At 41.9% G+C, this 144,179-nt stretch overlaps 3 protein-coding genes across 4 annotated transcripts; 2 read left to right on the top strand and 1 right to left on the bottom strand.

The window, feature by feature from the left end:
- Positions 1-42,765: 42,765 nt before the first annotated feature.
- On the top strand, positions 42,766-43,179 carry LOC126204283 (c-Myc-binding protein-like). Its single transcript, XM_049938670.1, has one exon. The coding sequence runs from the start codon at positions 42,766-42,768 to the stop codon at positions 43,177-43,179; it is 414 nt and encodes a 137-aa protein (XP_049794627.1).
- A 3,792-nt stretch (positions 43,180-46,971) lies between these two features.
- LOC126202918 (uracil phosphoribosyltransferase homolog) lies at positions 46,972-97,236 on the bottom strand. The gene is made up of 6 exons (XM_049937001.1): positions 96,932-97,236; positions 96,800-96,842; positions 96,561-96,710; positions 96,253-96,397; positions 95,854-95,984; positions 46,972-49,556 (listed from the first exon to the last, which is right to left on the bottom strand). Exons 1-6 carry the CDS (start codon positions 97,072-97,074, stop codon positions 49,482-49,484), a joined length of 687 nt encoding a protein of 228 aa, XP_049792958.1. The 5' UTR covers positions 97,075-97,236; the 3' UTR covers positions 46,972-49,481.
- A 2-nt stretch (positions 97,237-97,238) lies between these two features.
- Positions 97,239-134,074, top strand: LOC126202919 (trafficking protein particle complex subunit 3). Of its 2 annotated transcripts, none has more exons than XM_049937002.1 (4): positions 97,239-97,396; positions 118,326-118,520; positions 118,599-118,781; positions 132,421-134,072. In XM_049937002.1, exons 1-4 carry the CDS (start codon positions 97,358-97,360, stop codon positions 132,538-132,540), a joined length of 537 nt encoding a protein of 178 aa, XP_049792959.1. In that variant the 5' UTR covers positions 97,239-97,357; the 3' UTR covers positions 132,541-134,072. The 2 variants fall into 2 exon arrangements, with proteins under 2 accessions (XP_049792959.1, XP_049792960.1); XM_049937003.1 differs by lacking the exon at positions 97,239-97,396 and adding an exon at positions 97,410-97,500 and having other exon boundaries at positions 132,421-134,074.
- Positions 134,075-144,179: the final 10,105 nt, after the last annotated feature.

The following is a 144,179-nucleotide window of genomic DNA, read 5'->3' as shown; positions in this document are numbered from 1 at the left end:
CTAAATATAGATAAATGTAAATTAATACAGGTGGATAGGATAAAGAATCCCGTAATGTTTGAATACTCCATTAGTAGTGTAGCGCTTCACACAGTCACGTCGATTAAATATTTGGACGTAACATTTCAGAGCGATATGAAGTGGGACAAGCATGTAATGGCAGTTGTAGGGAAGGCGGATGGTCGTCTTCGGTTCATTGGTAGAATTTTGGGAAGATGTGGTTCATCTGTAAAGGAGACCGCTTATAAAACACTAATACGACCTATTCCTGAGTACTAATCGAGCGTTTGGGATCCCTATCAGGTCGGATTGAAGGAGGACATAGAAACAATTCAGAGGCGGGCTGCTAGATTTGTTACTGGTAGGTTTGATCATCACGCGAGTGTTACGGAAATGCTTCAAAAACTCGGATGGGAGTCTCTGGAGGAAAGGAGACGTTCTTTTCGTGAATCGCTACTGAGGAAATTTAGAGAACCAGCATTTGAGGCTGACTGCAGTACAATTTTACTGCCGCCAACTTATATTTCGCGGAAAGACCACAAAAATAATATAAGAGAGATTAGGGTTCGTACAGAGGCATATATGCAGTCATTTTTCCCTCGTTCTGTTTCGGAGTGGAACAGGGAGAGAAGATGCTAGTTGTGCTACGAGGTACCCTCCGCCACGCACCGTATGGTGGATTGTGGAGTATGTATGTAGATGTAGATTTAGAGTTGTAACGAGCTTTGATTTAATGGTTGACTGATGAAGCGAGCATGGTATAATTTCTGAACCATGATCAGATGTGAACAGTGAGTGCTATACACCTCTGAAAAGCTATATTGGGCATGTATCACAAAGATTCGATGTTTTAAGGAAGTAGTTTTTTTTCATTTTATCACCATAATTTATCGTAGAGAAACTTGCAGGGAGAATTATGTCATGTGCTGGGAGTATATTTCTTACATTGGAATATTAACAGTGTTTCATTCCACATGACTAATATGTCAGAAACTGCACCTCTCTATCTAATATTATAGCATGTTTTAAGCGCAGCACCATGTAGCCTTAAAGGTGCATGTGTTTATGTTCTCTCTTACCAATACCTTCTTGGAATGGACCCCAGATCGTAGAACAATACCTTAAAATTGGTAGCGCAGCTGATTCACGTAAAATTCATCAAACTCCATCTGTTTGGAGCTCCATAATGCATGAAAACCACTCATTTCTCCTTAACCATCTATTACATCACCACAACACTTTCATATCTACTATACACCAATAAGGGGATGGTAACGTCCTTGACATGCACGCATCTGGAGAGATTTTGTGCACTTCAGTGGGTGCCATGAGTAAGACTGGTGCAGAACTGTAGATCCCGACTTGGCTCGCTCTGTTACTTCACGAGACGTGGTACGTAGTGATCTACTTCTGGTCAGCTGTAGATTAAATAGGTGACAGTATTGAGGGGAGGGCTGGACAAAGACAATACGAGGAGATCTTTCAATCTCTAACTTTATCCTAAGGATGCTCTGTGTCTTCCATCTGCATAAGAAAGATGGCCAATGATAATTGTAAATTACACACTATGATCGAAGTGCTAGAAATATGTAGATCGCTGTCTGGTATACTTTGGTGTATATGTTCGAGAATTAACAATGAATGGACATGCTGCACAGTCGTGTATATACATTTGCAATCTAGTATATAGTATTCGCAGGAGGGGCGGTCTTTGCAGTGATACTGAAATTGGGAAGCATGCTGCATCATTGGTCGGCGTTGAAATAACGGAAAAACTGGTAAAATTGCTAAAATTCATCACACTATCAACTTTGATGTTTGTTACAGTACATCACCAGTGTCTTTTTATCCCATCTGTCCACTGGTATGCTGTTGATTAGAACATAATTATTGACTGACATCACTTGTTTGAGAGTCTTGGTGAAAGGAAAATGCCTTCCAGGGATCGCTAGCACCGAACACTGTTTATGTACATGACTGATATATGAGGAATCAGTCAAAACAGAACACCAAGCCATCTGCTACATCATTGTGAAAGATGAGTTTAAATATAGAGGTCATCAATCGTCTTCAGACACTTGTTTCGAAATGCTCCACAATTCTGCGAAACTGTTTCCTTATGTTGTAACTCTTTTATTTCAGTCATCCAATGTATATGTTGTGGGAGCAGCAGCAACATGATTTACACCATGTGATACCCAGTTTTCGGTGAGAGCTTAGAAACTGACACAGACCTCGAGATCGTTGAGAAAAAAAAAAAGTATGTCAGTGTACAAAGCTGTAGTCACACACTGTTTGGTTGTGTTACAGCAGGAAAATCAATGTATCAAATGACAACACATGGACCCTCTCTTGCAAGTGATAATCTATATGATATTGTCCTCCTGTAGTACAGGAAATGAAACTTTACACTCGTCTGTGCAGGCGACTTCGATCACTGACCGGATCAATAACTGTATATTTAATAGGATCGCCACATATTCTCGATGCCAGCACACAGCTGGTATTTGTTTATATATATATATATATATATATATATATATATATATATATATATAATTTTTTTTTCTCTGTCATATGAAGTTCAGAGCTTTTGTAGTTTGTAGTTTCTTTCTCTGTTGGATGGTACAAAATAACAATGATATAGAATGTTTGGGTTACAGACATGAATGCACTCTGAGGGATGCACATATCCTTTGCACTGCAGTACTGTATGTATTTTGGAAATGTACCAGAATGCAGTAACAAAATCCTTATCCTTCTCCCAGTTCCTTTAAATGTATGTACTGTCTTTCCTACTACCTCGTGTTGCAGGAGAAAGCTTCATTTGGCACTGGTCTTACGCATCGTAGCCGGCCGCGGTGGTCTCGCGGTTCTAGGCGCGCAGTCCGGAACCGTGGGACTGCTACGGTCGCAGGTTCGAATCCTGCCTCGGGCATGGATGTGTGTGATGTCCTTAGGTTAGTTAGGTTTAAGTAGTTCTAAGTTCTAGGGGACTGATAACCACAGCAGTTGAGTCCCATAGTGCTCAGAGCCATTTGAACCATTTTACGCATCGTACATGACTGGCTGAGCCATGACAACATGTTCCATTTGCCACTGAAAATGGTCCAAAAAAATGGTCCTCTCGCATTAACTTAGCTCACCCTGTTTCTCCACGGGTTGCGGAAGGTCTTAGATAAAGCACTTCCTGACATTTGGAACGATCACATGCACAAAGCAACAGGGGTGGTGGAGCAGAGATTGAGGGTCAGTTACAAGATGCACAGGGGCTACCTAAAAAACCACGTTGGAGTTTTACTATGGCAGATAGGTTCGAAGAGCGTGACTCGTTCCGAGATATGAGAGTGCCACTATCAGCTGTAATCATTGAAAGACATATCCATAATCCAATGCAAGTTTGTGGTTGAATGAAAAGAGTTGATTCCAACTCGCAGACATCATTTCTACCAGAAACCATAACACTATGAATTTGAAAATAGAGTATGTTTTGTACATTTCTTATGACCTCAATTTAGCACTGCATTTAAGTGAGTCATCGAATAGTACACCATCCAATGTATGTGATCACTCTCAATCAAACATCGTCCTCCCTCTCCCATAACCCAGTGGATATATCACATAGCCTCTGACATGGTATTGGGATGGAATGCTTTACAAATACTGGAGAAATATCTAGCGGCGGCATAAAGGAATTGCAAATATCTGCTTCATGTCACGTTCCTTAGCTGAATCATTTTCTAAATTTGCTGATTTTATTACGAACTCACACCACTGGCGACATGCTCTCAAACTTTCAGTCTGTCAGTAAACACCCTGCGACCACCAACATCAAGCCCACCCGGCTAGTCGTCGATCTAACGCACTTCTTCCTGAGTGGAATGGCGTGCCGGTCCCCGGCAAGAATCCGCCAGGTTGATTATTGTCAAGGTCTGGTGTGCCGGCCAGCATGTGGATGGTTTTTAAGCCTGCTTTTCCATCTGCCTCGGCGAATGCAGGCTGGCTCCCCTTATTCCAACTCAGTTACACTATGACAGTGATTGCTGCGCAAACACTGTCTCCACTTAATGCGTACACGACAATTACTCTACCATGCAAACATTAGGGTTACAGTCATCTGGAATGAGAGGTTCACGGCGTGGGTCCACTGGGGGCCGAACTGCACAATAACCCCAGGTTCGGTATGGAGCGATGGTGGGGTGAGTGGACTGTTGTAGGGGTTGTGTACCATTGCGAGCTACTGCGGGGATGGAGCCTCCCTTTCGTTTCTAGGTCCCCAGTTCAATCAGTACATACATATATACATATTCAAAGTCGAGATATTTGTGTGGAAAACCACTTCATTCGGAGGCAATGCCATATCTCGATTTATAAAGCTTGTATAGTTTTTAACATGGATATCTTTAGTGATACCTGTGACCACCGATAGAACCAAGACCAATTGTGACAGTAACGTAGCCATTGCGATTGTGTGTTTTTTTTTTAATAGCTGATTGCTTATAAGACGATTATTTATTTATTGTTCCGTGGGACCACATTAAGGAGAAGTCTCCATGGTCATGGAACGAGTCAATACATGAAATTATAACACGATTGTAGAAACAGATAAAATGAAATATAAGAAACATATTCAGGTGACACGTCGTTAGTTTAAATAAAGAAAATCAAGAATGTAACACTGGAATTTGCTTAATTTTTTAGCTCTTCCAGAAGCTCCTCGACAGAATAGAAGGAGTGAGCCATGAGGAAACTCTTCAGTTTAGACTTAAAAGCGTTTGGGCTACTGCTAAGATTTTTGAGTTCTTGTGGTAGCTTATTGAAAACGGATGCAGCAGAATACTGCACTCCTTTCTGCACAAGAGTCAAGGAAGTGCATTCCACATGCAGATTTGATTTCTGCCTAGTATTAACTGAGTGAAAGCTGCTAACTCTTGGGAATAAGCTAATATTGCTGACAGCAAACGACATTAAAGAAAATATATACTGTGAGGGCAACGTCAGAATTCCCAGACTATTGAATCGGGGTCGACAAGAGGTTCTCGAACTTACACCACACATAGCTCGAACAGCCCGTTTTTGAGCCAAAAATACCCTTTTTGAATCAGAAGAATTACCCCAAAAAATAATACCATATGACATAAGCGTATGAAAATATGCGAAGTAGACTACTTTTCGTGTTGAAATGTCACTTATTTCAGATACTGTTCTAATGGTAAATAAAGCGGCATTTAGTTTCTGAACAAGATCCTGAATATGGGCTTTCCACAACAGCTTACTATCTATCCGTACGCCTAGGAACTTGAACTGTTCCGTCTCGCTTATAACATGCCCATTCTGTCTGATTAAAATATCAATTCTTGTTGAATTGTGAGTTAGAAACTGTAAAAACTGAGTCTTACTGTGATTTAGCATCAAATTATTTTCCGCAAGCCTCGAACTTATTTCATGAACTACATTATTTGATAATCTGTCAATATTACACACAAGATCCTTCACTACCAAGCTGGTGTCATCAGCAAACAGAAATATTTTTGAATCACCTGTAATACTAGACACACTAGTACCACTCAGAAGAAAAAACAAACGAGGCATGTACATCCATCGCCGATTTTCTCTTAATATTGTTTCACGTCGCCAATATTCAGTTATTGGCGAAGTATTATACTTAGAAGAGGATCTTTAATACATTCGCTGCCATCAGTGGGCTTATAAACTATATGTACTGTGGTCATTGCTACAACATGTGCAAAGAAAAGGACTTTAAGTCCTGTCATAAGGAAGGTATGAATTTGACATGGAACATTGCAATCTCCGTAAGAGGGGATGAAAGATTTTTTTATGTGGTAAATTATGTCCAGTCATTAGAAGAATACAGATATTTATATTTCCATAGCCACAGTAGTCAGGAAGGGGTATTTCCGATTCATGAACCATGGACCTTGCCGTTAGTGGGGAGGCTTCCGTGCCTCAACGATACAGATAGCCGTACCGTAGGTGCAACCACAACGGAGGGGTATCTGTTGAGAGGCCAGACAAAGGTGTGGTTCCTGAAGAGGGGCAGCAGCCTTTTCAGTAGTTGAAGGGGCAACAGTCTGGATGATTGACTGATCTGGCCCTGTAACGGTTGAAAGCAAGGGGAAACTACAGCCGTAATTTTTCCCGAGGGCATGCAGCTTTACTGTATGATTAAATGATGATGGCATCCTCTTGGGTAAAATATTCCGGAGGTAAAATAGTCCCCCATTCGGATCTCCGGGCGGGGACTACTCAAGAGGATGTCGTTATCAGAACAGAAAACTGTCCTACAGGTCGGAGCGTGGAATGTCAGATCCCTTAATCGGGCAGGTAGGTTAGCAAAATTTAAAAAGGGAAATGGATAGGTTAAAGTTAGATATAGTGGGAATTAATGAAGTTCGGTGGCAGGAGGAACAAGACTTTTGGTCAGATGAATACAGGGTTACAAATACAAAATCCAATACGGGTAATGCAGGAGTAGGTTTAATAATGAATAAAAAAATAGGAGTGCGGGTAAGCTACTACAAAAAGCATAGTGAACGCATTATTGTGGCCAAGATAGACACAAAGCCCAAACCTACTACAGTAGTATAAGTTTATATGCCAACTAGTTCTGCAGAAATTGATGAAATGTATGATGAGATAAAAGAAGTTATTCAGGTAGTGAAGGGAGACGAAAATTTAATAGTCATGGGTGACTGGAATTCGACAGTAGGAAAAGGAAGAGAACGTAGTAGGTGATTATGGATTGGGGCTAAGAAATGAAAGAGGAAGCCGCCTGGTAGAATTTTGCACAGAGCATAACTTAATCAAAGCTAATACTTGGTTCAAGAATCATAAAAGAAGGTTGTATACATGGAAGAACCCTGGAGATACTAAAAGGTTTCATATAGATTATATAATGGTAAGACAGAGATTTAGGAACCAGATTTTAAATTGTAAGACATTTACAGGGGCAGATGTGGACTCTGACCACAATCCATTGGTTATGAACTGTAGATTAAAACTGAAGAAACTGAAAAAGGGTGGGAATTTAAGGGGATGGGACCTGGATAAACTGATTAAACCAGAGAGTTTCAGGGAGAGCATAAGGGAACAATTGACAGGAATGGGGGAAAGAAATACAGTAGAAGAAGAATGGGTAGCTTTGAGGAATGAAATACTAAAGGCAGCAGAGGATAAATATTAAGAGCTCAGATGGAAACCCAGTTCTAAGCAAAGAAGGGAAAGCAGAAAGGTGGAAGGAGTATATTGAGGGCCTATACAGGGGTGATGTTCTTGAGGATAATATTATAGAAATGGAAGAGGAGGTAGATGAAGATGAAATGGGAGATATAATACTGCGTGAAGAGTTTGACAGAGCACTGAAAGACTTAAGTCGAAACAAGGCCCCGGAAGTAGACAACATTCCATTAGAACTACTGACAGCCTTGGGAGAACCAGTCCTGACAAAACTCTACCATCTGGTGATCAAGATGTATGAGACAGGCGAAATTCCTTCAGACTTCAAGAAGAATATAATAATTCCAATCCCAAAGAAAGCAGATGTTAACAGATATGAAAATTACCGAACTATCAGTTTAATAAGTCACAGCTGCAAAATACTAACGCGAATTCTTTACAGACGAATGGAAAAACTGGTAGAAGCCGACCTCGGGGAAGATCAGTTTGGATTCCGTAGAAATGTTGGAACACGTGAGGCAATACTGACTCTACGACTTATCTTAGAAGAAAGATTAAGTAAAGGCAAACCTACGTTTCTAGCATTTGTAGACTTGGAGAAAGCTTTTGACAATGTTGACTGGAATACGCTCTTTCAAATTCTGAAGGTGGCAGGGGTAAAATACAAGGAGCGAAAGGCTATTTACAATTTGTACTGAAACCAGATGGCATTTATAAGAGTCGAGGGACATGAAAGGGAAGCCGTGGTTGGGAAGGGAGTGAGACAGGGTTGTAGCCTCTCCCCGATGCTATTCAATCTGTATATTTAGCAAACAGTGAAGGAAACAAATGAAACGTTCGGAGTAGGTATTAAAATCTATGGAGAAGAAATAAAAACTTTGAGGTTCGCAGAGACAGCAAAGGACTTGGAAGAGCAGTTGAACGGAATGGACAGTCTTGAAAGGAGGGTATAAGATGAACATCAACAAAAGCAAAACGAGGATAATGGAATGTAGTCGAGTATTGATTTAAGTGTCAGGAAGTCATTTCTGAAAGTATTTGTATGGAGGGTAGCCATGTATGGAAGTGAAACTTGGACGATAAATAGTCTAGACAAGAAGAGAATAGAATCTTTCGAAGTGTGGTGCTACAGAAGAATCCTGAAGATTAGATGGGTAGATCACATAACTAATGATGAGGTATTGAATAGAATGGGGGAGAAGAGGAGTTTGTGGCACAACTTGACTAGAAGAAGGGATTGGTTGGTAGGACATGTTCTGAGGCATCAAGGGATTACCAATTTAGTACTGGTGGGCAGCGTGGAGGGTAAAAATCGTAGAGGGAGACCAAGAGATGAATACACTAAGCACATTCAGAAGGATGTAGGTTGCAGTAGGTACTGGGAGATGAATAAGCTTGCACGGGATAGAGTAGCATGGAGATCTGCATCAAACCAGTCTCAGGACTGAAGACCACAACAACAACAACAACAGCTCATTGTCAGTGGTCATCAGATTGAGGCTGCAATCGTAATCTTTAATTGCAAGTACAGTGATGAAGTATATGTGGCTGGTTTCCTAGGACGATTCTGCCTGGGGTGTAGGGAGCATGTGTTGGATGTAGCGTGTGGCCGGAACGATTGACATTTCCGACTTATGGTGGGAGCCATGCAAACTAGTCAGGCTGGAGTACAAGTCTGTCGCGTGAATGGTACGATATTCTGGCGACCCATGTAAATAAAAAAAAAAAATTGTTCGTGTAATCCCAGAGTCTGGAGATGGCTGTAGAAAACATGGTGGCAAGCAGGTCGGTGCCACAAACAGGCACGCCTTTGTGCTGAGGGGAACCAGCCCAGTCTTTGTACACCATGTTGGAGAGTGACTGTGGTCTGCTGAGGACACTCCCATCCTGCAGAAGGGCACCATGTGCAGAGGCAGTGACTCATCACTGTTGACCATGGTGGATAGCTGACCAGCCTAGCGGGAGGTACCTAGTGCAGCAAGAACTATATACGGTGCATGTGCTTACGTTTTTTTGTGTTCTGTGTGTCTTCACAGAATATCTACGAGTGTACTGTGGCCGCTAGCTATATGCATGATGCAGAAGTGATGATTCTGTATGGTGCAGGACACGAATTGTTTCTACTACATTAATGTGGCATGTGGTGACATAGCCTGGTTGGAGATCAGTTTCATGCTGAAAACGTTCAAGCTTTCCTCAACAGTAGCAGAGCAGTGTAATTGAGTAAGTATCTTTGGCGATAGTTTCCATATTTCATGAGCTGTAGACCACATTTGCAGGATTTAACTTTCAGTACAATATGACTGCTATATGTTCTTTTCCGATCTGTACAAAATATACCACTGGCCATTAAAACTGCTACACCACGAAGATGAAGTGCTACAGACGCGAAATTTAACCGACAGGAAGAAGAAACTGTGATATGCAAATGATTACCTTTTCAGAGCATTCACACTAGGTTGGAGCCGGTGGCGACATCTACAACGTGCTGACATGAGGAAAGTTTCCAACAGATTTCTCATACACAAACAGCAGTTGACCGGCGTTGCCTGGTGAAACGTTTTTGTGATGCCTCGTGTAAGGAGGAGAGATGCGTACCATCACTTTTCCGCCTTTGATAAGGGTCGGATTGTAGCCTGTCGCGATTGCGGTTTATTCTGTCGCGACATTGCTGTTCGCGTTGGTCGAGATCCAATGACTGTTAGCAGAATGTGGAATCGGTGGGTTCAGGAGGGTAATACGGAACGCCGTGCTAGATCCCAACGACCTCGAATCACTAGCAGTCTAGGTGACAGGCATGTTATCCGAATGGGTGTAACGGATCGTGCAGCCACGTCTCGATCCCTGAGTCAATAGATGGGGACGTTTGCAAGACAACCATCTGCACGAACAGTTCGACGACGTTTGCAGCAGCATGGACTATCAGTTCGGAGACCATGGCTGCGGTTACCCTTGACGCTGCATCACAGACAGGAGCGCCTGCGATGGTGTACCCAACGACGAACCTGGGTGCCCGAATGGCAAAACGTCATTTTTTCGGATGAATCCAGGTTCAGTTTACAGCATCATGATGGTCGCTTCCGTGTTTTGCGACATCGCGGTGAACGCACATTGGAAGCGTGTGTTCTTCATCGCCATACTGGCGTATCACCCAGCGTGATGGTATGGGTGCCATTGGTTACACGTCTCGATCACCTCTTGTTCTCGTTGACGGCACTTTGAACAGTGCACGTTACCTTTCAGATGTGTTACGACCCGTGGCTCTACCCTTCTTTCGATCCCTGCGAAACCCTACATTTCAGCAGGATAATGCACGACCGCATGTTGCAGGTCCTGTACGGGCCTTTCTGGATACAGAAAATATTCGACCGCTGCCCTGGCCAGCACATTCTCCAGGTCTCTCACCAACTGAAAACGTCTGGTTAATGGTGGCCGAGCAATACGCCAGTCACTACTCTTGATGAACTGTGGTATCGTGTTGAAGCTGCATGGGCAGCTGTGCCTGTACACGCCATCCAAGCTCTGTTTGACTCAATGCCCAGGCGTATCAAGGCCGTTATTACGGCCAGAGGTGGTTGTTCTGGGTACTGGTATTTCAGGATCTATGCACCCAAATTGCGTGAAAATGTAATCACATGTCAGTTCTAGCATAATATATTTGTCCAATGAATACCCGTTTATCATCTGCATTTCTTCTTGGTGTAGCAGTTTTAATGGCCAGTAGTGTAGTTTTGCCGCTGTCTCGTAATATATCTGTCTGCAGACAATGGTGGGGAGTGCTCCCACACCTGCAGGAGCAGCAGTGTGGCGGGTTTCACATCAAAAAATTCAAGCTTTCTTCGACAACAGAGAATTGTAACTGAGGAAGTGTGTTTGGCGATAGTTACCGTATTTTATTATCTGTAGACCACTTTTGCCGAGTTTAACTGTCAGTGCAGTATGACTGCTGTATGTCTTTCTGTCCAATTTATACAAAATAGTTTTGCCGCTGAAAGACTCATAATTTGTCTGCAGAAAATGGCAGATGGTGCTCCCACACCGAAAGCAGCAGCAGTTTGGCAGTAAACCCAGTAAAAACCAATCAGAATGTTCCATTCACAAGAAGTACCATGACGTCGGAGAGTCACAGGTCATACTTTGCGTAGGGCATAGGTGTGTCTATATACTGGTTTGAAAAACTTGGAGGCAAGGTATCTATGGAAGTTCTGTGGTCCGCAGCTCGTGGTCGTTCGGTAGCGTTCTCTCTTCACACGCCCGGGTTCCCGGGTTCGATTCCCGGCGGGGTCAGGGATTTTCTCTGCCTCGTGATGACTGGGTGTTGTGTGATGTCCTTAGGTTAGTTAGGTTTAAGTAGTTCTAAGTTCTAGGGGACTGATGACCATAGATGTTAAGTCCCATAGTGCTCAGAGCCATTTGAACCATTTTGAAGTTCTGTGATGTCTGAGATTCACGTGTTGTCTGCTCTGTTTGAGTGTTCAGTGACACATTCAAGCAGACCATCCTCATCTGGTTCGGTCAGGTGGGATGCTGTCCCTCTCACACCACTGTGGCTTTAGAGCATCTAGAGACCAGCAGCTGTAGGACATTGAAAATTAAACAAGAAAGTTCCACCCATTTTTCTTTTCTGTAGGAGAGTGCTCGCATTCTGTTTGTGTAATTGTTCTTATTTTGCTGTCTTTGCTTAGACATCAGTATGTGCTTGGAGCGGTGAGGAAAATAACGTCCCTGACTGTAACAGAAAATATAAACTAAGCCCACTCACCGTTGCAGAAAAATGATGAACACCACAACTACTGTAGGATTCAGAAATATTTCTCTCTCTGTCTCTTTTTCTGGCAGAGACTTCAAACGAGCAGCAAAAACTTGAAAAGTAGGCCGCGCCGTCTTAGCCGAGCGGCCTAAGGCGCTGCAGTCATGGACTGTGCGGCTGGTGCCGGCGGAGGTTCGAGTCCTTCTTCGGGCATCGGTGTGTGTGTTTGTCCTTAGTATAATTTAGGTTAAGTAGCGTGTAAGCTTAGGAACTGATGACCTTAGCAGTTAAGTCCCATAAGATTTCACACACATTTGAACATTTTTTTTTCGAAAAGCAGCGAGCGTCCTATTTAGAGTTACAGAGATATTTATTTCGATTTCCAGATATCATCCTTTTGGTATGTAAAATCAGGTATCTCAGCTGATACCAGTTCCAGGGTCTGTTACCCACAAAAGCATGTGAAGTGTCTGGATCTCTTTGTAGAGTCTGTGTTCAAGAGTGGCGATGGTGGTATTACTTCAAATAAAACGAGTGATTGTATAAATATTCTTGCTACATCTACAAAGCTCTCTCTCTCTCTCTCTCTCTCTTTGAAGTGGTACATGTAGTTCCTGTGACATCTTTAGGTTAAGTATGTGACAATATTCCACTCATTGTTTAACACGAGATGTAATAACTCCTGAAGCAGTTTGTGTTCAATGACAAAGAGTATCCGTGCACTGTGGAATGGAAAGAGGAAGGCTGAAGGTATTTCCTGCTTAGCGCACTCTGCCGCCATGCAGCTATCACGTGTCCTCTCCTAGCAGGCGCAGAGACTCTTGAGGCATGCACCTCTCTTCGAGCAGGGCACGGAGATTCTGGGGTGAACATTTTGCCTACAGTGCTTAGGAAGACTGATTGGACTTTTTTATCAAATGAGCTACAGTTACAGCACACACATTTATCAGCATGCGTTGTGAAGTGCAACGTAGTCCCTTCCTGCTGGACCTTCATTATTTGATGAAGCATATTCATCTTCATCAAATATCATTGCTATCGACACAGTCCTCAGATGCGTGATTGCGTCTAATATAAACATTAAGCTTCTCCTTCTCCAGCACAGACATCTCATTCACTAAACACAGTAAACAATTAAGTCTATCCTCCCAGTGGCTAGACATAGATAAACTCCTTTTTTCTCCATTTCTCCCCAGACCGCCATCTTGGATTGTGTCACGGAAGGGAAGATGGGGAGAGCAACAGTGCCCACTGGTGGCGGTGTTGTGAACTAGGCCAGTTGGACTCTGGACCTCATGGTGAACACATTGGGTGGAGCTGCTAATTGTTTAAATAAACAATGCATACAAAATAAAAACTTACGTCCATCCCATCCAGCAGCCCAGCACAGACTTAATCTTTTTCCCACCAGTTTCCAGATAGGGAAGGGGAAGGGAGTGGTAGGAGGGGAAGGGGAGGGGAGGGTGACTGTGTTAGTGGAGGTAGTCCAACTGACCCACCAAAGTTTGAGCTTCCAAAGTTTTTCCCACCAAAGTTTGAGCTTCCGCCATGATGTCACTGCATTGTTGCCACATCTATGGCTGCCACCTTGGATCCACCATCTTGAATAAATCTTGCAACAATGCAACATGGGGCACTCTGCCCTTGCCCTAATACTGGTATGTCCCATTGTATCAGTTATTAGGGTTTCTTCCCATTCAATTCACGTATGGAGCATGGGAAAAATGATTGCTTGGATGCATCTGTATGTATAGTAATTGTTCTAATCTTATCCTCACTATCCCTTTGTGAGGACACTTAGGGGGTTGTAGTATATTCCTAGAGCCATTATTATTTTAAAGCCAGTTCATGAAACTTCATTAATAGACTTTCTCGTGATAGTTTACATCTATCTTCCAGAGTCTTCTACTTCAATTCCCTCAGTATATCTGTGACACTCTCTCAAGGATCAAACAAACCTGTGACTGTGCTGCTCCTCTCCGTATTCACTCAGTATCCCCTGTTACTCCTATGTGGTCCGAGTCCCACACACTTGATCAGTATTCTAGAACTGGTCACACAAGTAATTTGTAAGCAATCTCGTTTTAGACTGATTGCACTTCCCTAATATTCTACCAATAAACCGAACTCTACCACCTGCTTTACCCCCGACTGAGCCCATGTCATCATTCCATTTCATACCCTACAAAGTGTTACACTTAGATATTTGTATGAGTTGGTCGATTCCAACAATGACTCATTGATATTACCGTCATAGGACACTCTGTTTTTTTTTTTTTTTCATTTTGTGAAGTGCACAATTTTACATGTCTGAACATTTAAAGCAAGTTGCTAATCTCTACACCACTTTGAAATCTTATCAAGATCTGACTGAATACTTCTGAAGTTTCTTTCAGTCATTACTTCGCTATAGGTAACTGCATCATCTGCAAAATGTCTGAGGCTACTATTAATATTTCCACAAGGTCATTAACATACAGTATGAACAGCAAGGTACCCAACACACTTCCCTGAGGCACACCTGAAGTTACTTATACGTTGGTTGATAACTTTCCATCCAAGATAACATGCTGTGTTCACTGTACCAAAAAGTCCTCAACCCAGTCACAAATTTCTCTTAATACCCCATATGATCGTACTTTTGACAGTAATAGTACATGTGGTTCTTACATTTAAATCATAGCACCTGGTGAGTTAAAATCTCTTTAATTGGTGTATTAAAAATATGGCACTGAAGATCTCTGTACTCAACATAGCAGTCGATATTTTCTGATGAAAGTACACCAACTATCTTCTCAAAAATATGCGGACATCCCTACTTAATGTGGAATTAGCCAGTGGATGTCACGAGAGGCAGACCAGCCAGTATAAATGGAGGCAGGGAAATCTGTGTAGTCATTAGAGAAGAAATAACAGCAGAAAGGGTTGGTACGAGAGTTCAGTTACCAGGTGTACTGGTATGAAATGAGCGTTAAGATACAAATGTGTCGATAGGGAACATTTGTTGTGAACGAGCCTTAATTTTTTTTGTTTAGTTGGTATGACATCTGTCAAAGACATTTAGTATACATCAAGTCATGGAACAAACAACATCATATGTTTTCATCGTGTTAACAATGTCGAATTTTGTACCAGAAAGTGATGATTTGCGGAAAGCATTATTTTTTTGTTTTCATTTGAAAAAAAAAATGCTACAGAGTCGCATTGAATGCTTGTCGAGGCACATGGTGATCATGCTCTATCAGAAACAACATGCAAAAGATGGTTTCAACGGTTCATGGCTCTGAGCACTATGGGACTCAACTGCTGAGGTCATTAGTCCCCTAGAACTTAGAACTAGTTAAACCTAACTAACCTAAGGACATCACAAACATCCATGCCCGAGGCAGGATTCGAACCTGCGACCGTAGCGGTCTTGCGGTTCCAGACTGCAGCGCCTTTAACCGCACGGCCACTTCGGCCGGCTCAACGGTTCAGAAATAATGGTTTTGAAGTAAGAAATGAAGAACGTGGAAGACCACCAAAAAAGTTCGAAGACGCCGAATTGCAAGCAATATTGGATGAAGATGATACAATGCTAAATGTTGCACAACAAACAATTTCTGGCCGTTTGAAAGCTGTGGGAAAGATCCAAAAGTGTGGAAAATGGGTGCCACATGAATTGAATAAAGGACAGATGGAAAACGGAAAAACCATTTGTCAAATTTTGCTTCAAAGACATGAAAGAAAAACAATTTTGCATCGAATTGTTACTGGCGATGAAAAATGGATTTATTTTAAATCGGGGATAATCGTGGGTTAATCCGGGACAACCATCAACATCGACTGCAAAACCAGATCGATTCGGCAAGAAGACAATGCTCTGTGTTTGGTGTGATCAGAAAGGTGTGGTTTATCATGAGCTTCTAAAGCCCGGTGAAACTGTGAATACTAATCGCTACAGACAACAAATGATCTATTTCAACCATGCATTGATCGAAAAAGACCAGAATGGGCCAGAAGACATGGCAAAGTAATTGTTTTACACGACAATGCATCTGCGCACAAGGCAAAACTGGTTCAGGATACAATCAAAACACTTGGCTGGGAGCTGCTACCCACCCGCCGTATTCACCAGACTTGGCCCCTTCCGACTACCATTTGTTTTCATCAATGGGACACGCATTGGCTGAGGAATACTTCGATTCCTACGAAGAAGTCGAAAATTGGGTGTCTGATTGGTTTGCTTCAAAAGACGAACATTTCTATTGGCGTGGTGTCCACAAATTACCAGAAAGGTGGCCAAATGTATAGAAAGCAATGGTCAGTACTTTGAATAAAATGTCTTTACTATTCAATTGAAAATTAGTGTTTCATTTTCATTAAAAAAAACGCTCATTTAATACCGGTACACCTGGTACTTCGAATGTGAACTATTCATTGGATTTTACCTGAGTAAAAATTCCATCAGGGACATTTCAACTCTTCTGGAGCCATACAGGTCTGCTGTTGGTGATGTGGCTATGAGGTGGAAACACGAAGGAGGTAAATCAAGACCAGGCAGACCTCATGTACTGATGGACAGGGATCATCGTGGATTATGATTGTAAAAAATTCCTAAAATTAGTGGAGGGTATCACTCGTGAGTTCCTAAGTGCTAAGAGAAATCCAGTTATCACGATAAATGTGACTGGGGAGGAAAAAAGAATGGGGGTACAATGGTTGAGCGGCTTCTCAGAACCACGCATTTCTGTAGTCAGTGCTAAGTGACAGTTGCGGCACTGGATCACTGGAAACGAATGATTTTGAATGATGATTCATGCTATATCCTGCGCCAATCCAGTGGAAGGATATGGGCTTGAATGTCCGGAGAATGTTACCTGGCGTCAAGTGAGTGCCAACACTGAAGTACAAAAGAAGTGGTGTTATGGTATGGGGGTATTTTTCTTGGTTAAGATCTGGTACCCTTACATCTGTTACGAATTGGTGTGTGGACAATAAAGTTCCTGAAATGGACTGGGCTTCCCAGAGTCCCAACCTGAACCCAATGGAACACCTTTGGGATGAATTTGATCATTTATTTCACTCAAGAAACCTCATTGAACGTCTTCCCAGCAGAGCTCTAGCCGTCATAAAGGCAAAAGATGGACACGCCCTATATTAACGTCACTATCATGTATCAAGATACTTTTGCTCAGATAGTGTATTCAATAAATTTCTTGTAATATTGATGAATACTTGCACACTGGTTACAGTTAATCCTTCTCAACTTTTCAGTTTGCCCATTTTCAATTAATCATCAAGTTTCTGATGTCATTGAGATCGTTCGTTAATTCACATAGCTCTACAGTTGAAACTCATAAACTTCGACCACATTTGTGTATTTATCAGGCACTGTCTAGAGTAAATGTTCACTATGTTCAGTATAGACAGGGACTGTGACTGCTGTGTTGAGGTGTAAGCTGAGTTACTCACCCTTCGCTCACAGGTCCAGGTAGTGATGGCTTTGGTTGCACACATAGAGCCTGTTGCCAAAGAGCAGCACTGTGGGAGGCCAGACGTAGGAAAGCAAGTGACGTCCAGCACGTCTCACGTGTCATCTGATCAGTCTGCTACTGTGGTCGCCCCTGGTATTTCCTGCACTGAGGTTGATCTCTCGAAATTAGTTTAGTGGGAGGTCGTCCCAAGATGTGACAGGCAGCGAAAGACTTTCCAGGGTGCAGATCATAGGGCCTCCCTGGTTCGTCTAAAGGAACAGGTTTAAGGTGTTGTCTGTGTCTGATGAACATCCTCAGCCAGATGCAGTTTCAGGGGGAGCCTCTCGACCAGCACAATCTGCGCATTCACAGAGGTGGTATTATGTGCACTCAGTGTGCATACTAGGAGTCATTCGAGACGTGGAACAGGCCCTTCCTGATGCCATGAAGAGCACAGGGTGTAGCCAACTGCTGATGGTGTGTCACGTCAGCACTAACGATGAGTGTCCCTTTTGATTAGAAGAGATCCTCTCTGGTTTCGAACGACTAACTGAAGTGGTAAAGACTCCCAGTCTTGATTGCGAGATTAATGCGGAGCTCACCATCTGTCACGTCGTCGACAGGACTGACAGATGGTGCAGAGCTCAATGGATGGTCTGAACCCGAGCCTTAGACGTTTCAGCGGCCATATAGGTTCCGCTTAATAGGTTAGGGGCGAGTATACGCAGGATGCGCTTTCACGGGTAGCGGTGGATGGGTGGAGAGAACTGAGCTACTTTTTAGGTTAGAGCGTCTCGGAAAATTTCAGAAAGGGCGTCAGTCTAAAAGGGTGCAGTGCAAACTTAGAACAAGGGTGGACCCAGCAACAATCGGTGCTGTAGTTGTAAATTGATGTAGCTGCGTTTGGAAAGAACCAGACCTCCGAGCCCTAATAGAAAACACTGGAGCAAATTGTTATAGGTAGTGAAAACTGGCTAAAGCTAGAGACAAGTTCAACAAAAAATTTTACAAGGAACTTAACCGTATTTAGAAATGACAGATTAAATACAGTTGGTGTGAAGTGTTTATTGCTGACAGAAGTACAGGGCGATCCATATAAACCTGAAATACTTCAGTGGATCGTATAATTTCCCTCCGAGAGCAAGTACTGACATGCTTCAGCACAAGTCGGCACCGGTTACCGAGGTCCTACAATTAAGAAATTTTATTTATAACCGTTTTTCACATCGTATAAATAAATTAAGAGGATATGCGTTCAACAAAACCGACTTCGATTTTTTTTGGTGACCCTAGTGGCCATTGAACAGAAATTGTCCATTTCTGGGTAATTACTTCAATGCCAGTTTCGATATTTGCTTCAGAGTGGCTCACCAGTTCAAAAGGCGATCGAACCAAAGCGTTTTGCAAATTGTAAAAAGCACACTACAAGAACGTAAAAGGAATTTTTCTAACGATGTAAACTGTAAGAAGCATTTACAGGCCCTCAAACTTTCACAAGTTGGTTGCAGCAACTCAAAATTAACAACATTTTATGGTGCAAATATACCTAGAAAAAGAAAAATTGCAGAGCTGAAAGTAGCGGCATTCATTGCGGAGCTTTTTTCGGTATCAGCAGTAGCCCATCTGCTCATAGGAGATCTGTTGCCACCTTTGGACAAGTCATCTATTGTTCCCAGTGAAACAAATTGCAGGGCACTAAATGTGCAGGGCTGATTACTAATGGGATTTCACCATGTTTGCTTGAGGATCTCGAATACATTGGCGATAGTCCTTATTCGATGATAGTCCCTTGACACCAAGAAAATGTTGTGCATCATTGTGGGTTATTTGAGTCAAAATATGAGAAAGATAATAACAACTTTTTGTAGACTGTTGGAAATGGAAGTTTCTGATGCTGACACCTTAGCTAATGCATTTAAAAAGCAACTAGCTATAGATGGCCTCGATTTGAATAAGTTAATAGGTATAGATGTGGACGGAGCTAATATAATGGCAGGAGAGCATCATTCATTCTCTTCAGTTTTGAAAGAATCTCTGCCGCATCTTATTACCGTTAAATGTGTGTCACACTCATTGCATGGTGCCGTAGAAAACGCTTGCTTCGCATTTAAAATACATCATTAGAGAAGTTCACAGATTGTTTTCTTGCAGTACCGAGCGGCAGAAATATTCTGTACTGCTGGTCATTACATCTTCTGCTATTGTCAATGCCCAATAAATTATATCTTATATTTTTGAAACTCAACCCAACAGGTTAGCCGAGAGCACTAATGCACTGCCTCCTGGACTCGGGTAGGCGCGCCGGCCCTGGATCGAATGTGCCCGGTCGATTAACGACGACGGCTGGTGTGCCGGCCAGCCTGGATGTGGTTTTTAGTCGGTTTTCCACATTCCAGTAGGTGAATACCCGGCTGGACCACACATCCCGCCTCAGTTACACGACTCGCAGCCATTTTAAACAAATTCGCACTATTTCATGATTTACAACAGACACAGACAGCTGGGGTACATTCATTCCGTCCCTGAGCAGTGTGGGGTGGCGGCAGGAAGGGTGCCCGGCCACCCCGCAACATTAACCGTGCTACATCCGTTCTTGACCCTGCCGAACCCGCTCACAATGTGGGACAAAGACAACTATCTGCCAATTTTAGGTCTCACCGATTGCAATCGCATGCTTCAGGCTGATAATGTTGAACCTCTTAAGCTGTCACCAGAACTGCATACTTTACTGAACTATCTGCCAATTTTAGGTCTTCCCAGAACGATTATGTCAAGGGACAAGACCTTACAGCTTTCGTTTTGGTATTGATCAAAAAGATTTAAGAATTATAAAAGAGCGGTGAGTATCATTTCTTTGTCAATTAGTCCAAGAAATTCAGAGCAGAATTCCAAAGATTCTAAAACTCTGGGAGAAAAATTGCCTGTTTCGCACCTGTCTTGGCTACTAGCCAAATCCGGCCTGATGTGGGGGATACAATGGCCAGTTTTGAATAATTGCTTGGAACTGGCAATCTTGATAGCTCCTTGGATCAATAACGATTTCTCCCTTTCCAGGAATGTAACAAGGTTAATTCAACAGCAGGGGCATTTTGGAGTGAAGTATCGGCCTTTGAAGATGCTGTTTAAGAGCGGAAATTCTTGACTATCGCCAAGTTGGTGACTGAAGTTTGGAGCCTGCTATTCTCCAGTGTTCGTGTGAAAAGAACATTCTCCATAATGAATGTGGTAAAAGACAAATTCAGAAACAGAATGCCCACAAGCACAGCAGATAGTATAATTAGACAGTGGTACAGTTGAAGAATGAAGGGTGTTATAAATTCTAGCGTAGCACTAAAATGCGTACCAAATTTAAGTCAGATGATGTATATAACACAAAGATGTCGATGTCATGTTACTTCTGGCATAAAAAATTAACAATACTGATTTTATTGTTGTTTTAGTCCAATGTAAATGATAATAAATAGTGTTTGCATTAGTACAACAATTATAGTAGGCATACATGTCACATAATTTCATTCATTGTACGATTTAATGCCATTCTTTATGATAATACAGCACTGTAATATAATTTTTATGTCAGAGAAAATTTGTATTTTGCACTAGTAGATACTTAAGAGATTAACAAATTTTAAATTATGCCGCCATAATTGTACTGTTGTCAGTCACTGCGCCACAAAATAGCTCTTTTATCTATAGCATCTCATCGGAAACCAATAGGACGATGAAAAAAATGAAGAAAGCAAATGTGGCGCCCATAGACCATGCTTTATACTTTCTTTATCAGGCTATCTGTTTTTATTTACAAATTAAGAATTTTGGTTTATGTAGTATATATTTTTTGATACATACGATAATTTTCGGTCCTCGACACGTAATTCCGCCTCTTCGTGCTGCCAATACTGATGATACACATACCTACTCCTTTCAACTATTATTCAAGAAATTTGGGGAAAATTTGCCAAAATGGTATCATTTTGGGAAATTTTTTGTCTGCTATGGGAAAATTTAAAAAACTCAGTCTGGAAACGCTGAATGCAACGTTTGCTCGACTCGCGTTCGTTCGTTTGTAGCCTCGTCGGTCGCCGTTTACGAAGTCTGTGAGTGTATAATTCGGGCCACGTGACAATAACGAGCAAATTAGTGACTCGTTCGCAGTCTTTAGCTGGCAGAAACACGCAGTACACACTCTGAGAGCGGTTTTTTCATTGTGAAAACATACTGGAAGGCAGACTCGCTAGTTACAACACAACGGGCATTCTGGAGAGAATTCAATGTGAGCGATGTTCCAACAACGGCAACCATTTTATCGATTATAAGGAAACCGGAGACAACTGGTGTACTGAACAAATGAAAATAGATCATCATTGACTGCAGAGGTTATTGGTAATGTTCGAAGACGCTTGGAAAGCTCTCCAAGCAAATCGTTGCGTCATCTGAGCCAAGAGAGAACGGTTTCATACGACATATACCAGAGAGCTGCGATGAAATCTGCATTGCGACCACAGAGTGCACTAGAAACATATCATAATAAAAGATTTTGTTACTTTCGATAGTTCAGGGGTTCCTTATTCAACGTCCGGACATTCTCTCCATAATTCATGTTACATCAACGTACAAAACAGCAGACACTGGACTGGTGTAAACCCAGATATCATATACGAAACAACACTGCACGATGAAAAAATTGCCGATGACCTCAGCAGTTTGGTCACGTAGTCCTTACCACAAATTTCCAATTTTTACGGGAATTAACAGACTTTGAATGTGATATGATAGTTGTAGTTAGACGCATGGGATATTCCATTTCGAAAATCGTTAGGGAAATCAATATTCCGAAATCCACAGTGTCAAGAGTGTGCCGAAATTACCAAATTTGAGGCATTACCTTTCACCATGGACAACGCAGAGGCCGATAGCCTTCATTCAACGACAAAGCGCGTTTGCGTTGTCAGTGCCAATAGACGAGCAACACTGCGTGAAATAATAGCAGAAATCAATGTGGAACGTGCGATGTGTGTATCCGGTAGGACAGAGCGGCGACATTCGGTGTTAACGAAGTATGGCAGCACAACATCGGCTACATCACCTATCTTGAGCTCGTGATCACATTGATTGGACCCTAATGACTGGAAAACTGTGGCCAGGTCAAATGAGTCCCGATTTCAGTTGAAGGGTTCGAGTATGTCCTACGAAGTCATTGACCCAAGTTGTCAGCAACGCACTATGGAAGCCGGTGGTGCCTCGATAATGGGGTGGACTGTGTTTACTTGGAATGGAATGGGTCCTCTGGTCGAACTGAACCGACCATTCCCTGGAAATTGTTGTGTTTGACTACTTGGAGACAATTTGCAGCAAACAACGATGGAATTTTGACAGTGGCAGTGCGGCAGTGGTCCACAATATTATTAGCGACCGATTTGAAGAACGTTCAGGACAATTCGAGCGAATGATTTTGCCACCCAGACCACCCGATATGAATGTCATCGAACATGGGACATAATCGGGAGGACATTTCGTGTACAGAATCCTGCACCAGCAACAATTTGGCAATTACGGACAGCTATAGAGGCAGCATGGCTATATATTTCTGCAGGGAACTTCCAACTGTGGTGTCACCGCCAGACACCACACTTGCTAGGTGGTAGCCTTTAAATCGGCCGCGGTCCGTTAGTATACGTCGGACCCGCGTGTCGCCACTATCAGTGATTGCAGACCGAGCGCCGCCACCCGGCAGGTCTAGAGAGTCTTCCTAGCACTCGCCCCAGTTGTACAACCGACTTTGCTAGCGATGGTTCGCTGACAAAATACGCTCTCATTTGCCGAGACGATAGTTTAGCATAGCCTTCAGCTACATCATTTGCTACGACCTAGCAAGGCGCCATTATCAGTTACTATTGATATTGAATCATGTACCGTCAAGACCGACGTTCACCATTAACGGATTAAAGTTAAGTATTCCACCAGCTACGTCCGTTTCTCTAAATTCTAATTTCCTTGTCCTGTTCCAGACCTCACGCCAGCCTGTGTGAGCTAAAACGCGTGCCTTTCGGCCTCCTCTAGTAACACGGTGTTGGCTCTCCTGCCAACCAAACATTGGCGACGAGGCACAACCGCGTTCTTATCGATATTGCCCTGATTTACTTGTGTAACGGCTTCGCCACAATCTCCACATGTACTGTCCGAATTTTATCGCTTACAGAATCAGCAGATGCAGGCCTTACTGGATGCCCTTGGACAGCTCATCCAGGGTCAACGTGCTATGCAAAATGATGCGGCAGCAACCGCTCCACCGCTAACGCAGCCACAACCCGCTGTTGCACCAACTTTTCGACTTTTTGATGCTGCACTGGAAGGCTGGATGGAGTGGTCACGCCAATTTGGATTCCATCTCGCCGCCTACAGAATTCAAGGTAACGAGGGGCAGCCTTTTTTGTTGTCCTCAGTAGGGGTGACCATGTATCGTGTGATAGGCAAATTATTTCCCCGACGCGACGTAGCAACTCTGCCCTACGACGAAATTTTGTCTGCATTAGATGCATATTTCAAAGAATCAGTCAATGTAGTTGCGAAAAGGTATACCTTCTTTCGTACAAAACGTACGGCAGGTCAACTAATCGGGAGTGGGTTGCAACCTTTCAAGGCCTTACTAGGGAGTGTGCTTTTGAGTGTCAATGTGGACTCCCTTATTCAGATACTATGGTACTTGATGCAAATGCACAGAACGTTTCTGATGTTCGTATAAGGGAACAGATTTTGAAACTAGTCAATCCCTCCCTTCAACAAGTGATTGACATATTGGATCGGCAGGACACACTTGACTTTGCTCAGGAATAATTTGAAACTTCACCAGGCGTGTGTCAGGTTAACCGGCCCACCGGGGGAGCTGCACGGAGCAGTAAACAGCCCTCGCGCCTGGCCGCGCAGCTGCCACCAGGCTCTCAGCCGCGTGTGCCGCGCAGGCAAGCAAATGCAGTGCTAAAATCATGCCCGCAGTGTGCAACTAGACATTCGCGTGAGAATTGCCCGTCGCCAGGCTATTTGCTTTTTCTGTAATAAAAAAGGACGTGTTCAGAGTGTTTGCCAGAAAAAGCTCAGATCGGACACTCACAACCATTCCAGGCCCTTTGCTTCGCGCCGAATTCGAACCAAGGATACTCAGGCTCGTGAAACTTCGCCCATGGAAATTCATGTAGTTCATTCCACTCCGCTCAGTGCCACTCTCTCTAACAGTGACTGTGTTCGTCCCACCAATAGTGTGTGTCGACATCGCCAGAGATCCCATCCAGTCGCAAGTGATTATGTGCCAGTGTCAGTCCACGTTGCACGAGACAGTCGCTCTTGTCGTCAGCAGGACAATAAACTTTTTGTAGACTTGGACATTAACGGCAAAGTGATACCATTCCAGCTCGATACCGGAGCTGCAGTCTCACTGATCAGTCAAGACACTTACAAACTGCTGGGCACACCTCCGTTGCGTGCTGCAAATGTTAAGTTAACTAGTTATTCAGGTCAACATATCCCTGTGTTAGGACAGTGCAGCCTTCTTGCAACATACAAAGGACAAACAAAACTTGTGTCATTTTACGTCCTTCATTCTTCTTCTGCAGTGAACTTGTTTGGTTTCGATTTATTTCAGTTGTTTAACTTGTCTATAGTAACTCAGGTCCTATCAGTGAACCAGACTGTGCCTTCAGACAGTTTCTCATCTATGTGAAGAATTTGCAGACATTTTTGCACTGGGCCTTGGTTGTGCTAAGAACTATAAAGCACATTTGGAACTGACAGTACACGCGCAACCGAAATTTTTCAGAGCGCGCAATGTTCCCCACGCATTGCATGATGAGGTCGCAAAAACATTACACGATTTGGAATCACAAGGTGTACTTGAACGTGTGCAGGCTTCTCTCTGGGCATCATCCTTAGTAATTTTGCCAAAACATTCTGGAAAATTGAGACTTTGTGTGGACTTCAAGGCAACAGTGAATCCACAACTAGTGATTGCAACTTTTCCTTTACACCGCCCGGAAGATCTTTTTGACAAACTGTGCCCGGGTAAATATTTTTCGAAGTTGGACCTCGCAGATGCGTACTTGCAAATACCGGTGGACGAAGAATCCCAGCATGTTTTGGTGGTTAACACGCATCTTGGTTTGTATCGATTCAAACGACTGCCATTCGGGTGTGCATCCGCCCCTGCATTGTTTCAGCAATATCTACAAACTGTATGTGCATCGGTCCCTACTGCAGCAAACTATCTGGACGATATTGTGATCTCTGGAAAGACGGAAGAAGAACATTTAGCCAATCTCAGAACATTATTTCAGGTCTTGCGACAAAATGGTCTTCGCTTGCGGAAGGACAAATGTGTGTTTTTTGCTCGCTATACCACACGCCTCTTCCATTTCAGCTCCGCTTCATCGCTTACGCCGTAAATGTGTTCCGTTCGTCTGGACGACGGAATGCGAACGCGCCTTTCGCCAGTTGAAATCGGCGTTGCTTTCCAATACTTGCCTTACGCCATTCGATCCCCAGAAGCCCCTTTTGTTGATGGTGGATGCATCGGATTTCGGGATCGGTGCCGTGCTTGCGCACAAAGATGGATCGCACGATCGCCCTATTGCCTTTGCGTCCAAATTACTCTCGTCTGTGCAAATAAATTATTCACAGATCGAGAAAGAAGCATTGGCTCTCGTCTTTGGTGTTACAAAGTTTCATGATTTCTTGTATGGTCGTCACTTTACCATCATCAGAGCACAAACCTTTGACATCGCTTTTTCATCCAAACAAGCCTGTACCCCCACGTACAGCGCAGAAATTCATTCGCTGGTCTATTTTCTTCTCGCAGTACCGCTACGATATCTTGTATTGGTCCACTGCTAAGCACGGAAACGCCGATGCGTTGTCCCGTTTGCCTGTTGCTGAGGATAGAGCATTCAATTCCTCCGAACTTGCTTGCATGTTCATTGATGCGGAAACCGATGACGTGGTCGAATCGTTTCCGATTGATTTTCGTCGTGTAGCTACAGCCACAGCGGCCGACCCTGTCCTTGCTACCGTTCTGCGTTTTGTTGCTATGCAATGGCCCTTGCCAAAGTCACGGATCGGGGACCCGTTGGTTCGCCGATTTTTTGCTCACAAGGAGAGACTTTTTGTTCGACGTGGTGTTTTGCTGTTGCGTTCTGATAATAATCAGTCTAGGGTCGTGGTCCCACGTTCGTTACAGTCCTCTGTCTTACAGCTTCTCCACCAAGGACATTGGGGTATAGTAAGAACGAAACAACTTGCTCGTCAGCACTGTACTTGGTTCGGAATCGATGCCGCGATTACGAATATGTGCTCTTCTTGCATGGTGTGTGTCGAACAACAATCAGCACCACCGCGGAAATTCCTTGCATGGCCTAAAGCCACTTCCCCTTGGCAACGCTTACACATCGATTTTGCTGGTCCATTCTGGAATGATCGATGGTTGGTTGTGGTAGATTCATTCAGTAATTTACCTTTTGTTGTCCGGATGTCTTCCACGACGTCATCTGCCACCATCCAAGCGTTATCTGCTGTCTTTTGCATTGAAGGTCTTCCACAGATTATTGTTTCCGACAATGGCCCACAATTCATGTCCGCAGAATTTCAGTCATTCTGCAAGGCCAATGGTATTCAACATCTGACGTCCACGCCGTTTTCGCCACAGTCAAACGGTGCCGCTGAACGATTGGTCAGGACTTTCAAGTCATACGAGGGCAGTTCAATAAGTAATGCAACACATTTCTTTTCTGAAACAGGGGTTGTTTTATTCAGCATTGAAATACACCAGATTATTCCCCAATCTTTTAGCTACACAACACTATTTTTCAACGTAATCTCCATTCAATGCTACGGCCTTACGCCACCTTGAAATGAGGGCCTGTATGCCTGCACGGTACCATTCCACTGGTCGATGTCGGAGCCAACGTCGTACTGCATCAATAACTTCTTCATCATCCGCGTAGTGCGTCCCACGGATTGCGTCCTTCATTGGGCCAAACATATGGAAATCCGACGGTGCGAGATCGGGGCTGTAGGGTGCATGAGGAAGAACAGTCCACTGAAGTTTTGTGAGCTCCTCTCAGGTGCGAAGACTTGTGTGAGGTCTTGCGTTGTCATGAAGAAGGAGAAGTTCGTTCTGATTTTTGTGCCTACGAACACGCTGAAGTCGTTTCTTCAATTTCTGAAGAGTAGCACAATACACTTCACAGTTGATCGTTTGACCATGGGGAAGGACATCGAACAGAATAACCCCTTCAGCGTCCCAGAAGACTGTAACCATGACTTTACCGGCTGAGGGTATGGCTTTAAACTTTTTCTTGGTAGGGGAGTGGGTGTGGCGCCACTCCATTGATTGCCGTTTTGTTTCAGGTTCGAAGTGATGAACCCATGTTTCATCGCATGTAACAATCTTTGACAAGAAATTGTCACCCTCAGCCACATGACGAGCAAGCAATTCCGCACAGATGGTTCTCCTTTGCTCTTTATGGTGTTCGGTTAGACAACGAGGGACCCAGCGGGAACAAACCTCTGAATATCCCAACTGGTGAACAATTGTGACAGCACTACCAACAGAGATGTCAAGTTGAGCACTGAGTTGTTTGATGGTGATCCGTCGATCATCTCGAACGAGTGTGTTCGCACGCTCCGCCATTGCAGGAGTCACGGCTGTGCACGGCCGGCCCGCACGCGGGAGATCAGACAGTCTTGCTTGACCTTGCGGCGATGATGACACACGCTTTGCCCAACGACTCACCGTGCTTTTGTCCACTGCCAGATCACCGTAGACATTCCGCAAGCGCCTATGAATATCTGAGATGCCCTGGTTTTCCGCCAAAAGAAACTCGATCACTGCCCGTTGTTTGCAACGCACATCCGTTACAGACGCCATTTTAACAGCTCTGTACAGGGCTGCCACCTGTCGGAAGTCAATGAAACTATACGAGACGAAGCGGGAATGTTTGAAAATATTCCACAAGAAATTTCCGGTTTTTTCAACCAAAATTGGCCGAGAAAAAAAATGTGTTGCATTACTTATTGAACTGCCCTCGTAGATGTTGACGTTGAAAGAGTCGCATTCTCGGGAGGACGCGTTATTGCTCTTTTTGTCCTCGTATCGCTCTCAGCACCGAGATGGTCGCTCGCCGGCTGAGTTGCTCCACGGTCGTCATCATCGAACCTTGGTGTCTTTGCTACATCCGCCGCATCAGGTTCCTGTGCAGCGGCAGACACCTGCTTTTGCTCCAGGCGACGTTGTCTACTATCGTCACTACCGAGGTTCACGGCGTTGGCTCGAAGAGCGCATTCTTCGCTGCCTCGGTCGCGCTATGTATCTGGTTTTGGGGGCCTCTGGTGAGGTGCGCCGGCATCTCATCCAGCTGCGCCTCTGTCGTCGCACGGGATCTGCCGCTCGCCGTCTGGTTTCAGCGACTGTGCCGTCCGGTCAGCGTCCTGGGGACCCATCTACTGGTTCGCCTCAGCCCCAGGTGTTACCGACGCTGCCTTCCATTTTGCCCCATGGCGACGCGCCGCCGCCACCGCCGCCGCCGCCGCCTGTTCTCCCGCCGGCGACGCCCGCAGTGGACGCGTCGCTGCAACCGCCGGGCGCCTCCCTGGGTCACGCGCTGCCGATCGCTTCCCGTGACCAGTTGTCCTCCGACATGGAACTCTTGCCCGCTCCGGACCATATGTCGTCTTCGCCCGTCGGGTGCCCCGGCCCGATGGAGGTCGAATCTTCGGCCCCTCCTGTCTCTCTGCGGGCGCATACACCGCATGTTGGCGTGCACCCTGGAGCAGGTTTTCAGGCGTTTCCTAGCTCTCCGCGGTCCGAATGGCAGGGTGCGGGTGGCACAGCCTCGTCTGTTGTTAGGCTCCCCACCTCGTCGCATACGTCAACATGGGGTCCTCCCCACGGCGGGCGGAAGCCTTATGCCACCACCGTACGCCGATTTGCGGGGGAGGAATGTGGTGTCACCGCCAGACACCACACTTGCTAGGAGGTAGCCTTTAAATCGGCCGCGGTCCATTAGTATACGTCGGACCCGCGTGTCGCCACTATCAGTGATTGCAGACCGACCGCCGCCACACGGCAGGTCTAGAGACTTCCTAGCACTCGCTCCAGTTGTACAACCGACTTTGCTAGCGATGGTTCACTGACAAAATACGCTCTCATTTGCCGAGACGATAGTTTAGCATAGCCTTCAGCTACGTCATTTGCTACGACCTAGCAAGGCGCCATTATCAGTTACTATTGATATTGAATCATGTACTGTCAAGACCGACGTTCACCATTAACGGATTAAAGTTAAGTATTCCACCAGCTACGTCCGTTTTTCTAAATTCTAATTTCCTTGTCCTGTTCCAGACCTCACGCCAGCCTGTGTGAGCTAAAACGCGTGCCTTTCGGCCTCCTCTAGTAACACGGTGTTGGCTCTCCTGCCAACCAAAACACCAACGACTTGTTGAGTCCATACCACATCGAGTTGCTGCACTAAACCAGCCCAAAGGAGGTCCAATACGATATCACACTACTGGCCATTAAAATTGTTACACCACGAAGATGACGTGCTACAGACGCGAAATTTAACTGACAGGAAGAAGATGCTGTGATATGCAAATGATTAGCTTTTCAGAGCATTCACACAAGGTTGGCGCCGGTGGCGACATCTACAACGTGCTGACATGAGGAATGTTTCCAACCGATTTCTCATACACAAACAGCAGTTGACCGGCGTTGCATGGTGAAACGTTGTTGTGATGCCTCGTGTAAGGAGGAGAGATGCGTACCATCACTTTTCCGACTTTGATAGTCGGATTGTAGCCTGTCGCGATTGTGGTTTATCGTATCGCGACATTGCTGCTCGCGTTGGTCGAGATCCAATGACTGTTAGCAGAATATGGAATCGGTGGGTTCAGGAGGGTAATACGGAACGCCGTGCTGGATCCCAACGGCCTCGTATCACTAGCAGTCGAGATGACAGGCATCTTATCCGCATGGCTGTAACGGATCGAGTAGCCACATCTCGATCCCCGAGTCAGCAGAAGGGGACGTTTGCAAGACAACAACCATCAGCACGAACAGTTCGAAACGACGTTTGCAGCAGCATGGACTGTCAGCTCAGAGACCACGGCTGCAGTTACCCTTGACGCTGCATCGCAGACAGGAGCGCCTGCGATGGTGTACTCAACGACGAACTTGGGTGCACGAATGGCAAAACGTCATTTTTTCGGATGAATCCAGGTTCTGTTTACAGCATCATGATGTTCACATCCGTGTTTGGCGACATCGCAGTGAACACACATTGGAAGCGTGTATTCTTCATCGCCATACTGGCGTATCACCCGGCGTGATGGTATGGGGTGCCATTGGTTACACGTCTCGGTCACCTCTTGTTCGCATTGACGGCGCTTTAAACAGTGGACGCTACATTTCAGATGTGTTATGACCCGTGGCTCTAGCCTTCATTCGATCCCTGCGAAATCCTACATTTCAGCAGTATAATGCACGACCGCATGTTGCAGGTCCTGTACGGGCCTTTCTGGATACAGAAAATGTTCGACTGCTGCGCTGGCCAGCACATTCTCCAAGTCTCTTACCAACTGAAAATGGCTGGTCAGTGGTGGCCGAGCAACTGGCTCGTCACAATACGACAGCCACTACCGTTGATGAACTGTGGTATCGTGTTGAAGCTGCATGTACACGCCATCCAATGGACTCAATGCCCAGACGTATCAGGGCCGTTATTACGGCCAGAGGTGGTTGTTCTGGGTACTGATTTCTCAGGATCTACGCACACAAATTGCGTGAAAATGTAATCACATGACAGTTCTAGTATAATATATTTGTCCAATGAATACCCGTTTATCATCTGCATTTCTTCTTGGTGCAGCAATTTTAGTGGCCAGTAGTGTAATAGACGGAAAGTCATTGAGTAAAACACAAGTAATATCTACCATTACTCAAGGAAGCGTAACAGGCCTTCTGCTGTTCCTGATATGTATAAACGATTTAGGAGACAATCTGAGCAGTCCTCTTAGATTGTTTGCAGATGATGATGTCAGTTACCGTCTAGTAGAGTCATCAGATGACCAAAACCCATTGCAAAATGATTTAGTTAAGATATCTGTGCGCGCAAAAAGTAGCAGTCGATTGTAAATAATGAAAAGTGTGAAGCAATCCACACGAGCAAAAAAAAAAAAAAAATAAATAAATAAATAAATAAATAAATAAAAATAAAAAATCCACTACTAAGTTCTTAACTATTACCGTTATGAATAACTTAAACTGGATCACATAGGTAATGTTATGAGGAAACCATACCAAAGACTGCGATTTATTGGCAGAAAACATTGAAAATGCAGCGGGTCTACACTGGCTTGTCCGTCCTCTTCTGGAGTACAGCTGCGCAGTCCATGGATGACATCGCAAAAGTTCTAAGAAGGCCAGTTCGTTTCGTATTATCGTGAAGTAGGAGAGAGAGTGTCACGGATATGATACTCGGATCGTGGTGACAATAATTAAAACTACGACATTCGAGAGTGGAACGGTAAGCCGCGCCCCCACCGGCCGCGCAACAACGAACAAGTTCCGCGCTGTGTCGTCGGTACATCAAAGGAAATGATTCGATCGTGCACGATTCTATTTGGACAGCTTTTCTCGTTTGTCGTTGTTAGTGACGAGCGCGCACGCACACTGGAACATTGCTGCTCACCTACGAATAATCTGCTTCATTCTGCAAAGTTTTGCGGCGTTCTGCGCTGCTCTGAGCCGCGCAGATTTGCAGTACCTTTTGTGGCCTTAATTTATAAAGTAATTTACTTTGAGTTTTACTTTATATAAATGGGTATTTTTACATGGCGTTCGAAAAACTGTTGCAGTTAAGCTTCTAATTTTAAGAGCCACGAGGTTTTTATTTTTGAGTAGAGGTTGTTGTCGAATTACTAATAGTGGGAAAATCTGAATGAAAAAATATTCAGATTGTAAATCAGAGTATCTAGTTTATGATGTATCAAAATTATATAAGATATTTAAGTTCTTTGGTATATAAATGAGAAACAGCAGTGCTCCTTAGCCTAGTATTCCGTGAATTTACTATTGTTGTATTCTTAGGTATCCGTTTTTTTCCTGTCTTTTTGGCATCAAGAGGAGGTTTACCGGAAGATCTGTAAGTAACACTCCTACGCTGCCACTTTTTTTTGTAGCATTCCATTATTAAACGAAGGGGGAAGTATATTACGAACTTCCGTAGCATAATTCGCTACCTTAATACCAAAGTACATTGCTCACAGTCCCGGTGACCTTAATTAACAAACGGAAAAATAGAATGAGAATCTTTAGCACAACACAGTAAACATACAAAACTGCTTCAGAAGATTTTAATGGGGAAATCTGAATATCTACATCGACATTTACACCTGTACTCTGCAAACCACTGTGAAGTGCAGAGAACACGTTCCAGGGTATCAGTTATTAGGACTCCTTCTCATTCAGTTCACTATGGAAGCGCGGGAAAATGATTGTTTAAAAGCTTCTGTGCGCGCTGTAATTAACCTAATCCTGTCCTCCCTTAATCCCTAGGAGAGCGATACGTAGGGTGTTGTGTATTCCTAGAGGGATCATTCAAATCCGGTTCTTAAAACTTTGTAAGGAAGCTTCCTCAGAATAGTTTGCGTCTCTCGTCAAGTGTCAGCCAGTTCAGTTCCCTCATTATCTCTGTGGCATTCTCCCGCGTGTCAAACAAATCTGTGAGCATTCGTGCTGCCCTTCAATATCCCCTGTTAGTCCTACTTGGAACGAGTTCCACACACTTGAGCAATATTCTAGGATCTGTCACACGAGTGTTTTGTATGCAGACTCTCTTGTACAATGATTGTACATCCTCAGTATTCTACCAATGAACCGCAGTCTGCCATCTGCTTTACCCACGAATGGCCAATGTGATCGTTCCCTTTCATGTCTCTGCTGTTACGCCCTGGTATTTATATGAGTTTATCGATTCTCTATGTGATATTCATAAAGATACTATGTTTTTTGCGTTTTGTGTGGTGCGCAGGCTTGCATTTCTGAACATTTATAAAGCAAGTTGTCAGTATTTACACCAGTTTCAAGTTTTATCAAAATCTGAATATTTTGCAGCTTTTCTCCTACAGTAGCTCATTACAGATAACAGCATCAACTACAAAAAGACCGAGGTTACTGTAAATATTGTCCGCTAGGGCACTAATATACAAATGTGCGGCAGAAGTCCCAACACACTTTATTTCGCCCTCATCTAGACTTCTGCCAGAAGACATACTGCGCCCTCCCTACTGAAAAATCCTCTGTTTAGTCAAATTTCGTTTGATATCCCATACGATCATATTTCTCATAATAAGCGTAGATGTGGTACTGAGTCAACTGCTATTCGTAGGTAGAGAAATACTGCACTTACTTGACTGTCTTCATCGTTGGTTTGAAGGATGTTACGAAAGAAAAGGGCGAGCTGGCTTTCACATGTTCGATGTTTTCGGAATCCTTGCTGCTTGGCATGGATGAGGCAATTTTATTCGAGATGCCTCATTGCGTTTGACTTAAGTATATGTTCTAACGTTCTATATGTGAGGTTTGTGTCTTCGGATTTCTGTCTTAGGAAAATCTTTGCTGCGGACGAAACAAAGACAAAATTTTCCTGTCTCAGTAACAATGGGCTGGACTCTGCATAATGACAGGTTTGTGGCAGATAACTTTATTACCTTGTAGTTTCTTTTTAGTACATGTTTCCTTCTAGAGAAAAAGTTTATGCCCAGTGTCTTGTTGGTCTACGTGTTATTGTTTCATATTTCTTGCTTCCATTCATCTGCTATGTCTCTTAGTGCTTAACGACTTTTTGTTATAAAGAAAAGCAGGTTCGAATGTAGTTGAACCATCCGAAATCTTGGTCATGGTGTAAAAATGATCTGTAGCATAGCTCGAGGTCTTAAGTTAGCTCAGATGAGGATTTGGGGATCCTGTGGCATTGTTGTCGTCGTCTTCCCTAGTGACATGATGGAGAGAGTTGCTGTGCAAACAGATTAGATTAGATTAGATTAATACTAGTTCCATGGATCATGAATACGATATTTCGTAATTATCCCCCCCCCCTACAACGTCTTATACTTGTTCTTTTAGATTCTTTCCTGACTGTATCACAGACACCACAAGAGCTCCATGCCATGATACACATGTCGATTTCCATGTAAGAAATTTATCATTTACTTCCGTTCGTGCTATGTATCGACGTCTCCACTCGATCTATTAACTATAGATAGTTTGATTGTTGCGACAGGCCTACTCGTTTCGATAAAATGTTCGTTTGGTCGGAGTTTTGACTGGACATATATCCATATAGCCTTTTTGCGATACATGCTTTGATTTCATTACGAAAAATATCTTGTTTCCATTTTATCCCGCACTGTATATTGCCGTCTCCGCTGCTGCCTTTTTTTTTTTTTTTTTTTTTTTTTTTTTTTTTTTTTACAGTGATTATCCATGTATGACTTCCTTCAGATGAAAGTGTTCAGCTTTCTTTCTTTCTTTTTAAGGGGTGTACTGCTGTTTTTAACTCGAACTATGTAGCTAAATCTTTTTTGCAATAATTCTCCTTTGTATTTGTATGTCGCAGTTTTAACTTGAACTACATACGGAATTTTATGGACTATAAGACGTACTTCTTTCTTCGAAAAATTTACTCCAAAATTCGGGTGCGTCTTATACTCGAAATTATTGTAAAAATGACCTGTGAATCATTTAAAATTCCCAAAATGGCCATATATTCGATGCCGAGAGAAGTGTATCTCCATCTGGTAACACTGGATTCAACTTGCGGCAGCAGTGCACCGATGCGACGAACATGAGTTGCGGGGGATTCACAAGCTTGCTACCACTGCCTCCCTTCCGCCCCGCCATCACTGACAGTCTCGTCCACAGAACACCAATCTGGTGCGTCATCGTAGTCTGCAGTGCCAGTGAACTGAAAGTGATTTGTATTGTCGGTAACAGTACAACAGTTTTGTTAGGAGCTAGTTTGGTAACAGAAAAAAATAAAAGGTGTTCATGTGAAGCGGGCTATAGTTTCATAGTAAAAGCGTATGCAGAAGAACATGGAAACAGAGCAGCTGAACGGCGTTTCGGCCCTATACCAACAGAAAAAAATCTTTCGCGATTGGCTGGTTAGTAAAGAAGAACTGAAAAAAATGAGGAAGACTAAATGTGCAAATAGACGACTGAATGCCATATGGGCAAACTAGAAGATGAGGTATATGATGGATTCAGGACACCGTCATAATGGCATTGGAATTAATACAAAAATGACTCGAATACACGCTCGTTAAGCTAGCGCTACCGTGGAACTTCAACGACTTTAAGGGTGGAGTTGGTGGGTGCTACAAGTTTATGAAGCTTAATGAACTTTAGAGCATGCGAACCAAAACAAAAATATCTCAAAAAATACCACTAGAGTATGAAGAGAAAATATCTTTCCATCGCTTTATTATTCAGCATCGAAAGAAAACCAGTATGGAACTAAGCCAAATGTGAATTTGGACGAACGAAACTTCACTGCCATTTGATGAGCCAAGTAACATGAAATGTGCTAGAATTGTAACAATCAAAACACGTGGACACGAAAAAAATGTACTACAGTGTTGTCATTTCATGTTATTCTGACGGTAATAAACTTAATCCAATGATCATTTTCAAGCACAAAACAGTGTCAAAACCTTCTGAAACACCACCAGGTGTTGTTCTTCACGTACATGACAAGGGTTGGATGGAAGAGGCTGGTATGAAATTATGGATTAACAGAGTGTGGGAGAGAGGGAAAGGTGTTTTATTGAAGAAGAGTTCTCTTCTTGTGCTAGATCTGTTTAGTAGTCATTTGAAAAAGTCTGTGCTTTGTATTTCCATTTCTCAGTTTGACAGGGAAATACAAAGCTTGCTGCTGTTCCGGGAGGACACGCAACGTCTTGATTTATCGATAAATAAACCATTTAAAGAGTATATGAGAGAGGAATGAAACAAATGGATGATGGATGAAACCCAACACGAGTTCACGACGAAGGTAGCTTTAAAACGACATACAATCAAACAAGTGTGTCACTGGATAAAACAGTCGTGGTCTAGGGTGAGAAAAGACTATTGCAGAATCCTTCAAGAAATGCGGCATAAGCAACGCTCTCGATGGCAGTGACGAGCATCTTAATATATGAAGAGGACTGATGATGAAGAGGAAGAAGAAGAAGAATGTTAAGGTGACGATTTCCAGGGATTTTAAAGGTCAGTTCGGTTTTACAAACTAAGAATTGTTTATTAGTCGGGATTTGCAATCTAATAAACATGTAACTTTTTTAAAGACTTGCTTAAAAATTAAGCTAAGTCTTCTATAGTCCGTCGCGTCTTATAGTCCGTATAATAGGGTAGTTCAAGTTTGGCTTGCCGTACATAATATTTTTCCTAATCAAAACTGCCTGTTTCATTTATTTTACTTAATTTGTATTTATTTGTCATTCATTATAGGACTCTTCTCAATTGAGAATCTTAAATTCCTGTGGGGCTGTTGACAAATGCTTTGTATAACCAGACAATGGGTGATGCGGTATTTATGTAAGTTAAACCTCCTTTCTTTAAAGAATCGAACGCCCAAGTAAAAACAGCTTCAAACGTCTGATTACTTTACAAATGAGATAATGTGGGTAATATTTGCCTTTAAACACCTGAGCGACAAAAATTTTAGGAGAGGTTTGAAATTATGATTTGAGTTTTTTGGTAGTCGCTAAGTGCTCTCATATTATTGTGAAACTGCACAATTTGCACTCCATACTAAGGAAAAGCCAGTTTTTTTACGCATCTAAATATTTATGAGGTCGTATCTCCTGGTTTGTGTGTCGAGCAGTGATATAATGGTGCACGTACTTTGAGTGGCGTATGTTGATACTATCTGCAAAGTGTTGCGAATAAAGGAAGTACTAAAGAAGTAATAAATTAAAACATCAAGTCTGATGTTAAAGTCTTACTGCGCGCCATTTCAACCGAACGCTAGCTTTTCAAGCATTTAAATGTTACGACTTCATTTCTCCTGAACTATGTGTCGTACACTGATATAATTTTGCAGATACATTTAGTGTTATATGTGGATACTATCTGCAATCTGTGTTGCGAATACACTTAAGAGTAAACAAGTAATAAATTAAAACGCCGTGCATGAACAGAGGAAAATGTAGCAAGCGATAATTTTTTTTCTTTTCGTCGCCGCCGGGACTGATGACCTCAGATGTTAAGTCCCATAGTGCTCAGAGCCATTTGAACCATTTTTTCTTTTCATCATTTTATAGGGGGTGTCAGCGAGAAAAAAAATCTAAGAGGCTTGAAATTGTGTGTGAATTTTTATGGAAGTCGCTGAGTGCTGTTATTCTTGAATACTGAATGAATAAAGTCAGTGCAATTGCGCTCCGTTATTCGTTGCCACAAGACAAAAGCATTGTTTCTGCAATTGCGCTCCGTTATGTTCGTTGCCACTAGACAAAAGCGCTGTTTCTAACTGTAATACTTGATATACTGTGTTAAAATTTCAACTTGAGATTATTCTTCTTTTTCAGTAGACTGTGACAGCAATTTAAATTTTTAAATTTGATTAATAATCACGCAACATACTGAAAATCAAATTTTTGTTGACCCTGCAGGCCTTTAGATAGGCAACCTGCTAGACAACATTTCCTTGTGGAGCTGGTTTTTAACCTGCAGCCAAAGCATTCTGCATGACTGCTGGAAGCCAGGTGAAAAGGTGCGGCAAGAAAGTGTTGAATACCATTACAGGTGCAAATCTTTTGAAGTCAGAGTTATCAGTTTGGAGTCATAGTTATCAGCAATCAGGTGCTTTCAAGGGCAAAGATATTTTTCCAAGGCCGTGGTACTAGCAGAACTAGTGCTATGAGAAACGCAGAACACATAAGGTAAGCGAGAGAAAGAATCAATCACATGGATCCAAAAAGCTGGCCAGCAAAATCCAAGTGGATACAGGTTCACAGCATCAGGCCAGGAAGCCAACTGCTGAGGAGTTGCAGCTTGATGAGCTTGACAAGCAGAATAGTGGCAGACCAGGTCCATGTTGTTGGTGTTAATATTTGGCAAAATATGTGTTATCATGCCAGACATTTCATCCAGGACAATCCCCAGTGTGCAGGAGGTGTAGCACTCGTGGCTGAAAAGAGGAAGGAATCAGGATGCGGCAGTGGTCCTCATCCAAGACCTACAACAGAACCCCTTGATTTGGATGTAGTTGATCTCGTGGTGGCCAGTAGGGACAGAACTCAGGCCTGGGAGGCATGTTCTAGCTGCCTGTGTTGTATAAAGTGAGCAACACTACATGATATCAAACTCTTCCGATTGCAGCCATGGATGTTAAGGGAAAGGATGAAACAGACAAATACATACCGGAGTCAGCCTGGAAACACACCATTTAAGTTGGTCAGACAATGGGTCTGGTCTTGTGCGGATCTGGGACAACATATCCATGTTTATGTGTAATATTGCTGCTTGATAACAGAGAGATTAATGACAATTAGACAAGTACAGCACCGAGTGCTGATAAGCAATGCGTAAGGCCAACTATGGTGAGTAGAGGGCAATTATTTGTGATAAGATGAAATTTCTGCCTGTTTAGGAATAATTTAAATTTCTGAACTGGATAAATGATAGTGAGGACCTCTCTCTCTGTCTGAGAATAGCTGAGAATTGGCCAAGTCTTAGAAGCACATGTAAAAGGACGCTCAGTGCTATATGGTATTTATGTTACAGGACTGTGCCACTATTGTGGGGGAATGTGTCAGTTGCTGTCAAAGGTGGACCAGAGGAGTATGTTGTCAAACACAACATCCACTCATGGCAATCTTTTAAAACTTGAGGAGATTGTTGACAGCAAGGTGACCATTTGCAATATTTGCCTTGGTGTCATATCTGGTTCATTGTGTAAGAGGATTCTGTGATAGGTTTGCAATGAATTGGACATAATAATCAATCTTAACTAGAAATACTTGTAAACCTTTTATAACAGGGAGCGGGAAGGAGGGGGGGGGGGGGGGCATTACACTGTATCAGTCACAACAACATAATTCCTCATTGGTTCCATTCTATTTGCTGATAGTTTAAATCCTAAATATGTAAGGAAGACTGCATAAGAGAACACTTGTACAGGTTGCAATGAAGTTCTTTTACTGTCAGTGTTTGGGACAAAAGCTCGAGGTTGTAAAATGATCATCCGAAGTTGACTCTGTGACAAAAATATCATCATGGAGCATGTCACAGTTGGGAATATTTCATAGTAATTGACCCATAAAGTGCTGAAATATGACAGGGGGCTGAGAAGTTCCAAAAGGTAAGTGATTACAATATAATGATAAAGGTTGTATGGCATTTTAGCATTAGGTAAGCTTGTGATACTGCATCTAGTAAGATTTGACAATATGTATCTGTGAGGTTAACTGATGTAAATTTGCAGATAGTTCATTTTGGGTTGCTGGAGGATGAATCTCCACTCCAGCTTGTGCTTTTATTGTAACTCTAAAATCAGCAAAAATTATCAAGAAGCCACTGAGTTTGCATGCTGTTACCAGGGGAGTTGCCCATTGACTATGGCGAATAGGCATTTCATCAGGGAGTCAAGCAATTCTTTGAGGTGCAAGGCCCTTTGGGTTGCATGGCATGCAATGTTTCATGAAACGTGAATTCAAAACCATTAAAACTATCCAAAAAAAACACTGTCCACTTTGGGCTAAACTACCGCCAAAAAATTTACTGGACAAGTGACTTGTAAGTAAGTAAAACTGGAAACATTCCTGGCATAGGTACACGATAATGCCCATTGGCCAAAAGTTTTGTCTTAGCTACCAGCAAAGACATCAACACTAAACTTAGGTAATTTACATTGGTTTAGCAAGACATAGAAGCACCCATCTCAGAATGACCTCACAGGGTATTTGCCAACAAATGCATCAACATACATTTTCTGTGCTGTGTTCTGAGAAGTGTACATTTCCACAGACAAATCACTCATATGGTCCACTTCCACAGGTTGGGGCATATCAGCAGTGGAACTGTTACAACAAACATCTTTCATGAATCACTTTTTGCTACAGTCGTACCATGTTGCAAGCCAATGGGGACACGTGCTGTGTGTGTGAGGAAGGAAACAATATTTACAGCGGGGCAACGGATCTGCTGCTGACATTGTGTGTTGCAACTGGTATAGTTGTGTATAGAGAAACTGGACCACAGAGCAGCTGAAAGCCCTGATGGAGGTAGCGTCATATCCTGATCCCACACAATATGGGCTGCTTGGTGTAGTGTTTCGAGAATTTCTGCGTAAATTCTATAACCACTCAGCCTTCTACCGTCTCGAACACACAATATTTTAGATGTAAGCGTGGGATGGTAGAATCCTACCTACTGTGTGTCACATGTTTGTGTGTGCAGGTTTGAAATTCAGTCGCGAGAAGAATGTAGACGCGGCGGTCAAACGGCAATGACAAGTACTTGTCGGGTGATACATGAAAGTTTTAGTGAAAGTGTATGGAAGAACCATGGAGCTTCTATGTTATTCTGTGCTAATTGTGTCAGTGACCATTGTTATAATAATGAGAAAAGTTGAGAAGGTACTCTTGAGAAAACTTTTGTCTTAGCCTTGTTGAAGGGAAGATGTGTATCCTGACTCATGTTGAGAATGGACAGGGTGTTTGTCACCATTCTCTTATTGTAAATTAGTTTGTTTCTGACATTTGGAGACACGAGAGACTTACTAAACAGTATGTATTTATGTGAAGAGTGGGATTTGTAAAATGTCTGCGGTTCAAATATAGTCGTTAGTTGAAGCAAATGAATCTTTGTATGGCTACTTATTTTTATAAGTAGAAAGAGTCTTGAGAGATTCCTGTACCTAGCAGAATACTTCAGAGAAGAAACAAACTAATTTACATATAAGAGAACAGTGACCTTAAGACACAAGTTTTTCTCAAGAGTACCTTCTCAACTGTTCTTTTTTCACTAACAATAGTCACTGACACTATTAGCACAGAATAACATAGAAGCTCCATGATTCTCTTGTATGCACTTTCACTGAAACTTCCATGGATCGCCCGACAGGTACTTGTCAGTGCCATTCAACCACCACGTCTACATACTGAATTTAAACCTGCACACACAAACATGTGACGCGCAGCACAGGTGGGAACTAGCACTACATGTCCTTGGCTCTCACCACCCACCAGGCCTTAATTTACATTAATCTCTTCTGTCTCACCATTTATTCAGTGCAACTACTCTTTGCTTCACTCCATTTGGGTTTTCTACATCTTTCATTGCCTTACCTGTCTACTTTTCACCATCCCCCTCCCACTTCAGTTACATACAATGCACTTAGCTTTTCACTCTTATTAACTCACGTGTGATGTTTATGCAGTAATATCTGTCTGCACATTACCCTGTCTTCCACCTTTAAGCTCTCAGGGTTTCAAATCTCGTCTGATGCACTCCCCAAACAATCAGTCTTTCCTTCTCATCCTGTATGGTAAGTCTCCCTTGAACTGTAGTTGTGGGTGACTTCCACAAAATTTACCCCTTTTCCTAGACCTCTCCAGTCCTTTTCCTTCCCCTTCAACCCTTCGGCCTGAAGAAGAAGCCACTGGCTCCAAAAGCTTGCCAGTTACAACTGTCTTTTATGTTTGTGTTCTGTTGCTGCTTGGTGAGTAGGTTTTTCTTATCAGTCCAGTTAAATAATTTTGTCAATAATTAATTGTTTTCATTTTTAAAAAAAATTATAACAATCATGATCTGACCAGCCTTTGGATATTGACAAGTTACACTTAGTAATGATGTTACAGCAATTAACATGTGTTAAGGTACCGATTATAGTGTAAGCACGGTAGGTTCTTTGGTTCTCTCTAAGGTTTTAATACCTCTGTATTAAATTATATGATTTTAAAAATTGTTAAGACGTTTTTACATAAACTGAAATGCAACTTTTGTGTTTGTTTCCGTAGACATGGGGCTGGTTGTTAGTCAACCATCACCAGTAATCGTCTAGTTTGTCATTACATTATAGTGTGATCAAGACCATTAAATTTATAATACAGATAGCTCTCTCTCCTCCAACTGACGTGTCAGGTCTTATAAATTTAAGCTGTTGTAAATTATTGGTACATTTTACATCTCTACTGTAAACTCTATAAAAAGTTTTCGTACATAATACCCCCTTATTTCTGTACTACTCCTAATAACCAAAATGCTGAAGTTAAAATAACTTGGTAATGTTTTTTCTTTGCACTTTTCTAGAAATAATGTCGGACTACAGGCCGATAGATGCAAAGCGTGAGGAATTCCGAAAGTATTTGGAGGGTGCTGGCGTGTTGGATGCGCTGACCAAGGTATTCATCTCATTGTATGAGGCCCCTGAGAAGCCAACGGACCCGCTAGAGTTTGTCCGTTGCAATATTGGTGATAATGTACCAGATATGGCAGAGTATGAAGCAGTACAAGCGGAGCTGACACGTAACAGTGATGCAATCGAGAAATTGCGGGCTGAGAATGAAGCTCTACGTGCACGCATTGCTGAGTTGGAGCCGGTGACAGAGGGTGGTGAAGAAGGAGCAGCACCAGAGGAAGGTGCTGAGCAAACGGAAGGAGGAGAGGAGCCACCTGCAGAGGGAGAGGGAGAGGAACCACCACCACCTGAGGAACAACCTGCGGAGTAGTGTCGTGTGTGGCCAAGCCAGCACCTTGACAAGGTCTCACTGCTTGGGAGGCGGTTCAACATGTCGGGTTTGTACCGCATATATGACTGCATACAAAGAAGTAATAAATGGTTGTTATAGAAAAATACCAGTTTATTTAATAAGCTTAAAACTATGATTCAATACCAGAAAAAAGAAACAAGACATTATGGAGGAGCAGCAAGATTGCGTGAAACAATACAAACACTACAAGTGATGATGTGAATAAACTGTCAAACTCTCAGAGCAATAAAATCAAATTATTATTTTTCTATTTTTTCAGTGTAACAGTAGTCCTACTGCAACAGATCTTATAACGCCACTTTCCCAATCTGTTCTCTCTTCTGGTTAGGTCATCCAACTGATTCTGTCATTAATATTCAAATTATACACAATTAATGCACTGTTGTCAAAGAAACTGTTAAGCAGGCCAACATCAGCATAGAGCAAATTCTAAGTCTTGTCATGGTGCCTGACAGTGATGAACAGCAAGGTGCACAGTGTTGAGTACTGATGCTGCCCAACTGTCAATGTGGAAACACGTCACACAAATCAACAGGACAACAGGAACAGCTTTCGATTTACCTATACAGCATTATAACCCAGTGGAAGAGACATTTATGTTTAAATTAGTTACCGAGTGTGTTTCAAATTAGTTTTTGTGGAACATGATCTAATGCCTTCTCCAAAGCTAGGAAAATGATGCGCAATTGCGTATAGCTTTTTCTTGGCATTGAATAGCCTGTAAAGATGGCACAGATCCATATGTGTTATAAAATCATACTAGTTGGTCATGAATTGAATGATGCTGTGGCTGTGATAATCTAGGATTCTCTCAAATATCTTTGTGTTAGGAGACTAATTGAGCAATAGTTTCCATGTGTTGTTGGGCCCCTAGCACAGAGGAATCAAAAGTATTTCTCCTGTAAACATAGACACAGTGGTTTCTTTCTTTTCTACGAGTTTGAGTTCCTTTGCATGATTTATGGCACCATAGATAAGTGGTCTCTCCCCTGTGGTGGTGTACATGAGATGATAAGGGAATTAGTAGTCACAAGTTTTTCATTCATCCAGTGGGACACCAAAGTTCACAACACTGACTTTGCCATCGAGCAGTGACAACACTTGGTAGTCAGATGGTGAGCTGCACAAAATATGTCTTTGATCTCCATCTATCACACGCAGTTTCACTTTTTCAAACCAAGAGTATTGTGTTCAGATGTTTGGCAATCAAAAAAATTTTTGAAGTAGATAAATCCAGCTATGGTATGCACTGGTAACACAGGTGAGTTGGACATTAAAGACTGCAATTTATTCTAGTGAACTACTTACTTGATAAAGTTTTTACTTCTACAGTGCTCACATTTGCATGTTTTTCCTATAATTGAAGGTGCCAGTGGAAGTAAGTACTAATGCTCAATTTAGTGAAAACTGGCTTGCTCACACAGTCTGTTATGATTTCAGCTGCACTACATGCTGGCAGAAAGTAGTTCTACGTGAAGTATAGGAAGTGCTTGTTACTGTATACATTGGTTTGCCTTGCCATATTTATGTTCTTACCTTTGAATGAAATCTTGCCACACCACAGTATCAATATGGCAGCGATGTCAAAATATTGTTATCGAGTAGGGAGATGGATGCTTGGCGAGGATGTCAATGGTGACAGTGGTCCACATCCTGATTATGCCCAAGGGAATACGTCTGATGTTCAAGATACTGCAAATATGACTTGAAATTATACTACCACCAGTCTAACCTCAAAAGTTTTAGACACAGACTTATTACATTTTGAGGAATTCTTTAATGTCAGAAAAATATAAATGCATGGTAATACACATCAATAAATGCTTGTGAAGTTGTTACAGTAACTGTTTTGATTTATGTTGCAACAATAGAAAACGCAGCTGAGTGCGACAAAAATCTATTTATTTTTTTGTTGTATGATGACAGGAGAAAATACTTCACAACTATTCTCAACAAATCTATACATTCTTACATAGATCACTATCCTGATTTTGTAATGGATGCACATAGCTATAGGCTCAGGTCTGAAATCCATTCAGAAGTTTTTGCAGACTAGTTGTGAAGGTCGTCCGTTGTCCCTTTGAAGGTTCTGAGGAAACATTCAAATGCAATATGATGTACTGTTCACTGCTGTCACATCCATGTGGAAATTCTATCTCTGTAGCAATGCTCCACGTCCGTCCTGGTCAGTTCTGATATGATTCAATATGTAGTAGTGTCGTCAGTTAGATGAAAACTGCTGGTCACTCCCTGGGAATTTTAATTAATTGGTGGTGTTTCAAGTAAGTTTGCTGCTGCCATTGGTTGACCTATGCATCTCGCATGCTAGTATGACTACCTTGCAGGCTGGTGCTGTGCACCAAGATGATTTTTTTCCTTATCTACGTAGGTGGGGTTCTGGTAAATTTAGGAGTGAAATGGCAATTCTGGGCTGTTTTTTTACAGAGTTGTGAAGCTAATGCCTGCAAATATAACTGCTTCTGAATGACATCATGTGGTGCAAAGCAAGTGACTGAAGATGGTTCTGTGCCAACCTTTAAAGTTCAGAGGCGATAACTGACTGGAGTACTCTACTGACCGAACTATCTATATGATACATGGCCCACCCTCACAGCCCAAACTTCAGATCAACTGTGAATTTCTAAATCTGATTAGTCAGAAAAAGTGCTTATGCCACGTATTTCATTACCTTCAGTGTCCTGCCTTTTGATTTCAGGAGACTGCAGTTTCCCATCAAAGTGTATTTTGCAGGGACAAACACTCAAATTCACAGGATTTGATCTGAGACTAGAAAACACAGAAAGTTATACATATCATCTTTGTGTGTAAGATCACAGTGCAGCTTAATTGTTTTGGTGTCACCTTGCAAAATAATGACCATTGTCAACAGAAGTGTTGTAAAACTGGAAAGTGATATTTACCTACACATACTTACCATTTATCTATTGCCATCACTATCAAAACATCTGATGACCTATGTAAGTAACTTCACGATACAGCTAAACTCATTTCTAAACACTTACACAAATTTGTCGCTATCTTCACTTGGTCGCAACTAATACTTCGGTCAACAGTAAAGTCATGGTGCTGTTAGCTGTTATATCCCAAAGGATAGGTTCAGCTTCCTTGTTGGGAAGGATTTCTTTCTTTGTGCATATAGGCACTTTTTATATGAAAACTTCTGTAAGTATACATTTTGAATGTAAGGGAATAATGAATGGATATGAGCAGAGTTGGAGATGCCAATGAACGAGAAGGTGAAGCTCAATACTTGCATACAGTTTTCTACTCTCCAAAGCACCAAGGCAAGCAAATAAGCTTAACGTATCTTAACACATACAGATGATCACCATCAATAGCATCATATGCTTTGACTATATGGGCCACTACCGAGATACCTGCAATTTAATCCAGGACACTGGTGTAAAATCTAGAGATGATTTTGAACTTGGATTTTCCACGTACAAATTCCATATGTCGCTGTTGATTCATGATATACCAGCTAGTATAACTTGAGCAGCTAATTCCCATACTTTGTGAACGTGGTGACTGGGTGAATGTGTTACCAGAATAATGGTTTGTGCATGCGTTTCTTTAAATTCCGTAGTGAAGAGTGAGTATTCAGCTAGTATTAATTATTCTTTAGTTCTTTTGAAGAGAGGAGGGGCACATAATAAGAGTACTTAAAATTATGAGAATAGTATTTTGGGAGGGAAGTGGGGATGTGAAAATAAATGGCATTACAACCAATTAACAAACATTGTATAACTTTATTACACAATACAGGTACAAACATTTAGTAACATGACAAGTATTTATGAAGTTTCAAATGTGTAAGAATAAAGAAAAATTTTAAATGTGTTTACTTTCGCATAAGTTTACCTTTACACCACTGTCTCAATAGACATACACATCTGAACTCTCAAAAGAAGTATGACTATCAAGTTATCACATATTCAAAGAGAATCACACCATCAGAACAGTTAAAGATCAGATACATAAGTGAAATTTATATGCTGAAACAAGTAGTCACCTGCAACTCATGAAAATCTCTCTCAACCCTATGACATAAATGCATTACAATGGAAGGCTCTGAATTTCAAACTGTGATTTTAACATTAATAATCAACTGCTTCAGGAACAATGGCTATCAAACATAATTTATCACATGTTGAACTAGAATTACATATAGTACAATTAATAAAGTAAAGAAATTCTAGTCATCTGCAAATTAAGAGAATTCTAAAAATCTGTGTACATGTAACAATGGCGGTATCAGAATTTCAAGCAGCAAATTTAACATTAAGAATTAGCTCTTTCAGGAACAAAATTAACCAATAAATACTAAGTTAGAATTAAAACTCTGAATATGCCTGTACAATGATTTTTACACAAAAGAGGCAAAATAGGAAGTAAAATTTTTGGACACACGACTAGTATTTAAACTGAATCAAGAGATTCATATTTCCATAATCATCCAGAATTCTTATACCAAAAGACATTTCACTATAATTTAGCAGTCCACTAGTAAATTGCAGTTAACAACATCAGTACCCTGCAGTAATTACTACACATCCTGACACTGACAAAATCTGCCTGACTAGTTTTAATTTCTTCATGTAAAAGATCATCACAACTATGAATTTCTGTTTAATTCTTACTAAGTTACTAGAATACCGTTAGCAACAGCAGGTACAAACTTAAGTTATCACAACTCAGTTTCAACTAATGCTTCTCATTATAAAATGTTTGTTATAAATATGATTATACAAACTGGTTCACCGGTATAAGGGACATACAGCCCTTTTGTCTCATCAGCCACCTAGTTTTAAGCAGAATTGTAATACACGAAATTCAATAAGTACAGAAGTGATATAAATTAGTAACATACTAAAGAGTAACTGGAAAAAAAAATCACTTGGCATTATATGCATGTTATTGGGAGCAAGCCCTAGCCTTGCTCTGAATTAGGAACATGCTCATTTAGCAGGGCAATATTTACTCTTTCATCACACAGAGTATCATCACAGGTGAACATATTAAGTACCATATGGAATTCCTGAACCAGACAGACATTAAACACCAAACCTTTGGATTGATAGTCTGACACTGAAATGACAGATAAAAAGCCAGAATGTACATCAAAAAAGATTATTAAAGACTTGGACAACTAGCCAAAAGGAATACCCATATAACATTCACAATAATAAGTATAAACATCAGCTGATAAAATCTAAAAATGCAATTATAAATTTACGTGTGTCTATTCTAAATGGAAGTGATAATGTACTAGTACACATGTAACATCTTTCTCTTGAGAAAACAAGGATGACAAAAAAATTGAAACACTGCTTAACTTGCTGACTGCCACGAGGCTGCCGGCAGCAAAAGCAAAGCCACACGCATGACGGTGTAGCCTGGTGGTGAAACCTTCACAACTATGCATGCTGCAGCCGTTGTGTTGAAAACTCATAGTTTCATTCAATACTTGATTTTCTTGTTTCAAGTTTTGGTGAAACTATTCATCTGCTATTAAAGGTGTCTAGCAAAAAGCATCAACCACCGAATCCTTGGAACTAAATATTTCTCAGTACCCCCTTCATTGAACATTTGCATGTGTCTCCACTGGTGTGAATTCAGCTCAATTTTAAATGGAGACTGGTAATGAAAAAAGCAACAAATATAAAAAAATAGAACCTTAGGTTTTTGCTTTTCACTGTATCTTGGTAGCTTCTCCTTCTACTGCTAATAAGCATGTGTACTAACTAAGAACAGTTTTAAGCCCATGTTTGGACATAAAAAAATGTTTAACATAATAGTTAATTACTGTGTTAGGTTAAGTATACAATCAATACTGGAAAAATGTGGTGCAGGGCACACACATCTAATAAGTATCATTAATTTGGAGAGACAGGTCTAAAAACAGAAAATTAATGCTCTATGGAAATAATAAAAAACGATCCATTATTCTTTGGAAACTTACACACTGTAAAAATATGTTGTGCTATTTTCATAGGAAACTAAAACAACTGACTCACCAGTAATCAACCTTACTAAATTTACAGGAAAAGCACTTTCTCGAGTAAATTGTATCGTTAAAGAACATAATACTATGAGGGGGGGAAATGCTTTCCCAATTTGAAAAATTCATTCAAGAATGCTTCACAGTATTCTCCCAGAAGACAATGTTTAAGATGACATGTATCGCCGAATTTTCGCTTTCATTACAGCACTTCTAATTTGAGGATATCTGTGATTTTTCAATCAGTGCCAAAGTATTTTTGACCAAAATGGTTTGGAGCCACAGCATGTATTTCTGATGTTAATATCTTCATCTGTAACACAATAGAAACAATGAATATGCAAAACAAAAGGTTCTAAATCCATGTACTATGATTTTTGTAAAATAATCAAATAAAAGCAAAGCACCAGCTCCATCATCACCATTCGGTAACCTTTCCAATACTCAAAAACACATTGCCAAAACAGAATGTACTTGGCAGAAGATAGTACCTTCCACTACAAAGAATATAAATTTTTCAGAACCACCAACTGATTGTCATCTGCTGCAATTCCAATTCAGTTATTGTGAATGATTTTTACTCTGTGGCAAAGATTTTGGGATTCAAAGCATTTAAAATTTGTGAACAGGTAAGAATATTCATACTATTCCAAGGATCATTAAATACACTCCAGTTTTTGAATTTAAAAAATTAGAAAAAAAAAAATTCTAACATCGTACTCCCTTTAGCTAACTATTCTTTTAGTATCAACTTCACTAATGCCTGTAACATTCACCTACAGTACAAAAGTAATGCAAGTTATCTATGTATCACATAAGCATGTTATAAAATTCTGGTATTTCAAGAATGGTATAATGAATTTTGCAAAACAGCCATTCTGCTTTTTTTCAAATTTTTAAATTTATTTTGAAGTGTAAGAACATCCCCACCCAAAACTCCATATTCCTACTCAGATCCTGCTACTGCGATAGTTATGACATCACAGTCTCCATACTGATTAATAGGGTCACTGTTCAAGCTGACAGGTTGTATCGTATTCTTCAGTATATCCCGCAGGAAAAAGTGAAAATGCACGCCTTAATTTAAGGTTGGTGGAATTAGTTAATGAGGATGTAGTAGGTGCAGGAGTTGGACAGTATGTGTTGTCATGGTCAGATGGACTAGGCCTTTCATAGGATAAATCGTGACAACAGGCTTACCTACTTTAAAAATAACTCAACCAGTTTAGAAATTTCTTCAATGTGTAGAAGAAAGATACAATTTATCACTCTGGAATGCACAAACACCACAGAAAGTTGCTCGGAATTATCTACTCTTAAAAAATCGACTGTCTATTAAAAATACACAAGCTTGCAACTGAATTAGTCTTTGAAAAGCATGGTGGTATGCATTACAGAGCACTGCTGCAGACACGAGATATAGCATATACTGTTATCACCATATGAATGTGCAACTTGCTACTGAACTACATTATATATCAGAGGTGGCACACAGTTTAGAGCTAGAGAAGGTCTGATTACAATTAGTGTAGGTAAGCATTTTGAATTGGCAGCAACTAAATTAACATCCATGAGGAATTAATCATTCTGTTTGTGTGTACCACTCACGTAGTGGTAACATGGACATTTTCTTCACCAGCCCCAAAACTAACATAACAATTTGTGAACAAATGAACATTAGCACAGACTTTGACGATGAAATTGATAATAACTTCATAAGCATTTTGAATACATTTGGTGTGGCACAAATGGCAAATTCTGCAACTAGGTGTGGAATTGTGAAGAACCCACTGACAAACCTGCCAGGGGAAGCACTACAATGGAAGTTGAAGATGGTTGAAATGAAAAGATGAAATATATTTTAACAAAAAATGTTACAGGCCCTACAAAAATTTTACAGAAAACCTGTATACCACAAAAATTGTGGTGACGAGATGAGCCCATTGAACTACACGTTTTACATAGGATATCCCTCATCTCCTGGCACGATGAGAGGTAGTCACAGCCCCTTGGCGGATGTGGTTGAGCATTCAATGCCAGGGTAATGACAGATGAGCAGAGTCATGCTGGTCAGTGGCTCGTTAACACAGTAAGAAGATAAGAGATGAGGAAAAGGAAGTGAAGTTATTATGACTGGCTCAAGCTGATACCCTCTCCTGTATAGGGACAGTCAAAACTCTCAAACAATGAAAAGTCTCTCTCTCTCTCTCTCTCTCTCTCTCTCTCTCTCTCTCTCTCTCTCTCTCTCTCACACACACACACAGAGTCATCTCTGTGTGCTAAGGCCCAACTGCAACTGTGTCTGAGGTGAGCAGGAATCTAGAGGTATGGAAAAGGTGTGGGGCAGGGGCGATGCTTGTTGGGGCATGTAGGGACATCGGTGGGGACAGGATGGAATTTCTAGGCACATCAGTGGCTGTGCTTTCGGAAAGAAGAGTGGGGGGACGGGAGAGCTAGAGGGGGGGAAAGGACTATACAAGTGATTTTTCTGAATTGTGCAGGTGGAAACTCTCCCTAAAACATATTATTCATTCCGGTAACCCCTGGCCTCAACCTTTCTTAGTTGCTGTCCTCCACTTCCCTCCCTTCCTACTCGCACCCCAGTAACACACATTGCTTCTACCTGCCAACCCTGGCGTATATAGTCCTTTCCTTTCTCCTTCTCTACTCCCCACCCCATTCATTCACAGTACTACCACTTGATGCTGCACCTAGCAGCCCTATCTTGCCCCATCATGTCTCTGTATGCTTCCATAGGCAGAACTAGTATCTTCCCTATCCCTTCCCTGTTATCCCACCCCACACCTCTTCCATACCTCCACTACATATGCCAGCTATATTGCTGCTCACCACAGGCACAGGAGCAAAATCACAGTTTTATCTTAAGTGTAATTAAACAACAATAAAATCAATTTATATTATATGAGCTAAATTACTGTCTAATTCAACAATAATAAAATAAATTTTCATTGTATCACTGTGTTGCCACATACAAGTGTTATCACATCGTAATTACTTCCTCTGATGATTAAACAGTGTCACTGCATCAGACCACTGCCAAATGTTTATTTGATTACTAATTGTCTCATAGACAACTGCCTCATTGTGGGATTGTGCAGCTAGCTCAGAATCTGGGGCATTTTCTTGCGAGAGTCAAATTTTTTTCTCACCTAGCTTGCTGTTTATATTATATTACTGCTGTTCCCTTGGACATATGATACAGCGTATCACTGTATTAGCTTAAGCAATCATTAAGAAATAGGTACATGCTCGCAATTGTAAAACAACAATGGAACTGTACACGACAATTTATTTGGGGTTGACACACTTTACAGGTCAGCTCAGTCGAAAGTTAAGCTGTAATTTTCTAAATCTTATTGTTCAGTGTATAATTTATATGTGGCTGATGACAAAAGTATAAGCTGAGCAGAAACATTTTATTTAATGAAATATTCAAAATTTAAGTTTCAGAAAGGTAGCACACATGTGAAAACTGGACCCCAGTAATTGTGTTAGCATTGGCAAGCCCAGACCAAAGACAGCCCTAACCTATCTGTTGCCACCACCTAATGCTGGAGTTAGACTGGCCACCTGTTTAGCCATAGTATTAAAATTTTTAATGCAATATTAATTTTGTTTTAGGGTTCAAATAAAGACAAATTTTTATAGAATTTGCTTTTATCATCCTACAAACAACACTATAGTCACTTACTTTTTAAAATAACCAAAATATTTACAGTACATCTACTTTATGAGCTTTCATATCTTGGAGAAATTTGCCATCTTCAATATATCATGTTCAGTACTAATCAAAAATAAACTGGTCATTCTACTTTGTAACAACAATGAGCTGAGATAATTTTAAATCCAGAAAAATATCTTACACTGTGAGCTACTGTGACTGATGATGATAGGTAAACTCTAATGTGGGCAGGGCCCCAATCTGACATGGCAAAACTTAATGCTGAAATTTTTCACGCCAGAAGTAGTGCACTGTCAAAATTTTAGCTGCTAAGGTGCACTACAAGTATTTTTAAAGAACTGTTAAAGTTGGTAATTTTTGCCTCACAATGAATCACTTATAAACAGCAGTTAGTACAGCCTTTCCTCTTTCCTGCCTAGCATGCAAATTGGCAGATGCAGCCATTACTAGAGTACATAGTGCTGTATAGCGCAAAGTCCAAAGTGCACACATGTGAATTTTAAGCAGTTAAACCACACCAAAAATATCTCCATCTTTTATATCAACATCTTAATTGTTGTAAACCTAATTGTTACACGAGTGATTAGCAGAGGATAAAAAATCAAGGCCGATTATGATGTTACATTATGCACAACTTCTTATCAGTCAGGACTTTAATTTGTTGACATCAAATCTTCTATAACAATTCCAGAAGCACAGTTCTTGTGATAACTTTTGAATAATGTGTGAAGCACAGTTCTTGTGATAACTTTTGAATAATGTGTACTTTCTTAACAATGAAACACTGTTTATTCCCTGTAGTTGTGGAAAAATATCAAGAGTGTATTGGATGACAAAACAAACATTTTCCTTACACCAGGCAGACCTGATAAAAGAAAAATTTAAACATTCAGGCATTTTACAATAATTACTACTTTATTTAAACAGAACTGGAACAAAGTAAGATATGGTCAGGCCGTTATTCTATACATTGTGCTGCGTATTAGGCTTACTTGATCAATTCGAAAAATGTGTCAATACAAATGCATAAATGAATGAAGTTTAACAATACTTTTTCAGTAAGAAACCTGAAAGGATAATGAGCTATCGGAAACTATACAATCTGACAGTTTTTGTGAAAAAGTGCTTTACACTGTCAAAAAATTTATTTGCCGAGAGGCTAAATCAAATTATTTATGGAATCTTCCGTCGCTTCTTGATAGAACAATTCCATATTGAGGATTGAATAACACTTGGGCAGTTTTTTGTTCTTCTGACTTTTATTTGTATGAACTAGTTTTCGGCTTATTAGGCCATCTTCGGATAACTACTGGCTATTGTTTACAAGGAGCTTGGGGTCTTACGAACCAAACATTCTGGACTAAGATACAATGCACTTACATATGATCTTTAGTTGTGGTATTGTCTTTGGAATTGTCAAACGGGTGTTTTGACTTTTTGTTCTGTAAAACTGTTCTTTAACATAATAAATCGCATTTTATAGTTTGTCGGTACCATGTATGAAAACAATTAGAATTATGTAGAATACACATTATTTCAAAATTACAATTTTTTGTATTTGTTGTGAACAGTTGCACTGGACACTAATTGTTGGTTGTACAACAGCGATGTTTTCTTTGGGGGTTACATTTTGTTATTAAAAAAATTGTGCATTAATAAATACCAAATATTACATTGTTACAGTTGGGAATGTAAACACATAAGGGCCATTACATTATATTGGGGTGTGAATTTGTTTACTATTGGGACACTTAGTGGTTAGTAGCAGGTTTACTTTATTGTGTAAAATTTAAGAGTGGTGAAGTGCTCAGTTGCAATTGTTCAGCTGGGGATTTAGGGCTAAGCGTTTGTTAGTTTCAAGTGCTTCTAGTAGGCTGAGTTTTCTGTCTTTGTTGGCTATATGTAGCACTTCTGTGTGTGTTAGATATTTGTTTCCTTCTTTGAGCACATGTTCAGCAAATGGGGAGTCCGTTTTATTTAATCTCCAGCTGCGTTCATGTTCGGTCAGTCTTGTTGATATCGCCCAGCCCGTTTGACCAATGTACAGTTTATTGCAGTCAGTGCAAGTTATTTTGTAGACTCCACTGTTGCTCAGTTTATCTGTTTTGTCCTTGCTGTTGAATAGGAGATTAGCTGTAGTGCCTCTTACATAAAATCATGTTTTTAGTTTTGGGATTTCAGTGTTTTGGCTAGTTTGTCTGATAGCTTACCTAGGTTGGTTGGTTTAAAGAGAGAGAAGGAACCAAACTACGAGGTCGTCGGTCCCTTGTTCATAATAAAACAATGCCACAAGGGTGAGAATAAAACGGACGAAACATATAACACAAAACGAAAAGAAAGGAAAAGCCACAAGAACAAAGGGAAGGCAACAAATACTAAAAGGAACAAAAGAGGACAAGAAAACAAGACAGAGGTGCTAGTCACAGAAGGGAGTAAAACATGAAAGCAGATTACAGTGGCAGGCCAACCACGAGAATAAAAAGGGAAAGCCAGCCACTCTGCAACACATTAAAACCTCCACCCTAAAAGCACTAGGGTGGAGGACACAGAGGGACAAAGGACATACACTAAAACCTACATAGAAGTATAAAACCCACTATCACAGATAAAGCGTAAAACTACAGCTGCTGTGGAGGCAGTCGCCCAACACCGAAGGCAGGGTGCTGGGAAAGTTAAGTGGGCAGTCCAACAAGAGGTAGACGACTGTCATTTGAGAGCCACAGCGACACAGGTGGGTCCTCATGATGGAGTAGGTAACCATGCATTAGCCACGTTTTGCCAATGCGGAGCCAGAAGAGGACAACTGATTCCCTGTGAGAGGCCTGCATGGAAGACTTCCACACATTCATAGTCACCTTAATGACACGAAGTTTGTTGTGCGTGCTGTTATGCGATTCCGTCTCCCAAAGCCGGAAAACCCTGCGGTGTAAGAAAGAACGCAAGTCAGCTTTGGAAATGCCTATCTCCAGAAGCGGTTTCTGCGTCGTCTGTTTGGCCAGCCTGTCGGCAAGTTCGTTGCCGGGGATTCCGATGTGTCCCGGGGTCCACACAAACACCATGTAACAGTGGGATTGTTCCAGGGCTTAGATGGACTCCTGAATGGACACTACCAGAGTGTAGCACTGGTCGATAGCTTGTAGGCTGCTCAATGAGTCTGCACACAGGAGAAACGACTCGCCTGGGCATGGGCGGATGTACTCACGAGCATGAGATATAGCCGCAAGCTCTGCAGTGAAAACACTGCAGCCAAACTGGCAAAAAGTGCTGCTCAACATGTCCTCCATGAACATATGCGAAGCCTACGTGACCATCAGTCACTGAGCCGTCGGTGTAAACCACTTCAGAGCCCCAGAACACGTCAAGAATCGAGAGGAAGTGACAGCAGAGAGCGGCAGGGTTAACGGAGTCCTTAGGGCCATGCAAAAGGTCCAGACAAAGCTGCGGTTGAGGCATACACCATGGAGGCGCAAATAGAGGTGGTAAAGGGAAGGACTCCAGTTCGGAGAGAAGAGACCGCACGTGAACCGCAATCGTTAAACCCTCTGGGCCGCCGATGCGGGAGATGGACTGCCGCAGGCGGGAAAAGGAGACGGTAATTCGGATGCTCAGGGGAACTATGAATGTGTGCTGCGTAACTGGCGAACAGTTGCGCATGCCTGATCTGTAGTGGAGGGACACCAGCCTCCACCAGTACACTGGTCAATGGACTCGTCCTAAAAGCTCTTGTCGCTAATCGAAGCCCACAGTGGTGCACAATGTCGAATAAATGCAATGTTGAAGGCGCTGCCGAACCATAAACCACACTCCTATAGTCAATTCGGGATTGGACAAGGGCTCTGTAGAGCTGCAGTAGCGTACAGCGATCTGCACCCCAATAGGTGTTGCTCAAGCAACGGAGGGCATTGAGGTGCTGCCAGCACTTCTGCTTAAGCTGACGAAGATGAGGGAGCGAAGTCAATCGAGCGTCGAAAATCAGTCCTAGAAATTGATATATCTCCACTACAGTGAGTGGATCGTCATTAAGACAAAGTGTGGGTTCCGGATGAACGGTACGATGCTGAGAGAAGTGCACGACACACGACTTTGAGGCTGAAAACTAGAAGCCGTGGGCTAGAGCCCATGACTGCACCTTGTGGATGGCTCCCTGGAGGCGCCGCTCAGCAACAACAGTACTGGAGCAGCAGTATGAAATGCAGAAGTCGTCTGCATACAGAGAAGGTGAGACCAATGGCCCGACAGCCACTGCTAGACAGTTAATGGCCACTAAAAATAGAGAGACACTCAATACAGAGCCCTGTGGGACTCCATTCTCCTGGATATGGATGGAACTATGGGAGTCACCAACTTGGACACGGAAAGTATAGAGTGACAGGAAGTTTTGGATAAAAATCGGGAGTGGTCCCTGGAGACCCCACTCATACAATGTGGCAAGGATATGACATAGTTAAGTCGTGTCATATGCTTTACGTAAGTCAAAAAAGACAGCAATCAGGTATTGCCGTCTGGATAAGGCTGTTCAGATGGCAGACTCGGTGGACACAAGATTATCAGTGGTAGAGTGACCCTGGCGGAAGCCAGCAGGCCACGTGACTCCAGGATCCAACCCAACCGCCAACATACCATACGTTCCAGCAGCTTACGAAGAATGTTGGTGAGGCTGGTGGGCCGATAGCTTTCCACATCAAGCGTGTTTTTAGCAGGTTTGAGCATCGGAATGATGGTGCTCTCCCACCACTGCGATTGAAAGATACCATCACACCAGATCCGGTTGAAGATGACGAGATGTTGTTTGTAGTCAGATGAGAGATGTTTAATCATCTGGCTGTGGATGCGATCAGGCCCAGGAACTGTGTCGGCGCAGTGTGCAAGGGCACTGAGGAGCTCCCACTCTGTAAAAGGGACATTATAGGATTCACTGCAGCGTGTAGTGAATGAGAGGACGTTCCCTTCCAGCTGCTGTTTGAGTGTGCGAAAGGCTGGGGGATGATTCTCCTTCGCAGAGGCTTGAGTAAAGCGCTCAGCAAAGTGCTCTGCAATCACGTTTACGTCGGTACATAACTCGCCATTTATGGGAACACTGGGGACAGCTGTTGGGACCTGGTACCCGAAAAGACGTTTGATCTTTGCCCACACTTGGGAAGGTGCTGTGTGGCACCCAATGGTGGAGACGTATCTCTCCCAACACCACTCCTTCCGTTGTTTGATAAGGTAGTGAACACGGGCACAGAGCCGTTTAAAGGCTATGAGCTGCTCCAGGAAAGGGTGCTGCTTATGCCACAGTAGAGCTCGCCAACACTTCTAAATTGCTTCAGCAACTTCCGGCGACCACCAAGGGACTGCCTTACGCCTCGGGCACCCTAAGGAGCGAGGGATCGCGTATTCTGCCACAAAAACAATTGTGCTAGTCACCTGCTCAACCATCACATCGATGTTACTGTGTGGGGGAGAATCAGCGGTGACAACAGAGGTAAAAGTTCCCCAGTCTGCCTTGTTCAAAGAACATCTGTGCAGGCGTCCATGTGCTTGACACTGGGGCAGTCACAGGAAGATGGGAAAGTGGTCACTACCGCACAGGTCGTCATGTGCTCTCCAGTGGATAGATGGGAGAAGTCCTGGGCTGCAAATTGATAAATCAGTGGCCGAGTAACTACCATGAACCACACTGAAATGTGTGGCGGCCCCAGTATTTAAGAGGCAGAGGTCGAATTGCGACAGTGAAGTATCGACATTTTTGCCTCGGAAGCATGGTACCACCCCACAATGGGTTATGGGCATTAAAATCTCCCAGAAGTAGGAAAGGTTTAGGGAGTTGATCAATCAGTGCAGCTAATACATTCAGGGGTACTGCACCATCTGGAGGAAGATATACATTGCAGACAGTTATTTCCTGTGTTGTCCTTATTCTGACAGCCACAGCTTCAAGAGGAGTTTGAAGGGGCACTTGTTCACTACAGACCGAGTTTAGGACATAAGCGCAAACTCCTCCTGACACTCGATTATAGTGGCTACGATTCCTGTAATATCCCTTGCCGTGGAGGGCAGGGGTCTGCATTGCTGGGAAACAGGTTTCCTGGAGGGCAATGCAGATAGCAGGTGTAAAGCTTAACTCTTTCAAGGGCAGTGGTTATCAGTGTTAATGCCTGGTGATAGCCACTGCCCCTCAAAGTGTTAACAGTTGCTGTAGCTCTGCCAGGCAATGGAAAAAACCGCCGCAATTCCACTGGAGGCTGACATCGTGAGACTGGGAAGGCACGGAACATTCAATGAGGCAGTTTACGCCTCAGGGTCACCTGCTGCCATCGATTTATTGCCTGAGCAGTCTGTACCCATTGTGTCTGAGGGTCTGGCGAGATCTAGGTCCTCAGCGGACGCCAAAATCTCCACCCCATCCTCAGCCGCTGAGCTTGTAGGTAGCGATGGTGTGGGTGCCACCACAATTTCCTTGGTCTCAGGGGTTTTCTTTTTGGATTTCTCTCGCTGCTCCTTGGGTTTCCCTGGCTGGGAGGACTTCACTGGCTCTCCGGGACTGAGGATGAGCGTGAAGTCATACGACCAGCTGCTTTTGGGATCTTCAGCCACTGGCGGGTGTCGTCTTTCCCACTAGAAGAAACCTGGGAATGGGACGACCCAAGGGACCCATTTCTAGTGAGAGAAGCCAAAGAAGACTTACGCTTCTCCGGCTTAAAAGTGGGGACGGATATCCCCGATGGTTGGGGGAGGGGGGGAGATTGCTCCTGAAGTGGGTGGTGCGGGGGCAACAGGGAGGGAAATGCCCCCCCCCCCCCCCCACCATCAAGGGGGCAGGTTTATTCTTCTGGCTCTGAGAGGTGACCTGGGTTGGCGAAGCTGATAGTGCCAGAACTGTTGTAGTGGCGGCGTAAGACGATGTCATACACACAGGATGCAGGCGTTTAAATTTTCTCTTAGCCTCAGTGTAGGTCAGTTTGTCCAGGGTCTTGTACTCCATGGGTTTCCTTTCTTTCTGGAGAATCCTGCAGTCAGGTGAGTAAGGCGAATGATGCTCTCCACAGTTGACACAGATGGGAGGTGGGGCACATGGGGTATTGGGATGTGATGGGCGTCCGCAATCTCGGCATGTGATGCTGGAAGTCCAGCGGCAAGACATATGGTCGAACTTCCAGCACTTAAAGCACTGCATCAGGGGTGGGATATAAGGCTTTACATCACAACGGTAGACAATCACCTTGACCTTCACCCTCAAAGCCCAAGATGAAGGCACTGGTGGCAACCTGATTATATCCTTTGGACCCTGGTGGACACACCAGACAAAATGTATACCTCGCCGCTCTAAATTGGTGCGCAGCTCATCGTTGGACTGCAAAAGAAGGTCTCTGTGAAATATGATACCCTGGACCATATTTAAGCTCTTATGGGGCGTGATGGTTACAGAAATATCCCCCAGCTTGGAGAGAAAAAACACCCACACACACAAGCGAGTAACTCAGGTGACTGGGCAGAGGATGCTGTTTTGATCAAGACTGACCCAGATCTCATTTTGGACAAGCCGACCACCTCCCCAAACTTGTCCTCTAAATGCTCAACAAAAAAACTGAGGCTTCCTCATCATGAAAGACTCCCCATCAGTTCTCGAACATACAAGGTACCGGGGCGAATAAGATCCGCTGACATCCTTAGCCTGACGTTCCTCCCATGGTGTCGCCAGGGAAGGGGAACAATAGCTTACCTAGATATGGAATAGTATGCCAGTTGGTTTATAGTGTGGTTGTTATTGCAGAGGGGGCATAAATGTAGGGCAAGATTTTCCTTCTTTGTTTCTTGTGCAGGATTTTGTCAACTAATTCAGGGTTATAGCCATTGTTATATGCAATATATTTAATGGTGTCTACTTCTGTTTGGACATTTTGTTTTGACATTAGTATGGATGTGAGGTGAAGCACCATGGAATGGAAGGCTGCATGTTTGTGTATTACTGGGTGTTGTGAACTTGAGAGTGTTACTGTGTCTGTTGTGGATTTTTCTGTAAATTTTGAAAGTATGTGTATTTGTGGTGATATCTATGTTCAGGACCACCAGAAAGCTACTCTTTTCAGAACCACCAGAAAGCTACTCTGTTCAGAAAGGATAAAGGTAATACCACTTTCATTTGGCAGTCTATTGGAATCGGCACAATATTGCCCTGTTATATTGGCCATGGACGCAACTTCCCGCTAGTGCTGGTATAAGACCCACCACATATGTTACTAAATAAGCAACAGCAGGAAAAGACGGAAAAATACACCCCATATGGCGATGCTGGTAAACGCAAAAGGAGAATGCACCAACAAGTGCAGAAAATTCATTTGAGTCAGAATTACGACTCCAAAGAAAAAAAGACAGAGAAGTTGGCCCTGCCAACCAGTGATCAACAACATTGCCTTATAAAGCACATAACAAGAAATCAAAAATAATTAAGAGCTTCTTTTGAATGAATTGTCTATGAAAGAATAGTAAACACATAATGAATCCAAAATATAATTTACTGTCGCAAAACTGAAACAGAAAGAAAGAAGAATACAGTGGCAGCAGAAAATGCACCCAGATTACAAGCAGTGAGTGCACGGAATTAGTTTAGAACTTAACAAAATTGTTTTGACTGGATAATGCATATGGTGGACGTCGATACGACAGGAGTTATCAATGCAGAGCAGCGAGCAATTGCGCGAGTACGGGGAGGTGTGTTGTCCAGTCAGCAGCAGCACGAGAGCAGACGTCAGCTTCAGCTTCACTGCCAGCTTTGGCTGTTCTACAACCAGTACGCAGTTCACAGTTCACAGTTCTCAAGAAGGGTGAGCCGTGAACATTTAAATAGTAGAAACAGTTCTGTGAATATAGGGTTTAATATTAATACTGTTGATTGGTAATAAATAGTGTATGCCGATCACAAGAAAGATGACAATGCACAACGAGGAATTACGATCAATACTAGAAGGTATAATTAAAGAAGAAGCAGAGAAGGATAAGGAAGGATAGAAAGTGGAACAAGTAGAATTAATTAAGTCCATTAAGGAACAAATTACTGAATCAATAGATGACATACTCAGCCATAAAATACAAGAGGTTAAAGCCAACTTAGAATCTAACTTCAATGCACAAATTAATGATCAAAACATTAAAATAGTGGAAATAAGTTCTAGAGTAAATGAATTATGAGAATCAATGCCAGTAGAGGTACACCAAGCAGCTAAACTAGTATTAACAGATGATTTACAAGAAAGTGTACATAGAATAACAACCCGACAGCGGACGGGCTATGTAGATAATGTGAATTCCCGATTCCATGCGGTACGACTAGTATTTCCGATGCAAATAAGCGCATCACGTCCATACAGAGAAATGCTGTAATAGGGACACCTGATGCTATAAAACATTTGGAAAAACATTTACAGTTACTCATAGAACAAGAAGTAAAAGACAAAACAGAAATAAATAATGACAAAATCACCTCTGGGGAAGGTACAATTAACAGTAAACAAGAACTTAATAGAATATGGAAAGCAGTAGACGATAATAAAAGGAAATTAGAAAAACAGTAAACCTGAAACTATGACGGGAGTAACTAAAGATGTAATACAGGATTTATGTACAGGAAAATGGGTTTAAATTAGCAAAGCAATTTCCGAAGTATAAACCAGACGGTGATGTACACCCAATTTATTTTTTACGAGTGTTTGCCAGATCTTTACCTAAAAAGAGGGATGACTTGAAGAAAATTGATTTTGCATTAGGATATTTAATGGGAGATGCTGCGGGATGGGGAAATTATCACGCAGAAGAATGTGTGTCTTAGAAAGATTTTGAGGAAAGCTTTAAGAGAAAGTACTAGTCTTCAAGTACTCAGGAAAAATTAATCTTAAAGTTATTAGACCCTACTCCATACAATAATTCATGGGGCACATATAAAAAGTACACAGAATGGCATTTGACAAAATCTAAATACTTAGATGATCCAATACACGAAATGCACTTAGTAAAAGTATTCATTAGACATTTACCATACCACGCTCGACAAGGAATATTGTATAGTGGATGGAAAACCATGACTGAGTTATTAACATTTATTGAAGGTTTAAACACACTGAATACTGAAAGAAATGAAAATTATTCAGTGAATGACCGAAATACGGGAAATAGGAAGAACAAATCCTTTCCTAATTCCTTACCGCAGACGAAGGAATCCAATTATTGTAGAGTAAGCAATAATGAAACTGTTCACAGCAGGGATAACGGTCTAAATCACAATAACCTAGAGGGGAAAGAAATCAGACTGATAACAAACTCGCAGGTGTTTAAACCTCAAAAATCAACAAATAAATATTCAACGAAATAATGACACTGAAGCAAATCAGCGTATTATTGAAGTAAGTTCCAACTGGTATCCGGTCACTGTGATGGAAAACGAGAAAAATCCTGGGTCAAGGGCCAGACTCCAGTATGTCACAGAACAATACTTGGCCCATATATAAGTAAAATGATCACTAATAGTAAAATATCACTTATTAATGATTGGTTATTAGCAGAAGAGGAAAATTTAGAAAAGGTGCAACGCAAACCAATTGTAATCGGAAGAATAGGAAATAAAGGAGTGGAAATTTACATTGATTCAGGAAGCGAAGTATCAATAATTTCGGAGGAATGGCCATTAAGTGGAAAACTAAAGGAATTTCTTAAGTTACCTGTTATGGGAGTGCTTATTGTAGGTATTACAGGTACTAAGAGCAATGTAGTGAAATGGGAAACAAGGATTACTTTTGGAACAGATCAACTGATGTTTGAACAAACCATGTTAATCGTCCCTAAAATAAATAACGCAAGTATTACTAGGAGTAGATTGGTTAATGAAATACGCAGTGGTAAGAGCCTTTCAGAGTGGTTCTTTTAAGTGCAATCTAGATAACTGTAATAAAGAGATCTTGTTTAAGACAGATGGCTGTCAAGGACTAAATGGGAGTAATTATTTACGGTTAATAGCAAATATGAGTTCAATGGAGAAGGATGTAAGTAATCTACAACAAACTGCAAATAAAGCTGATTTGTATGCAAAGGCTTACGAATGGGAACTGTTAACCCTTACTCAAAAGGAAGAGCTATATGGAATATTATGCAGATATTCAGATGTATTTTCAGACAAACCAGGGAATATAGATAATTATGTATGTAGTTTTAAGATAAAAAACAAGGAACCTTTTTTCTGTAGACCTTACACAGTAACTATCATCGTAAAACAGGAAGAAATAGATAAAATGGTAGATAATAATGTTAGAGAAAGAAGTACAAGTGTATACAACAATCCACTGTTAGTCGTCAGAAAGGCAACAGGAGTTGTGTGCCTAATACTAGACGCAATAACTTTGAACTGTCACAGTGAACTGGAGAAAGATCGTCCCATATGCATAGACAACCTACTTGCTCATTTTGCAAAAGCAAATTATTTTAGTTCCATGGATTTTACAATGGGTACTGGCAGGTGAAATTAGTTAAATAATCTAGACCTTATACTGCATTCCTATATGACGGAAAGTAATAACAGTTTGAAGTTTTGCCATTTGGGTTAAACATATGAGTATCAGTGTTTATAAGAGCATTAAATCAGGCATTAGGGAGAAAGTTGTTACAAGAGCTATTGATTTATGTAGATGATATACCTGGGAGGAACATTGTGATTTACTTGCAAGAACACTAGAGAAATTTTATACCAAGGGAATAACTATTAAGCTCGCTAAATCACATTTTGGGCGAGAGGAACTAAAATTCTTGGGACATCTTGTAGGAATAAGAGGAATTAAGCCAGATCCAGAATGTATTAGAGGGATTAAAGACTGTCCACGTCCTCAGAACGTGAAACAGTTACGTTCCTTTTTGGGATTAGAGGGATTTTATAGACAGTATATACAAGGAAAAGTCATGAATAATCTATATCTACTATTGCTATTAAGGCAAAAGGTGAAATGGGTATGGGATGAAAATGCAGAAAAGGCATTCCAGGAAGTAAAGGATACCCTAGTCAATGCTCCTATTTTAAACCATCCAAGTCTTCGTGAACCATTTGGCATCACAACAGATGCATCAGAATATGGCATAGCAGCAGAAGTATTTTAAGGAAAATGGGACTCAGAAGAGGGAGAACATAAAACCATTGCTTTCACTAGTTGCAGCCTAGACAAACATGAGCTGAATTATACAGCAATGGAGAAAGAATTACTTGCTGTGGTATGGAGCTTAAAGAAATTTGAAACACTGATTTGGGGTTCAGAAATCGTTATTTATACAGATCATCGAGCATCAATATACTTAATGGAAAGCCATTTATTACATAAGAGGCTCATGAGGAGTTTCAGATACACATAGTATACATCAAGGGAACATTAAATTGCATACCAGATGTTTTATAATGATAGCCATTAGGAATGAGTAATTCTCAGAGAACTACTGGACAAGGAATGATCCTAATATAAATTTTATGAATATAAGCTATACGAAAGATGGAGTACATGTGTTAGCTAATAAAATTAGGCAAGGAATGAAAGACAAAGAAGAGTTAAATCTTAAAATGTTACAGTATGAGAAAAATGAGTTACCGCCCACAGAAGACAAACTTTGGACAGTGATCAAGCAAATACATCATATTGGAAATTACGTGTACTTGAGTGTGCACAAAATGATTTAATTTGGTTTATGCATAAAGGTTATGGGTATTTTGGAGTAAGGAAGTGTATAAAACATATGATGAAGTTTTACCATTTTAAACACCTACGTAAGAAAGTTGTAAGATTACTACGAACCTGTCAAGTCTGTCAAAAGGTGAAGAAAAATAATAAAGGAACACATTACACAATGTATCCTATAAAACCTAGAGCTTTACATGATTTAACAGCTTCAGATGTCTATGGACCATTACCAAAAAGTCAAGGAGGTGTCAGATATATTTGCGTTCTATTAGAGTGTTGGTCTAAAAATATTACATTATATACAATTAAACAAGCTAACACAGAGACAGTTATAAACTGTACATGCAAATATTTTGTAGAGGTAGGAAAACCTAGGAGATTATTAATGGGTAATGGTTCACAGTTTGTGAGTCAATCATTTAAAGAGTTTGTAGCTTGGGAGAACATAAGGCATACCGCAATATCAAAATATAATCCAAAATAGAATCCACGTGAAAGAGTAATGAAGGAGATAGGATGTTTATGCAGAACTTACTGTTCACCGAGACATACAACTTGAGAAAAATTAGTGCCAGAATTTCAAATGGTTTTTAATTAACTACCCCATTTGTCTACGAGATTGTCTCCTGTAGAAATACTATGAAGAAAATTTATAGGGGAACTGCTATTAAAATTCTTCATTGGCGAGAGGTACAGCAGGAAGAAAGTGCTAAATTAGACAAAATAGTAGAAAATCAATTGCATAGATCAGCTGATATAAAGATTACAAAATTATAATATGTCAGCAATAAAACCAACATTTGAAATCAACGATCTTGTGTTAGTAAAAGAAGATCATCATGGTTCTAATCTTAAAAAGGAATCACAGGACCATTTAAGATCATGGATAGTCCACACCCAAAAGCATAATATCTAAAGAAATATAATCAAGTAATAAATAAATTTAAAAATTATCTCTCTCTCTCTCTCTCTCTCTCTCTCTCTCTCTCTGTGTGTGTGTGTGTGTGTGTGTGTGTGTGTGTGTTTTTTTAGTCACCTCATAAATTAGGAGGAGGGAGAGGACAAGCAACCAAGTACTAAAGAGTATTTGACGTGATTATAATAATAGGATCGTACGAGCCAAAACTGAAATGTCAATCCAGCGAATGGTGTCATTATGGGTCACCGCAAAAGTCGAAAGTGCATCAGAGCCCCAGTATGGTGAAAGTTATGGTGATTCTCGTGTACGTCTGTGATGGTGTTATCCTAACGCATTACATTCCTGCACGGCAGACCATCAATGCACAGCATTACTGTTCATTTTTGGAGCACCACCTGCAACCAGCTTTGCGAAAGAAGCGGCGACACTTTCTGTGCAACCCACCCATCATTTTGAAAAACAATGCACGGGCACATACAGCTCAAGCTGTGGCTGCTCCATTCGGTCAATGGGACTGGGAAGGACTGTACCATCCACCATACTCCCAGGACTTAAGTCCTTGTGACTGATTTGTTTCCAAAGATGAAGAAACCACTTCATGGCATTCGCTTCAGAACTTTTCCAGAGATTCAACAGGCAGTAGACAGCTCCATTCGCACCATCAACAGAACAGCCTCTGCTAACGGCATACTACACCTTCCACATTGCTGACAACGGGTTCTACACAACGCTGGTGAGTACTTTGAAGGACAGAAACAGGTGCAAACATAAAACTCTTTTGTATCGGTTGTGAATAAATAGTTGCCACTATTTAAGTTCCAACCCTCATTTATTAATAATTATCTCTGACTTTTTGCAGATGATGCAGTTATCTATAATGAAGTACTGTCTGAAAGAAGCTAAACAAATATTCAGTCAGATCTTTATAAGATTTCAAACTTGCTTTACATTTTAAGAAATGTAATATTGCGCAGTTAAAAAAAAGAGACTGCTATACCTTTAAGCTTTTGGCCAAATGATCTTCTGCAACAGAAAACACACACACATTTACAAAAGCACAACTCGCACACATGATCACTGTCTTCGGCCGCTGTGGCTGGACTGTAAATTTCAATGATGCCCGATGGGAGCAGCAATCTGGAGTGAGTGGTGATGGTAAAGAGGAGGCATGGGGTGGGAGGGGAAGGGATTGTGAGGCAGGGGTGGGGGAAAGAATAGGCTGCTTGTGGGAGCGGGCACATATGTAGAGGGGACAAGATAGGGCTACCAGGCGCAGTTGTGATGTTTGGAGGGGGGAAGGGGGGCAGGAGAGAAATGAAGGAGGAAAGAACTAGTGGTTGTGTTAAGAGAAGGTTGAGGCCAGGTAGGTTTCGGGAAGATAGGATATATATTGCAAGGACAGTTCACACCTGTACAATTCAGAAAAGCTAGTGCTGGTAAGAAGGATCCAGATGGCACATGCCTGGCAATGGCATTCAAGTGACAGACAGCTTGTTAGTTTTCATGCCCACATACAAAGCAGCACAGTGACTGCAACTTCCTGTGAAGGCCTCAGTGAGACCCCTGGTATATTTGGCAAGGGACTACTTGTCACTAAAGATGCAATGACCAAAGGTGGCTAGGCTGCATGGGAGAGACTTATGGAATGGGTGACAGCTGTCAAAGTGGAGGTATTGTTGCTGGTTGGTAGGTTTGATATGGATGGAGGTGAACATCAGGTGGCATGCTGGGTTGAGGAGGGCCAGATGAAGCACATGAGAAGAAGGCATTGAGACTCTGGAGAAATGTGGATGGGATTTTCTCCCTATCTGTCCAGATCACAAAGATATCATCAATGAATCTTAGCCAGGCGAAGAGTTTGGGATTCTGGGCTGTTAGGAAGGATTCCTCTAAATGGCTCATGATTAGGTTAGCATAGAAAGATACCATGTGGTTGCCCATTGATGTACAATTCATTTATTTGTAGGTGTTGTCTTTAAATGAGAAGCAGCTGTGTGTGAGAATGTAGATGGTCCCAGTGACCAGGAAGGAGGTCGTAGGTTTGGAGTCAGTTGGGCATTGGAAAAGGTAGTGTTCCATAGCAACAAGACTGTGGCCACTGGATATGTTAGTGTAGAGGGAGGTGGCATCAACGCTGATGAGAGGGGTGCAGTATGGCAAATGAATAGGGAAGGTGGAGAGACGGTGGAGGAAATGGATGGTTTCTTTTATATAGGAAGTCATGTTACTAGTAACAGGCTGAAGGCACTGGTCCACAAGAGCAGATTCTCTAAATGAGAGTGCAGTAACCAGCCACAAAGGGCAGCATGGTGTGTGTGTGTGTGTGTGTGTGTGTGTGTGTGTGTGTGTGTGTGAGAGAGAGAGAGAGAGAGAGAGAGAGAGAGAGAGAGAGAGAGAGTAGGGGCAGAGGTTCTGGGACGGGCCTAAAGATCTGCGGACGGGCTAGGTGGAAGAATATTACAACTGGCAGTCCGTGTGTTTCAAAGCCACAGTGGTGGACCCTTTCTCAGCAGGCTGGATTTTAAGATAAGGACTAGTTTTTAGGTGGCAGACTGCAGTTCTTCCGACATAAGAAGTCACCCTCATCCTGCCAATTGCCTTGTCAAAGAGGTCAAAAGAGCGGACAAAGGTTCAGGGCACTCTCTTGCCCTTGGGTTGGGAAACTGCCCCTAAAGGCAGAAGAATCAGCAGTGACCAATGGCATAGGATGCAGAAGGCAATGAAAACCACTGCATTAAAGACACAGAACATGTATCCACAGGATATACGGCCTGTAATTGAAAAAGTTTAACGATGATCTCTTCATTGACAAAAGATTCTGGAATTGTCCCCCAACCGGATCACCAGGAGGGGACTGCCAAGGGAGAGGTGACCATGAGAAACAAAATGATAACATTCTATGAGTCGGGATGTTGAATGTCAGAAGTTTGAACATGATTGGGAAGCTAGAAAAGGGAAATGCAAAGGCTCAACCTAAATATAGTATGGGTCAGTCATGTGAAATAAAGAGGATTTCTGGTCAGATGAGTATAGCATAATATCAAAAGCAATAAAGAATGGTTTAGCGGGAAAGGGATTCATTATGAATGAAATGAAATGAAATGTGTGATGAGGGCCTCCCGTCGGGTAGACCGCTCGCCTGGTGCAAGTCTTTCGATTTGACACCACTTCGGCGACTTGCGCGTCGATGGGGATGTAATGATGATGATTAGGACAACACAACACCCAGTCCCTGAGCGGAGAAAATCTCCGACCCAGCCGGGAATCGAACACGGGCCCTTAGGATTGAGAGTCTGTCGCGCTGACCACTCAGCTACTGGGCGCGGACTCATTATGAATAGGAAGGTAGGCCAGAGTATGTTACTGTGAACAATTCATTGATAAGGTTGTTCTCATCAGAATCAACAGCAAGTCAACAACAACGATAGTTCAGTTATACACCACTCCGACGTCACAAGCTGGAGAGAGAGAGAGAGAGTGTATAAGGATACTGAAAGGGTAATATAGTACATGAAGGAAGATGAAAATCTAATAGTCATGGGGGACTGGAATGCAGTTGTAGAGGAAGAAGTAGAAGAACAGGTTACAGAAGAATACGGGCTTGGGACAAGGAATGAGAGAGGAGAAAGACTAATTGAGTTCCGTAATAAATTGCATCTAGTAATAGCGAATACTCTGTTCAAGAATCACAAGAGGAGGAGGTATAATTGGAAAAGGCTGGGTGATATGGAAAGATTTCAGTTAAATTGCATCATGGCCAGACAGATTCCGAAATCAGATACAGGATTGTAAGGCATAACCAGGAGCAGACATAGACTCAGATCACAATGCAGTAGTGATGAAGAGTAGGCTGAAGTTTACGAGATTTGTCCCGGAGAATCAATATGCAAAAAATTGGAATATGGAAGTACTAAGAAATAACAAGATACATTTGAAGCTCTCTAAGGCTACAGACAAGGCAATGAGGAATAGCTCAGTAGGCAGTACAGTTGAAGAGGAATGGACATCTCTAAAAAGGGCAGTCACAGAAGTTGGAAAGGAAAACAGTTACAAAGAACGTAATAGAAGAAACCATGGGTAACAGAAGAAATGCTTCAGTTGATCAGTGAAAGAGGGAAGTACAGAAATGTTCAGAGAAATTAAGGAATACACGTCACTGGGAAATGAAATAAACAGAAAATGCAGGGAAGCTAAGATGAAACGGCTGCATGAAAAATGTGAAGACATTGAAAATATTGGAAGGACTGACTCAGGATATAGCAAAGTCAAAACAAGCTTCGGCAAAATTAAAAACAAGGGTGGTGACATTAAGAGTGCAATGGGGATTCCATTGATAAATGCAGAGGAGAGAGCAGATAGATAGGTGGAAAGAGTACAATAAAGGATTCTATGAGGGGGATGATTTGTCTAATGTGATAGAAGAAGAACATAAGAGTCGATTTAGAAGAGATAGGGGATCCAGTATTAGAATCAGAATTTAAGAAAGCTTTGAAGGACTTAAGATCAAATAAAGGACGGATAGATAACATTCCACAACAATTTCTAAAATCATTGGGGGAAGTGGCAACAAAACGACGATTCACGTTGATGTATAGAATGTATGAGTCTGGCGACATACCATCTGACTTTTGGAAAAAAATCAGCCACACAATTCCGAAGACTGCAAGAGCCGACAAGTGGGAGAATTATCGCACAATCAGCTTAACAGCTCATGCATCCAAGTTTCTGACAAGAATAATGCACAAAAGAATGGAAAAGACAATTGAGGATGTGTCGATGATGATCAGTTTGGCTTTAGGAAAGGTCAAGGCACCAGAAGGGCAATTATGACGTTGTGGTTGATAATAGAAGCAAGGGTGAAGAAAAATCAAGACATGTCCATAAGATTTGTTGACCTGGAAAAAGCGTTGGACAATGTAAAACGGTGCAAAAGGTTCGAAATTCTGAGAAAAATAGGGGTAAGGTATAGGGAGAGATGGGTAATATACAATATGTACAAGAGCCTGGAGGGAATAATAAGAGTGGACAACCAAGAACGTAGTGCTTGGATAAAAAAGGGTGATGACAGGGATGTAGTCTTTTGCCCCTACTGCTCAGTTTGTACATCATCAAAGAAGCAATGATGGAAATAAAAGAACGGTTCAGGAGTAGAATCAAAATTCAAGGAGAAAGGATATCAATGATACAATTCCCTGATGACATTGCTATCCTGAGTGATAGTGAAGCAGAATTACATGATCTGCTGAACGGAATGAACAGTCAAATGAATACAGAATATGGATTGAGTGTAAACTGAAGAAAGATGAAAGTAATGAGAATTAGCAGAAATGAGAACAGCAAGAAACTTGACATCAGGATTGGTGGTCACGAAGTAGGTGAAGTTAAGGAATTCTGCTGCCTAGGCAGCAAAATAACCAGTGACATATGGAGCAAGGAGGACATCAAAGGCAGGCTAGCATTAGCAAAAAAGGGCATTCCTGGCCATGAGAAGTCTACTAGTATCAAACATAGGCGTTGATTTGAGGAAGAAATTTCTAAGAATGTACTTTTGGAGCACAACATTATAGTGACGTGAAACATGGACTGTTGGAAAGCCAGAGCAGAAGAGAATCGCAGCATTTGAGGTGTGGTGCAACAGATGAATGTTGAAATTTGGAGGACTGATAAGGTAAGGGATGAGGTGGTTCTGCGCAGAATCGGAGATGATAGGACATCTATTAACACATCAGGGAATAACTTCCATGGTACTAGAGGGAGTAGTAGAGGGCAAAAACTGCAGAGGAAGAGAGAGATTGGAATACATCCAGCAAGTAACTGAGACGTAGGTTGCAAGTGCTACTCTGAGCTGAACACATTGAGAGGTTGGCACAGGAGAGAAATTCATGGTGCGCTGCATCAAACTAGTCAGAGGATGGATGAAAAACAAGAAAAAGAAGGATGTGTTGATTGATGGCGAGGCAAGGTTCAAGGTTAAGAAATTCTGGAAAGTTAATGGGCTCGTTTGGGGGTCATAGGGGTGAATCACAGTTGGTACTGAAGATACTATCAATGAGTCACAGCTGGAATCAATTAACTCTCATGATTTGTAGGCATATAAAATGGAACTAATATCAAATACCGGCCTTAATTTGAGGAAGAAATTTCTGAGGATGTACGTCTGGAGTACAGCATTGTATGGTAGTGAAACATGGACTGTGGGAAAACCGGAACAGATGGAATCGAAGCATTTGAGATGTGGTGCTATAGACGAATGTTGAAAATTAGGTGGACTGATAAGGTAAGGAATGAGGAGGTTCTACGCAGAATCGGAGAGGAAAGGAATATGTGGAAAACACTGATAAGGAGAAGGGACAGGATGATAGGACATCTGCTAAGACATGAGGGAATGACTTCCATGGTACTAGAGGGAGCTGTAGAGGGCAAAAACTCTAGAGGAAGACAGAGGTTGGAATACGTCAAGCAAATAATTGAGGACGTAGGTTGCAAGTGCTACTCTGAGATGAAGAGGTTAGCACAGGAAAGGAATTCATGGCAGGCCGCATCAAACCAGTCAGTAGACTGATGATTTATATATATATATATATATATATATATATATATATATATATATATATATATATATATATATATATATATATAACAAAGATGATGTGACTTACCAAATGAAAGTCCTGGCAGGTCGACAGACACACAAACAAACACAAACATACACACAAAATTCCAGCAAACTGTTGCCTCATCAGGAAAGAGGGAAGGAGAGGGAAAGACGAAAGGATGTGGGTTTTAAGGGAGAGGGTAAGGAGTCATTCCAATCCCGGGAGCAGAAAGACTTACCTTAGGGGGAAAAAAGGACGGGTATACACTCGCACACACACATATCCATCCACACATATACAGACACAAGCAGAAATATTTAAAGACAAAGAGTTTGGGCAGAGATGTCAGTCGAGGCAGAAGTGCAGAGGCAAAGATGTTGTTGAATGACAGGTGAGGTATGAGTGGCGGCAACTTGAAATTAGCGGAGATCGAGGCCTGGTGGATAACGGGAAGAGAGGATATATTGAAGAGCAAGTTCCCATCTCCGGAGTTCGGATAGGTTGGTGTTAGTGGGAAGTATCCAGATAACCCGGACGGTGTAACACTGTGCCAAGATGTGCTGGCCTTGCACCAAGGCATGTTTAGCCACAGGGTGATCCTCATTACCAACAAACACTGTCTGCCTGTGTCCATTCATGCGAATGGACAGTTTGTTGCTGGTCATTCCCACATAGAATGTGTCACAGTGTAGGCAGGTCAGTTGGTAGATCATGTGGGTGCTTTCACACGTGGCTCTGCCTTTGATCGTGTACACCTTCCGGGTTACAGGACTGGAGTAGGTGGTGGTGGGAGGGTGCATGGGACAGGTTTTACACCGGGGGCGGTTACAAGGGTAGGAGTCAGAGGGTAGGGAAGGTGGTTTGGGGATTTCATAGGGATGAACTAAGAGGTTACGAAGGTTAGGTGGACGGCGGAAAGACACTCTTGGTGGATTGGGGAGGATTTCATGAAGGATGGATCTCATTTCAGGGCAGGATTTGAGGGAGTCGTATCCCTGCTGGAGAGCCACATTCAGAGTCTGATCCAGTCCCGGGAAGTATCATGTCACAAGTGGGGCACTTTTGGGGTTCTTCTGTGAGAGGTTCTGGGTTTGAGGGGATGAGGAAATGGCTCTGGTTATTTGCTTCTGTACCAGGTCGGGAGGGTAGTTGCGGGATGCGAAAGCTGTTGTCAGGTTGTTGGTGTAATGCTTCAGGGATTCCGGACTGGAGCAGATTCGTTTGCCACGAAGACCTAGGCTGTAGGGAAGGGACTGTTTGATGTGGAATGGGTGGCAGCTGTCGTAATGGAGGTACTGTTGCTTGTTGGTGGGTTTGATGTGGACGGACGTGTGAAGCTGGCCATTGGACATGTGGAGGTTAACATCAAGGAAAGTGGCATGGGATTTGGAGTAGGACCAGGTGAATCTGATGGAACCAAAGGAGTTGAGGCTGGAGAGGAAATTCTGGAGTTCTTCTTCACTGTGAGTCCAGATCATGAAGATGTCATCAATAAATCTGTACCAAACTTTGGGTTGGCAGGCCTGGGTAACCAAGAAGGCTTCCTCTAAGCGACCCATGAATAGGTTGGAGTATGAAGGGGCCATCCTGGTACCCATGGCTGTTCCCTTTAATTGTTGGTATGACTGGTCTTCAAAAGTGAAGAAGTTGTGGGTCAGGATGAAGCTGGCTAAGGTAATGAGGAAAGAGGTTTTAGGTAGGGTGGCAGGTGATCGGCATGAAAGGAAGTGCTCCATGGTCCCTTCCCTACAGCCTAGGTCTTCGTGGCAAACGAATCTGCTCCAGTCCGGAATCCCTGAAGCATTACACCAACAACCTGACAACAGCTTTCACATCCCGCAACTACCCTCCCGACCTGGTACAGAAGCAAATAACCAGAGCCATTTCCTCATCCTGTCAAACCCAGAACCTCCCACAGAAGAACCACAAAAGTGCCCCACTTGTGACAGGATACTTTCTGGGACTGGATCAGATTCTGAATGTGGCTCTCCAGCAGGGATACAACTCCCTCAAATCCTGCCCTGAAATGAGATCCATCCTTCATGAAATCCTCCCCAATCCACCAAGAGTGTCTTTCCGCCGTCCACCTAACCTTCGTAACCTCTTAGTTCATCCCTATGAAATCCCCAAACCACCTTCCCTACCCTCTGACTCCTACCCTTGTAACCGCCCCCGGTGTAAAACCTGTCCCATGCACCCTCCCACCACCACCTACTCCAGTCCTGTAACCCGGAAGGTGTACACGATCAAAGGCAGAGCCACGTGTGAAAGCACCCACATGATCTACCAACTGACCTGCCTACACTGTGACGCATTCTATGTGGGAATGACTAGCAACAAACTGTCCATTCGCATGAATGGACACAGGCAGACAGTGTTTGTTGGTAATGAGGATCACCCTGTGGCTAAACATGCCTTGGTGCACGGCCAGCACATCTTGGCACAGTGTTACACCGTCCGGGTTAGCTGGATACTTCCCACTAACACCAACCTATCCGAACTCCGGAGAAGGGGAACTTGCTCTTCAATATATCCTCTCTTCCCGTTATCCACCAGGCCTCAATCTCCGCTAATTTCAAGTTGCCGCCACTCGTACCTCACCTGTCATTCAACAACATCTTTGCCTCTGCACTTCTGCCTCGACTGACATCTCTGCCCAAACTCTTTGTCTTTAAATATGTCTGCTTGTGTCTGTATATGTGTGGATGGATATGTGTGTGTGTGCGAGTGTATACCCGTCATTTTTTCCCCCTAAGGAAAGTCTTTCCGCTCCCGGGATTGGAATGACTCCTTACCCTCTCCCTTAAAACCCACATCCTTTCGATTTTCCCTCTTTCCTGATGAGGCAACAGTTTGTTGCGAAAGCTTGAATTTTGTGTGTATGTTTGTGTTTGTTTGTGTGTCTGTCGACCTGCCAGCACTTTCATTTGGTAAGTCACATCATATATATATAATAGAGGGAAACATTCCACACAGGAAAAATATGTCTAAAAACAAAGATGATGTGACTTACCAAATGAAAGTGCTGGCAGGTCGACAGACACACAAACAAACACAAACATACATACAAAATACTAGCTTTCGTAACCAACGGTTGCTTCGTCAGGAAAGGGGAAGGAGAGGGAAAGATGAAAGGACGTGGGTTTTAAGGGAGAGGGTAAGGAGTCATTCCAATCCCGGGAGCGGACGAAGCAACCGTTGGTTGCGAAAGCTATTATTTTGTGTGTATGTTTGTGTGTCTGTCGACCTGCCAGCACTTTCATTTGGTAAGTCACATCATCAGATAGTCTCAGTCATAAGCAAAGCAGGTGGCAGGATGCAGTGCTCACTGATGGAATACTAGATAAATGCAATCAGTCTACAAATGAAACTGCTTACAAAACACTTGTGTGACCCATCCCAGAATACTGCTTGGACTAATAGGGAATATTGGAGGGATACATAGGAAGGATGGACAATTGGTCAAAGGTTTATTCAACCCACGAAGAATGTCATGAAGGTGCTGAAAGAACTGAAGTGGCAGATGTCTGAAGAAAGACACAAACTATCTCATAAAAACCTACCTATAAAGTTTTTAGAAGCAACTTCAAATGCTGAATCTAGGGACATATTACAACCCCCAGCACATGACTCCTACAGGGATCACAAAGACAAGAGTAGAATAAATAGAGCATAGTGTCTGCCATGTCCTTTGCAGCAGTTTGAAGAGTACAGAAGCAGATGTGCATGTAGATATGTGGGCATGATCACCAATGAGCTGTCTACCAGAATGAATGGTCATCACCAAACTTTGGTCAAGAGCTCCTTCCCACCAGAAGCAGCTTTTCTGAACTATATAGCTGGAAGTTATTCATGCAACATATCCTTCGTTCCCACAACCCTCTTGGTCTAAATCTGCACTAACCCACTATCTGCACACACTATATGATTTCTTCTGTCCTGCATCCCCTCCTAATCCACTCCTACACATCATCATCTTCGTGTGGCCTGAACTCGCCCGCTCTCTGGTACCCACGTGTTGCAGTCCTATCCTGCGCACCTGCTGCCTCTCCCTCCTGCAATCCTATTCTGTGTACCTGCCGCCTGTCTCCATTTGTTGTCAGCCACCCTTCCCAACTCTCGCCCCCCCCCCCCGCCGCCCCCACTTTCTGTCTCTGTTATCCCTCTACCCACCTCACCCAATACAATCTCTCACACCAAACTGCAGCCAGTACAGAGTGTGTGTGTGTGTGTGTGTGTGTGTGTGTGTGTGTGTGTGTGTGTGTGCGTGCGTGTGTGTGCGCGCGCGCGCGTGTGTGTGCGTGTTGCAATCTGAACTGTTAGTTTATTGAAGGGAATCTTTATGAATGTACTGATCTTTTGGACTCTTGCTTTGTTTAATGGGATTCTATATGCACCATAATTATATTAAAATATCCCCTTCCTGCCACGCCCCCCCCCCCACCACTACCCCCACTATCCACACAGAAGCACTGTACATGTGGCACATATGCAATAGCTACTAAAAAGCAAGTGTAGACAAATATATACACGAAGCCACATAGCTCAAAAGATAATACACAGCAAAAATATACGTAACATATGCATATGCTTCTCAGCTTTTGGCAAGATCTAGGTGTAGTATCAAAGTAAATCCCATAATGTGCTGTGGCATAGATAGTACAAGTATTTCATCCCAAAATCTTATGTGTATTACATCACATTTGGACTTGTGTGTTTCATCATGTATGTAAAATGCAACTACTAAGGGGAGAAATAGTTAGAGCCCTAAGGAGGACATCCACCCTCCAAAAGACTCACCATGATAAAAAATTTATTTGTGAACCTTTTCACAAAAATTCCTTCAGTCACCTTCAAAGTACTCTTGATTAGATGCAATGCACTTGTCAAGTCTTTTTTCCCAATGTTTGAAGCACACCTGGAACTCTTCAACTTTCATTTCGTCCAGTGTCCTTTGTGAAGATGTTTTTACAGCTTCCACTTCATCATAACACTTCCCTTATAGCATTTTTTTACATTTGCAGGAATGAGGAAAAAAATCACATGGGGCTCAGTCTGGCAAATACAGAGGGTTGGGGAATGACAGACCAGGCGGTATAAATTCCCAATGCACATTTCCATGAACATAAAAAAGACAATGATCATCGTCTTCACATTCGACCTCACTTGAATTGCTTTTTTTTGGTCTGGGAGAGTTGAGTGCCCTGCACTAGCTTGACACTTGCTTGGTTTCTGGGTCATATCCATAACACCTGCTCTCATCACCTGTCACGATTTTGTTCAGAAAGTCTGGGATCACTTTCCATCTCTGTTTTCAAGTCCTGGCACTCATTCAAGCGCATCATTTTTTGTTCCTGGGTGAGAAAGCGAGGAACAAATTTAGTGGCAACACATTTCATGTGCAAATCCTGACTCAGAATACACTGGCATGAGCCCCAGCGGATACATGTCTCTGTTGAAATTTGGTTGATCGTTAAATAATGATCCTTGAGTTTTTCGCGGATTTTTCAACGTTTTCCTTGTTTTGGGGCGTTGCAGGGCATCTGGAACATGGTTGGTCTTCAACACTCATCTCACCACATTGGAAGTGTCCAAACCAGTCAAAAACATGTGTGTGGCTCATAGCATCCTCCAGGATAGCCCCACAGCATTTGGTGCATCTCCATTGCCAATTTCTTAAGCAGGAAACAAAATTTCACACACACTCTTTATTCTTTGCAAGCGGAACATGCCAACAGTCAGAGAAACACAATACTACACTCACACATTTGCCTACACACTGAAGCTGTCTGCAGAGTTGTTTCATGATGGTCTCTACTAACCCCACCTAGTGAGAGAAGTCTTTACTATGTTACAAATGGCAGTGGCACCCCCTTCCCCCCTCTTTTTTTTGCCTCCCCTTGTCTATAATTGATGTTTTGGGTTCTTGTTGTGGGGATTCTATATGTACTACTTATATAGGAGGGTGTAATCCCAATTTTTTTTTAAGTTCAGAATTCTGTTTGTGTGGCAGTTTGTCACACTGTTATGAAGAGTGCTTCACGCGCTGTATTTAAACATGCACACGCCAGGCTGAGGCGCTCAGTCTTGGCTTGGCAGCTGTTGAGAATGGAGCTCCCGTTGGATGTTACCGCCAAGTGCAAATTGTGCGCAGTTATTTGGTTTTTGATCGCAAAGGGTACTGCGCCGATTGAAATCCATTGCCAATTGACTGAAGTGTATGGTGAGTCGTGCATGGATGTCAAAAATATTCGTAAGTGGTGTAGAGAGTTTGCAGCTGGTCAGACCAAAATTCACGACGAACAAAGGAGCGGGAGACCGTCAATTTCTGAGGAGACAATGTTGAAGACTGAGCAAAGCATGCGTGAAGATTGGTGGATCACCCTGGATGATCTCTGCACGTTGGTTCCTGAAGTTTCCCGGATCACCGCTCACAGAATTTTAATGGAAACACTGAACTACCTGAAGGTGTGTGCAAGATGGGTGCCATGGATGCTGACTGAGGACCACATGCGGCAACCAGTTGATGCACCCACGCATTTCTTCACCGCCTTGCAGCCAAACAGGACAACTTTCTGGACTCAGTTGTCACGGGTGACAAAACCTGGGCACACCAGTTTACACCTGAGACCAAGCACCAATCACACCAGTGGCGGCATCCTTCTTCACCAAAGCTGCGCAAATTTAAACAAACACAATCTGCAGGTAGTCATGACAACCGTTTTTTTGGGATCGAAAAGGGGTATTGTTGGTTGACTTTATGCCAACTGGGACCACAATTAACTCTGACAGGTACTGTGAGATTCCGAAAAAACTCAAACGGGCAATTCAGAATCGGAGAAGAGCTGGGTTGATTTCGGGGAAAGAGACCAAACTGCGAGGTCCTCGGTCTCATCAGATTAAAGAAGGATGGGGAAGGAAGTCGGCCTTTCAAAGGAAGCATCCCAGCATTTGCCTGAAGCGATTTAGAGAAAGCACAGAAAACCTAAATCAGGATGGACAGACGCGGGATTGAACCATCGTCCTCCCAAATGCAAGTCCAGTGTGCTAACCACTGCACCACCTAGCTCGGTGAACTGGAGAAAAGAATGTTGAGCAAGGGCGTAGACATTCTCCATGACAATGCTTGCCCACACATCGCTCGGCAAACCGTTGCTCTCCTGCAACAGTTTCAGTGGAACATAATCACCCACCCACCCTACAGTCCTGATTTGGCGCCCAGTGACTATCATCTGTTCCCTAGGTTAAAAGAACATTTGGCCGGAAAGCGATTCGGCTCCAACGATGAGGTGAAAGAAGAGGTTCGTAACTTCGAACAGCATGGCGGCGAGCTGGTGTGACATGGACATACCAAAACTGCCACAGTGTCTGCAAAAATGCATTGACCGAAATGGTGATTATGTTGAAAAATAGCTAAATGTTCAAGCTGTAAATTGATGTAAACCATTGTAGAAATAAACAGGTCTATGTATTTATAAAAAAAATAGGCAACCTCACTTTTGGGATTACCCTCGTATGTAATAATGTAAGTTTTTGAAATGAAATATACAATTTATGCCACAGCACACTATGTGGCCCAAGGTGCCTCCCTTTATGCCACATATTGATCTAACAAAAGCCGAGGAGTGTACGTGTATGTTAGACGTATCTTTGCTGTATACTATCTTTGGAACTGACCTTGCGTATATCTTTGTATGCTCATTGCCACCGAACAGCTGTTGCATGGGTGCCACATTTGTGATACATTCAAAGGGAAGAGGTGAGGTATTTTAATATAATTATGGTAAACAGCACTGAAATACCTAAGACTCAAAAATCTCCTGAAGGAGGTGGCATTCACTCAGAATTACTGAGATCCTTGGGAGAGCCAGTTGTGACAACACTCTTCCACTTGGTGTGCAAGACATACGAGGTGAATGCTCTCAGACGTAAGAACAAAAAATATTCCAGTTGAGTGTAGCTAAATTACCAGTTTAGTAGCCCATACTCAATCCAATACCTAGTAGAGGCCTACCTCAGTGAAGTTCAGTTTGGGTTCCAGAGAAAAGGAGGAACATGCACGACAATACTGACACTATACTCTATCTTGGAAAACAGACTGAAGTAAGGTAAACCTACATTTATAACGTTTATAGATTCGGAGACTGTTTTTGAGAATGTTGAATGGGATACTCTCAGTGATATTCTGGAGGTAGCAGGGATAAAATACAGTGAACAAAAGGTTATTCACAACTAGTACTGAAACTAGTTTGCAGTTATACATCTACACCTACTTTTACATGACTACTAACAATGTAGGAAAAGACATATTGCTACTTACGGTAAAGAAGACACATCAAATTGTAGACAGGCACAATTAAAAGACATTTCCATATGCAATTATTACACAGCTTTTTATATTGGTATGACTACTGACCAGCTGTCTGCCAGGATGAACGGCCACCGCCAAACTGTGACCAAAAGCAAAGTAGACCACCCTGTGGCACCACATGCAGCTGAACATAACACACTTGATTTCAATGGCTGCTTCAGTACCCGAGCCATCTGGGTCCTTCCCTCCACTACCAGGTTTTCTGAACTGTGCAGATGGGAGGTATCCTTACAACACATTCTCCACTCCCGTAATCATCTTGACCTCAATCCTGTCATCTCCTTCCCATTCTCATCTTCCACCCTGTTTATTTACAGCCCTCTGCCAACACATCCGTCTGTCCTTCCCCACTCCTCTCCTTTTCCCCCACCTCCATGCTTCACAAACTCCTGACGCTGCACCTGTTGGCAGCCTAGTCCCTGCATACTCCACTAGACAGCATTCATCTCTCTCCACACCCGTACAATACTACCCCTTCCCCACCCCTTCCAGATTGCTGCTTGCAACCTACGTGATAGTTGCATTTCGGCCCGAGATGTCTTTTACTGGTAAAGGCTGTGCCTGAAAACTTTATGTAAGTGTCTAATTGTGTCTGGTACTAAAATGTAGACTCTCCAGCAACTTCGACTTGTCTCCTTTATGGTAAGTAGCAATCTGTCTTTTCCTACATTGTCGATATTAACTGGAGTTTCCACTGTTTGATTTACATGACTGCTCTTAGATTCACTGATGGAACGTGGTTCAAAATTGTTTTCTTTGAAAATGTCTCTGGAATAATAGTTAAAACTTCCACCTTTTCACTGTAGGATACACAATATTCAACAGCTGAATTGATATTTGTGAAAAATTCCTGGCAGGAGGTGCAAGAGTGCTTTGGTTCATTTTCTTCTGAAGATGGAATTTCTACTTAGAAGAGTTTGGGCAGTTTTTCTGTAGTGTATTCATCCATGGCTTTAATAATTTCTCTGCGCTTTCTTGATGCATAGAGCTTATGACTCTACCACTGACCATGGGTTCTTAATACGACCTCTACCTCTGTAGTTGACTGATTCAAGGTATTTATTCTTCCTCTGTCTTCACTTTGAAACAGAGTCTTCAAATGAGAACACTTATTCCCAACCTGAACAAAGCCTTATATATCACTCTCTTCTGGATATGCAAAAGTCAGCACACTTCACTCTCCCGTGGACCCAGTCAGAAGACATTTCAAACAGTCCGTTTCACAAAACAAACTGCAACTATTTCAATTGGCAAATGCCTCAGGAAAACAGAGAACCCACTGGAGGGTCTCAGGTTTCTTAGAAGCCTCTTCAGTAAACAAATTAGCGCTGAACAACTACAATATAGAAACTTGCAATGAACAACCACAACAAAACTGACAGAAAACTACAACAAAGTGTAAGAAATATCTGCAAAAATGAAAGTGAAAAGAAGTAACTGCAACAAAGAAAGTGATAACAAATAACTGCAACAAAGATGATAGAAATAAATATTGTAACAAAGAAATTGGTAAGAAAGAACGCCAGTGAAGACATACATTAACCTTGAAAGTTAAAAAAAGATGATTTTTTAAAATAAAACCTGTCCAACTTAAAAGTGGAAGCTCTCCTTTACAGAGAATATAGTACTACACGGTACTAATCAACAGAAAAAAAATCTAACTTTTCTGGACTGGCATTTTTGAAAAAAGTTTTTTTCTGTAAATTATAAAAAAAATTAAAAATGCAACAGTTTAAGAACTTTGACAGATATGTCCAAATGGAGGATACCATTGTAATCATAAAGCAGTTTTTCAAATAAAAAAAGAAAAAACCAACAAAATATAATGAACTGTTACAGAGATACAGCATTTTAGAAAGTTTTCCAAAATTCGAAACATCAAAATGGCGTTCGCAGTGTCAACTTCGGAGGCCTGTATCTAGCGGGCAGGAATTTTTTTGGAGAAAACAAAAAATATGTGTTTCTTACTTACCGCTGAATTTTAACATATGCTAAATTCAATAACATCCAAGACTATGAAGGTAACCCCCTGCCTGAACTGATACGGATTATTCCTTAAAAAGTTTGATCATGTGGGGTATCAAAAGAAATTTGGCAGTGGATTGAGAATTTTTTGGTAGGGAGGATGCAGCATGTTATTTTGGATGGATGTAGAAGTGACTCTGGATGTAGAAGTGACTTGGGGTGTGGCTCATGGAAGTGATTGGACCCTTGTTGTTCATGTTGTATATTAATGACCTTGCAGAAAATATTAATAGTAACATCAACGTTTTTGCAGATGATGCAGTTATCTTTAGTGAAGTACTATCTGAAAGAAACTGCATCAATATTCAGTCAGATCTTGATAAGATTTGAAAGTGGAGCAAAGATCGGCAACTTACTTTAAATGTTTCAGAAACCTAAAATTGAACACTTCACAAAACTAAAAAAAACATAGTATCATATGACTATAATCTCAGCCAACTCTATAAATACCTGGGTGTAACACTTTGTAGGGGTATGAAATTGATGATCACATACGCTCAGTTGCAGGTAACGCAGGTGGTAGACTATTGGTAGAATACTGGGGAAATGCAATCTGTCTACAAAGGAGATTGCTTACAAATCAGTTGTGCAACTGGTTCTAAAATATTGCTCAAGTGTATAGGACCCATACTAAACAGGACCAACAGACGATGTTGACGGTGTACACAGAAGGGCCGCTTAAAATGGTCACAGGTTTGTTAGACCTGTTGGAGAGCATTACAGTGGTGCCGAAGAAACTGAACTGGCAGACTCTTGAAGACAGACATAAACTATCCTGAGAAAGTCTACTAACAAAGTTTCAAGAACCAGCTTCAAATGACGACTCCAGAAACATACTACAACCCCCTGCATATTGCTCAGAGGAGGACCATGACGACAAGATTAGAATAATTACAGCATGAACAGAGGCAGTCAATCAGTGATTCTTCCAACAAACCAACCCTACTAACTGGTACAGTAGGACGTACCTTCTGCCATTCACTTCGGGGTGGTTTGCAGAGTACAGAGTAGATTATTCTGATTGAGATATACTGCAACCTACATTTGAACCTGCACACTGTATTTATACGCTGGTTTCTCTTTGCAATTTTACCCTGCACACTTCCGTACACCACCAAAATGATGATACCTTAATGCCTCGTGGTGTCTCCTATCAACCAACCCTGTCTTTTAGTCACATTGGGCCAAAAATTTATTTTTTCGGCAGTTTAGTATTTCTTCATTAGTTATGTGATCACTCATCTAATCCTCTGCATTCATCTGTAATGTCACACTTCAAAAGCTTCTATTCCCATCTTGTCTGAACTGTTAATCGTACATGTGTCACTTCTATACACAACTTTACTCAAAACAAACACCCTCTCGAAAAGATCCTCAACATTTATGTTAGATGTCAAAAAAATTCCTCATTTTCAGGAATGCTTTTCTCGCTGTTGCCACTCCTCATTTTATGGCTTCCCTATTTCGGCCATCATCAGTTATTTTCTTGCTCAAATACAAAACTTATCTACTTGTAGTGTCTCATTTCCTAATATAATACACTCAGCATCACCAGAGTTACTTAGACTACATTCTGTTACTCTTGTTTTACTTTTATTGGTGCCTGTCTTATAATCTCCTTTCACGATACTATCTATCCTGTTCAACTACTCTTCCAAGTCCTTAGCCATCTTCATCTTCATGATAAATCACACAGATCTAAAGGTTGTCAATTCAGTTAAATATCAAGAGATTACAATTATAATCAACTTAAATTGGAAAACTCACATAGAAAATATTGTGGGGACAGTAAACCAAATACTATGTTTTATTGGCGGAAATCTTAGAAGATACAACAGATCTACTAAAGAGAGTGGCTACACTGTACTTGTCCATCTGCTTCTGGAGTATTGCTGAAGGTATGGAATCCTTACCAGTTGGAATTCATGGAGGACATCAAAATAGTTCAAAGAAGGGCAGCTCGTTTTGTATTATTGCGAAATAGGATAGAGAGTGTCGTGGATATGATGCAGAAGTTGGGTTGGTAATAATTAAAACAAAGGTGTTTATTACTGCAGTGAGATCTTTTCATGAAATTCCACACACCAGCTTCCTCCTCCGGAATGTGAAAATATTTTGTTGATGCCCAACTACATAGGGAGAAATGATCGTTATTATAAAGTAAGAGAAATTAAAGCTTGGAAGGTAGGAGACGAGATACTGGCAGAAGTAAAGCTGTGAGGACCGGGCATGAGTCGTGCTTCGGTGGCTCAGTTGGTGGAGCACTTGCCCGCGGAAGGCAAGGGTCCCGAGTTCGAGTCTCGGTCGGGCACACAGTTTTAATCTGCCAGGAAGTTTCAGTCTGAATGTGGTTCGAGGATCCCTCTGCTAAGCACTTCTTTGTTCCTGTCTCTGTAGCCTTGATGGACCTTAGCCTGTTCTAGGACATCATCATTTCATCTGTTTGTGTCCAATGTTCTGCATCACCATCCTTTGACACCAATAATTTTTAGACCTTCTTGCATTTCATTGAAGCCTTGGTCTTCCCCTGCTTCATCATACTGGCTTTTGTAGAAGCTCTATTTTAGTTTGATTCTTATGTTCTATGCAAAAATCTTGGCCAACCCATTACAGGTAGTTTATTTTCATGAACTTCATGATTTCAAGATCTTTATGTGATCAGTAAAGGTCAAAATTATATCATCTGTGTGACACTTCACCTTCATTAGACGCCACATAGATTTTGCATAACACCATACATTCAAAATATCCTATTAGCTCTTCACACTGTTGTGTCAGTGTCCAGGTTTCTGAGCCATATGTTAATACTTGGATGTGCTAAACTTTTATATAGTTGACACTTTGTTCTCCTGGACAGATTTCTGGGCTTAAGTTGTGAGGCCAGCCCATAATAGCACTTGTTACCTAGATGGGTGTGCTGCTTCATTTTCATACACATCATTCTATGATGTTACCAGTGTTCGCAGATAGACTAAATCACTAACAGATTTTGTTTGTGCCTGGCCAATTTCTAGCATCATATTTACTTCTGCTTGTGTTATTCACATGTAGTTGGTTTTATTCACGATCACTTCCAGACCTATTTCTATTGCTGCTGCCATCAGTGTCCTGTATGTTTCTTTGGCAACAATTCTGGTCTTGTAATAATATTGGCATCATCTGCATTTGCCAGAATCTGTGCCATGTATTGCATATTGTCCCTTTTGTGTCAGTTTGAGCTGTCATAACATTCTCTTAATGCCATGTTAAAAAGCATACATGAGAGTGCAGACACTTCAGTGTGACAAATCAAGAAATGTGAGGTCTGTAAAAGGAGTCTTTGGAAGACCAGATCCTTATTATGGTCATCCTGTAGAAGCAGCTCAGGTTCAAGTAGTGCAGTTATTTTTATCTGGATGATAAATGGGACTGTTCTCGCCAGAGTGCCAACAGAAAAGACACTATAACTGTAACATTTGAAGATCAAAAAGCTGTGAAAGTGAAGAGGTACATGACTCGCAGTATTAAAGAAACTTTTGCAATTTAAAGAGCAACTATACAACTTCACATATTGGAAGATCAAAATTTTATGGGCTACAACCTAAGTGTGTAGTTCCACAGCCAGCTAGAGATGCCTGTTCATGTGTGTACTGCGTGAGTTTTGAACTATGTGTGGTAACTTACTGGAGCACGTGACATATGACACCTAGGTTGGGCGTGTGAAGTCATTAGTAGTCTGTGGCATAAAGCGAGAGACTTCTTTGTTTCAAGAATTTGATGACTGCCCTGGAAAGGGAGGACTGTCTTTTTAGACACTTGGCCTGGAAGACATAGCAGATAACTCTGCAGAAATTACATACGCGATGTGGGAGGAAAATAAACTAATTAACAACGCTGTTGCCTTTCACAGTTTCACTGATGAACTTGGTAAATGGTAAGTGAAAGCAGTAACACACCAGCATCTGAAGAAGTTGCAACAACACAGTGCAAATGTGGAAGGGTGTGTACAGGCTGAAGAACTATGTTTAGTGCTTTATTGTGATTTTGTTGAGAACTGGTCTGTAATTCTCCCACAAGAAGTACAAGGATATCATTGGAGTAATGACCAGGTTTCAATTTTTACAGGAGTGACATATTTTTAAAATAAGACACAAGTGTTGTAGTTATAAGTGATGACACATGAGATGACTCAGCACACACTTTGCTAGCAATTCGCAAAATTCTTCAACCGAGCAGAAAAAAAGAATGGTCCAAACTATTCCTGTGAACGGAATTCAGCAGACACCTTTTTGGACTCAAAATGATGGGCAAACTCATATAGCACGCACTTTAAAGAGCAAGAAATAAGACATTTCGTTTGCTAGACCAACACCTCAGAAACAGCAGGATAATATTCAGATTCACAACCTGAGAAGGGGGAGGTTTGTGGTGTGTATGTATGACTGTGATTAGTGGATTGCAGAGATTATAGACACCACTTATGAGTTAAATGAAATTGTAGTGGATTTTATGCTATCACATGGATCAGCTGCTGGATATAGGTTTCCAGCCGAAGGACAGCAACAACCCCATCAATGCTCGCTCCCTGTTGACAATGATTTGAAGATTGTAAGTGCTCCAGTTCGTATTGGTTCAACAGGAAAGCATCACTCTATATCAAAGGAAGACACTGAAGCACATTTTTAGTTCAATGACTGGCTAATTTCAGTACAAAACATAGTGCACAGATGTTGTATAAATTGAAACCTTTAAGTCTTTGGAGCTTTCACATACATTTATGAACCATTTAAAATGCTTGAAAATGAGTCTCTTATTCATCTTTCAAAACTAAAATTAAGTTAAATAAGGCTAGGTTTTGATTTTTATGAGCCTTTCATGTGATAATAAAACAGGTTTTATGTATGGCAAAAATTTCAATTGTTTATAAAACCTGTTCAACCTAAAAGTGGAAGCTCTCCTTTTCAGGGAATGTAGAACTATATGGTACTAATCAACAGAAAAATCAAAATTTTATGGATTGGCATTTACGAAAAAAAAAAAAAAAAATTGTTTTCCATAAATTATAACAAAATTCAGAATTCTATAGTACAAGAACTTCGACAGTAAGTCCAAATGGAGGATTTCTTTGTAATCATACAGCAATTACCTTTCAAATAAAAGAAAAACCAACAAAATATCTAGAACTGTTCCAGAGATACAGCATTTTAAAAACTTTCCCAAAATTCGGATCTTCAAAATGGTATGCACACTATTGTCTTTGGAGGGCTGTATCTCAGAGTAGACTTTTTTTGGAGAAAACAAAAGAATACGTGTTACTTACTTAGTCCTTCATTTTAACGTATGCTAAATTCAATAACATCTGATACTATGAAGGTAAGATTTTTTCCTAGCCTGCCTGAATTGATATGGACTATAGCTTAAAAATAGTGAAGGTAGATACTGAGTAAAATATTTTCCAGAAATCAAGATATAGTGCATATAACTGACTGCCTTGATACAAAGCTTTCCAAATGTCGTGTGAAATGAGTTTCACACAGTTGATGTTTCCAGAGTCTGTGCTAACTGGCACTGAAGACGTCATTCTCTGAAAGATATCTCATTATGTCTGAGCTCAGAATATGTTCTAGGATTCTACAATGTGTTCTAGGATTCTGTAACAAATTGATGTTGAAGATATTCTACTTCTTGTGGGCAGATGTTACCTGTGTTTTCTTCCAACTACTGGGCATGGATTTTTGTTTGAGGGATCCGTGTTAGATTATAGTTAGAAGAGGATAAAGAGGAATATTCAATACTAGCCGTTGGCTTTGGCCAGTGAGGTAGGAAACATGGCAAACTTCGTAAACGGCATGGCAACTACAATGTGATATCTGCAGCAACTTTTTCAAACATCGTAAGCAACACAGGGGTTATAACGCAGTATCAGTGGTGTTTTCTTCAAATGGGATAAGCTACAGATTAGTTTGTTGCCACAACCAAGTATTTCACTTTTACATTCACTGACTTCACCGAATAACAAGCAAATTGCAAAAATATGTACCAAAAAATGACATCACAGCTGTCATAAAGGTTATAGCACAGGTCAAAGTTGATGACCAGTATTGAATATTCCTCCTGATCCGTGATTGACAGCTACCTATTTATAAAAGAGCTACCACAGCAATAATGAACCTGAGAGCAAATATGCTGATGCTTCTGTTTTGTTCATTGTTGGTATCCCGCATCCGGCCATCCTGATTTAGGTTTTCCTTAATTTCCCTAAATCGCTCCAGGCAAATGCCGGGATGGTTCCTTTGAAAGGGTATGGCCGACTTCCTTCCCCGTCCTTCCCTAATCCAATGAGACCGATGACCTCGCTGTCTGGTCTCCTTCCCCAAACAAACCAACTAACCAACCAAACCAACCATTGTTGTTACATCACTATATGGATGACAGTCACCACCATAACACAACTGATGCAATTCGTTTTTTTTCATGTGCTTTTTTTTTCTTCGTGCTCATTTTTTTAATAGCACACAAAATAATGTATACAGCTAACAGCCAACTTAGTGCCGCAGGTGACCGGAAACATATAAAGGAATTCGACACTGGAATGTACAGCTGTAACTGCTGCAGTCATACTGGGCATGCAGGCAATGGGAAACCAACATTATTGCCTTTTTCTGTGCCTGACAATCACTTTGTTATTCTGCTACAGGTACAGTTAGGCACAGATGAAGAGACTTGCACAGGATAGACTAGTGAGAAAATCTGCATGAAACCAGCCTTCAGACTGAAGACCACATCACAGCAGGTAAACAGCAGCTATTTTTGTGCCAATTTGAATGGTCTTCAAAAATGCCTTCACATAGACAATTTACGTGATGGCATTTGAGAGGATTCCTTAACAGGAAAGATTATATGCACAGAGGTATTCAAGCAATTATTCTTCCCATGCTCCATATGAGAATGGAACAGGAAGGAACCTCAATAACTGGTACAGTGGGATGTACCCTCTGCCGTGCACCTAACAGTGGTTTGCAGAGTCTATATGCAGATGTATGTGTAGTATGGTGGTGGCCACAGTATTACTGCACATTATACATGCACATGCTTAAACTTTTGTTGAGTGTTTGACTTTTTCCATACCACTTTGACATGCTTGTTAAAAAGCTATTAACACAAATGCTGTTGTGGAATTTATGTTATTAAGCCATAGAGTTTAGCACTAGTGTATCTACACATATTACTAAATTAAAGTCTCCCACAATGTTTTTTGTGTCTACATGTGGAGATTAATCTCAGGAACTACTGTAGGGATTTATATATAGTTTTCACTAATAGATAGACTGATTCGCGAAGAAGGTTTGTCTATATAATTATACAACTGGCGAGTGTAATATATGTATTGTTATCCGTTCCACATTTAATTGGCATCTGAAGTGACATCTTTTGGCAATGATGGGAGTTGCAAGTTTATCAGCTACAGAGGTGGTATTTGGTAGGAGAAGCAGTAAACAGTTGCCACAACTCCAGAGAGCATATATATATATATATATAAGTCAGCTGCTGGGTCTTTCTGTCAGTGTGTGGAGGCTAATCTCAAGAACTTCTGTAGAGATTTTGACATGGGTGTCACTAATGGGCTCATTCACAAGGCAGGTTTGTGCATATTATTTATTACCACTACGACAGGCAAGTAACCTGGCAGAAGATACTTAGAGCTCCACTACCTGTGCAAAGCTGGGGCAGTTCACTACTAATGTCTAAATGCAGAGGGTACAAAATGATGCTACTGGCTGTAAAAGCAGATAAGAAAAAAGAACAACATATAATGAAATTTGTGTAATAAAAGCTTTGGTATCTGGAATGACATACAGCATAGTAATTTATGAGATTATTTTTGTAGAAAGTACTTTTAAATAATTCCACATTTCAAAAGGATTGGTAAGATTTAATATCTTCACCCCACTTTCACTTATATGTATATCATGTTCAGTAAACTATTTGTTGGAAATTTAGGAGTATCATGTAATTTCTTGAATTTATCTTACAGTTATAATAAAAAATGCCTTAAATATAAATTGAACACAGAACTCTAGAAACACTACAGATCTCTGTAGTGCAACTACTTTTATTATGTCTCCTCTTTCACTGACTTTGCCTTTTATTTATTTATTTATATACTTGTTCCATAGATCTGTACATGTGAGCAAGTCACTCAGATGTGGAACGTGTCAATGTACATAATAAAATACATAGAATAAAGACATTGTTATAGTATTAATAACAGTGCACAAAAGTCATACTTATTACCTTAAAAACTAGTCAACATAAATGTGAAGATGGCAGTTTCATATTTTGGGGCATTATTGCATTTATTTTAACCTTGAACAGTAATCAAAACTTCCCACTTTGAGTTTAAAAGTGACCCAAAAATGGAAATGAGAAAAACAGGTATTTTTACATTAGGGCATTATTACATTAGTTTAACAGTAAACAGTGTCAAAAAATTTAAAAACATCTTTCTAATCTGGGTTTTACTTATTTCTCTGAAAGAATTCCTCTAGTGAATAAAGTGAGGTCTCAAGTAAATAATTTTTCAAGCTACGTTTAAATACTGATGTACTACTCCTTATAATTTTGATGCTGTTGCGTAGGGAATTGAAAATTTTCGTTCCAGCGTACTTTACCCCTTTCTGAATAAGTGTCAAGTTCTTTAACTCACAGTGGAAATCCTCTTTTCTTCTGGTGTTATGTTCATCTTGTAGGCAATTCGTTTCATACAGAGTGGGGTTATTTATTATGAAGCACATCAGTGAATATATGTACTGAGATGCTGCTGCCAGTATTTCAAGTCGTTTAAAAAGATTTCGACATGAGGTTCGTGGGGGTACACCACAAATGATTCTTATTGCTCTTTTTTGTGCTGTGAGGATTTTCTTTGCGGCAGGTGTATTGCCCCAGAAGATGATGCCATAACACATGACTGAATGAAAATAGCCAAAGTAAGCTGACTTTGAGATGGTAATGTCATTGAAGCGTGACAAAATTCGTAAAGCAAATGTTGCCAACGTCAGCCGTTTTAGTGTTTGTAGAACGTGATGTTCCCAGTTCAGCCTACTGTCCACGTATACGCCTAGGAATTTTGATAAGTACACTTGCTTTATCATCTGATCATTCTGTGTGATAACTATTTCTTTTGGGTTTTTGTGGGTTGTCTGGAACTGGATAAAATTGGTTTTTTTCAGGTTTATTGAAAGGGAGTTAATACTAAAACAACCCAGAACTTCTTTAAGGATATCATTGACCTCGGATTCTAAGTCAGTAGTTGACACATTATCCACCACAATGCTCGTTATCATCAGCGAACATTGTAAATTTACACTGTTTATTGATGGATAAAGGCAGGTCATTCACATATATGAGGAACAGCAAGGGCCCAAGCACTGATCCCTGTGGCACTCCATGCTGCACAATTCCCCACTCAGAGTCCACTATATATTGTGATACACTATCTGAAACATCTAGAATAATCTTCTGCTTCCTATTTTCGAGGTACGATTTTAACCAGTTCCCTACAGGTCCTGTAATTCCATAATGACAGGCCTTCTTGAAGAGTATCTGGTGATCTACACAGCCGAACGCCTTTGATAGGTCGCATAAGACACCAATTGGCAGCCTCTTGCTGTTTATAGACTCTAGAACATCATTTGTGAATGAGAAAATTGCGTTATCTATTGAAACTCCCTTTTGAAAACAAAACTGCTGACTGTTATTGATGTTCAGGTCACCAAGGTGTGCCACAATCCTGTTGTACAGAGCTTTTTCTAGGACTTTTGAAAATGTTGTCAATAGAGAGATAGGGCGATAGTTTGACACATTTGTAGCATCCCCTGCTTTGTACAGGGGCCTGACAACAGAGTATTTCATTCTGTCTGGAAACACTCCTTGTTGCATGGATGTGTTGCAGGTGTGAGACAAAACTTCAGTCACTTCACTACAGCAAGCCTTCCAACAGCTTGCTTGAAATATCGTCGATACCAGCAGAATGTTTATTTTTCAAAGACTGTATGATTTTTTTTGATTTCATTGGCAGTAATGGGAAGCACACTTATTTGACTGAAAGGTTCTGGAAAATTATTTTTCATTATACTGGCAGCTTTATCTACAGAACCATGGCAACCTATCTGTGTTGGGACAGTTAAAAAATGTTGGTTAAAGATTTCAGCAATTTCCTCACTATTTGTTATCTCTGAGTTGTCAACAGTTAAAACAATATTTTTGTCTTTGGTGTAGTTTACAGTCCCTGTTTCTCTCTTTATCACATTCCAGATTGTTTTAATTTTATTTTCAGAATTAGTAATTTCAGATGCTATACACATACTTTTAGAGTTTTTAATTACTTTGGCAAGAATTTTACAGTAGAGTTTATAATATTTTAGCTGACCAGGGTTGTTAGAAGTCTTTGATGCTATGTTTTGGCAACGTCTTATTGCAGGAACTATATGGACAAAGGAGGAGTAGCTGTATATGTAAAAAACAATGTCTTGTTCACGGCAATAGATGTACAAAGATTCTGCTTTGAGCTACATTTTGAAGTATGTACTATAGAGGTGCCAGACACTGTCTCCAGATTAACAGTTGTGGCAGTTTACAGGGCACCATCTGACAGGAAGCTATGATGCCCTTAGTGAGCCATGGTTTTTTTGCAGACCTAGCAGGTTGGACTCTGTATGACTTTTTTGGAAATACACTTTCAAAGGTACCTGCTATCTCATTTGTGAATAAATTGTATTTTGAATTAGCAGTTTCTGTTAGATAAACAGGTGTCCAGTCAGTATGCTGAAGACATGATCTGAACGTTTGAATAGCTTCCTCACTTATTTTCCTTACTGTTTTCCATCTAAGTGAGGTGTCACTCAGAGGAATTCCCAAGCTGCTGAAAGTAACTCGTTGTCCGTCATGGTCAGACAGACCATTTATAACCATTTCAATATTAAAATGGTTGACTTTACTCTGATCAACAAAAACGTTATCAATGAGAGTACTGGAAGAGGTTGTGGTTCTGGTGGGCGAGCTAACCACGGGAACAAGGTTGTACATGCACATGAGATTTTCAAACTCCACCTTGCAGGGAGAATTAACCAAGAAATCTATGTTAAAATCCCCAACAACTACCATGCCCCTATTTCTTCTACTTAAGTACAACAAAAGAGTATCTAATTGTTTAACAAACACTTTAAAATTACCAGATGGTGCCCTGTAAACTGCCACAACTGTTAATCTGGAGACAGTGTCTGGCACCTCTATAGCACATACTTCAAAATGTAGCTCAAAGCAGAATCTTTGTACATCTATTGCCGTGAACAAGACATTGTTTTTTACATATACAGCTACTCCTCCTTTGTCCATATAGTTCCTGCAATAAGACGTTGCCAAAACATAGTTGGGAATAGGGACCACTTCAATACCAGCAGTGATGTGGTGTTCTGTTAGACACAGAATGTGGGCACTGTTTATACCTTTTGTGTCTTCTATATTTGCTGTGAACTGATCCAGATTGCAGTATAGGCCTCTTATGTTCTGATGAAACACTGTTAACTTTTGTTTGTCTTTAATTGTATTGCTGTTTGAGTGAACTTTCGTTTGTGTATTAATTACTTGTTGCAGATTTTTGTTACTGGACCAATCCTGCTAGAGTTGGCCCAGCTCACTAGCTTCTCTCGTTAGTTAGGGCTATGACTGGTCTGCTTTCATGATCGTTATTGTTTAGGCCTATTATTTCATGAAAAGCTTTTCCAATGTCTGCTGCTAGTTTATTTTTGCCAAGCTGATTTAGATGTAGTCCATGCTTTGTGAAGCAGTGTCTCTCATACCTGTCTGTATCCAGTAGTGTCACATTCGTAAACTTAGTGCAAAAGTGTTTCAGTTTACTATTCGTTAGGCGAATTTCTCTGTTCACACAAGACCAGTCTGCCAGGTCATATCTCGTGGGCACAGTTGTTAGTATTATGTTTGTATGCTGTAATAACTGCAGCAATACGAGTAGCTTTTTAATGAAAGTGCTGGCCTCGTTGCAATAAACATCGTTTGCTCCTGCGATTATCGCAACACAGTCTTTTTCTGTGAATTTAGCACATTCTGTGTGTGTCTTCTACCACATTCACGAATTTTGCTCCTGGTTTAACAATTGCTGATATCCACGAACCATCTTGAGCAGAGTTCGACATATCGACTCATATCTTGAGCTATGCTACATCAATCTGCCTACAACTAAGATTTTTTGTGAGGCAGACACTGCCTTACTAGAGACCAAGCACAAGATGAGCTTTGTATGCAAACTAAGTACCTGTGGGTATGCTGCAGTCACTAGTTTCGCTGCAAATGGCGTGCAGAATAGATTCGAGAGAATTATATTTTCCTCTGGTACATGGTGTTCCCTGAGGACAGCAACTGCTTTAATCACAGTGTTCCCTGTACCTGTAGAAAAAGATAACGCTGAGCATTACTCACTGAAATAGATAAGAAAGACTTGGTAATTTGATCTGCAACAACTGTATTAAATGTAAAGAAAGCCTATATTCGCAAGGTGATTAATTTGTCTCTGAAGTCCTTAACAGACTGCTACACCATAAGTGGTTTGAAAGGATTAAACTTCGGGAAGCTGCTGTACATACTTGAGAGCAAATGCTGTTTTCAACTAAGCAACAGCATAAAGGCAATGCTAAATTTCTAACGATTTACTCACTCATGATAGGGTACATCACAAGAACTTTTCTATCTGCGATGTCCTCTGGAAAGCGCGCATACACCACACGAGCTTCGTGAGTTTCTGCATCCGATTCTACCAGTATCTTCCCAATTCGAATTGAACGGCAACAATCGCGAAGCCCCTGAAGGAACGACCAGACATTTACGTGACTTCAAATATATTCCAGTCAACTGGAAGCTGAGAAAGTAAATCGATTTGTCTGCAAACAACTCTTGTGTAAGTACATGCACTTGCATAAGGCTTTAAATATCAACCATCAGTTTCTAATTCTACTCTTACCGTACCTGTTCCATAGCTTCTCCGCTCCTTACTATACTAACTCCACAGTTTCCTTTCTGATACTTTAGTCCTTCGTACTTGGCCCCTGTCGGTGTCGTGACAACACATTTCGTGAATGGTAACTGATTCAGGCTTTCTTCAATTACGAGCCGGATCTGAAAAACGCATACTGTTGAACACGCGGCCTATCCATGGTAATACGGAAATTGTGTCTTCATTAGCGTTGCGCGCTAGATGAACTTACTAAGCGATCTGCATAAAATTTGAAATCACTTCTCGAGGTATTTCTGGAAAAAAAGGTACGTGTAAAATTATAAATTATTCTACAACTTAAAGTAGCCGTAAAAATAACTTCCAAAAACCACTCGTTTTTAACCTGTCTCGTAGTATTGTCTGCAATTCCTTCACTTGATCATTGTTCGGCAGTATCTTCAAATTTGGACCGTAATCTTCTTTTATTTCATTTTTATGTTCAGGTAATCTACTGATTAAACCACTTAATTCACCGGCACTTCCCATAATATTGCGATGGATAATATTGTTCTCTTGTAATCTGATTACGATGAGAGCAGCACTTTACACACTCTTGTAAGCGCCTACGTAAATAGCGAAAAAAATCGTGTGATCCACACTGTCGTACATCCACATTGCAATTCGCGGTGCGAATCACGAGTCAAAGATAATAAATTAGCCATGTTTACAGTTTTGCTGTGCTTTGTTTTGACATGTGGGATGTTTTTTCGATTGGTGAACATTGGCTCGTGACAGTGAAGTGTGAACAACCTGAACAAGTGAAGTGATCATGTCCAGGCAAGGAACTCGGTTGGATGCCAAAAAAGTGGTAAGTAATTACGAGACAAACGGTAGGAGTAATGTAGTAGCACAACTGCAAGTTGCATCGAAGATGACCCGTTAGCTGATTGATGACAGAAAAACAACGAATGGGTAACTAATAAATTGTAACTGCTCATCCCCCGTTCACTCTTATGCTGTCAATAATTCCTGTTGTCATTAGCTATAACTGGATGATGGTGTTGAACTAAAAAATTGTATTCGTGGCACGCCCTTGTGTTTGCATGAATAGGGCAGTAACAGTTTATTTTACGGCACAGAAGCCATTAGTTGTTGAACCAGTTAGCCATTCTGAGTACCACAAATTAATTCACTGCATCAGAAAATTATTGAAAGAACACTCCCTGCATAGAACATTTTCAAATTACGTAGGCAAGTTGTGAACCCACAGTTATAAAATTGCTACTGCTACCCATGCCAGTGCCGAAGTTAATACAATGCAATACAACCCTGGAATATGTGAAAATTATTTGATGATGTAGGTGAACGGCATGTGTAGATTATTTTTGTCCTTCAGTGCTTCTGAAACGTAGGGACTGTTGCCCCCCCTAGAAACGAGTCTACTTCTTGCAAACCACAGAGCACATACAGTTTATTTTATTTATTTCTTACTCCATCGATCCAACTGTAATAAACTCACAAGGATATAGTGTGTGTCAGTAAACAATCAATACAAAGGTAATAGTAAAGCAGTCAATCAGACAAAATCAATACTACATGTTTGCTATACACATATGTGGTAAGAGTGGCAGATTACATCAAACATTACACATAGAAAGTGAAAACAAATTAAAAACCAGTGAAAATGGCTATGAATGTTACATAGGTATGGTACCTACATCATTGCTCAAACTTAAACTATGGTATATCATACTCAAAATATCTGGTCCACAGACCTAGGTAGTTTTTTCATTGTGGCTAAAAAACTCTTCTAAACTGTAAAATGACCTTTCCAGTAGAAATTGCTTCAGATGCTCCCTAAAAGAGGAATGGTTATCAAATTTGTTTTTAATATCTGGAGGGAGAGCATTAAAAACTACTGTACACCCATTTGCACCATAGTCAGGTTTTTACATTCATTGTGGAAATTGTGCTTTCTCCTGGTATCATATGCATGGTATTCACTATTTCTTTTATGGGACTCAGTATTTTTGCCGATGGAACCCATAAGAGAAAATATGTACTGGGACGTGATAGCAAGAAATTTTAGTTTCCGGAAAAGGTTTCTACAACTACGTCTGGAGTCTACGCCGCTCATTATTCTTATAACACGTTTTTGGGCCAAGAGTATTTTCTTTGCTAGTGTTTTGTTTCTCCAGAATATAATACCATATGTTATATGAGAATGGAAATATCCACAGTATGCTATTTTCATTGCGTGTATGTTTCCGCTCTCGGAGATAAGGCGTGGGGCAAAAATCGAGCTGAATCTCTTCTGAAGGTTTGTTATATGATGAGACCAGTTTAATCTGGTGTCGATTAAAATGCCTAAAAACTTTGTTGTCTCAACTCTTTCTATTGACTCTGTTGCATATTTCACAGGTAATTCATCCTCCATTTTAGCAGTTGCAGTGAACTGAATATAATTAGTCTTATTAAAGTTCAACGAGAGTCCATTGAAGCTCAACCATTTCACGAAATTAGTAAGAATATTCTTGACAGATCCTTGAAGATCTTCACATGTATGACAATCAATCACAATGTACGTGTCATCTGCAAAAATACTAGAAAAGCACTGTAACATTGTAGGCTACGTTGAGACAGGTCATTTATAAATATGAGGAATAGTAGAACACCAAGAATGGATCCTTGGGGCACTCCACATTTAATGGTTCTCCATTCAGATGAAACCAGGCCACTATGGATCTCTTGGTACTATATACTACTGCTTTCTGCTTCCTATCTTTGAGGTATGATTCTAACCACTTATTTGCTAAGCCACTTATTCTTAATAGGTCTGCTTTCTGTTATAGGATTTGGTGACTCAGTGTCAAACGCTTTTGACAAGTCACAAAATAATGCAGTTGTTATCATTTTGTCATTAATTGGTTACAGAACATTATTTGTGAAAGCATAAATTGCTTGTTCAGTTGACCATCCCTTTCGGAATCCAAATTGACTTTTGCTGAGAATGTTATATTTATTTAGATGTTCCAAAATTCTCGTGTATATAAGCTTTTCCAGTATTTTAGAAAAGGCTGTTAGAAGAGAAATTGGCCTGCAATTTGTGACTTTGGTTTTGTCACCTTTCTTGAAAAGGGGTTTTACAACTGCATATTTGAGTCTGTCAGGCACAGTTCCATGTTGTAAGGATGCATTAAAAATTTGTCTAAGAACATCACTAATCTAAGCACAGCACTGTTTTAGTAAATTTAATTATCTACCCCAGTGGAATAAGAATTCTTGAGGGAGATGATTTTTCTTTTAATTTCAGATTCTGTGACAGGTCTAATGTGAATTTTACCTGTATGTTTGGGTATTGTCTTTTGCATCCTATTTGTTCTGAAACTGACAAGAAGTGGTTGTTGAAAATATTGCCTATGTTATCAGGATCGTGTACTAGATTACCTTCATGTTTAATTTTGAGTTCTTCAGAAGTTCTTATGGTTTTCCCTGTCTGCCTTCTAACAATGTCCCAGATAGTCTTAATTTCCTCCCCCATGAACCATGGACCTTGCCGTTGGTGGGGAGGCTTGCGTGCCTCAGCGATACAGATGGCCGTACCGTAGGTGCAACCACAACGGAGGGGTATCTGTTGAGAGGCCAGACAAATGTATGGTTCCTGAAGAGGGGCAGCAGCCTTTTCAGTAGTTGCGGGGGCAATAGTCTGGATGATTGACTTATCTGGCTTTGTAACAATAACCAAAACGGCCTTGCTGTGCTGGTACTGCGAACGGCTGAAAGCAAGGGGAAACTATAGCCGTCATTTTTCCCGAGGGCATGCAGCTTTACTGTATGGTTAATCGATGATGGCGTCCTCTTGGGTAAAATATTCTGGAGGTAAAATAGTCCCCCATTCGGATCTCCGGGCGGGGACTACTCAAGAGGACGTTGTTATCAGGAGAAAGAAAACTGGCGTTATACGGATCGGAGCATGGAATGTCAGATCCCTTAATCGAGCAGGTAGGTTAGAAAATTTAAAAAGGGAAATGGATAGGTTAAAGTTAGATATAGTGGGAATTAGTGAAGTTCGGTGGCAGGAGGAACAAGACTTTTGGTCAGGTGAATACAGGGTTATAAATACAAAATCAAATAGGGGTAATGCAGGAGTAGGTTTAATAATGAATAAAAAAAATAAGGAAACTTCCTGGCAGATCAAAACTGTGTGCCCGACCGAGACTCGAACTCGGGACCTTTGCCCTTCGCGGGCAAGCACTCTACCATCTCAGCCACCGAAGCACGACTCAAGCCCGGTCCTCACAGCTTTACTTCTGCAGAGTGAAAATATCATTCTGGAATAAAAAAATAGGCGTGCGGGTAAGCTACTACAAACAACATAGTGAACGCATTATTGTGGCCAAGATAGACACGAAGCCCACGCCTACTATAGTAGTACAAGTTTATATGCCAACTAGCTCTGCAGATGAAAAGAAATTTTTGCACAGAGCATAACTTTATCATAGCTAACACTTGGTTCAAGAATCATAAAAGAAGGTTGTATACATGGAAGAATCCCAGAGATACTAAAAGGTATCAGATAGATTATATAATGGTAAGACAGAGATTTAGGAACCATGTTTTAAATTGTAAGACATTTCCAGGGGCAGATGTGGATTCTGACCACAATCTATTGGTTATGAACTGCAGATTAAAATTCAAGAAACTGCAAAAAGGTGGGAATTTAAGGAGATGGGACCTGGATAAGCTGACTAAACCAGAGGTTGTACAGAGTTTCAGGGAAAGCATAAGGGAACAATTGACAGTAGTGGGGGAAAGAAGTACAGTAGAAGAAGAATTGGTAGCTCTGAGGGATGAAGTAGTGAAGGCAGCAGAGAATCATGTAGGTAAAAAGACGAGGGCTAGTACAAATCCTTGGGTAACAGGAGAGATACTGAATTTAATTGATGAAAGGAGAAAATATAAAAATGCAGTAAATGAAGCAGGCAAAAAGGAATACAAACGTCTCAAAAATGAGATCGACAGGAAGTGCAAAATGGCTAAGCAGGGATGGCTAGAGGACAAATGTAAGGATGTAGAGGCTTGTCTCACAAGGGGTAAGATAGATACTGCCTACAGGAAAATTAAAGAGACCTTTGGAGAAAAGAGAACCACTTGTATAAATATCAAGAGCTCAGATGGAAACCCAGTTCTAACCAAAGAAGGGAAAGCAGAAAGATGGAAGGAGTATATAGAGGGTCTATACAAGGGCAATGTACTGGAGGACAATATTATAGAAATGGAAGAGCATGTAAATGAAGATGAAATGGGAGATGCAATACTGCGTGAAGAGTTTGACAGAGCTTTGAAAGACCTGAGCCGAAACAAGGCCCCGGGAGTAGACAACATTCCACTAGAACTACTGACTGCCTTGGGAGAGCCAGTCCTAACAAAACTCTACCATCTGGTGAGCAAGATATATGAGATAGGTGAAATACCCTCAGACTTCAAGAAGAATATAATAATTCCAATCCCAAAGAAAGCAGGTGTTGACAGATGTGAAAATTACCGAACTATCAGTTTAATAAGTCACAGCTGCAAAATACTAACACGAATTCTTTACAGACGAATGGCAAAACTGGTAGAAGCGGACCTTGGGGAAGGTCAGTTTGGATTCCGTAGAAATATTGGAACACGTGACGCAATACTGACCTTAAGACTTATCTTAGAAGAAAGATTAAGGAAAGGCAAACCTACGTTTCTAGCATTTGTAGACTTAGAGAAAGCTTTTGACAATGTTGACTGGAATACTCTCTTTCAAATTCTAAAGGTGGCAGGGGTAAAATACAGGGAGCAAAAGGCTATTTACAATTTGTACAGAAACCAGATGGCAGTTATAAGAGTCGAGGGGCATGAAAGGGAAGCAGTGGTTGGGAAGGGAGTGAGACAGGGTTGTAGCCTCTCCCCGATGTTATTCAATCTGTATATTGAGCAAGCAGTAAAGGAAACAAAAGAAAAGTTCAGAGTAGGTATTAAAATCCATGGAGAAGAAATAAAAACTTTGCAGTTCGCCGATGACATTGTAATTCTGTCAGAGACAGCAAAGGACTTGGAAGAGCAGTTGAACGGAACGGACATTGTCTTGAAAGGAGAATATAAGATGAACATCAACAAAAGCAAAACGAGGATCATGGAATGTAGTGGAATTAAGTCGGGTGATGCTGAGGGAATTAGATTAGGAAATGAGACACTTAAAGTAGTAAAGTAGTTTTGCTATTTGGGGAGCAAAATAACTGATGATGGTCGAAGTAGAGAGGATATAAAATGTAGACTGGCAGTGGCAAGGAAAGCGTTTCTGAAGAAGAGAAATTTGTTAACATCGAGTATAGATTTAAGTGTCAGGAAGTCATTTCTGAAAGTATTTGTATGGAGTGTAGCCATGTATGGAAGTGAAACATGAACGATAAATAGTTTGGACAAGAAGAGAATAGAGGCTTTTGAAATGTGGTGCTACAGAAGAATGCTGAAGATTAGATGGGTAGATCACATAACTAATGAGGAGGTATTGAATAGAATTGGGGACAAGAGGAGTTTGTGGCACAACTTGACGAGAAGAAGGGATCAGTTGGTAGGACATGTTCTGAGGCATCAATGGATCACAAATTTAGCATTGGAGGGCAGCGTGGAGGGTAAAAATCGTAGAGGGAGACCAAGAGATGAATACACTAAGCAGATTCAGAAGGATGTAGGTTGCAGTAGGTACTGGGAGATGAAGAAACTTGCACAGGATAGGGTAGCATGGAGAGCTGCATCAAACCAGTCTCAGGACTGAAGACCACAACAACAACAACAGTCTTAATTTTGTTATGAAAGTAATCAATTTCTTGATCAAAATACAATGCTTTTGATTTTTGGATTACCTTTTTTAGTATCTTACAGTACATTTTGTAGTGGCTAGTTTGCGTAGTTTCCTTAGCATTCTAGTTGCAATGTCAAGTTCCCTCTTTGTTTTACATGCTTGTTTAATTCCCTTTGTGATCCAGGGTTTGTTCCGTGATGTACCAGTTTTGCTTCTGACACACTTTTTTGGGAATACCTCTTCAAATCAGGCTGAGAATTCAATTATGAATATACACTACTGGCCATTAAAATTGCTACACCACCAAGATGACGTGCTACAGACGGGAAATTTAACTGACAGGAAGAAGATGCTGTGATATGCAAATGATTAGCTTTTCCGAGCATTCACACAAGGTTGGCGCCAGTGGCGACACCCACAACGTCCCCCCATGGGGTCCACAACTCTTTTGTGGATACGTGCGTAGCGAGCACGGGACCCCGAGCTAATGTGGCCCTCCTTCCTTTCCGGGCTGCATACCTTCCCTTTCCGCATCCTTCCCCATCCCCCATCTTCGCTCCCCCCCCCCCTCCCCCCTCACCTGTGACTCTTTCTTTCCCTTTCTCCCCCTCTGGGGTTATGGTTTGTGCCTACATCCGGAGACGGACGCTTGTAAATATACTACATTCTTCGCCTTCCTTGCTTGTAAGTCTTCATCCTTCCTTTGTCCTTCTATTTTCCTTACCTCTTCTCTCTACCCTTTTCTCCGCTGCGGCGTTTGAGACCTCGCTTCTTTCCTTTCCCTTTCTCTTTCTTCCTCCCTGTGCGTGTCTGAAGGCCAACCCACGCACTTCCATGCGTAGCCGGTGACGGGGTAACGCGTAATTCCCCGCCCCGGGTAGACAGGTAGGACACGTACGTACCCCCTAGTAACGGCCAGGCCCAGGGAGGGGTGATTACCCAAGCTGATACCTTCCGAACGTGCCGATTGGTCCCTCCGTCCGTTTGTCGGCAGGTGTGACCTGAGGTGTGAACAATCACCTAAGGCGGGAGTGCCCTCAGAGAGGGCCCCCACAAGGGAGGAGCGCGCCATCGGAGACGCCGGTAATCATGGGGGATTCTTCCGCAATGGTTTCCTCACCTTCCACTATGTCTGCTCACAAACGTAAGTTCACTGAGTCTCAGCCACAGTCAGTTCTTCCATCGTTGCCACAGTTCCTTGTTGTTTCTCGGTCTGACGAAGGTCACGACTTCTCCACGGTCAACCCTTTCATTATTCAGAAAGGTGTTGACGCAATTGCGGTCCAGTAAAGTCTTGTTCCAGATTACGGAATGGCACCCTGTTGTTAGAAACAGTCAGTGCCCTCCAGGCCCAAAAATTGCTGCGTACCTCACTACTACACACTTTCCCTGTCCGGGTGGTACCGCACCATACCTTAAATTCCTCGTGTGGAGTCGTTTATACACGCTCCCTCGATGGACTGTCTGACGAATAAATTCAGCACTACCTGTCTGACCAGGGCGTAACGGCTGTTCATAGGGTTATGAAAAGGGTTGACACGAACATCATTCCAACCCGCACTGTCTTCTTGACATTTGACAAAGTTCAACTCCCATCGAAAATCAAAGCAGGCTATGAGATAATTTCCGTTCGCCCTTATGTCCCAAACCCTACGCGTTGCTATCGGTGTCAGCGGTTCAATCACACCAGCCAGTCCTGTTCCAATCCGGCCAAATGTGTTACGTGTGGCAAGGATGCCCATGAGGGTGCTTGTCCACCTCCATCCCCTCGCTGCATCAACTGTATGGGTGACCACGCTGCTTCCTCTCGAGATTGTCCCGTTTTTAAGGACAAAAAGCTCATCCAGGAAATTAGAGTAAAGGAAAAGGTGTCGACCTTTGCTGCTCGAAAATTATTCGCCAGTCGACAGCCCACCGTGCCTCAGAAAGGAAAATACAGTGCTGTCCTTGCTTCTCATCGGCCAACAAAGGAGGTGGCCACGCAGACATGCGACCTCACCTTTAGTGCCACGGTCGCCAGATCGGCCAGCGCAAAGATCGCACGTTCAACCTCACCACTTTCGCCTGCCCACTCTCTGGCTCACCCTTCGTCGAGTTCTGCTAAATCTCGAGCCCACAAGTCAGACACCAAGACTTCGAAAAAAGAGCATACTCGTGAAGAGTTTTTACGTACGGCAACTTCCCAACCATCGGTTCCTCCTTCCTCTAAACATCATACTTGCAAGAAGGCTACAAAGAAACCCAGTTCCTCTCCTTCTCCGCCAAGGCGTGTCCCATCTACAGCACCACCTGGCGGAAATCGCCCTCGGCCGTCTTCTGTGTCGCCGAGGCGCACTGCTGGCGGCCGATCAACCGGCCGGTCGCTGGTGGCAGGAGCTGCTCCTGACCAACCTATGGATCAGGATCTTCTGCCTTCAGCTGAATGCCATTCCATGCTGTCGGTCGCAAGCTCAGAGCAGTCGTTGAGTTGACAGCGACCTTGGTCACATTCCTCCATTTTCTGTTCACCCTATGTCCATTATCCACTGGAATATCCGCGGTATTCGAGCCAATCGGGATGAATTGTCGATCCTCTTACAATCCTACTCGCCGGTCATCTTCTGTCTTCAGGAAACAAAGCTGCGTCCCCATGACCACTTTGTTCTCCCTCATTTTCAGTCCGTCCGATATGATCTCCCCTCTGTTGAAGGCACTCCAGCACATGGAGGACTCATGATTCTTCTCCATGAAACTCTCCATTATCACCCAATCCATTTAAACACCTCCTTCCAAGCTGTCGCCGTCCCTCTTTCCCTTTCCGGATACACGTTCTCTCTTTGTACTGTATACATTCCATCGTCCACACCAATGGCACGAGCTGATCTCCTTCATCTTCTTGGTCAGCTTCCACCCCCCTATTTGCTGGTTGGGGACTTCAATGCCCACCACCCGCTTTGGGGATCTCCACATCCTTGTCCACGTGGCTCACTATTGCTAGACGTCTTCCACCAAGCGGACCTAGTTTGCCTCAACACTGGGGTCCCCACATTTTTGTCTGCCTTCACGACAAATTTATCTCATTTGGACCTTGCGGTCGGTACTGTTCCGCTAGCTCGGCGCTTCGAATGGTTCGCCCTTGATGATACACACTCGAGTGACCACTTTCCATGTGTCCTTAGACTGTGCCTCAACTGCCCTACATGCGCCCGCTACGCTGGAAGTTTGCCCAAGCCGATTGGACACTTTTTTCGTCTCTAGCGACATTCGATGTCCGTCGCTTTCCCAGCGTCGACGATGAGGTCACACATATTACCGACATTATTCTTACAGCTGCGGAACGTTCAATACCACGCACCTCCGAATTTCCCTGGCGCCCCCCAGTTCCTTGGTGGAACGAGGCATGCCGTGACGCAATACGTGAGCGACGACGTGCTCTTCGCATTTTCTGTCACCATCCTACTTTGGCCAACTGTATCCGCTATAAGCAGCTCCGTGCGCGATGCCGTCGCGTCATCCGCGATAGCAAGAAGGCAAGCTGGAAATTCTTTATTAGCTCATTTAACACCTTCACTCCCTCCTCGGAAGTTTGGAGTCGGCTTCGACGGTTCTCAGGCGCGCCTAGTTTCTCCCCGGTCTCTGGGCTCACTGTCGCGCATGATACCTTAGTGGACCCCGTCGCAATTTCTAACTCATTGGGTCAGCACTTTGCTGAGATTTCGAGCTCTTCAAATTACCCGCCAGCGTTTCTCCCGAAGAAACGTGCAGCGGAAGTGCGACCTCTTGCTTTCTCCTCTCAAAATCACGAAAGCTACAATACTGTTTTCTCCATGCGGGAACTCCAACATGCCCTCTCTTCTTCTCGCTCCTCCGCCCCAGGACCGGATGGTATCCATGTCCAAATGTTGCTGCATTTATCAACCCGTAGTCTGCGTTACCTCCTTCGCCTTTATAATCGAATTTGGACCGACAGTACCTTTCCCAGACGATGGCGGGAAGCTATTGTCATTCCCGTTCCGAAACCTGGAAAGGACAAACATCTCCTCTCTAGCTATCGCCCCATTTCTCTCACGAGTAGTGTCTGTAAGGTTTTGGAGCGTATGGTGAATTACCATTTAGCTTGGTGGCTGGAATCCCGCAGTCTTTTAACACCAGCCCAATGCGGATTCCGAAAGCATCGTTCTGCAGTTGACCATCTTGTTGCTCTCTCCACTTATATCATGAACAATTTTCTCCGGAAACGCCAAACAGTAGCAATATTTTTTGATCTGGAGAGAGCATACGATACCTGTTGGAGGACAGGCATCCTCCGCACACTGTTCTCTTGGGGCTTTTGAGGCCGGCTGCCCCTTTTTCTTCGCGAATTTATGGCAGAGCGCACATTTAGGGTGCGGGTGAACACTACTCTCTCCCGTACTTTCTCCCAAGAAAACGGGGTACCCCAGGGCTCCGTGCTGAGTGTTGTACTGTTTGCCATCGCCATAAATCCAATTATGGATTGTCTCCTTCCTGATGTCTCGGGCTCCCTCTTTGTGGACGATTTTGCGATCTACTACAGCTCTCAACGGACCAGCCTTCTTGAACGACGTCTTCAAGGATGTCTCGATCGCCTCCACTCTTGGAGCATCGAAACCGGCTTCCGTTTCTCACCCAGTATGACCGTTTGTGTTAATTTTTGGCGACGTAAGGAGTTTCTTCCGCCCTCCTTACATCTAGGTCCTGTCAACCTTCCGTTTTCAGACGTCGCTAAATTCGTGGGTCTTATGTTTGACAGAAAACTGTGCTGGTCCTCCCACGTTTCCTATCTTTCGGCTCGCTGTCTGCGATCCCTTAACACCCTCCGTGTCCTGAATGGTACCTCCTGGGGAGCGGACCGAGTGGTCCTTCTCCGCCTCTATCGCGCGTTACTGCGCTCGAAATTGGATTATGGAAGCATAGTCTACTCCTCTGCTCGGCCGTCTATTCTTCGGCGTCTCGACTCTATCCACCACCGTGGATTACGTTTAGTGTCTGGAGCTTTTTACACTAGCCCTGTGGAAAGCCTTTATGCTGAGACTGCTGAACCTCCGCTGTCCAATCGGCGAGCAGTCCTTCTGAGTCGTTATGCTAGCCATCTGTCTTCCATGCCTGCTAATCCAGCCCATGACCTTTTTTTCGACACCTCCTTTGATGTAGGGTATGCAGGCCGCTCCTCCTCCCTACTACCCCCGGGAGTCCGCTTCCGTCAACTGCTCCATTCTCTTTCCTTCCGCTTTCCTAAAACCTTCTTGACAACTTGGGGTACAGCACCGCCTTGGCTCCGTCCCCGGATCTGCCTGCTCCGTGACCTTTGTCGATTTCCCAAGGATGGTACCCCTACACTTGTTTATCGTCGGGCATTTGCTGCTCTATGTGCACAAATGACGGACGCCATTTTTATTTACACCAACGGCTCGAAAACATCGTTAGGTGTAGGGAGTGCCTATATTGTTGGCGACACCCCAAATCACTTTCGGCTTCCCGACCAGTGTTCGGTTTATACTGCGGAGCTTTACGCTGTTCTCCAGGCTGTCCACTACATCCGCCGCCATCAGCGGATACAGTACGTAATCTGCTCAGATTCTCTCAGCTCTCTCCTTAGTCTCCAAGCTCTTTACCCTGTGCACCCTCTGGTCCACCAGATTCAGGACTGTCTGCGCTTGCTCCACCTGGGGGGCGTCTCGGTGGCGTTCCTCTGGCTCCCGGGACACGCTGGTATCTGTGGGAATGAGGCGGCCGATATAGCGGCCAAGGCTGCAGTCTCTCTTCCTCGGCCAGCTATTCAGTCGATTCCCTTCATCGATCTACGGAGCGTTTTATGTCGCAAAGTTGCTCGTTTATGGCACGCGCATTGGTCAACACTTCCCCATAATAAATTGCGGGAAGTGAAAGCCCTTCCTTGCGCTTGGACGTCTTCCTCCCGAACGCGTCATCGGGAGGAGGTAATTTTAGCTAGACTCCGGATAGGGCACTGTCTTTTTAGCCATCGACATCTTTTAAGCGGCGATCCTCCCCCACTCTGTCCCTACTGCTCTCAGCTGTGGACGGTAAGACACCCTTTAATTGAATGCCCCTATTTTAATCCGTTACGCTCCCGTCTACAGCTATTGCCTGATCTATCGTCGATTTTAGCAGATGACACGCACTCAGCCGACCGCGTTCTCCAGTTTATTAGTGACAGCGAAATGACGTCAGTCATTTGAAGCCTTTTTTTGGGGACAACCAACCCCTTTCTGTAGTGGATTTTTAAGCATTCCTTCTGCTTTTAGTTTCTCCAATTTTATGACTTTGTTCCCATTGCTGCTGGTTTTCAATTTCGGTCGGTTTTTTACTGTTTCCTAAGTCATGGGCTGGGCGCTAATGACCATAGAAGTTTTGCGTCCTAAGGGGGAAAAAAAAAAAAAAAAAAAAAAAAAAAAAAAACCCACAACGTGCTGACATGAGGAAAGTTTCCAACCGATTTCTCATACACGAACAGCAGTTGACCGGCGTTGTCTGGTGAAACGTTGTTGTGATGCCTGGTTAAGGAGGAGAAATGCGTACCATCACGTTTCCGACTTTGATGTAGGTCGGATTGTAGCCTATCGCGATCGCGGTTTATCGTGTCGTGACATTGCTGCTAGTGTTTGTTGAGATCCAATGACTGTTAGCAGAATATGGAATCGGTGGGTTCAGGAGGGTAATACGGAACGTCATGCTGGATCCCACCGGCCTCGTATCACTAGCAGTCGAGATGACAGGCATCTTATCTGAATGGCTGTAACGGATTGTGTAGCCACGTCTCGATCCTTGAGTCTACAGATGGGGACATTTACAAGACAACCACCATCTGCACAAACATTTCAATGATGTTTGCAGCAAAGACATTTGCAGCAGCATGGACTATCAGCTCGGAAACCATGGCTGCGATTACCCTTGACGCTGCATGACAGACAGGAGCGCCTGCGATGGTGTATTCAACAATGAACCTGGGTGCACGAATGACAAAACATTTTTTTTTTTTATCCAGGTTCTGTTTACAGCATCATGATGGTCGCTTCCGTGTTTAGCGACATCGCGGTGGACGCGCATTGGAAGCGTGTATTCGTCATCGCTATACTGGTGTATCACCTGGCGTGATGGTATGGGGTGCCATTGGTTACACGTCTCGGTCACCTCTTGTTCGCATTGTCGGCACTTCGAACAGTGGACGCTACATTTCAGATGTGTTACGACCCGTGACTCTACCCTTCATTCGATCCCTGCGAAACCCTACATTTCAGCAGGATAATGCACAACCACATGTTGCAGGTCCTGTACGGGCCTTTCTGGATACAGAAAATATTCGACTGCTGCCCTGGCCAGCACATTCTCCAGATCTCTCACCAAATCTCTCAGCAACTGAAAATGTCCGGTCAATGGTGGCAGAGCAACTGGCTCATCACAATATGCCGGTCACTACTCTTGATGAACTGTGGTATCGTGTTGAAGCTGCATGGGCAGCTGTACCTGTACACGCCATCCAAGCTCTGTTTGACTCAATGCCCAGGCGTATCAAGGCCGTTATTACGGCCAGAGGTGGTTGTTCAGGGTACTGATTTCTCAGGATCTATACACCCAAATTGCATGAAAATGTAATCGCATGTCAGTTGTAGTATAATATATTTGTCCAATGAATACCCGTTTATCATCTACATTTCTTCTTGGTGTAGCAATTTTAATGGCCAGTAGTGTATTAAATTTGGCATTAATATCATCCACCCTGTATACTGGGCTCCAGTCCATCTGTTGCAGTTTGTGTTTAAAGACATCAAGTGAATCACTAGTCATTATCCTAATAGATTTCCAGGTGGAGATTACTATCTTGAGGGGGTGTGCTGTCATGTAGAGTGAGGAGCTGTCCATCATGGTCAGACAGACCATTCAAGACAGGGATTACAGTGAAGCAATGGTGCCTACTTAAATCTATAAAAATATTGCCTATCAAAGACTGACTCTCAGGTGTGATTCTGGAGGGAAAGTCAACTACTGGAGTAAGATTATATGAATTCATCAGATGCTGGGGCTATACTTGCTTGTTGTTTTCAGTTACAAAGTCTACATTAAAACCCCAAAGAATGATTATTTCCTTATTTTTAGAAAATAGGGTAGATAACAATAATTCTATTTGCACCATAGAAGCCCTTAAGGCTTAGTTCCAGATACCCTGTAAATTGCCACTATTATTACTGGGGAGCTATTTACTGTAACTTCTATTGCACAGGCTTCAAATAGTTGTTCTAAACAGTATTTACTTACATCTATAGATCTAAATATGACTTTATTTGTAACAGAAATAGCTACACCACCTCTTCCCTTGATGTCTCTAGAGTAGTAGCTTGCAATGTTGTATTTAGAATCTAAATGTAATAAGTTAATACCATTTGTGATGTGATGTTCTGTAAAGTATAATATTTGAGCATTGTTTATACAATTTCTGTCTTTTAGGTCTGTATTAACAGACTTCTGATCTACGTTGCTGCTAAGTCCTCCAATGTTTTGATGAAAGATGGACAGGTTAGACTTGTTTGTAGAGGTGCCACTTATCTTGGGTGCTTCTTGTTCTTTGTATCTGTAGTTAAAGAATATTTTAGATGTAATGGGCGAACTACTTTCCGTCTGCTTGCTGTTCCATGTGCAGTCTGCTTGGCTGTTGTGGTTTCTTCTGTTGCTGGTGGTACTTTTTCCTTTTCTTCTTCTGCAGGTGACATTACGGCTAAAAAATTCTTGGTGTATTTGTTGAGTATGGCTTCTGCTTCTTGGTGACAATCAAGTGGTGAAGTTATTTTTGGAGCTTGCAAAAATTGTGCTTCATTCACCACCATCCTTTTTGGCTTGAACCATTTCATAATTTGAGGTTGTTTTACAATTTGATTGTTCCTTTCTGGCCTTCTGGGTTTAAACCATTTCATAATTTGCAACTGATTGAGGGCTTAAGTGTTTGCTGCTCACCAAAAACCGTTTGTAATTTTCATTAGAGTGCTACTTGTCCTTGTTTCTTAATTGTGAGGCGAGTTAGTAGTAAATATTTTATCAGCAAGAACCTCTTTTCCTGATGCGTTTAAATGAAGGCCATTAGCTGTATAGAACCTTCGCTCTAAAATGTTTGTGTCTGTTACATCAACATTCTGGAAATGAGAACATATTTCTGTGAAATTCTTGTTAACGACGCTAATTTCGCGGTTCATGCATGACCAACCTGGTAAATCATGATGCTGTGAGACGTTCCAAAGGGAACATTTGTATGAGTTAAATTATTTAGACAATTTCTCAGTTCTGTGATAACCTTGTATGATTCATTTCTATAAACATCTTTAGCTCCTCTGAGCAAAACAACAAAATCATCCATAGTCAAACTAGTTACTTCATTAGATTTTGTTAGGTTTGTTAGTTCTCATAATGAGGCCCCAGGCATCACGAATCCAGATGCCCTGAAGTTGTATCTTTCCGTTAACACTGCAGAAATTCCCTGGGCGTGACTATCCCCTAATACACAGATCTGCTCATGTTGATACATCTAATACTCATATCCTGGTGTAACTAAAAACTATAGAGAAAACCTCAGTTTATGTGAACCCAAGTCCCCAATCATACTGTAATTATTGATGGAGACTTTAATCATCCAAACTACAATTTTGTTAGTGGTGGGCATGATAAGACACCCTATGAAGCATTACTAAATGCCTTCTCTGAAAACCGAGCGAGGTGGCGCAGTGGTTAGCACACTGGACTCGCATTCGGGAGGACGACGGTTCAATCCCGTCTCCGGCCATCCTGATTTAGGTTTTCCGTGATTTCCCTAAATCGTTTCAGGCAAATGCCGGGATGGTTCCTTTGAAAGGGCACGGCCGATTTCCTTCCCAATCCTTCCCTAACCCGAGCTTGCGCTCCGTCTCTAATGACCTCGTTGTGGATGGGACGTTAAACATTAACCACCACCACCTTCTCTGAAAACTACTAAGAAGAGATTGTTAGGAATCCCACTCATTGTTGAAAACTCTAATGCCAGAAAATAGATCTGTCCTCTTTGAGGCCAGTGGGCGGGACATTCATAAATGGGCATTTGCCTGGGAATTTGCCAAAAGCAGTTTTAAATGCCCAAAATCTGGACAGTTGTAAACAAAAGTACTTTTAAAGTTTTTACTGCTAAAATGTATAATTTACCAATTAAAATACAGGAATAGAACAGTACTCCCAATATAAAAAGTTAGTAAATGTTTACACCTGCCTTTATTACTAAGAAAGAAAGGAAAGAAAAGATAAGCATGTTTTTTCTACTAGTCTCTCAACATGCTGTACGAAGGAAGGGCACATGTTGCTGTCAACAGCTTATATTTATAAATCCCTTTTAATTTTTACCAGTTCTAAACCTCTCTCTCTCTCTCTCTCTCTCTCTCGCACACACACACACACACACACACACACACACACACACACACACACACACACACACAAACAGTTGAACAGTGTAGTGATAAGCCGGTATAAAATATGTTGTCCTCAGGTCATTGCTTTGTAATATAACATGCTTTATAGTCAGTGTCAAACCTCTGAATATTACATATTACTGAAGAATGATTATTGATAACAAAATCATTACTGAACATATTAAACAACTAGCATGTGTTTCTGAATTATAAATGTGATTCTTAAATATTAAATTGTTTATGGTGAAAAAACAAAAAAAAATTGTTTATTGTCAGATGTAGTGACTTAGAGACAGATTATACTTTCCTTTATTTATCGACTTTTGTATGACTGCAATGCTTTGAAGATAAAATGAGAATACTAACATAAAAAAGATTTGATAACAAAGAATCGACACTGGAATCGTTTGATTCCAATACTAGTTGATTCCTAGAGGATCCACGATTCTTGAAATTGTGGAATCCATATTGCTGCATGACATATTCCTAACTAAAAGCACTATGGATAATTTTTTTAACTCTTAATTCCAGTTGTGAGATTTAAAACTTTCCTGGCCTACATATTGTTCCACAAAATTTTGGGCGAACTGCTGGATGTTTGCAACTTCCTGCCACAATATTTCGGTGTGGAGTCTTCTGGTCATCTTCAGGTGATACTGGCGAAAACTCCCTGAGCTCTAGTATTCAAGGCTCCTTGGGCACATGCGTGGTGGATTTACTTGGCGTTGCACATGAACTACTTGAGCGCGTTCGATTCTGCTGCGCTGCGTGTCCTACATGGTGAAAACTCACCGCATTGATATTAATTCAATTGTCTTCCTGCAGTTCCATCACAGATCACTTTCCTACCATTGGTCTCAGCAAAGATGCCAAATACTTTGCTAAGTCGTAAGTGGCTGCTCCAATATTACTTACAATTGGACATAATGGCATGTTATCCTTGTGAATCTTTGGCAATCCATATAGCCTAGGTGGAACTGAAATATTTGGTTTCAGTTTCTTAGTTACCTCCTTTGGTAAGGAACTGTTAGTCAGAAGTTCTGCTGTTTTCCTCGCCACTCGGGTAGTAGGATCATTATCTATTTTGCGATATGTTGAGTCGCTTAATAAAACATTGATCTTATTAATATAGTCCTCCCGTAGCATTACCTTTGTCCGATTTAAGTACCACTGTATCCAGGTCTGCTCGCAAGTTCCAGAGGACTGCCCTCTCTGTAGGTGAGATGTTGCTCTTCGGCGGTGTAGCTCTTGTCAACACACGTCAAGACTCCCGGCGCACTTCCTCAGCTTCATCTTCAGCAAGACGACGTTGTGCGCTTGGGAGGATGATGGTTCAAACCTGTGTCCGGCCATCCTGATTCAGGTGTTCTGTGAATTCCCTAAATCACTTCAGGAAAATGCTGGGATGGTTCCTTTGAAAGGAGTGTCCAATTTCCTTCCTCATCCTTCCCTAATCTCAGCTTGTACTCCACCTCTAGTGACCTCCTTGTTGATGATAATTCCTCTTTTTTTGTAGTAGTAGTAATGTAAAAAATAAGTGCCTTTCTTTGAAGGCCTTCACACGCCAGAGGATTTATGCTGGTCTTATTGATACAAAATCTTTTCCACTATGATGCCAGCGTATCCATATGATCCGATGACAATTTTTTTATTTACAATTTATACTTGAGGAGATTGATGGCTAACATGTATCTACTAATTTTGACATATTTAAGATTGCTAATTGGTAACACGAACTATCATTCTTTAATTTTGTGTGAAATGTTTGTCCATGTGAACTTCTGACTTGCCAGCCATTGTGTAAAGCTACTTTATCTTACCTATTTTTACCATAGGAAATCCCATAAATTCCTTCTTTGGTGTACTTGCATTAACATAGCTAAATGTATTACCTGTTTTTGATATGGACACACATGCATATGTAGATAAATGCGTTTTCACTTAGATTTGGGTTTACACATTTGATTTTTTTTCCAAATAGTTTAACACTGAGGTGCACAGTTGTTCCGTATGAAAGGGCAAAATGGTGTATTAAACGTGCAAACAAGGTTTACACTCGGCGCACTGGCTGATGGGAGGGGCTGTAAATGGGAAATTCCTTTGCACACACTCCCATCAGCCACCACGCCAAGTGTCAGCATTGTTTGCGCAAACAATATTTGTTTCTCATTACAGTACACTATCTACAGCGGGTAAGGTTTTGCATTACAAACAACTGAAGAGTTCTTTTATGCCTCTACCTTGATCAGAACATACTTATTCCAGATGGTCAACATTGTTACATATCAATATTAGATTTCTTTTGAAGAATTATTACTTGAGTTACATTTGACATAACTATTGCTAGTGTATCCACAAAATGTATGCTTTTCTCTCATATTCACTTTTACATTTATTAGCCCTTAGGCAACAAATAGATATTCTATGCCAACATTTCTACTTACTTCATTTCTGGTTACTCTTCTACTACTGTTTATGCACGAATCCTACCTGTTTCTTAATCAAAAAAGTTGGTGTGGATTGTACCTTTCATTGGTTTACAGTCCACAGATTGTTTTCAATATTATCGCTATTTTTGTTGTAGTTTACTGTATCAGGCCACTAGTTTTTCTCTGCCACACATACAACATTTAACTGAACATCTTAGTGTTTGTGAAATCTTGGAATTGCAACAGTGATGTCACTAACCACATTTTCTTGTTCTTCAGATTGACTGTCGGATATTTCTGAGACTTCTTTGTTTCTGTTTAATTTAATTTTCCTGATACATCTCCATGGTCTTTCTCAGTCTTGCCACCCTGTTATTAGTGCATATTTCTTTAAACTGATGACATAAATGTTTTATACTCAGATCTTCAGGGGAAGGGGGTTTCCATTTGAGATTTGACTTTATTAACATGGAACAGTGTGCTAAACATTCTTAATTCTGTTCCACATAAATTATTACTTGAATGTATTTACTCTTTAAAATTACTTTGTGTGTAATGGTAACTCAGCGCCATCCACTGCGAAGTATTAGTACTTACTTCTTCCATCCCATAGCTCTCTCTCTATGTGACACAATGTCTCTGGAACAGCAGGTAACTTTCCCAAATGCTAATCCAGAATCTCACGTGCACATCCTGGTGCCCTCCTCCACGTTGGTAGCTACTCCACAGCCACTCAGCTACAATCCCACCCTTTACAATTCTGCTTGTGTATACATTGTGACTGCTCTTAGAACATTTGCTACCACCACCTTCATCGTCATCATTCAGTTTTCTTTTCTCATTGCCTGTGAATTTCTTACGTCATTGTTCTTAATTCTGTCTTTTGCTACTCGCTAGCCAATATTATGTTTTCATATTACACATTTTTAAACATTTCTTGCCTTTGTTACTGCAATTTTACCTTATAAATCAGCCAGTGACATTCCAATCCAAAGTGTGTAGTCCACACTGCCTGCAGCTGTTGCCACAATACACACTACTAATAAATCAGATGTAAGCAATGAGATGCAATTCTGACTTGATCTGACAGTAATACTGAATTTTTCATGTCTTCTTAAATAATAACAATTAAGTTAAGCTTTCCCTTCAGTCCTGTTACTACACTAAAACATGTCACTATGTTGAAATTCAGCTAACTGAATCAACTGCTGCATTTCAGGCTCTCCTCTAAAACGCCTTGAACTCCAGTTATTTTCACTTGGGTCACCTGAGTGTTGTAAAAAACTAACAGCTTGTCCTGTATTAGGGGAGGCGGAATTGCTCACAGTTCTCTCTGTCAGGATGACTCTGTTGAAATAGCCTACATGAAGAAACTTCCCAGGTTAAATTTAACGCCCAATGTGACTGGAACATCAAATTTCTACTGCACCTTGTCAAGATAGGAGAATTACATGGACTGATATCGAGAAGAAAGTGTGATGTGTTATGGACATAATCAACAGTATGCAAAAACTCAAACTAATGAGGCAGGGTGCCCACCATTATGACAGTTAACACATGTATACAAAATCAGTAACAAAGTAAAAGAAAATCCGTTCTTTTGACATTGGCAGGATACCCTCTAAAATGAAAGCTAAGACATTTGCAAATAAAACATGAATTCCAACATTAATTATTAGGGCAGTTTTGCTAAGACAAGAAACTGTAACAGAAACACAAGGGAAATTACTTATAGAATAAAGCAGGTTAAATTATAATTCACCAAGTAGAAAAGTTTGATTATTTTGAAACATATTGAAACTTGCATATTGAGTCAACTCCAACTGAAGTGTGTGAGAATGGACATACAGGTATAGCCCATCTGGATTAGAGTCCACTGTGTCATTATGTCTTTCTTAATTAACTCATAATTAAGATCAGGAGGCCTATATCTTATTTGTCTGTGTGAGCTCAGAATTATAGAGGTCAAAAGTGTGGATACCTGGCTTGAAGCAACTGTAAAGCTTTGCAACGGAAATGCTCTTCTCAGAAGCTTATTAATTTGACTTTCCAATAAAGAATTTCACTCTAATGTTTATTTCCTTTTTATTTCAGAATTCGGAGCTGTTTACCCTCACATATGGAGCACTGGTATCTCAGTTGATGAAAGATTATGAAAATGTTGAGGATGTTAACAAACAGTTGGAGAGAATGGGTTACAATATTGGTGTACGGTTAATAGAAGACTTCCTTGCTCGTACTGCATCTGGAAGGTGTTATGATTTCCGTGACACAGCAGAAAAAATCCAGGTACCTCAACATCTGTACACTTCATTTTTATTTTGGAGACATTTGTTATGTTATGGTAACAGAAAATAATCATTTTAGATGGGCTTCAGGCTGTTTCTGGGTGTAACCCCTGTAATTACAAACTGGAGTCCAGCCGGAGATGAGTTTTCTTTGCAATTTGAAAGTAATCCATTAACAGAATTTGTGGAGCTACCAGATCATTGTCTGACACTGAAATACGCAAACATTCTCACTGGTGTCATCAGAGGAGCTTGTGAAATGGTAAGAAACAATTTTCACTTTTTTTTTTTAAATGTTTGGTTTGCAGTCATCAGCAAGTGCAAAAATGCTCAAGTAAACATGGAGTAGTTAACATTAAATTTTTTCTGAGTATTGTACCATGCCATATTGTAAAAACTATACTGGAGAAACCAATGTTTCGGGACTGTAACTGTGGTCTAAACATTGGTTTCTCCAGTAATAGCTTTTCAGAACTGATACTGTGCGATACCGAAAAAACTTACACAATTAAGATATGAAATACTTTCATATCTTAATAAGGGCACCCACACATGGGGGCAAAGGGGGCCCACACTCCCCTCCCCTCCCCCTTCCCCCTGTCCGCAGCTCTCAGGTAAATCAAAAAAATAGAGTGTAGTCAGGTGTTTTTCTTTTGAAATAAAGATTTAAAAGTCTGTATTACACAGGTTTTTAGCAGATCAGATCTAGAACATTTTTATGGCCACTTACAAGTCGCTATTGGTCCTCCAAAAATTAAAAATACTCTGTACTGCCAGGTCTAGCCCCAATCCCCTCCTTACAGGCCCTAGCCTCCATCCTCTCCTTTCAAACTCTCATATGGGTGCTCTAGTGTGTAATGCACACATTATGCAGGAATGAGACAAAATGTGTTGATAGAACAATGAATATGCATTGACTGAGATGGCCAATCCATTTAAAGACAAAAACATGATTATTTTCATTCAAAGCCATGGCAGTACCCAGAGGTATAATAGGCGATCTTCAGCTCCACATCGGCCACGCGATCCATGGCCCGTGGGCACCAAGATTGCCTGGTGTAATTCTGTGCCCAACCTCACTGCAGTCTACCCTTCTCTTCCTTGACAAGAGAAGAAGCAGAAACACAAGAACAAGGGCAAGTCCCCTCTGGTACCCCCTGAGGTGCCGCCTTCCCCTCCTCCAGCCAATGAACCAACAGTGTCTGACCCCACCTATATGGACATTACCCCATCCTTATCGGAGACAGATGACAGCTTGGGGGCGTGACTGGCTCCGGTCCGTTCGCTTTCCACTTGGACTCCAGCTTGAGAACCCTCCAGTGAAGTTGTAATGGCTATTTGAGTCACCTCCCAGAGTTGCAGCCTCTTCTTTCATCCTACAGTGCTGCTTGCATTGCTCTCTAGGAGACCCATTTGTCAATTCTTACTCACCCACCCTTCCTGGGTTCCATGCTTTCTGTCGAAACCGAATTGGCCCCTTGGGGGCTTCTGGTGGTGTTTGCACCTTGGTCCGCAAGGAAATTGTTAGTAAATGGATTCCCCTCCACACCACTCTGGAAGCAATAGCTGTCAGGGTCCATCTGGCCACTCCAATCACAATCTGTGATCTCTACTTCCTGCCTAAGAGGCCCCCCACGTCCCTGGCCCTAACCCCCCTTCTTCAGCAACTCCCTTCCTGCTTCTAGGGGACTTTAATGCCCACAACTCTCTTTGGGGTAGTCACATGACTACTGCCCTGGGCAGGACAGTTGAAGCTGCTCTGGCAGGGCTTGACCTCTGTCTCCTAAACACTGGCAGTCCCACACACTTTAGTGTGGCACACGGCACTTTCTCTGCCATTGACCTCTCCATCTGCAGTCCCGGCCTTCTTCCCTCCATTCAATGGGATGTCTACGATGACTTATGTGACAGCGATCATTACCCGATTGTTTTGACCTTCCTTCAGTATATCTCGCTCCATCACCCTCCCAGGTAGGCCTTCTCTAAAGCTGATTGGGGTGCCTTCTCCTCTGCTACCATCCCCCCTGTACTACCACACAGTAGTATTGATGAGTCTACACAGATTTTGACTGCCGCCATTCTTTCCGCAGATCCCTGGTTCCTTGGTGAACTCCGGAAATTGCTGCGGCCATAAAAGACCGCCGCCGTGCTCTTCACTGCTTCAAGCAGCACCCTTCTACTGCTCTCCTTCTGGTCTTTAAATGATTCTGTGCCTGGGCCCATTACCTAATCAAATTTTAGAAACAGATCTGCTGGGAACAATATGTAGCTGCCATAGGACCGCACATCCCTTCCTCACAAGTCTGGGTGAAACCCAGGCGAATTTTTGGCCATCGTCCTCCCACCGGCGTTGCAGGAATTTCTGTGCATGGTGGTGTTCTTACCCATCCAGACTTTGTCACAGAGCATTTCACTCAACACTTTGCCCAGGCCTCTGCATTGACTCAGTATCCGCCCACATTCCTCCTCCTGAAAGAGCGCTCGGAAAGACTGCCTTTGTCTTTTGTTTCTCGCTGCTTGGAGCCTTATAATGCCCCTTTTAGCGAGTGGGAATTCGCCAGTGCCCTCGCCCTTTGTCCCCACATGGCTCTTGGACCGGATCGGATACATAACCAAATGCTCCCAACACTTATTGGTGGCTGGCCACTGTCGTATACTGACCCTTTTCAGCAGATTGTGGAGTGAGGGGGTATTTCCTACCCATTGGCAGGAAAGCATCGTTATTCTGGTGTTGAAGCCACAGAAGCCAACTCTTGTTTGATAGCTACTGTCCAATTAGCCTTACCAACACCCTCTACAAGCTCCTTGAACGCCTGGTGAGTCGGCGACTGTTTTGGATCCTTGAATCCCGGCACCTTTGATCATCAACTCAAGGTGGTTTTCGCTGTGGTCGCTCTACGGTGGATAACTTAATCCACCTGGAGTCTGCTATCCGGTTGGCTTTTGCCCATCGGCAACACCTCATTGCAGTCTTCTTTGACCTGCATAAAGCCTACACCACCACCTAGCGCCACCACATCCTCATCACCCTTCATGAATAGGGCCTTTGTGGCGCTCTGCCCATTTTTATCCGTAACTTTCTTTCTTGTTACTCTTTCCAGGTCCAAGTTGGTTCCTCCTGCAGCACTCCCCATTGGCAAGATAATGGGTTCCACAGGGTTCTGTGCTGAGTGTCCCTCTCTTTCTCGTCACCATTAATGGACTGGTGGCGGCTGCTGAGCCAACAGTGTCCTCCTCTTTATATGCTGACGATTTTTGTATCTACGTCACTTCCTCCATCGTGGGCGCTGCAGAGCACCATCTACATGGGGAAATCTAGTGGACGCAATCTTGGACTCTCTCCCATGGCTCAGTTTTTCGGTGGCCAAGTCGTGTGTCATGCATTTCTGCCGTTGCCATACAGTCCATCCCCATCCGGACCTGTTCCTCAATGGCCAATCCCTTGATGTGGTGGACACTCATCTTTGCCGAACAAGCTCAGGGCGACAAAGGATTCTACAACTATGTGGTGGTCCTTCTTACAGGTCTCTCATAAAGCCTCTGTCATTCTTTGCTGGCTCCACATTGGCCATACTTGGCTGACTCATGGTTATCTCCTCCATCGTGAGGACCCCCCACCCCCCTCTCTGTTGTTGTGGATCACTGTTGACTGTGGTTCACCTGTTACTGGACTGTCCTGACTTAGCTGCCCTGCGCCGGACTTTTAGCTTTCCTGACTCGCTACCCCTGGCGTTAGCTGACAATGCCTCAGCAGCTGATCTAGTTTTATGATTTCTTCATGATGAGGGTTTTTATCGTTTTATTTAAGGGTGGGACCTTCAACCTTTCCAGCTACCAACCTTTTGATCTCTTACCCCAACCTCATGGCATACTACAATGGTCACTGTGCAATGATCTTTGTGACAGTGTCAAGTTTCAAATGATCCTGTCACTTTCTTGTTGTGGCTTGAGGGACTTCAAACCACAGTGGGCTCTTCAAAGAGTCAGCTGGCAGTTGTATGCCTCTACCCTTGTCAGACTGCATTGATGAGGTTGTGGAAGACTTCTTTGATGCTCTCACTCACATTGCTGGAACCACCATCTCCCTATCTATGAGCCCACTCAGCTGTCAGCTAGTGCCATGGTGTACCAAAGACATTGCAGCAAGCTATTCAGTATCTCAAAGAGCCCTGCAATATCTCAAGTGACATCGTTCACAGATCGCCTTCATCAATTTTAAGTGGCTCCGTGCTAAGGTGCACTATCTAATTAAACATACTGTCCTTGGTCCCTTCCTTCATGCCTGTATATCTACCCATGTGTTGATTCTTGCAGAACACCTATGACCTAGTTTGCTGTTACACCGGCATCCTCTTCTTACTGGCTATCTTTTGACTGCATAAAAGACAAGGTGAATATATCCCTGTATACTTTATCCCTCATCACACTGAATTATCTAATGGACATTTAACTGTTAGGAACTGCTTCAGGCCCTTGACTCATTGTACAACATGGTGCCAGCCCTGATTGATTCTTAATTAATGATCCAACATCTGAATGTTACTCAAACACTCCTTCTCAGGGTCTTCAGCTTATTTGGTTAGAAGCTGTTTTCACTTCTCAGTATCGTTATCCCAGTCCTTGAACTAGGCAAAATCCCAATGTCCATTGACAGCTATCAACTGATTAGCCTCACTGCTCTGCAATCTTCTTGAAAAGATGGTAGTCTGACAGTTGTGCTGGGTGCTCAGATTGTGGGGCCTTCAGTCAGTGTGGTTTCCAGGAGGGACGATCCGCAACAGATCATCTCATTAGGTTGGGATCAGCAATCCGACAGACTTTTTCTAAATGACAACACATCAGTACACTCTTTTTAACCTACATGAGGCTTATAACACAACTCAGCACCATCACATTTTACTTACCCTCCATGACTGGGACTTAAACTTTATTAGTCAGTTTTTATCCCACCAGTTGTTTTGGTGTAGAGTTGGTATATCACTCAGCTTCCCAGGGGTTCAAGAGAATAGTGTCCTGCAGGGATCTGTGCTGAGTGTTACACTCTTCCTAATCACTGACAATAGTGATCACTCCTGTTCTATATGTCAACAACTTTTAAATCTGGCAAAGCTCTCATACGTAGCCTTAGCTTTACATTAGCTCCCAGGTGCCATCTGCCTGCACTTGGACCCTTTTCAATAGCTTCCATTTCTCTATTTCAAAAACACATGACAGGCATTGCTGTCATCATACAATGACCCATCCCAATCCAGAACTCAGCTAGGTTACCCAAAGCTTGAATGTTGATGCACAGTCCTGAGTTTTGGGACTTCTGATTGAAAAAAAAAAAAAAAAAAAAAATCTGACATGGCTGTGGATCATGCTACAATCTTCCATATTTACTGGGCCTGGTCTTGTCACAGTTAGATTATGGTTGTCAGGTTTATGGCTCAGCAGCATCTTCAGCTTTGAAATTATTGGATCCAGTCCATCATCATAGAGTACGACTGGTCACTGGCATGTTCCACACTAGCTCAAGAGACATTTTCCTTGCTAAATCCTGAATCTTCCCTCTTCAGTCCTGATGTCACCAACTTTTGCTCACTAAGAGAAGCAAGAGGTCAAGCAAACAAAGAAGTCTGCTAAGAAAAAGGACCCTCCAGTGGGCCCAGCACCACCACTCCCTACCAGTTCTACATCCGTGGATGAGGTGGAGATCTCGGCATCCCCTGAGGCCCTGGATCTCACTGATGCCTCATCCTCCATAGGAATGGATACAAATACTCAATTGGTGACATCAGGTGACCCTGAGGCATAACCTGCCTCCTTGCATGCTTCATGCCTTCGCAGCCTCATGATAATGTCATCCTCCAGTGGAATTGCTGTGGTTTTTTGTTTTTTTCTACCACCTGACTGAGCTACGTCAACTGTTAAGCTTTACGCCTGCTTTCTGCATTGCCTTCCAGAAAACCTGGTTCCCAGCAATGCAGACCTCTACCCTTCGCGGCTATAGGGGATATTACAAGAACCGTAGCGACTATATTAGAATGTCAGGTGGAGTTTTTGTCTATGTCCTGAACTCAGTATGCATTGAACCTGTTCCCCTTCAAACCCCTCTTGAAGCTGTGGCTGTCAGATAAGTACGACGTAGGAAATGACTGACTGCAATGTTTCCTCCAGATGGTGCAGTACCCCTGAACACATTGGCTGCACTGATTCATCAACTTCCTAAATCCGTCCTACTTTTGGGACACCTAACAGCTTTTAATCGGCTCCTTGCCCACTTTCGCCAGCTTATAAAAAGACAGAAACAGGCGTGTTGGGACAGGTACATCTCAACCATTGGGTGCCATATGTCACCTTCCCAAATCTAGACGAATATCAGATGTGTTTGTGGGTACCAGACCCCGGACAGGTGTTACTGTCACTAACATCAATGGCATGTTATCTGCTGACACAAATGCAATTGCCGAGCACTTTGCTGAGCATTATGCTCGCACCTCCGCATCAGAGAATTATCCCTTGTGGGGTGGTGCTGTGCTTACTGGCCAAGGTAGAGATGTCGAAACATTCCTGTCTCAACTCGACCTCTGCCTCCTAAATACTGGGACCCCCACACATTTCAGTGTGGCTCATGGCACTTACTCGGCCATTGATTTATTCCTCTGCAGCCCAGGACTTCTTCCATCTGTCCACTGGAGAGCCCACAATGACTTGTGTGGTAGTGACTACTTTCCCATCTTCTTGTCACTCCCACAGCACCATTCCCCCAAACGTCTACAAGATGGGCTTTAAACAAGGCAGATTGGGAAGCTTTCACCTCTGGTGTCACCGTTGAATCTCCCCCACATGGTACCATCGATGTGGTAGTTGAGCAGGTCACTAGAACAATCATTTCTGTGGCAGAAAACACAATCCCATGTTCTTTACGGTGCTCCGAGTGAAAGTCAGTACCTTGGGGGTTGCCAGAAAGCACTGAGGCCATTAAAGAGTGTCAGCAAGCTCTATAGGAACATAAGTGGCACCCTTCCCTAGAGCACCTAACAGCTTTTAATCGGCTCCTTGCCCACTTTCGCCAGCTTATAAAAAGACAGAAACAGGCGTGTTGGGACAGGTACATCTCAACCATTGGGTGCCATATGTCACCTTCCCAAATCTAGACGAATATCAGATGTGTTTGTGGGTACCAGACCCCGGACAGGTGTTACTGTCACTAACATCAATGGCATGTTATCTGCTGACACAAATGCAATTGCCGAGCACTTTGCTGAGCATTATGCTCGCACCTCCGCATCAGAGAATTATCCCCAAGCATTTCGCACCCTCAAATGGCGGATGGAAAGGAAAGCCCTCTCGTTCACTGAATGTCACAGTGAACGCTATAATGCTCCATTTACAGAGTGGGCGCTCCTTAGCATCCTTGCACATTGCCCCGACACAGCTCCTGGGTCAGATTGGATCCACGGTCAGATGATCAAACATCTCTTGTCCAACTACAAGTGACATCTCCTCGTCATCTTCAACCAGATCTGGTGCGATGGCATCTTTCCATCACAACGGCGAGAGAGCACCATCACTCCAGTGCTCAAACCCAGTAAAAAACCCACTTGATGTGGATAGCTATCAGCCAATCAGTCTCACCAACGTTCTTTGTATGCTGTTAGAATGTATGGTAAGTAGGTGGTTGTGTTGGTAATCTAGTTTCCCTCGAGTCTGCCATCCGAACAGCCTTTTCCAGGGGCCAACACCTGGTTGCCATCTTTTTTGATTTACAATAAGCTTAAATGAAAGGTGCAGAAAATCAGGGCAGTTCTACAAATGCATTAGGGGGCTTATTTGGAGCAAGGAGGTGCCACAGAAATCCAAGGGAATTATATACCGAACCTACTTTGTCCCCATATTGACATATGGAAGTGAGACATGGGTAATGCACAAAAGTGACAAAAGTAGAATACAGGCTAGTGAAATGAAGTTCCAGAGGAGCAGGTTGAGTGTAACAAGACGAGACAGATTGCGAAATGTGTATGTGAGGGAAAGACTAAAGGAGGAACCAGTACAGGACAGGATAGAAAAATCAAGACTGCAGTGGTATGGACACATGAAGAGAATGGATGAGGGAAGAATTCCAAAGAGGATGTTTGATCTGCAACTGGAGGGGAAGAGGCCCAGAGGAAGACCAAGAGATAGATGGGTGAAGGGAGTGAAGGAATGTGTGACGAGAAGAGGGGAGAACTGGACGAAGGTGGAAGAGGGGGAATGGTGGAAAGACAGAACACGATGGAGAGGCTTGTGTTCCCGACAGACCCAGCCAGTGGCTGGAAACTGTCCAAGATGATGATGATGATGAATAAGCTTACAACACGACTTGGTGACATCAAATCCTTGCCACATTATCTGAGTGGGGTCTCTGGGGCTCGCTCCCGATTTTTATCCAAAATTTCCTGTCGCTCCTTACTTTCTATGTCCAAGTTGGTGCCTCCCATAGTTCCCCCCATATCCAGGAGAATGGAGTCCCGCAGGGCTCTGTATTGAGTAGTGTATATCTATTTTTAGTGGCCATTAACAGCCTAGCAGCAGCTGTCGGGCCATTGGTCTCATCTTCTCTGTATGCAGACAACTTCTGCATTTCGTACTGCTCCTCCGGTACTGGTATTGCCAAGCGGTGCCTACAGGGAGCCATCCACAAGGTGCAGTCATGCGCTCTAGCCCACGGCTTCCAGTTTTCAGCCACAAAGTCGTGTGTCATGCACTTCTGTCAGCATCGTACCGTTCATCTGGAACCAGAACTTTACCTTAATGACGATCCACTCACTGTAGTGGAGTCATTGATTCTTAGGACTGGTTTTTGATGTCCGATTGATGTGGCTTCCTCATCTTTGTCAGCTGAAGCAGAAGTGCTGGCAGCACCTCAATTCCCTCCGCTGCCTGAGCGATACAAACTGGGGTGCAGATCGCTCTGCGGTTCAGTGGCGCCTTCAGAGTTGCGTTTACTCGACCCATTACACCACTGTGGCGTTTGACAGACAACAGGAGCTTTTAGGACGAGTCCACTGACCAGCATCCTGATGGAGACCGGAGTCCCTCCATTGAAGGTTAGGCATGCACAACTGCTTGCCAGTTACGTTGCACAAATTCTTAGTTCGCCTGAGCATCCGAATTACCGTTTCCTTTTCCCATCCACGGTGGTTCATCTCTCACATCAGAGGCCCAGGCCAGGGCTTAAGATTTGCAGTTTGTGTCCAATCTCTTCTATCTGGAGTCCTTGCCTTTACCACCTATACTCAAGGACCTTCACGTACACCATCATGGTGTTAACCTAGGCCGAAGCTTCGCCTGGACCTTTCACATGGTCCTAAGGACTCAGCTAACCCCGCAGCTCTCTGCTGTCGCTTCCTGTCAATTCTTGACATGTACCGGGACCATGGAGTGACGGCTCAGTGGCTGATGATCACACTGGCCTAATGTTTGTTCATGGAGGACATATTGAACAGCACTCCTTGCCAGATGGCTGCAGTGTTTTCACTGCAGAGCCGGTGTCCATTTCTCGTGCTCTTGAGCGCATCTGCTCATGCTCTGGAGAGTCGTTTCTTCCCTGTACTGACTTCTTGAGCAGCCTAAAAACTACCGACCAGTGCTACCCCTGCCATCCTTTGGTAGTGATGATCCATCTGTGCCCTGGAACTTTCCAGTCGTTCCGTGGTGTTTGTGTGGACCCCAGGCCATGTCGGAATCCCAGAAAATGAACTTGCCAACAGGCCAGCCAAACAGACTACACGGAAACCGCTTCTGGAGATCGGCATCCCTGTAACCGATCTGCGATCATTATTACGCCGCAAGGTTTTTCAGCTTTGGGAGACAGAACAGCATAATCTCAGCATGCACAACAAACTGCATGCCCTTAAGGGCACTACGAATGTGTGGAAGACCTCCATGCAGGCCTCTCGCAGGGACTCTATGGCTCTCCGCACTGGCCATACGTGGCTAACACATGGCTACCTCCTTCGTCGCAAGGACCCTCCTTGGTGTCACTGTGGCTCACATATGACTGTCGTCTACATCTTGCTGGACTGCCCACTTTTAGCCGCTCTGCGGTGGACTTTCAACCTTCCCAGCACCCTACCTTTGGTGTTAAGCGACAATGCCTCAACAGCAGATTTAGTTTTATGTTTTATTCGTGAGGGTTTTTTTTATCGTAGCATATAAGGGTGGGCATTTAGCATTCTCTGAGGTCGCCACTCTCCCTCCATTTTAACTCTGTCACACTTTCTTTGCATTTGTTTGTCGTGGTGGTCATCTTTTCCCTACATCTGTTTATCTCGCCTTGTCTTTTTGGGGTGGACATTTTAATGTGTTGCAGAGTGGCTAGCTCATCCTGTTTTATTATTGTGATCAGCCAGCCCAGACCATATGCTCTATGGTTTTAGTACCTTCTTCCACTTTTTCTTGTGGTGTATGTTTTCCCTGTTTTGTTGTTCGTTCCATTCATTTTCTTTATAGGTGTGGTGCTGGCTGTTTTTGTACCTCGAGCCTTGCTTGTGTCAGGAAAAAGGGACTGATGACCTTGTAGTTTGGTCCCTTTATACCCCAAACCAACCAATCAATCTTGCTCACTTATGCAATCACTATCTGACAATTTCTTTATCATCAAACTTATCAAGTTCTTTCTGCATACATGGGGCATTGACCACCTGACACATGCATGTGAATGAGATGTTCCAGGTGGAATGCGCTTCGAGGCCCTCTCCAGGACCTTTGCCTAATCTCTTTCAAATGTGCCCCCGGTGTTTCCTCAGATGTTTCACCGTGCTTAGTACTCAGTCCATGAATCAGGACTGATTTATTTCAAGAAGCGTAAGTTTCAGTGCCACTATGACCTTATGACATCCGTTCCTCTACAGGAACATCTGGGTGCTGCTGTCATATGGTCTTTAAAACCATGGGTAGGATGGGATATGCTTTTACAATTCCCACCAGTCAGGGACAGCGTCTGTTGCTGGCAACATGTAGTGTTCTAGAATGAAATTTTCACTCTACAGCGGAGTGTGCGCTGATATGAAACTTCCTGGCAGATTAAAACTGTGTGCCGGACCGAGACTCGAACTCGGGACCTTTGCCTTTCGCAGGCAAGTGCTCTACCGACTGAGCTACCCAAGCACGACTCTCGCCCCATCCTCACAACTTTACGTGCTTGAGTAGCTCAGTCAGTAGAGCACTTGCCCGCGAAAGGCAAAGGTCCCGAGTTCGAGTCTCGGTCCGGCACACAGTTTTAATCTGCCAGGAAGTTTCAACATGTAGTGTTTTTTATGGTGGGAGTGACAGCAATTGACACAGCCATGCATTTTATCAAACAGATCTCGCTCAACTATGTTTTAATTTGTAGTGACTGAATGAGCAGTCTGCAGGCTGTTGATTGAAGATATTGTTGTCACCCAATGATATAATATATCATGAATAATATATATGAATAATATGAATAGTGCAAGGAATGAGCTGGTGAACTGACAAACTTTTTGGCTGCAGCAGCAATTAGTTGCCCAAGATTCGCTTTGGCGAATGGGGATAGCAACCTGATAAGTAATGTTTGCTTTACCCATATGTAACACTTTGACTATAGCAGATCTGCAATGTGACTGGCTGTGGGAGGGATGGCCACCACTGCATGCAAAGTCGCGGGTGACCCTCACCTGGCCTTACCCACCTACTGACCGGATTATTACTCTCACCTTATTTTATTATTTATTGTCGGTCCTACTGATATCCATTACAGTTTTAGCCTTTTTGCTTTATTGTTATGAACCTCCTGGCTGTAAGGCATCCTTTAATCTGTAACTGTCTTCGTATTTAATTTGGTTGATGTGGGGCCAGATGTGGGTAGGGTTTCTCTCACCACAGATTAGCTCTGGAAGACCCCTCAGGAATTTCCCTTCGCTTTAAGTTATTTCTCAGCTTTGGCATGCATATTGTTTTCAGGGCCTTGATTTTACCACTTTTACATACTTTTATAATACAGTCAAATTTCTGGCTAACTCCAGATGAATTATCTCTTGACCGAGGCACCAATGACATTGGTGTGAAGTCCTTTAACCCTGAACCAACCAACCAGTTTTCATCTACAAGGAAAGGTAAATTTCATGGAAGTGCCTTTTTCTTTTTTTTTTTTTTTCCCTTCTTCCTTGAATTATGACCATGCGGGGACATCTGGCTGTTGTTTCTTCCACAAATATTCCATAAACGTTCAAAAATGTACACCAACTGTTATGAAGTTCTGAAGCTTTCCACTGTTGTTTATATTTACATTTGGTAATTATTGAGTTGAGATGTCAGTGCCATTAGTTGCATATGATTCAAGTACAGCTTTATGGGTTTCAAAATCTTCAAATACAGCGTGTTTGAAAAAATGTGTCACATATTCCTATAGGAGATAGTGGTGGTCAAAACTAGAAGAAACGTTCCTGTAGTTATATGTGTGTGCAAACCAATACCTGTTGAGGTAGTGGCTATTTCATTTGTGACGAGTAATGAGCAGTTTTCAGTGGTGAGATAAAGCAGGATTCACAAAAGATGGCAAGTAAATTATCACAGTACGCACATACGTGCAAGTGCAAATCATTGAGCTGTCATTGGTCATCAGGATCACTTCAATAAAATGTATGGCAAGAACTGTCTATGACAGACTCATTGGGCCATACACTTTACCAAACAGATTAACAGGTGCTGTGTATCACCGATTTACACAGTGAATTACCAGCACTATTGGAGAATGTTGCTGTTGCAGACAGAAGTGACTGTGGTTTGTACCCTACTGGGCACCACAGCATTTTCATGTATCATGGACCAGTACCTCACCACAACATTTCGTGGGTGATGGATTGGTTGGTGAGGTCCAGTAGCATGGCTTCTCTGTTTATTGAAACTGACACCATTACATTTCTAATTATAGAGACAATTAAAGGCATTGGTCTATACTTAAACATCAATAGTGAGTAGATATTATAGGAGTGTGTAAGCAATGCATGCGGTGCAGTTCAAATGGAGCCAGGTGTATTTAGGATTCACTGCAAAGAAGGGCTGGAGGATGTGTCAGGATGCATTGCGATGACATATGATTCTGCAAATAGTGTTTAGTCCTGTGTAACAGACAAATGGGAATGAGTGGACAGATTGGCCTATATCTTAACAGGTATTGGTTTCCAGATATATCATTACAGGGACTTTTCTTCTAATTTTGATTGATACTATCTCCTGTAGGAATATATGACACTTTTTACCAAACACCCTCTATATGTAATGTCAAATTCGTGTAGGTTGTCTTTAGCTAGACGAGTTTTCACTGGATGTGTAGTCTACAGTAAAACCATGGATCACCTGCAGCTATAAAACAGCTGCCTAAATAGTATACACAAATCAGTAAGCTGAAAATGTGAGCAACATATTGAAATGGTGTAAGCTTTGTGCAGTTAGGACATGAGTTTGAGTGCATGGGAGGGCCATCTACTCCTGGCATCTGTTACTGATACACAAGGATTTGTCATTAGTTTCCTTTGTATTACCCTCTTCCACAACAGCAGTGCAAATCATTGTCACTAACCATTCTACATTATTTTTTACAAGTGGATATTCTCTCAATATTTAAGTCTCTTCATCATTAAGGCTGACATGTTAGGAATAATTAGTGTGTTCTCATGAAACACTGTGATACAGTACTACAAGAACTTAAACCATTAATTTCTATTACACTTTGCCTTGATTGTTATTGATGACGTATATTTGATATCGAACAAAACACACACACACACACACACACACACACACACACACACACACACACACGTTACTTACTTACTGACTTACTTTCTTTTGCTCTTTTGAATGCTAACAGAATAGTTTGCAGACTATATATTGATAATGTGTATTTGTTTTAGGTGCAAATGGAAGTTACTTCATGGTTTGTACAAGATCAGCTGAAGGGTGACAATGTAACTGAACTGCGCATTAAATTTGTGAAGAGACTAGAAGATGCCATACCAGCAGGAGAAGACTGAATGAAACCCTTGAGAGTTTCTTGAAAAATTACAGTAGGCATCAGAAAACCTCATGATATTCAACATTCCATTGTCCTGCAGAAAGGAGTGGAAGTGCTGGTTTTTTTGTCATTGTTTGGATCAAAACTGTAACGCCAAAAATAAGGAGAGAGGACCACATATTTGTGGTATAAGAAGCCCGTGTGCTATTATGTTTGTATTGTGTGGAAAGCAAACCTGATGTAATCGTGTGATATTGGAACATCTATCCTTCTTTTTTTGTCTGAGACAACCGTCAGCATTATTTCTTTTTGTCCTTGAAGCACTGTATTCTGTATGACAGTATTTATGGAGTTTAGAGTCATTTTTTGGAGATGCAAGAAGTATGTTACTTTGTTAGATATTGAATTCAAATATACGTGCTTTCACCTTACTTTAAAGGCAAGTAAGGACTTCTTATTAAGTAGTTAATGATTTGTATGTTTCCACAATATTTTAGTTACATAGATTTTGTATGGTGCAGTAACAAATGTTGTTTATAACGAAGTATTGAAAGAACTTCCAGGAATTTACGAAATTAGTTGAGGTCATTAGGCTTTCTCAACTTATTTTACGTTCTCTCTCTCTCTCTCTATTTATCTATCTATCTCATATGTATATAAAATTATAAAAATCCCCCCTCCATGTTCTCCTTCTTTCCTCCACATATTATTTTCACCACCAAAATTAAACAAGGAGCTTGCTATATTTGATTATAAAAAAAGTAATAATATTTTTGCAAGCACTGTTGATGTATAACAAGAAAAAGGGAGTGGAATGGTGCAAATTCATCAAAAATTTAAATAATCTTTATTTGAGCAGTAGCTACTCAGTTTCCAGAGGATTTCGTGCCCCCCCCCTTTTTTTTTTAAGGGAGGAAGGTGGAAAATTTCTGAAATAAATTGTTGGCCTCATTTTGCATGTTATATTCCTCTGAAACATGGCAATTCTTCCTTTGATAGATGGTGGATGAATCCATCACAATGTTTTATTTGTTATTTTATGTTGTATGATTTTGTTCAATATATTTTAAAATTTAAATGGAGTTTTATACGATGATGTACCACAATTATCTTTTTTTCCACAGATTGTGAAAATATTTGAAATATTTTTCTGTCATTATATCAGTGATTTTTGTTGCATATATATACAGTCAGCTTTGTGCGTAGTATGTGTAAACGTAAAAGGCTCTCAATAACTTCCTCAACTTTGACTCTTGCAGGTCCACTTGGTTATAAACAGCTTAATATGCAACTAGCTGCTTAACTGATTGAGTACTTTGGCCTGAGGCAAAATTCCATTTTCTGCACTGCAGTACTTTATAATTATCTTTTTTCCCCTCCTTGATTTGAAAGGAAGAATGGCAGTTATTTTTTCATTTCATTGACGTGTTTGTGGTACATTTTTATACAACTGTAAAGTCATAAATTTCTTCTATCCAATTGTATGTTAATTTGTTTAATGTTAATACATACAATGCAAATGACTGGTTAAATGTGTAAAATAAAATTGGAGACTTGTACCCAGTTACTGTCTTTATTTCTGACGATAGTATGGAAATCTGTATATGTGTAAACAAGTGTGTGTGTGTGTGTGTGTGTGTGTGTGTGTGTGTGTGTGTGTGTTCAGGATCACTGCCCTCCCTCAGACCGGGCTGCCCTGTACGACAGATATGTTTGTGGGAATAGTATTGGCCTGCCCTATCGACCTGCTTTGCATGGAAGCTTACATATCAGAGGGCAAGAAACAGTTTTCCAGCTCCTGATGTGTAGGCTGCCCTGCACGGCAAGCATGTTGTGTTTGAGTAGTATCAGGGTGCTTTATTGGTCTGTTTTGGAAGGGTTACACATATGTATGAGCATGGCTAGTAGAAGGACAGGGAGAGAGCGGAGCAGGAGAAGATGGATAGGGAGAGAGAGTGGCAGGAGGGGATAGACATGGAGAGAAGGAGAAGGGGGAGGAGGAGATGGACAGAGAGAGAGCGGGAGGAAGGGATGAAGAGAAAGATGGAAGTGGGAGGATGTGAACAGATAGATGGGGAGGAAGAGGTGACCACAGAGAGGGGAGATGAGGAGATGTGTGGAATGTGTATGTGGGTGAAGCCACAGGGTACAGGAAGATTGCTTCAGGTTCTGTTTATATTATTTGAAACAAAATCTTGGAAGTGCAAGTAAATAATAGTGTTATCTGTTTCGAGACATATATGTCATCAGAGAAATAGAAAGTAACTCAAACTATATAAATTCTTGCATTTATGAAAAATTTTGGGATTTTGCGATACTGCTGATATTTGATTTATGGCCAAGCCTGAGAATTCTGACTTGGACCACGGCCTTACACCAGTAAATCAAATATCAGCAATATCGCAAATACTGTCCGTGAAAGCCTACATTGTATGAGTTTTGGAATTACTGTGCTACTCTAAATATTTTATATAGTGTTGTCCAGAAAGATGTTATCATTTATTTGGGATTGACTTTTATTTTATTTATTGTAGTATAAAAACACTCACTATGTATACAAGTCCAAATGAAGCTAGTGCACTTCTTCGACCTGTAATCCTTGGTTGTCAGTGCATGTGTGAAGTCTTTTCATCGTATTGGGCATAGCTCTTTCACACTTTTCCCTAGGTACAGAGTAGACAACTGGTGTTATGCATTCTTTAAGACATTAAAGTCAGTAGGTATTGTGGCATACACGTGTTCTTTCACTACTCCCCATAAGTAGAAATCACATGGAGTCAAATCAGATGACCTTGGTGGCCGCGCCAAAGGTCAACCTCTTTCAGTCCAGCATCTACAAATGTTTCATCCAAATAAGTGAACCTTTAAGGAATAATGTGGTGGTGCACCATCTTGCTAGAAGTAACTTGATGTTGCGATAAGGAGGGGAAGATTATCAACAACCAAATCCTTCAACATACCTGGGTAAGCATCTCATATTACAGTCTGATTATTTAAAAATTGTGGGGCAAGTACTCCAAACTTCGAAATACAGCACCATACACTAACTTTTGGAGAGGATTGAGCATGACCTCTTAGTTCATGAGGATTGTCTGTATGATGCAGTTGTGGTTATTCACATCGCCGTTGACATAAAGAACTTAAAATAAATGTCTACATGCATAATTTCCAAAAACACTTCTGCAGCTCTTACATGAGCAATTTTTGCCAGCATAATGTAGCACCTGTGTCATGATCTCTCAGCTTTTCTTGGCATGATTGATTGATAGTGTGCTTCCAGGTGTTCAGCTAAGTTGCTGTTTTCCATTTTTTGCAGAATATTTTGACTGACTGACCCAGCAGTCTTCTTCAGGTGCTATGAGTTTTGCTTTTATGTGTGATTGCTGGCTGTACTCCAATGAGCTCTTAGATATTGTTGGTCTCATGTCCCTATTTATAACAGAGTGATGTTCCCGATGTCCACTGTGCCCTTTGATGCTCTTTTGTTTTACATAGCACCCACTGATACTAGGTAAAATGCAAATTCCCTTGGTGTTTCCCAACTCTGATGAATGTGATGATCAGTGAGGTTTTAATAAATTGAGTGCTGGACTCCAAACATTATTGAAATTGAGACCTCCATTCCTGTTTATTAGGTTTTCTGACTTCTTAGTTTTGATGGACTTCTTAATTATGCTGTCCCAGAAACTTGGCCTTCGCACCATAGCACTTGTTTCATCATATTTCAATTCACGATTATGTTTGAGGCAGTGCTAAGCAACAGCCGATTTGGTCAGCTGTTTTAGTTGGTTGTGCCACCGATATTCATTGCATCTCTCCCCGACTGTTCTGATAGTCTGCCCAACATAAGCCATGCTGCATTCGCATGGAATGCAATACACACTCGGCTTTTGCAAACTGAGTTAATCTTTAACATTACAAAGAATACTTTTTATTATGATAGAAGGGAACAAACCACACTGAATGCCATGTTTCCATAGGAGTCTGACAATCTTTCTGGATATGCCGATGGTGATGGGTAGTCCGGTATCACCTGGCATGGAAAACCTATAGATGAACACTAAGCAAAGGCAGTAGAACCCACAAATTTCTATCAGTATATGTTTGACAGGTTTGTGATGTGGCCACATGGAACAGATGCTTGTGATAGTCTGCTTCTTATATCCTCGTACCTCATCCAACACGTGTTGTGTAACTTCCAAGGTAGCAGACTTCCTTCCCTTAATCTACTATATGCTGATAATTTTGCTGTTAATTTTATTGCTAATTTCATTTCTAGTACTATTCATGCTTTTGTTTTTCTTTGGTTTATTCTCAGTCTCTGTGCTCATTACACTGTTTGTTCCATTCAGCAGGTTCTATAATTCTTCCTTAAATTCACAGAGGATAGCAATATCTTCATTGAATCTTATTGTTTATATTTTAATCCTGCACCTGAATCTTTCTTTTATTTCTGTCATTGCTTATTCAATGTACCCGTTGAACAGCAGAGAGAAGAAAGTCTTCATGCCTAATTTATGGCCCTTTTTAATCCAAGCTCTTATCTCTTGGTCCTCCATTCTTATTGTTCCCTCTTGGTTCATTTACATTACTTGTCTACCCTGAACAACCTGATGCACATTTTTTTGGGAATGACAAACTACTTGCACCATTTTACACTCTCAGACTTTTTTTAAGTTGACAGATCCTATTAAGGTGTCTTCATTTTTCTTGTGTTGCCTCCATTATCAAGTGCAATATCAGAACTGCCCCTCTGGTGCTTTTAGTTTTCCTAAAGCCAAACTGATAATCATCTGATGGATTTTTATGTTATTTTCCTTTTTCCTGTATGTTATTTTTCTTTTTCTTGTAGGTTATTTTTGGAGGCATGAGCTGATACGTAGATTGTATGATAGTTCTCACATTTATTGACCTTTGATAGATTTGTTTTTGTCTGGATCAGTGTTCGTCAAACTTTTTTGCTCAAGTGCCCATACAGAGTATGTGGTGTGGCACCTTGGATTGCATATGTACCAATATTTCTTTCCTTCTTTCTTCTTCTTCTTTGTCATCAGCCTCCTGGCTGGTTTGGTGTGGCCCGCCATGAATTCCTTTCCTGTGCCAGCTTTTTCAGTCTCAGAGTAGCACTTCCAACCTACATCTTCAGTTATTTGCTAGATGTATTCTAATCTCTGTCTTCCTCTACAACTCCCTGTAGTTCCATGGAAGTTATTCCTTGATGTTTTAACAGATTTCCTATGATCCTGTCCCTTCTTTTTGCGAGTGTTTTCAATATATTCTTTCCTCACTGAGGCTACGGGGAACCACCTCGTTTTTTACCTTATCAGTACACCTAATTTTCAACATTCTTCTGTAGAACCACTTCGCAAATGCTGTGATTCATGTTTCACTATCATACAGTGTTGTGCTTGAAGCATTCACACACTTTTTTTTTCCTCCGACTAAGGCTTATGTTTGATACTAATAGACTTCTCTTGGCCAAGAATGCCCTCTTTGCAGTGTTAGTCTCCTTTTATATCCTCCTCTTTTTTGTGGTGCGTCATGGGTTATTTTGATTCCTAGTTAGCAGAATAACTTAACTTTGTGATTACTAACTTCAGTGTTAAATTTCTTGTTATTGTCATATCTGCTACTTCTCATTACTTTGCTTTTTCCAGTTTATTCTCAGTCCATATTCTGCACTCATTAGACTTCATTCCGTTCAATAGATCCTGTAATTCTTCTTCACTTTCAGGGAGGATAGCAGTTCATCAGCGAATTGTCATTGATATCCTTTCACCCTGAATTTTAACCTCACTCCTGAACTTTTCTTTTATTTCTGCCATTGCTTCTCCGATGTATAAATTGAACAGTAGGTGCAAAACTACTTCCATGTCTTGCACCCTTTTCGATCTGAGCAGTTCATTCTTGGTCTTCCCGATTTTATTGTTTCTTCTTGATTCTTGCACATATTGTATATCACCTGTCTTTCCCTGAAGCTTGCTCCTATTTTTGTCAGAATATCAAACATTTTGTAGCATTTTACATTGTCAAACACCTTTTATAGATCGATAAATCCTAAGAGTGTGTCTTAATTTTTATTCAGTCTTGCTTCTGTTGTCAACCACAATGTCAGAACTGCTTCTCTGTTGCCTTTACATTTCTGAAACCGTAATGATTCTCAATTTTCTTTTCCATTCCTGTTTATATTATTCTTATCAGCAACTTGGATGCATGAGCTGTTATGCTGATTGTGCACTAGTTCTCGCACTTGTTGACTTATTATTTTTGAAGTTGTGTTGATGGTGTTTTTCTGAAAGTCTGATGGAAGTAGTTAGTGTTAGAGTCCAGGAAAGATCGGTGGGAAGCAGTGACAGATGTGCACCTGCATAACATTTTCTCAGGTGCTAAACTTCCAAGTGGATTCGACCTACCATGCAAGTCCTGGACTACTCTCAGCGGAATCCATACCGGCCATGGCCGATGCAGGGATGCTCTCTTTAAGTGGAAGAAGCTGCCTGATCCAGTCTGTGACTGTGGGGCTCCATACCAGACTGTTCACCACATTGTCATTGAATGCAGGATTCGAGCCTATCACGGCGCCAAAGAGGACTTCCTGCTAGCAACTCCAGATGCAGTGCACTGGATTGAAGACAAATTTAAGTTTCTTGTGTGTCAATATGTACATGTAATTTAATTTCATGATATGCGTGTATTAACCATACGCTAAATAAAGTGTTGGAGTTGCACCTTTTTTTGATTGAAGTCAGCTGATAGGTATCCCTGCTTAAAGGAAGTCCCTCAACAGAGGAACCACCTTCAAAGGAGGCCAGATTATCCAAGTAGTGAAGTAATTAGCGTATTTCATCAAAATCTGAGAGGTATTACAGATACAATTAGTGAAGTTCATTGGTGTTGACCCTGACATTATTGGTATATCAGAGCACCACTTAAATAATTTGACAATTCAGTGGCCACCTTTACCAGGATACAGATTAGCTGGCTGATTTTCAAGGAGTTCTTTGCAGAGTGGAGGAGTGGCCGTGTACGTAAAAAACAGTATTCTATTTGAGTCCATAGACGTATCTTCGCACTGCACTGAACAGGTATTTGTATGTTGTGCAGGGGCAGTTGAATGTAGTGAAACTAAACTTCTAATAGTAGTAAAAGGGTGAATGGCCTTTCAGACCATGATGCACAAATTTTAACACTAAAGCTTTGTGGAGCGAAGGGCATAAACTGAGTGAAATTTACAGGGATATGTGCGGCATGTATGAGGACGAGTGTATGGACTGTAGCAATGTCTCCAGGTGGAGTGAATTTTTCCAAGAGGGCCATGTGAACCGTAGTGACCTGCCACTCTACGTGTGGCCGGTAACAGTTACAACCCCACAGAATGTTGGTGCCATTGGGGCAGCAATTTTGAACGACAGGTGTGTGCAGCTGCAAACCTTATCCCAGCAGTCCATCTTCCATGGTGTGGTGTACAATATTGCTCATGACATATTGCAATTTTGTAAAGTTAGTGCTCACTGATTATCATGACACTTTATTCAATTACAGGTCACGTCTTGTGGACATACATTATGAGTTTTTAATGCTGTTGTTTCCATTGTCTTCTACATCCTCATGCCGTTGATCATTGTTGATCCCTCTGCCTTTTAGGGGCTGTTTCACATCCAAAGGGCAAGAGCGTGCCCTACACCTCGATCCACTCTTCCACCCTCTTTGACAAGGCTGTTGGCAGAAAAAGGATGACTTCGTATGTCGAATGTCTTCAGCCCACTCTACATTATCATTGAAACGTGATTAGAGGCTTTTCTGGTCCTGGGTATACCTTACCATCCAATATCTGATTTAGAATCTTTGTCTCACCATGATATAATCCAGTTTGTATCTTCTCATGTCTACATGTCTTTTCCAAGTTACCTGCCTCTGTTGGGATCCTCTAACAGTGTATTTGTTGTTACTGGCTGAATTTCATTGTAAAACTCAAAGACTCTTTCTCATTCCTACTACATCCCATAACTCTATCTTCTACTCCTTCCCCTACCATGCTATTTCAGGCTCACATATTATTAACTTTATAAATGGAGTTGCCTGTTCATCTAATGTAATGTCAGCCTATATACCTGAACTATTGTTGGTGTTGGTCTGATGTCAGTTATAATTAGAATAAACTTACCACTGAACTGTTATAGTAACACACTCTTTGCCCCAGCTTTTTATTCATAATGAGTCCTCTTCCCATTATACCATTATCTTCTGCTGTTGATATTACTCTATATTCATCTGACCAGAAATCCTTAATTTCTATTCATTTTTTCACTGAGTTGTACTCTATTTAGATAGAGGCATTGCATTTTCCTTTTCAGACTTTTTTAGCTTACTTATCACATTCAGACGTCCGATATTCCATGCTACAACTCATAGAATGTTACTATTTTGCTCGGTTTTCAATCTTTTTTCACAAGGTAACCCTCCGTCACCAGTCACCTCCTGGTTTTATGAATGATGATGATGATGATGATGATGATTGGTTTGTGGGGCACTCAACCTTGTGATCATCTGCGCCTGTACAAAGTCCCAATTTTTACACAGTTCAATCTAGCCACTGTCACAAATGATGATGATGATCGCAACACAAACACCCAGTCCCCGGGCAGAGAAAAATCCCCATCCTGGCCAGTAATCGGACACAACACTAAACACTAGACGTTTCCTGAATGAGGGACCTATCTGGAATTTTTAACCAATGGAGAGATTCAATTATAGGCCACATTTCTTGTATATACACATTCTGATTTGTACCCTTCAGTACTCACATGGTGCTTTGACATACACTCATTTTGGGTCTAGCTGACTTCAAACTAAAACACAAGGAAGAATGTGATACTCTGTCATTCCATTTATTTAAAATAAACATTTTGCATTCACTTTTAAAGGATGACAACAATTTTGGTGATATTTTGATCATCTTTTACTTCAAATAACTTATTTTTGAACATGAAGTTTCAGTAACCTTTTAAGACAGAAGCATAATTTTTACATGCTACATGGTATTATATGTTCATCCCTTTTCCAAAGACATGCAAATTACCTTATTGTGCTTTCTACACAGGGCATATGTTTGGAGCAAATCACACATGCTGTAGAATGCCTGCTGCCATTTGTACCTGGCACATATAACACTTTCTTCGCTTGTTTGGCACTGGTAGCTGGTCCTGTTCTTCACATCCTTGAATGCTGGAACCAGTTCCTATCTCTGACAGTTAAACTTTTATTTTTTTGTAATAGATTTGTATATACACACATAAAAAAGAAAATAAAAAAAAAGTTTTGCATCACCCCGGTTCCCAGAACTCCTGAAGATAGACGTTGAATGTGTATATTGTATCACAGACACAATCCTTTTGATTGTTCAGAGACATCACTAAACCCGCCCAAAGATGCAAACAACCATGCATGAGCAGTGCCTATTAGATGGAGAGGGTCCGGCAGCCGATCAGTTCCAGTCATTCCACCAGGAAGGAGGTACACAGCTCATGTTGCCTGTAGTACAACCATGCCTAGACAGTCAATAACACGGTTTGATCGCATCCACATTGTTACTTTGTGCCAGGAAGGGCTCTCAACAAGGGAAGTGTCCAGACGTCTCAGAGTGAACCAAAGCAATGTTGTTTGGACATGGAGGAGAGACAGGAACTTTCGATGACAGGACTTGCTCAGGCTGCCCAAGGGTTACTAGTGCAGTGGACGACCGCTACCTATGGATTGTGGCTCGGAGGAACCCTGACAGCAATGTCACCGTGTTGATTGATGCTTTTCGTGCAGCCACAGTACGTCATGTCATGACTCAAACTGTGCACAATAGGCTGCATGGTGTGCAACTTCTCTCCCGACATCCATGGTGAGGTCCACCTTTGCAACCATGACACCATGCAGCGCAGTACAGATGGGCCCAACAACAAGCCGAATGGATCGCTCAGGATTGGCATCATGTCCTCTTCACTGATGAGTGTCGCATATGCCTTCAACCAGACAATTGTTGGAGATGTGTTTAGATGCAACCCGGTCAGGCTGAAAGCCTTAGACACACTTTCCAGCAAGTGCAGCAAGGTGGAGGCTCCCTGCTGTTTTGGTGTGGCATTATGTGGGGCCGACATATGCCACTGGTGATCATGAAAGGTGCCGTAACAGCTGTACGATACCTCAATGCCATCCTCCGACTGATAGTGCAACCATATCGGCAGCATATAGATGAGGCATTCATTTTCATGGGCGACAATTCGTGCCCCCATCATGCACATCTTGTGAATGACTTCCTTCAGGATACCGACATCGCTCGACTAGAGTGGCAAACATGTTCTCCAGACATGAACCCTATCAAACATGCCTGGGATAGATTGAAAAGGGCTGTTTATGGATGACGTGACCCACCAACCACTCTGAGGGATCTACACTGAATCGTCATTGAGGAATGGGACAATCTGGACCAACACTGCTTTGATGAACTTGTGGATAGTATGCCACAAGGAATACAGGCTTTCATCAAAGGGAGAGGACATGCTACAGGGTATTGGAGATACCGGTGTGTACAGTAATCTGGACCACCACCTCTTAAGGTCTCGCTGTGTGGTGGTACAGCATGCAATGTGTGGTTTTCATGAGCAATAAAAAGGGCAGAAATGGTGTTTATGTCAATCTCTATTCCAATTTTCTGTAGAGGTTCTGGAACTCTGGGAACCAAGGTGATGCAAAACGTTTTTTGATGTGTGTATATAAGAATTGTTCTTGCCTTAGACAAAACCAGTTACAGAATCAAATGCCCATGTATAAAATGGCTTCAAACTTCTAATTACAAATGAGTTACATATTTGACGTTAAGCAAGTAAGTGAGAAAAAGTTTGGATAAGGTTTGAAATTATGTTTGAGGTTAGTTGGAAGTCATTGTTGGATGAATATAGTCTGAGTAATTTGCACATTGTGAATTATGCTACCTTAAGACATATAGTTTTTAACTGTAATACTTGTCTTACTGTGTTGAACCTTTAACAGAAGATTATACCTCTTAATGAGCAGATTAAGGCAGAATTTTAAATTTTTAAATTCAGTCAATAATTACATGAAATACTGAAAATAACATTTTTGTTGGTGCGCAACTGGGACTATAAATCGTGTACAGAGTTAAGTGTTTAGTTGATCCATGCATGACAGTGCACAGTATAGTTCAGTCAACAAAGGAAAATCAGGGGGAAAAATCATGTAGTTACAAATTTTTGCACACTGCTTGAAGGGAGTGTCACAAACAACATACCAAAAATGCTGACTGGAGAGTTGTGAATGTTTGGATGGGGTTGGAGGTTCTTTAAAGGTCACTTTTTAATGCTTTTCTCAAATAAATCAAAAACCACACCTCCTAGTGAAAATGCTTCCCTGTAAAATGTTAAACTACATTAAACTTCCTGCAATAAAGGTCCTGTTCATTTTTTCTGTAACACTAATAATTCCTGCTTTGCATGGGATGGAAAAACCGCAGGTTATAAAAAATAGTGTTTTCATGGGATAAAATTTATTTTCATTGTCAATTTAAGTGGGTTAAGAACAAATTTTAAAGTGTGTAGCACATCTAAGGGCAGCAGAAGATACTAAGAGATAAATTGTGTTATACTGTGAAAA

The sequence above is a fragment of the Schistocerca nitens genome, chromosome 9 (genome assembly GCF_023898315.1).
Source record: "Schistocerca nitens isolate TAMUIC-IGC-003100 chromosome 9, iqSchNite1.1, whole genome shotgun sequence".
Lineage (NCBI taxonomy): Eukaryota > Metazoa > Arthropoda > Insecta > Orthoptera > Acrididae > Schistocerca > Schistocerca nitens.
This window is presented reverse-complemented; position numbering and strand designations above follow the sequence as displayed.

Bases quoted from the DNA above. Each gene is read 5' to 3' on its own strand.
- LOC126204283 (XM_049938670.1), top strand. From the start codon at position 42,766: ATGTCGGACTACAGGCCGATAGATGCAAAGCGTGAGGAATTCCGAAAG.
- LOC126202918 (XM_049937001.1), bottom strand. From the start codon at position 97,074: ATGGGAAGTGCCGGTGAATTAAGTGGTTTAATCAGTAGATTACCTGAA. The intron at 96,398-96,560 runs GTACGGTAAGAG...TCGTTCCTTCAG, and splicing joins GCGGAGAAGCTATGGAACAG to GGGCTTCGCGATTGTTGCCG. The intron at 95,985-96,252 runs GTGAGTAAATCG...CTTTTTCTACAG, and splicing joins TGTGATGTACCCTATCATGA to GTACAGGGAACACTGTGATT.
- LOC126202919 (XM_049937002.1), top strand. From the start codon at position 97,358: ATGTCCAGGCAAGGAACTCGGTTGGATGCCAAAAAAGTG. The intron at 97,397-118,325 runs GTAAGTAATTAC...TTTTTATTTCAG, and splicing joins GGTTGGATGCCAAAAAAGTG to AATTCGGAGCTGTTTACCCT. The intron at 118,782-132,420 runs GTAAGAAACAAT...TATTTGTTTTAG, and splicing joins TCAGAGGAGCTTGTGAAATG to GTGCAAATGGAAGTTACTTC.